Raw genomic sequence first — 144179 nt, 5'->3', positions numbered from 1 at the left:
CTTTGTCACGAAAGCCTAGCAATAGTGATAGTCCGGGACAAAGGCCACTTTATCACCTAAAACAGAGGTAAACGTACCTAACAAACAATCACCATCAGGCAGAAGTAAACAGAGAACAGAGTATAATTAATTCTCACATCCTGCATGTCCTTGTCTGGACACTCAGCATTTACATGTTAGCAGAACAGATTGATCCTTTAACATCTCAATACAAAAGAACAGTCAAATCAATGGATATTCCAGCTACGCAGATAGAGCAGAATTTAATAATTTGGATAAGAGATTCTACCGAAATTAGGAAAGGAATGTTAGGAATGCCCTGCTTTATCTCCACCTTTTGACGAAACCAAAAAGGTGTGAAAAGTCAGAGCCGTAATGGTGGGATGAATAATCTTTCATGGGCTGTTGGAGGGTGATGTTTGACGCTGTTGTAACTAGGGAGTAAGTGGCTGGGAGCATCTGTGAGCAAGGGGGCAGTCCCTGGGCTACAGGGTCTAGTTTAGTAGAGTAATAAGCGACGGGTCTTTGCCTGTCGCCATGGGGCTGGGTAAGCACTGCGCTGGTGGTGGTGGTGGTGGTGGAAGGGAGTGGTAGATGGGAACCGTGGGTTGTTCTCTCCAGTCCTCCTGCTCGGTTTCGTTATCATCAAATAGCGTGGGCAGTCCAGACAGGTCAAGAGGTACTTCAGTTTTACCATTGCCGGCTTTAACATTCCTTTTATTCTTTTCTTTCTCATTAGTTTGTCCTTACTACATTGCCTATAATTCTTCTGCTTTTGATTATCATAATCCTCACATTGATCCCTCAATGTCTCCCACGACTTCAGATTCCCTTCGGTATCACATACACTCTGACATGCATTGTGCTCCCAGCTAGTTTGTTTAGCTCTATTGGTTAATTCTTCAGCCGTTTTTTTCCAATTAGATATTAATACTTTCCATTTCTGCCTGGTGTTGCATTTCGAAATCACCTCTTCGGCTCTAAGGCATTTATCAACATCTGAAGTTCCATCCAAAGGCCAAATATCGTTGCTCAATTTCTTATTTAAGCATGCTGATAATCTACAATAGTCGGTTTCTTTTTCTGGATCATCTTTACATAATTTAAGTAACGGTGTGTTATTTCTCGATGTATTAGTGTCTGTGCGAGGAGTGGTGCCTCACGCAGACATCCAATCTGCGCCTTGTAAGACATTAAAATGCTTGACACAGGCCTCACATGGTCTGAGTCGATGTTCCTATGTAAGGTCTGACCCATAGTTCCATACAATTTTATATATTTGTCTCTCAAACGCTATTCAGCCACTCATTTTCTCTCACCCACTTCAGGTTCCTGACCTTGGTGTGGGGGATTTCCCTTCTTAACAACCGGTCTAAAGCAGGGTGTAAATACTTAAAATGTAGCCTCAAACTGGGACTTGAACCCAACTCTTTTTGTTTAGCAGAGGACTCGAACCCTGCTTTTACCGTGGCACTCGGGTGATCCTTAATTAGGTTCTTCAGGAGTCCGTTAGAGAGTCGCCCGTCAGACGAATGGATTTTCCGTGCGACTGGCTAGTGAGAGAGATCAAGGTGAATCTTACCGTGTTGGCCCATCCGTCTCAGGTCACCGCCGCACAGATTATCGCTGACACCGTCTCAGGAATATCAGTCATTTGGACTCCTGGCTGGCTCGCCAAATTGTCAACAGTGATCAACCCGATGTAATGAAACAAGTTTCACAGCTGATTTTTTTTCATCTTTATTAGTGGCAAACTATGAGAGAGAAACTTCCTTCTGCACTCACAGAGAGCCAGCCACAGAAGTCTCTCTGTCTAAGCATAGAGATAGATGGTTTTTTAATATCATCTTTGCCACAAAAGCCTAGCAACAGTGATAGTCTGAGACAAAGGCCACTTAATCACCTAAAATAGAGGTAAACGTATTGAATCTTCATTCAAGAAAAAATGACCTGCAACTGAGATATCCTCTGCCAAAGTAGGGAGGATAGTGCAGTGTCTATTCTCCAGAAGAAAAGGTCAGTTCCTTTAAACCGTCTTATTTCTGTCGTTGTGAATCCTGCGGACAAGGCAGATTCCAGCTGGGATCAGCAGTAACATGATGTCTTCGAGGAATTCTTTACTTCAGGAAAGACTCTCTTAATTGACTTTATAAATTTCTTGGACTTTCGAATTTACCATTCTAAGAACTGTGTTTGAATTTGCCACTTTAAGAACCGTTTTTGCATTTACCCTTTTAAGAACTGTTCCAGAGTTGCCGTATAGCAGTTAACTTCCGGTTAAGCCAGTCGTTTAAATACATTTCGCTATTTTTGAGCAGAGTTTAATAAATGTTCGTTTGTTTTTTATAAAACCTGACTCGTTTCTATATTCATTGTTGCCGGTCATGTGACATAAATTTGGGGGCTTGTACGGATTGTTCCAATTTTGAGCTTAAGTGCTTGTTTAATTATCAACCTGATTTGGAAAAGGGAAATACCTAATTCTTTTGTTTGATTGGTCTGTGGGTGGTATTCGGCAGCAATGAATATTGACGACTTTATGGAATCGCCAAACCCGGAATTTTTAGCGAAGGCGAGAAAGGGTGATGTATTCGAGCTTACTAGAAGTTGGACCTTAAAGGATTTACGAAGGTTCCAACAAAGTCAGTAATTCAGAGAAAAATCGCGGCACACTATAAAGAGTTGGGTGTTTTTAGTGTTAGATAGATTTCCATTGAGTAATCTACAGATGCAGTTACATACTGAACAAATAAAGTTAAAGCAATTAGATGCTGATTTGGAAAGAAGTCGGTTAGAAGCTGAAAGTAAACAGAAGGAATTCGAGGCTAGAGAAGCCCATAGGAAAAGGGAATTTGAAGAAAGAGAAGCAAATAAAAGGAGGGAATTTGAGCTACAGATGGAGAAACTGAAGTCCAAGAATCAGTCCTCTGGTTCTAGGAAACAGTTTATTGCTAGTGGGGAGGTTATTTTGGCTCCTCCATTTAATGAAGCAGAAGTGGACAAATACTTCCAACATTTCAAAATCATTGCTCTGAGTTTAGGGTGGCGGAAAGATAGATGACCAGTGATGTTACAAAGTGTAATTAGAGGCAAGGCACAACAAATTTATACAACTTTAACTGCTGAGCAAGCACTTGATTATGATATTGTGAAGCAGCATATATTGAAAGTGTATGAACTGGTTCCAGAAGCTTATGGAGAAAGATCCAGAAATTTGAAGAAATCTGTGGAAAAAACTGACGTGGAATTTGCCTACGAGAAATCTGTGTGTTTTGAGAGATGGGTTTCCTCTGAAAATGTGAATGGGGAGTATAATAAATTAAAAGAGTTGCTTTTACTGGAGGAATTTAAGAGGAGCATTCCTGTTGAAGTGAGGACATACTTGGGACACTGCTACATTGCAGGAGTCTGCTAAATTAGCTGATGAGTATTATTTAATTCATAAGAGTAAATTTTCTCCAGGTAGAACTTTTAAAAGGAAAAATAGCACAGAGAGTCAAGGTAAACCAGAAATTAAATCTGAAGTTAGTGAGAAAGGTAAGGATGAAGGGAGACATGTGAAGGAAAGACATTTTGGTCCTATTTGTAATTATTGTAAAAAACCTGGACATGTAATAGCTAACTGTTTTCGATTGAAAAAGAAAGAGAAGGAAGCAGTCCCAGATGCATGTGTGCAGCACATTGAAAAACAGTAAATCCACAGAGTCTGGTAAATACCTATGAAGTTTTGTCAGAGTCTGACCAAGTTAAGATATAAACATTTTATAACCGAGGGATTTGTATCCTTGAAAGAGGGATTCAATCCAGTACCAGTAAGAATCCTTAGAGATTAATGGAGCTTCTCAATCACTAATGTTCAACAGTGTTCTAAAGTTTAGTGATGAGTCTAACATTGGTGAGGTAAACTATATAAGCGGAGTTGGGAGTGTCCTTATGCTAGTACATTTGCATTGAGTAAATCTAAGGTCAGGGTGAGTTACAAGGCCTCTTAAAGTAGGACTACAAGCCAGTTTACCCGTGAATTATGTTTCCTTACTGTTAGGGAATGACTTAGCAGGTGGACAAGTTTTTCCTGAAGTGCATTTGACAATAAAGCCTGTTTCTGAAGAACCACAGAGGGATTCTAACACAGATTCTTCTTGTGTTATAACCCGAGCTATGACTAAAAAGACTGATGTACAGGATGAGGTTGTTACCCATGACTGTTCAACTCGGGATGCGAATTTTGAGGATGTATCAGAAACTTTCTTACCTTCATTATTTGATCAAGACTACTGTCGTTAGTCTGACCATGAAGATTTGCCTTTATCTTGGAAGGAGATGATAGAAGAGCAGAGTAGAGACCCTGAGATTATCAAATTAAAGGAACAAGCTCTTCCAGATAGTGAAATTGAGAAGGTGCTAGTAGGATATTATTTTGAAAAGGGAGTATTAATGAGGAAGTGGAGATCACACAATTTCTGCTAGTGAGGATTAGGAAGTTAATCACCAGGTAGTAGTTCCTAAAGCTTACCGCAATGAGATTTTAACTATGGCTCATAGTATGCCTTTGGGTGGCCATCAAGGTGTAAAGAAAACTATGAACAAGATTTTTAAACATTTTTACTGGCCTACTTTAATAAAAGATGTGGTGACATTTTGCTGGACGTGTCATACGTGTCAAATTGTGGGTAAACCTAATCAAGTTACTCCAGTGGCCCCACTGCAACCGATTCCAGCATTTGGTGAGCCGTTTTCCAAAATTCTAATAGATTTGTAGGCCCATTGCCAAAAACTAAAACCGGACATCAATATTTGCTGACCATCATGTGCACAGCATCTAGGTTTCCAGAGGCAATACCTCTTAGGAATATAACAGCCAAAACTGTGACAAAGGCTCTTATAAAATTCTTCACTTATTTTGGGTTGTCTAAGGAAATACAATCTGATCAAAGTAGTAATTTTATGTCTGGATTGTTTCAGCACATGGTTTATAAACTAGGAGCAAAACAGATTGCCTCATCTGCATATCATCCAGAATCGCAAGGGGTCTTGGAGAGATTCCATTCTGCCCTTAAACTATGATTATGATGTATTGTGTGGAAAATGAAAAGGACTGGGATGAAGGCGTACATTTACTACTTTTTGCAGTATGGGAGGCAGTGCAGGAATCATCAGGTTTTAGTCATTTTGAACTTGTGTTTGGACATAGAGTTTGAGGATCTTTGGCCTTGTTGAAAGAACAGTGGATTAATAAAGAGGTACATACTAATTTGCTGGATTATGTTTTGAAATTTAAAGAAAGATTACATAAAGCTTGTAGCTTGGCCAAGGAAAATTTAAAATCAGCTCAGGAGAAAATGAAAACTTGGTATGATAAGGAAGCTAGAATGAGATCATTTAAGCCTGTAGATAAGGTGTTCATTCTTTTCCCGGTGCAAACGAACCCATTACAAGCTAAATTTCACAGTCCTTATGAGATTCAATCTAAAGTAAATGATGTGGATTACGTGATAAAAACCCCAGATCGAAGAAAGGCAACACAGCTGTGTCATATAACTATGATAAAACTGTACTATGAGAAACAGGCTGCGACAATGACTGTTGTGGTCAATAATAATGAGTTTGATCCCACGGGGAACTTATAGAACATGGAATAGTACAGAACAATGTTGTGCCGACCCTCAAACCCTGCCTCCCATATAACTGCTCACCTTAAATTCCTCCATATACCTGTCTAATAGCCTCTTAAACTTCACTAGTGTATCTGCCTCCACTACTGACTCAGGCAGTGCATTCCACGCACCAACCACTCTCTGAGTAAAAAACCTTCTTCTAATATCCCCTTGAACTTCCCACTCCTTACCTTAAAGCCATGTCCTCTTGCATTGAGCAGTGGTGCCCTGGGGAAGAGGCACTGGCTATCCACTCTATCTACTCCTCTTAATATCTTGTACACCTCTATCATGTCTCCTCTCATCCTCCTTCTCCCCAAAGAGTAAAGTCCTGGCTCCCTTAACCTCTGATCATAATCCATACTCTCTAAACCAGGCAACATCCTGGTAAATCTCATTTGTACTCTTTCCAATGCTTCCACATCCTTCCTATAGTAAGGCGGCCAGAACCGGACACAGTACTCCAAGTGTGGCCTAACCAGGGTTTTATAGAGCTGCATCATTACATCGCGACTCTTAAACTATATCCCTCGACTTATGAAAGCTAACACCACACAAGCATTCTTAACTACCCTATCTACCTGTGAGGCAACTTTCAGGGATCTGTGGACAGGTACCCCCAGATCCCTCTGCTCCTCCACACTACCAAGTATCCTGCCATTTATTTTGTACTCTACCTTGGAGTTTATCCTTCCAAAGTGTACCACCTCACACTTCTCTGGGTTGAACTCCATCTGCCACTTCTCAGCCCACGGCTGCATCCTGTCAATATCTCTCTGCAATCTTCGACAATCCTCTACACTACCTACAACACCACCAACCTTTGTGTCATCTGCAAACTTGCCAACCCACCCTTCTACCCCACAACCAGGTCGTTAATAAAAATCACGAAAAGTAGAGGTCCCAGAACAGATACTTGCAGGACACCACTAGACACAACCCTCCAATCTGAATGTACTCCTTCCACCACGACTTTCTGCCTTCTGTAGGCAAGCCAATTCTGAATCCACCTGGCCAAACTTCCCTGGATCCCATGCCTTTTGACTTTCTGAATAAGCCTACCATGTGGAACCTTGTCAAATGCCTTACTAAAATCCATGTAGATCACATCCACTGCACTACCCTCATCTATATGCCTGGTCACCTCCTCAAAGAACTCTATCAGGCTTGTTGGACACGATCTGCCCTTCACAAAGCCATGCTGACTGTCCGTGATCACACCATGATTCTCTAAATGCCCATAGATCTTATCTCTAAGAATCTTTTCCAACAACTTTCCCACCACAGACATAAGGTTCAGTGATCTATAATCACCCGGACTATCCCTACTACCTTTATTGAACAACATTCGCCTCCCTCCAATCCTCCGGTACCGTTCCCGTGGACAATGAGGACATAAAGATCCTAGCCAGAGGCTCAGCAATCTCTTCCCTCACCTCGTGGAGCAGCCTGGGCAATATTCCGTCAGGCCCCGGGGACTTATCCATCCTAAAGTATTTTAACCACTCCAACACCTCCTCTCTCTTAATATCAACATGCTCCAGAACATCAACCTCACTCATATTGTCCTCACTGTCATCAAGTTCCCTCTCATTGGTGAATACCGAAGAGAAGTATTCATTGAGGACCTCGCTCACTTCCACAGCCTCCAGGCACATCTTCCCACCTTTATCTCTAATCGGTCCTACCTTCACTCCTGTCATCCTTTTGTTCTTCACATAACTGGGGTTTTCCTTTACCAAGGCCCTCTCATGCACCCTTCTTGCTCCTCTCAGCCCCTTCTTAAGCTCCTTTCTTGCTTCCCTATATTCCTCAATAGACCCTTCTGATCCTTGCTTCCTAAAATTCATGTATGTTGCCTTCTTCCACCTGACTAGATTTTCCTCCTCACTTATCACCCATGGTTCCTTCACTCTACAATTCTTTATCTTCCTCACCGGGACAAATTTATCCCTAACATCCTGCAAGAGATCTCTAAACATCAACCACATGTCCATAGTATATTTCCCTGCAAAAGCATCATCCCAATTCGCACCCGCAAGTTCTAGCCTTATACCCTCATAATTTGCCCTTCCCCAATTAAAATTTTCCTGTCCTCTCTGATTCTATCCTTTTCCATGATAATGCTAAAGGCCAGGGAGCGGTGGTCACTGTCCCCCAGATGCTCACCCACTGAGAGATCTGTGACCTGACCCAGTTCGTTATCTAGTACTAGGTCTAGTAGGGCATTCCCCCTAGTCGGCCTGTCAGCATACTGTGACAGGAATCCATCCTGGACACACTTAACAAACTCTGCTCCATCTAAGCCCTTGGAACTAATCAGGTGCCAATCAATATTCGGGAAGTTTAAGTCACCCATGATAACAACCCTGTTAGTTTTGCACCTTTCCAAAATCTGCCTCCCAATCTGCTCCTCTGTATCTCTGCTGCTACCAGGGGGCCTATAGAATACCTCCAATAGAGTAACTGCTCCCTTCCTGTTCCTGGCTTCCACCCACACTGACTCAAAAGAGGATCCTGCTACATTACCCACCCTTTCTGTAGCTGTAATAGTATCCCTGACCAGTAATGCCACCCGTCCTCCCCTTTTCCCCCCTCTCTATCCCTTTTAAAGCACTGAAACCCAGGAATATTGAGATTCCATTCCTGCCCTGGTGCCAGCCAATTCTCTGTAATGACCACTACATCATAATCTCATGTATGTATCCAAGCTCTCAGTTCATCACCTTTGTTCCTGATGCTTCTTGCATTGAGGTACACACACTTTAGCCCTTCTACCTTACTACCTTTACACACTTTATTCTGCTTCTCTTTCTTCAAAGCCTCTCTATATGTTAGATCTGGCTTTACTCCATGCACTTCTTTCACTGCTCTATCGCTCCGGGTCCCATCCCCCTTGCAAATTAGTTTAAACCCTCCCGAACCATGCTAGCAAACCTACCTGCAAGGATATTTCTTCCCCTCGAGTTCAGGTGCAACCCATCCAATCTGTACAGGCCTCACCTTCTCCAGAAGAGATCCCAATAATCCAAAAATCTAAAACCCTGCTCCCTGCACTAACTCCTCAGCCATGCATTCAACGGCCATCTCCTTTAATTCTTACCATCACTGTCACGTAGCACTGGCAGCAATCCTGAGAAGGCCACCCTTGAGGTCCTGTTCTTCAGCCTTCTGCCTAGTTCCCGAAACTCACACTTCAGGACCTCATCCCTCTTCCTGCCTATGTCGTTGCTACCGACATGTAACACGACTTCTGGTTGCTTTCCTTCTCGTACCAGGATGTCGTGCACCCGGTCAGAGACATCGGGACCCTGGCACCCGGGAGGCAACAAACCATACGGGTGTCCTTCTCACGTCCACAAAATCTCCTGTCTGCTCCCCTGACTATAGAGTCTCCAATGACGACAGCTCTCCTCTTTTCCGTCCCACCCTTCTGCACCACAAAGTCAGACTCAGTGCCAGTGGCCCTGCCACCGTGGCTCACACCTGGTCGGTAGTCCCCGCCAACAGTATCCAGGACGGTATACTTATTATTCAGGGAAATAGCCACTGGGGTGCTCTGCACTTCCTCACCTTCGCTTTCCCCCCTCTTAATGGATGATTCATCTGAAACTCATTCTAAACCCAACAGTATTTCTGCCAGATTACCAAACTCCACAATTCTGGAAAATATTGATGAGAAATTAGTTCATTTACAGCCAGAGCAGAGAGAGCAGATGAAACAGTTAATTTTTAAATACAGGGATTTATTTCCAGACATCCCTAGAAGAACCACCGCATGATGTAGATGTTGGAGATGCAAAACGCATAAAACAACATCCCTATTGGGTCAACAAGGGAAAATGTGAACTTGCTGAACAAGAAATTAAGTATATGTTAGAGAATAATATTGTTAGACCATTCAATTCGAATTGGAGTTGACTGTGTGTTATGGTGCCCAAGCCAGACAATAGTATTTGGCTTTGTACAGATTACGGGAAGGTGAATGATGTGACAAAAACTGATGCATATCCAATCTCTAGGGTAGATGATTGTGTGGATAAAGTAGGACAAGCAAAGTTCCTTACAAAGATTAATTTGTTAAAAGGTTATTGGTGTGTTCCATTGACGGACAGAGGTAGAGAGATTTCTGCATTTGTAACCCCATCTGGGTTATACGACGATAATGTTCTTCCATTTGGGATGAAGGATGCACCAGGTACTTTCCAGTGCATGATTAATGGTGTGATTCATGGGTTAAAAGATACAGATGCCTATACTGATGATTTAGTTACAGGAAATAATACTTGGAAAGCACATACTACTGTGGTAGAGAAACTATTTGAAAGATTTTCAAAAGCTTACTTAATTATTAACTTAGCTAAAAGTGAATTTGGTCATGCCACGGTGACCTACCTTGGCTATGTTGTGGGTCAAGGAAGATTAGCTCCTATTCAGGCAAAAGTTTAGGCAATCTTAGAAGTACCCACTCCAACTGGTAAGAAAACTCTCAGAAGATTCTTGGATGTGGCAGGATATTACCGAAAATTTTGTAAGAATTTTGCGAATATTGCTCTTCCATTAACTAACCTCTTGAAGAAAAATGAAAAGATTGTTTGGACAGAGCCTTGTCAAGAGGCCTTTGATAATTTGAAAACTGTAATATGTAGTCAACCTGTGCTCAAGTTCCCTGACTTTGAAAAACCATTTTCATTAGCTGCAGATGCTAGTGATGAAGCTGCAGGAGCTGTGTTACTTCAGAGGGATGAGGGTGATGAAGTTGATTGTCTGGTAGCTTACTTTTCTAAGAAATGTAATGCCCATCAAAGAAATTATTCAACTATAGAAAAGGAACTATTATCTCTTGTTTTGGCTTTACAACATTGTGAAGTGTATGTGGTACTACTCAGAAGCCAATCATAATCCGTTAGTGTTTATGAGTAAGATGAGAAACAAAAATAGAAGATTACAGAATTGGAGTTTGATGTTACAGGAGTATAATATTTTGATAACTCATATTAAAGGTAAAGATGGTTGATTGTCTATCTAGATGTGAAGTGTACAATGTAAATTTTTTTGGAGTGGTATTTTAACCCTTGTAACACTGCTATGGTATTTTAGTTTGGAAAATGCTGTATGATAATACTGTGTATATTCTGTAAGTTGCAAATTTTACACATTTGTATTTTTTTTGTAAATAGTTATTTGTTAAAATTTTGATTCCAAAAGACCAATTTTTGGGAGGGAGGTGTTACATACCTCATAGATGTCTTGTGACTGTCTTATGACCATGATTTAATTGAGTGTCTTATGAGCACGCTGTAATGGTCTTGCGGAGGTCACATGGGTGGAACTCCATCTGCCACTTCTCAGACCAGTTTTGCATCCTATCGATGTCCTTCTGTAACCTCTGACAGCCCTCCACACCATCCACAACACCCCCAACCTTTGTCATCAACAAATTTCCTAATCCATCCCTCCAATACCTCATCCAGATCATTTATAAAAAACACAAAGAGTAGGGGTCCTAGAACAGATCCCTGAGGCACACCACTGGTCACCAACCTCCATGCTGAATATGACCTGTCTACAACCACTCTTTGCCTTCTGTGGTCAAGGCCATTCTGGATCCATAAATGACCCCTTGGATCCCATGAATCCTCACTTTCTCAATAAGCCTGGCATGGAGTGCTTTATGAAATTCCTTGCTGAAATCCATATACACTACATCTACGTCTCTACCTTCATCAATGTCACATCCTCAAAAAATTCAATCAGGCTCGTAAGGCATGACCTGCCTTTGATAAAGCTATGCTGACTATTCCTAATCATATTATTCCTCTCCAAATATTCATAAATCCTGCCTCTCAGGATCTTCTCCATCAGCTTACCAACCACTGAAGTAAGACTCACTGGTCTATAATTTCCTGGTCTATCTCTACTCCTTTTCTTGAATAAGGGAACAATATCTGCAGCCCTCCAATCCTCTGGAACCTCTCCCGTCCTCATTGATGATGCAAAGATCATTGCCAGAGGCTCAGCAATCTTCTCCTTCACTTCCCACAGTAGCCTAGGCTACATCCTTCTTTCAATATTTTTATTAGTTTCTACATCTAAGAATAGAGAGTACAAGAAGATATATAATATAAATCAAAAAAGATAAAATAATTCCAAATACATTATATTAGAATCACACCTGCAATCACATTACCTTATATTCATGTAAATTAAATTAAATCGCAATTCTGAAATGTAATAATTTTATTATACAGAAAAAAAATCTAAACCCACTACCAAGATCAAATCTGTTTGGTAAAGAAAGAAAAAGGGGGAAAAAATCCTTATCGTAAAGTGAAATATGTTATTAGCCACCATCTGTACTTTAACAGCAAGTCATAAGTTTTGAAAATAGCTCAAAAATGGTCCCCACAATGTTTGAAAGCCTTGGCTAGATTCAGAAATTGAATAATGGACCTTCTCTGAATTTTAGCATGACATAAGATCACGTAACCATTGAGCATGAGTAGGCAGATGACATCCTTCCTTTTAAAGAAGATCGCCCTCCTAGCTATAAGAGAAGTAAAAGCCAAAATATGCAAATCAGATGTCTCCAAAATAATATCTCTTCCTCCAACAATACCGAATAGGGCGGTCAAAGGGTTCGGCTTAAAATTTACCTTCAAAAGTACTGAGAAAGTTTGGAATACTTCCTTCCAACGTCTCTCAAGACTCGGACATGTGAATTAATGAAGCTTCTTCATTGTTACAACTATCACAAAAGGGAGATATATCCGAATAAAAACAAGATAGCTTCTCCTTAGTCATATGAGCCCTATGGACCACTTTAAGTTGTAGGAGGGAGTGGCGGGCACATAATGAAGAAGTGTTAACCAATTTAAAAATTTCATTCCAAGTTTCCTCAGAAATTGAGGTCTGTAAATCTTATTCCCAGAGATTTTTTATTTTGTCTAAAGGAGCATTTCTCATTCCTAACAACATACCATAAATATTGGATATTGAACCATTAAGAAAGGGTTTCAAATTAGAAATAACATCTAATAAATCCTTATCGGGACTATTAAGAAATGTATATAATTGAGAACGCAGAAAGTCTCTAATTTGTAGATATCAGAAAAAGTGTGTTTTTGGTAAATTATATTTAGCTGACAATTGCTCAAACGAAAGGAGACTTTCTCAAACAAACAAATCCTGGAAGCATTTAATACCCAATCTATCCCATTCTTTAAAAACTGGATCAGTCATAGGGGTTTTAAAAAAATAATTAGAAAAAATGGGACTTGAAAGAGAAAATCCCATTAAACCAAAATATTTTCTAAATTGTACCCAGGTCCTCAAAGTATGCTTACCAGTTAATTTACTTAAGGATAAAGGAAGTGAGGATCCAAGAAGAGAAATGATAGAAAATTCATTAACAAAGTTAGCCTCTAAAGAAACCCATATCAGACAGTCCTCACGGTTAATATATTATGACCAAAACATAAGATTTCGTATATTGACTGCCCAATAATAAAACTGGATAAACGTAACATTTCAGTACTCTGAGGCAGGTTGTCATGCCTCATGGCTCAGAATGTTGGACAAAATCTAGTAACATGAGGAAATGAATTGTAGCAGCAGAGATGTGGTTTTTGAGGAGGATGCAAAGAATACCATGGATTAAACGAATATCTAACAAGGATGTCATGAACAGAGCAAACAGAAAAAGAGAAATAATGTATGAGATCATGAAAAGGCAACGTACCATGTGATTAGGAAAGAGGAGTTAGAATGCACAATAATTATGGGAAAGATTGAAGGGAAGAAAGCAAGAGGAAGATAAAGACAAATGATGATGGAGACAGCAGCCAGAGAACTGGAAATGAAAACCAATGAATTGATCCACTTGACCCGAAACAGGAGTGTGTGGGCCATGGTAGTCAAAGCTCAAACTGGGCATCGCACCTGATGATGATGATGATGATGAATAAAACTTAAAATCTGGTAAAGCTAAACCTCCATCCTTTTTAGCTTTTTGAAGATGAACTTTATTTAATCGAGAATAATTATTTTTCCATATATAAGAATATAGAATAGAATCAAGAGAGTTAAAAAAAAGGATTTAGGAATAAAAACAGGTAAGGCCTGAAAAGGGTATATAAATTTAGGTAAAATATTCATTTTAATAGAGTTAATTCGGCCAATCAATGATAACGAAAGGAGTGACCATTTTGATAGTGCTCTTTTTACATAATTCAGACCGATAAGAAAATTTTCTTTAAGTAGGTGTTTATAATTCTTAGTAATTGTTACACCCAAATAGGTAAATTGATTACTTACAATTTTAAAAGTGTCACAGCGGCGGGGGATTGGGAGCAAGGGTGGACCCAAATGCAAGACACATCTTGTGAGGTTACTTAGATTTAGTTTATTGTTCGATATCAGGAGAGCTAGGCAGGAGCAGGAGTAGCGAACTGGACAAGGACTCAGGACTATGACTAGGAATCGGGTCCCAGAACTAGAGGAGACATGAAGAGGCTAGGGTATGGACTCCAAGCCCGAGACTGGGCAAGGACCCAGTCCCTGGGTCTTGCCTCGGGTTCGGACCCCAGAACCAGGCATGGACATGACATGGGCTAGGGAGAGGAGGAAAATGGGAACACGGAGCCTCGGTCTCAGGGAGCAGGTACATGGAACCATGGACACATACACAGAACACAGAGTCGGGACCCCTCCTTGGGTACAGGACATATGGCTGGGACTCGCACACAGAACAGAGAGCCGGGACCCCTCCTTGGGTACAGGACATAGGGCCGGGACTCATGAACCTCCACGGGGCAACGGCAAGACGGCCTGACTTACCCCATGGAGGGGAGGACAAGACACGACAAGACATGACCCCCCGCGGGGCAATGGCAAGACGGCCTGAGTTACCCCACGGAGGCGAGGACAGGACAAGGCAAGACATGACTCCCCACGGGGCAAGGCAAGATGGCCTGACTTACCCCACGGAGGCGAGGACAGGACGAGACATGACTCCCCACGGGGCAGTGGCAAGATGGCCTGACTTACCCCACGGAGACGAGGACAGGGCGAGACATGACTCCCCGCGGGGCAACGGCAAGACGGCCAGACTTACCCCACAGAGGAAAGACAAGACAAGACTAACACGAATGGACACCAGACAGTACCTATCTAGCTCCGGTGATGGAACAAGACCGAAGTGCAGTCGGGGGTTGCAGACGAGGGCTAGAGGCGAGAGGGGCAGAGAAGGGATTCAGACGAGGGGGTAGAACAGGAATCACAGACCACCAGGCCCAGACTAGACTCAGAACTGGGAAGCCGCCAAGGCCAGGACTTGACATGGTACTTGAACACCGCCAGGGCCAGGACTTGACATGGTACTTGAACGCCACCAGGGCCAGGACTTGACATGGTACTTGAATGCTGCCAGGGAAAGGACTTGACATGGTACTTGAACGCTGCCAGGGCAAGGACTTGACATGGTACTTGAATGCCACCAGGAAAAGGACTTGACATGGTACTTGAACGCTGCCAGGGAAAGGACTTGACATGGTACTTGAACGCTGCCAGAGCAAGGACTTGACACGGTACTTGGACGCCGCCAGGGCCAGGACTTGACATGGTACTTGGATGCCGCCGGAGCCAGGACGTGGACGTGGTATTTGGGTGCTGCCGGAGCCAGGATGCGGACGTGGTACTTGGGTGCCGCTGGAGCCAGGATGCGGACGTGGTACTTGGGTGCTGCCGGAGCCAGGACGCGGACGTGGTACTTGGATGTCACCGGAGCCAGGACGTGGACATGGTACTTGGGTGCTGCCGGAACCAGGATGCGGACGTGGTACTTGGGTGCCGCCGGAGCCAGGATGCAGACGTGGTATTTGGGTGCCGCCGGAGCCAGGATGCGGACATGGTACTTGGGTGCCGCGGAGCCAGGACGTGGATGTGGTACTTGGATGCCGCCGGAGCCAGGACGTGGTGCTTGGAACCTCCGGGTAGTGCCGAGCTCTGGACTCGGCCCAGGAACAGTAGACAGCGGCTCTTGATTCTCTCTGGCGGGTTAACTGACAGACCCACCTTGATGAGGAAACTTTGCAGGCTCGCTTCGGCGAGGTAACTGGACAGGGTTGCTCCGGTGAGGAAAGGTGAATTACCGGCACTCGTTTCGGGCGGAGACAAGGCTTGCGCCGGCCAGATGACATTGGCACACTGTGACTTTGCAGACACTCCCATGTTGAACGGCTGAAAGCCGGAGACTATATACTACCGGTTCAGCCGAGCGTTAATTGCCTCTAATCACCAAAGTCGAGGGACACGGGAAAACAGGGAATCAACAGTCCAGATCGTAACATAGACAAGGTAAATTTAAAGGGACCCCGATCTGGACCATGACAAAAAGGAAGGATGGTATTAACTGATACCAAATTATTCAAAGGAAAAAGTTCACTCTTATGTAAATTCAGTCTATATCCTGAAAACTGGCTAAAGCAAGAGAGTAAAGAAAGCGCAGGAGGTAATGAACTCTCGACATTAGAAATAAAAAGCAATAGGTTATCAGCATAAAGCAAAACTTTATGGATAGTACCTCTCCTTAAAATAACAATAATATCATTAGATTCTCGAAAAGCAATGGCTAAGGGTTCTAAGACCAGATCAAAGAGCAAAGGGCTCAATGGACAACCTTGTCTGGTTCCACGTTGAAGTTTAAAAGGTTTGGAATTCTGAAAATTAGTAAGAACCCGAGCAGAGGGAGATAAATAAAGTAATTTAATCCATTGAATAAAATCGGGCCCAAAATTAAATTTTTCTACGGTTTTAAATAAATAATTCCATTCAACCCGATCAAAAGCCTTCTCAGCATCTAAAGATATCACACATTCTGATATCTCTTTAGAAGGAGAATAAATAACATTTAATAAGCGACGAATATTAAGTGGGAATATCGATTTTTTAAAATAAATTCAGTCTGATCATCAGAAATGATAGATGTTGAAATATTTTCAATCCTACTGGCCAAAACTTTGGACAGAATTTTAGTATCAACATTAAGTAAAGAAATTGGTCTGTATGAAGAGCATTCAGTTGGGTTCTTATTCTTTTTAAGGATAAGCGAAATAGAAGCTTCATAGGAAGATTATGGCAACCTACCCAATTTAAAGGAATCCAAAAAAACTGGACATAAATGAGGTATAAGTGGTAAGGAAAACGGCTTATAGAATTCTGCAGAAAATCCATCAGGACCCGGAGCCGTCCCAGAGTGCAATGAACGTGCAGCCTCTGCAATTTCCTCATAAGAAAGAGGTTGATCCAACTGTTTACGGTTATCAACGGAAAGTGTAGGACTGTTTAATTGGTCTAAACAATTACTCATAATAGTATTGTCTTTAGGAGTGTCAGAACTATAAAGTTTAGAATAGAATCTCTAAATATATCTTTTATTTCTGAATGGTCAGTTGTCCGATCACCATTAACTTTACTAAGTTCTTTAATTTGCCGTTTAGCTCTAAAGGTTTTTAATTGGTTAGCCAGTAATTTACCTGTTTTGTCTCCATGAATATAAAATTGACTTCTATCTTTTAGAGTTGAGTTTCAATTGGATAAGTTAAAAGAAGATCATGTTTAGTTTGAATTTCAACACGCCTTTTATATAAAGCAGGATCTGGAGCTAAGGCATATTTTTGGTCTAATTGCTTCAATTGATTAGCTAACTCAATTCTCTCTTTATTAGCTTTTCTTCATGACACTTGCAGTATATGAAATAATTTGTCCTCTAATATAGGACTTAAAAGCATCCCATATAATAAGACTAGAAGTCTCTTCCGGTGTATTCTTTTCAAAAAAAAAAGAACAATTTGTCTCTCCAGAAACTTTAAAAAATCCTTATCAGATAGCAAAGTTAGATTAAAATGCCAAGACCTGTTTGTTTGAGGAAGACCAAGGAGATTTAAAGATAAAAGCACAGGTGCATGATCTGAAACAGCAATCTCTTCATATTCACAGGATCAAACTAATTTGGCTTAAATAAAAAAAATCAATCCTGGAATATGTATGGTGGACATGAGAAAAAAAACGAGTGCTCCCTGTCTAGTGGATATAAGAAACGCCATACATCAACAATACCACATTTCATTAGAAAAGATTGAAATACAAAGCTGATTTATTAAGTGTCACTGGTTGAAAAGATGACCGATCTAAAGCTGGATCTAATGAACAATTAAAGTCTCTTCCTATCATCAATGAGTAAAGGCTCAAATCTGGCAAAAACGAAGAAAAACGCTCAAAGATTCCTGGGTCATCTGTATTCGGGGTGTACAGATGACCAAATACCATTAATTTATGATCTAATTTTCCTGACACTATGACAAAACGCCCATTAGTATCAGACACTACTTTATGTTGGACAAAGAGAACTATGCCACACATGAGGCTACTTAACAAGATAAAAGCCCATGGAATTACGGGAAAGTTACATACGTGGATACAGCGTTGGCTGATTGGCAGGAAACAGAGAGTGGAAATAAAGGGATCCTATTCTGGTTGGCTGCCGGTTACCAGTGGTGTTCCACAGGGGTCCGCGTTGGGGCCGCTTCTTTTTACATTGTACATCAACAATTTGGATTATGGAATAGATGGCTTTGTGGCTAAGTTTGCTGACGATACGAAGATAGGTGGAGGGGCCAGTAGTGCTGAGGAAACGGAGAGTCTGCAGAGAGACTTGGATAGATTGGAAGAATGGGCAGAGAAGTGGTAAATGAAGTACAATGTTGGAAAGTGTATGGTTATGCACTTTGGCAGAAAAAATAAACGGGCAGACTATTATTTAAATGGGGAAAGAATTCAAAGTTCGGAGATGCAACGGGACTTGGGAGTCCTCATACAGGATACCCTTAAAGTTAACCTCCAGGTTGAGTCAGTAGTGAAGAAGGTGAATGCAATGTTGGCATTCATTTCTAGAGGAATAGAGTATAGGAGCAGGGATGTGATGATGAGGCTCTATAAGGCGCTGGTGAGACTTCACTTGGAGTACTGTGGGCAGTTTTGGTCTCCTTATTTGAGAAAGGATGTGCTGACATTGGAGAGGGTACAGAGAAGATTCACTAGAATGATTCTGGGAATGGGAGGGTTAACATATGAGGAATGTTTGTCCGCTCTTGGACTGTCTTCCTTGGAGTTCAGAAGAATGAGGGGAGACCTCATAGAAACATTTTGAATGCTGAAAGGCATGGACAGAGTGGATGTGGCAAAGTTGTTTCCCATGATGGGGGAGTCTAGTACGAGAGGGCATGACTTAAGGATTGAAGGGCGCCCATTCAGAACAGAAATGCGAAGAAATTTTTTTAGTCAGAGGGTGGTGAATCTATGGAATTTGTTGCCACGGGCAGCAGTGGAGGCCAAGTCATTGGGTGTATTTAAGGCAGAGATTGATAGGTATCTGAGTAGTCAGGGCATCAAAGGTTATGGTGAGAAGGCGGGGGAGTGGGACTAAACGGGAGAATGGATCAGCTCATGATAAAATGGCGGAGCAGACTCGATGCGCCGAATGGCCCATTTCTGCTCCTTTGTCTTGTCTTATGGTCTTATGTATTATCTGTAAAGATCAAAACCGCCCTAGACTTATCCTGAAAAGAGGAATGAAAATATAGACCTCTCCATCTACAGAAAAGGTGTAAATTGTCACAATTACATACATGAGTTTCTTGCAGAAAAATAATTGTTTTTTAATATATGCAAAAATCTTACTCCGTTTCACAGGGTGATTTAATCCTTTCACGTTAAGACTAAGTAAGTTAATACTTTGATCCATTTTAATACTATTTAATAGAAAAGTTAAAGTAATAACCACTGGAATGTATATTAGAATCAAACAATAAACCTTGAAATGTGGTAACCAAGCAGCAGATTTGGCTAAAAATCCAAAACAGCTTCCAGAAAAAAATTCATCCCCCCACCCTCCTCCCAAAGTCAGCAGCCAGCCAAAAGAAAGCCGACAGCTAAATCTAATGACGTCACCCTCCCAAAAAAACTTACTGGTTTAGCTCCTAATTAGTTTCAAGGTTAACTTCATTTCAACCTAGACAAAACAGTAGACAAAGAAAAAAAACTTATACCCTCATAACAAGAACACAGGTAGATTACAGTTTCAAAATGATAAAATGAAAAATACCCAAACTAAGCCTTATTGACAGAAAAAACCTCAAGAAAAATAAGTATAATATAAAATAATAAAAAACTGTCAAAATTCAAAACATACACACACACAAGATATTAACTTGTTAAAATCTTGTTCTCCAAGTAAAGCACTTAAAGTTTCAAAAGGAGAGTTAGCTACAAAGGTTTACCAAAAGTAAAAGAAGCAATTATTCATGTAGAAAGATACTGAACAGTTAATCTTCGGATTTTAAGAATTTCTGAGCTGCTTCACTCGAATAGAACCATTCCTTAGAGCCATCCTTCAGTATAGTTCTGAGCCGAGCAGGATAACGAAGAGAGAGTTTGAAACCTTTGTTAAAAAGTTGTGACATAACCTTTTTGAACTTAGCACGCTCATTCATGACCTCTGGTGAAAAACCTCGATGATTCTGATCTTCTGACCATTATAATCAATCATTCCTCCTCGACGGGATTCATGAATTAAACAATCCTTTGTTTGAAATTCATGAAAACAGATTATTACTGATCTGTGTCTTGCTCCTGGAACTGGTCTAGGCACAGGCGATCTATGACCTCGATCAATCATAGGTAAAGACGTTAAAGTTTTAGGAAATAATCGTGCCAAAAAGCTTGCAAAGAATTCCATAGGCTTATCACCTTCTGTTGACTCTTTAAGGTCCAGAATTCGTAGGTTATTTCTTCTGTTTCTATTTTCTAAATCAATAATCTTCTGTCTTAATTTTTCATTAGACTTGGATTGTTTTTCACAAAGCTTTAGCAGGTCATCAATTCTCGCATCCAAAATCGTCAGAGTTGCTTCATTCTCTTCTATTTGTTTATCATGTTCAATTAAGGTTTTTTGAATAGAATCCAATTTTGTATCTTTTTTTAATTTCAGAGCTGAGTTGCTGGAACTTCTGCTAGAGCTCCTCGGAAGATTCTTTTCTGTGTTTTCGAAGCAATTCCATAATAGATTCCAAAGTTGTGGGACGCTCTTCTTTTTTTTTAGTACTTTTGGCACCCCTTGTAGCCATAGCAAAACAATATCATGTTTAAAAGTAAGGTTTCAAAGCAAGTTGAAAACAGTAAAGTACAATCTTTGTAAGTAAAAAGCTGCCAATCCATCAACAACCAGTAGGAATCTCCTGGCCCATCCGGTCCCGGTGACTTATCCAACTTGATACTTTCCAAAAGCATATCATCTTCCTTAATATTTATGTTTGTACATGCTCAAGCTTTTCAGTCCGCAGCAAGTCATACTTGTAGAACGCCTTGGGGTTTTCCTTAATCCTGCCGGCCAAGGCCTTCTCATGGCCCCTTCTGGCTCTCCTAATTTCATTCTTAAGCTCCTTGCTAGCCTATAATCTTATAGGTCTGTATCATTACCTAGTTTTTTTAACCTTTCATAAGTTATTCTTTTCTTCTTGACTAGATTTACAACAGTCTTTGTACACCATGGTTCCTGTACCATTCCCTGTCTCATTGGAACATACCTATGAAGAACTCCACGCAAATATCCCATGAACAATTGCCACATTTCTTCGGTACGTTTCCCTGAGAACATGTGTTTCCAATTTATGCTTCCAAGTTCCTGCCTGATAGCCTTATAGTTCCCCTTACTTCAATTAAACGTTTCCCTAACTTGTCTGTTCCTATCCCTCTCCAATGACAATAGACAATAGGTGCAAGAGTAGGCCATTCAGCCCTTCGAGCCAGCACCGCCATTCACTGTGATCATGGCTGATCTTCCACAATCAGTATCCAGTTCCTGCCTTATCCCCATAACCTTTGATTCTGCTATCTTTAAGAGCTCTATCCATCTCTTTCTTGAAAGCATCCAGAGACTTGGCCTCCACAGCGTTCTGGGGCAGAGCATTCCATATATCCACCACTCTCTGGGTGAAAAAGTTTTTCTTCAACTCCGTTCTAAATGGCCTACCCCTTATTCTTAAACTGTGGCCTCTGGTTCTGGACTCACCCATCAGCGGGAACATGCTTCCTGCCTCCAGCGTGTCCAATCCCTTAATAATCTTCTATGTTTCAATAAGATCCCCTCTCAGCCTTCTAAATTCCAGAGTATACAAGCCCAATCGCTCCAATCTTTCAACATATGACAGTCCCGCCATCCCGGGAATTAACCTTGTGAACCTACGCTGCACTCCCTCACCAGCAAGAATGCCCTTCCTTAAATTTGGAGACCAAAACTGCACACAGTACTCCAGGTGTGGTCTCACCAGGGCCCTGTACAGCTGCAGAAGGACCTCTTTGCTCTTATACTCAATTCCCCTTGTTATGAAGGCCAGCATGTCATTAGCTTTCTTCACTGCCTGCTGTACTTGCATGCTTGCTTTCAGTGACTGATGTACAAGAACACCTAGATCTCGTTGTGTTTCCCCTTTTCTGAACTTGACTCCATTTAGATAATAATCTGCCTTCCCGTTCTTACCACCAAAGTGGATAACCTCACATTTATCCACATTAAACTGCATCTGCCATGCATCTACCCACTCACCCAGCCTGTCCAAGTCACGCTGCATAACACCCTCCTCACATTTCACACTGCCACCCAGCTTTGTGTCATCGGAAAATTTGCTAATGTTACTTTTAATTCCCTCATCTAAATCATTAATATATATTGTAAACAGCTGCAGTCCCAGCACTGAACCCTGCGGTACCCCACTGGTCACTGCCTGCCATTCCAAAAGGGACCCGTTACTTGCTACTCTTTGTTTTCTGTCAGCCAGCCAATTTTCAATCCATGTCAGTACTCTGCCCCCAATCCCATGTGCCCTAATTTTGCCCACTAATCTCCTATGTGGGACTTTATCAAAGGCTTTCTGAAAGTCCAGGTACACTACATCCATTGGCTCTCCCTTGTCCATTTTCATAGTTACATCCTCAAAAAATTACAAGATTAGTCAAGCACGATTTCCCCTTCGTAAATCCATGCTGACTCGGACCGATCCTGTTACTGCTATCCAGATGTGTCGTAATTTCATCTTTTATAATTGACTCCAGCATCTTTCCCACCACCGACGTCAAGCTAACTGGTCTATAATTCCCTGTTTTCTCTCCTCCTCCATTCTTGAAGAGAGGGACAACATTAGCCACCGTCCAATCCACAGGAACTGATCCTGAATCTATAGAACATTGGAAAATGATTACCAATGCGTCCACGATTTCTAAAGCCACCTCCTTAAGTACCCTGGGATGCAGACCATCAGGTCCCGGGGACTTATCAGCCTTCAGACCCAACACCATTTCCTGCCTAATATAAATTTCCTTCAGTTTATCCATTACCCTAAGTCCTTAGGCCACTATTACATCTGGGAGATTGCGTCTTCCCTAGTAAAGACAGATCCAAAGTACCTGTTCAAGTCATCTGCCATTTCCTTGTTCCCCATAATAAATTCACCCGCTTCTGTCTTGAAAGGCCCAATTTTGGTCTTAACTATTTTTTTCCTTTTCACATACCTAAAGAAGCCTTTATATTCTTGGCTAGTTTACCTTCGTACCTCATTTTTTCTCTGCGTATTGCCTTTTTAGTTACCTTCTGTTGCTCTTTAAAAGTTTCCCAATCCTCCGGCTTCCCACTCGTCTTTGCTATGTTATTCTTCTTCTCTTTTATTTTTATACTCTCCATTACTTCCCTTGTCAACCACGGCCTCCCCTTACTCCCCTTAGGATCTTTCTTCCTCTTTGGATCGAACTGATCCTGCACCTTCTGCATTATTCCCAGAAACACTTGCCATGCTATGGTAAAGGAGATAGAATTGTGATTAATATTTGCAAAATGCTCTCACATTGAGGGACCTGACACGTGACCATGTCCAGTTCCCAATATCAGATCAAGTACAGCCTTGTCGGCTTATCTACATATTGTGTCAAGAAACCTTCCTGAATACACTTAACAAACTCCACCCCATCTAAACCCCTCACTCTAGGGAGATGCCAATCAATGTTTGGGAAATTAAAATTTCCCACAACAACAACCCTGTTATTATTATACCTTTGCAGAATCTGTCTCCCTATCTGGTCCTCGATGTCCCTGTTACTATTGGGTGTTCTGTAAAAAACACCTTGTCGAATTATTGACCCCTTCCTGTTCGTAACTTCCACCCACAGAGACTCCGTAGACAACCCCTCCATGACTTCCTCCTTTTCTGCAGCCATGACACTATCCCTGATCAACAGTGCCACGCCCCCACCTCTTTTGCCTCCCTCCCTGGAGAAGGCATGTGAATGGAGTTGAGAGAAAAATGGATGGAAACAGAGAAACATAGAAAATATGTGCAGGAGTAGGCCATTCAGCCCTTCGAGCCTGCAACACCATTCAGTATGATCATGGCTGATCATCCAACTCAGAACCCTGTACAAGCCTTCCCACCATACCCAGATCCCTTTAGCCACAAGGGCCATATCTAACTCCCTCTTAAATATAGCCAATGAACTGGCCTCAACTGTTTCCTGTGGCAGAGAATTCCACAGATTCACCACTCTTTGTGTGAAGAAGTTTTTCCTGATCTCGGTCCTAAAAGGATTCCCCTTTATCCTCAAACTGTGACCCCTCATTCTGGACTTCCCCAGCATTGGGAACAATCTTCCTGCATCTAGCCTGTCCAATCCCTTTAGGATTTTATATGTTTCAATAAGATCCCCCCTCAATCGTCTAAATTCCAATGGGTATAAGCCTAATTGATCCAGTTTTTCATCATATGAAAGTCCTGCCATCCCAGGAATCAATCTTTGTACTCCCTCTATGGCAAGGATGTCTTTCCTCAGATTAGGGGACCAAAACTACACACTATACTCCAGGTGTGGTCTCACCAAGGCCTTATACAACTGCAGTAGTACCTCCCTGCTCCTGTACTCGAACCCTCTTCCTATGAATGCCCGCATACCATTCGCCTTTTTCACTGCCTGCTGTACCTGCATGCCCACTTTCAATGACTGGTGTATAATGACACCCAGGTCTCGTTGCACCTCCCCTTTTCCTAATCAGCCACCATTCAGATAATCTGTTTTCCTGTTTTTGCCACCAAAGTGGATAACCTCACATTTATCCACATTAAATTGCATCTGCCATGAATTTGCCCACTCACCTAACCTATCCAAGTCACCCTGCATCCTCTTAGCATCCTCCTCACAGCTAACACTGCCGCCCAGCTTCGTGTCATCCGCAAACTTGGAGATGCTGCATTTAATTCCCTCATCTAAGTCATTAATATATATTGTAAACAACTGGGGTCCCAGCACTGAGCCTTGCGGTACCCCACTAGTCACTGCCTGCCATTCCGAAAAGGTCCCGTTTATTCCCACTCTTTGCTTCCTGTCTGCCAACCAATTCTCTATCCACATCAATACCTTACCCCCAATACCGTGTGCTTTAAGTTTGCACACTAATCTCCTGTGTGGGATCTTGTCAAAAGCCTTCTGAAAATCCAAATATACCACATCCACTGGTTCTCCCCAATCCACTCTGCTAGTTACATCCTCAAAAAATTCTATGTGATTCGTCAGACATGATTTTCCTTTCACAAATCCGTGCTGACTTTGTCCAATGATTTCACCGCTTTCCAAATGTGCTGTTATCACATCTTTGATAACTGACTCTAGCATTTTCCCCACCACCGAAATCAGGCTTACCGGTCTATAATTCCCCGGTTTCTCTCTCCCTCCTTTTTTGAAAAGTGGGGCTACATTAGCCACCCTCCAATCCTCAGGAACTAGTCCAGAATGTAAAGAGTTTTGAAAAATTATCACTAATGCATCCACTATTTCTTGGGCTACTTCCTTAAGCACTCTGGGATGCAGACCATCTGGCCCTGGGAATTTATCTGCCTTTAATCCCTTCAATTTACCTAACACCACTTCCCTACTAACACGTATTTCACTCAGTTCCTCCATCTCACTGGACCCTCTGTCCCCTACTCTTTCCAGAAGATTATTTATGTCCTCCTTAGTGAAAACAGAACCGAGGTAGCTATTCAATTGATGAAATGGAGGAACAGACTCAATGGGTGGAAAAGCTGAATTTGCTCCTTTGTCTTATGGAATTCTTCAGTGCAGTCACATCTTCCTTGTAATGTGCTGATGGGAAAAGAGCACAGTCCTCAAGCTGTGATGTACACTAGTGCTCTACACCATTTCAGAATAATGCCCTCTCATTTTAGCCTCCCTAGCTCTCTGTCTACCAAAGAAGATAAGTGGTGAGTGTGGTAAAGCTCTTTTTAATGAACATGTAGAGAATATCACAATGCTTGCAATTGATCAGCTTCTGAATTAGTGAGTAATTGCTTCTCTATCCTCTGATTAATGTTAAACATAATTCAGGCAGATAATGAAAAAGCCAGGAAGTACATTTGGCCAAGTCATGCAGCAGTATTGAAAACTCTCTTCTCCCCAACCACCCAGAAACAAACATACAATGTACCCCTTCCCCATCAAGATGCAAATACCCTCATCTCCAACTCTTTTTCACTCTCTCCACTCTCCCCTTCCACCTCCCTCCTCTTTCTTTCAATCTACCTCAACCCACTCCCACTGTCCCTCTGTCCATCTCCATTTGTTCAAGGGCACTCTCTATTCCAGCTACCAGTGAGTCAGGAATCCCAGAGGAGGAGAGTATGGCGGAGAGGATTCACTGTATCATGGCAGAAGCAGAGGGTTGCCGTTTGCCGATAGAAGGTGGATGTGGTGGTATCCTGAGGTTAGGGGAGGGAGGGGGGAGGGGAGAGAGAGAGAGAGAGAGAGAGAGACGGGGGGGAGGGAGAGAGGGAGAGAGGGAGGGAGGGAGGGAGAGAGGGAGAGAGGGAAAGAGAGAGAGAATGAGAATGAATCACACAGTAACTGAAATCACACTGCCTCCCTTGGAGTTTTGAGTAGAGCTGGCTCTCCCCAATATTCCTGTCCACCCACCCCAACTCTGTCTCCCCATTATGCTTATCACACTTCTCCCAACTGTCCGCACTCCCCGACAACTTCCTTACCCACTGCCCTCCCTCCAACCCTCATCCCCTTCCACCATATTGCCCTACATCCCTCCCCAGTGGACACTCCCAACCATCAGTCTCTCTTCAACACACTGTCTTGAATGTGCCTTAAGAAAGTGACAAACACCATCAAAGCTCCCCACCATCCGGGCACAGGTACCATTAGAGAGGAGGTGCAGAAGCCTAAAGTCCCACTACAACAGATTGAAGCACACCTACGTCCCTGCAGCCATTCGGTCCTTGAACAAAACGTGAAAACCCTAATCACTGCCACAGCAATAGTAACACAAGTTACTAATTTGTACTGTGAACACAGAACAGCTTCCACATCCTTCCTGTTAACAAGGTGATAAGAACTAAACACAACATTCCAAGTGTGGTCTAATCAGAGTTTTGTCGAGCTGCAAGATTACCTCGCTGCACTTGAACTCAATTCTCTGACAAATGAAAGCCAACATACCAGATGCCTTCCTAACCACCCAAATCAACTTGTGTGGCAAATTTGAGGGATCTATAAATGTGGACCCCAAGATCCCTCTGTTTCCCCAAACAGAATAAAAGGTTTGCTCCACCAACTTGAGAGTGGCATCATCATGACAGAAAAGGAAGCCATGGACCAGCATGTCAGAAGGGAAGTTGGAATAGGAATTAAAATGGTTGGCCACTGATGAGTTCTGTTTTTTCTGGATGGAGCAGAGGTACTCGACCAAACGGCCCCCTAATCTACGATGGATCTCACCAATGTAGAGAAGGCCGCATCAGGAGCACTGGTAACAGTAGATGAGCACAACTGGTTCACAGGTGGTGTTGCCTCACCTGGAAGGGCTGTTTGAGGCCCTGAGTGAAGGTGAGAAAGCAGGTGAATGGGCAGGTGTACTACTTCTGCTGCTTGAAGGAATAAATGCTGGGAGGGGGATGAGTAGGGAGGAACATAGAACAGTGCAGCATAGGAACAGGCCATTCAGCCCACAATGTTGTGCCAAACCAGGTAAAAAGCAAATCAAAAATGCCCAAACACGAAACTCTCCTACCTAAACCATGTCCATATTCCTCCACCTTCTTTCCATCCATCTGCCTCTACCACCATACCAGTAAGCGCACTCCAGGCATCCACAACACTGAGTAAAAAACACACCTCACATCCCCTTTGAACCTACCCCCCTCACATTGAATCGTGCCCTGTGGTATTAGACATTTCAGCCCTGGGAAACAGATACTCTCCTTCCCTTATCTATGCCTTTGATAATCTTCTAAACCTCTATCAGATTTTCCCTCAGCCTCCAGCACTCCACAGCATATAACTCAGGCTTCCCCAGCCTCTCGTAATAGCCCATGCCCTCTAAACCACGCAGCATCCTGGTAAATCTCTTCTGCACCCTCACCAAATCCTCAACATCGTTCCTATAGTGTTCAACCACAACTGTATGCAATACTCCGGATGTGGCAGAACCAGAGTTTTATAAAGTTACAACATAACCCCATGGCTTTTGAACTCAGTGCTTCACTAATAAAAACAGGCTTTCTGCAAGCCTTCTTAACCACCTACTCGACCTGTGTAGCCACTTCCAACGAGCTATGAACTTGGATCCCAAGACCTCTCAGCTCAGCAACAATGTTCAGGATCTTGCCCTTAACAGTGCACTGTCTCACAGAACATAGAAATCTACAGCACATTACAGGCCCTTTGGCCCACAATGTTGTGCCGACCATGTAACCTACTCTAGAAACTGTGTAGAATTTCCCTAGTGCATTTTCTAAGAGTCTCTTTAAAAAACCCTATCGTATCTGCCTCTACCACTGACAGTGCATTCTATGCCCCCACCACTCTCTGTGTGGAAAAACTCTGACATCCCTCTTGTACCTGAAGCATAGAACACATGATATTACATGGCTGATCCTAGAGACGTTGTAATTCCTCTGACCCACTCCACCCCCCCCCCAAGTGAATGACGGTAGTGAACATCAATGAATATCAGGGGGAGGGCAGTAGTCTTTCTTATTGGAGCGTGGCGCTTTTGTGATGTAAAAGCAGCAGGTCACTTGTTACCCAGGACAAAGGTGTTTGATATTAGTATGTAGCCAGAGAGAATGGTACAAAACATCTTCTCGTGGGCAGAAAGGTCCAGAAAAAGAGGAGACACAAGTGATTTTTTCAAGAACTGAAGCTGCTGGAGGAATGTTTTTTTTCCATGCAGATAGCTGGAGCTCGACAGTCTCTGGCAGATCCATCCGCCTGCACTTCCAAGCACGCTCTACAGACTAGCAGAGACCTGGAAGGGTCATCCATGGCTGCCACTCTACCCAGAAACGCCCACAAACCAGAGCCTCATTTATCAGTCCTGATCTCAGCGCCACACGAATGGTAGCCGGCACTTTTACTAATTATCAGGATGCTCTCCCGGACTCAGAGAAAGGGAAAGAACAGGGTATGCCCCGGGATGCGTGGCTACGTTGTGCCAGGCCTTACAACAATTCTCCCTCAATCACGGTTCGGACGCTGGGACCGCAGAAATCCTTCCCCTGCCCACCGCTACCTTCCTGCCGATCGTTCGGAACGCCGTGCGCAGGGCGCATGCGCGATATCCGGAAGCACGTGTGATCCTCACGCATGCGTATTTGATCACTGGTACAGGAACTCGGTAGGTCCCACAACGTCTATGGAAATTAATAAACAGTCGGCTTTTCAGGCCCAGACCCTTGTTCAGGACTGAAAAGAAAGCGAGAAGACGCCAGAGTAAAAAGGTGGGGGAGAGGGGAAGGAAGGTGATGTGAAGTCAGGTAGTTGGAAAGGCTGCTGAGGAAGGAATCTGATAGGAGAGGAGAGTGGACCATAGGAGAAAAGGAAGGATGAGAGGCACCAGCGGGAGCTGATCGGCAGGTGAAAAGAGGCAAGAGGCCAGAGGAATTTGTAAACCGCAGGGTAACGTTGACAAAGTTTCTGCCACTGAGCGAAGATTACTCCCGCTGCTGCGCTCCAAATGGACAGGAGGTGCAAACACATCGCGATGTTTACATAGGCTTCTTCCTCTGGAAAAGTAGAGTGATTTACTTTGGAAGTACGAATTTGAAAGAAGAATACAGGGTTAATGGCAAGCTTTTTTTTAACAGTGTGAGGGAACACAGTGATATTAGGGCTGACATCCTTAGACATAGTTTCCATGTGTTGATAGAGTGGCTCGTTCACTACAAAACATTTTAAAATAAAACAACAACAAAAAAAATGTTGATCAAAGTACACCAAATATACATGAAATAAGAAAACATGTTTTTGGATAATGAGTCGGAGCAGGATTTAAACGATAAACCATAATGCAGCGTGCTGGAAAAAAGAACTGAGCTCACAAAGCACAGTGAGTATAAAGGCAACATTAGTGCTTACTAGTTTATCAGCTTTTCGATTAGGACATTTCTGGGCATTAAGAATACGCCCAATGCAGTCCACACACGAAATGCAGATGGCATGTCAATCGAATATCCACGAAATAGTATGTCATAATGCAGAGTGAAAGAGTTCAAATTCTTTTGATTAACGTAGAAATTGAATTCACTGGGTTGCGTGTTGATAATAAGGTTAAAGAATATTAATAATGTACATAGTCCATCAATTTAGTCATGCTGAAATTCCAAGTGCTAGATTGAGGAAAATCAGAGCATCCTGGAAATTTCAACTGATCAGAGAAGTTCCGTGGAAAAGCAAAAAACAGGCTCACCATTTCATTTCGGAGATTCTTTGTCAGAACTGCTTTAATCAACGGTTCCTCTATTTCATTTATAAACAATCAGGACTATACCTACTTCCAGCTTTGCCAACACCGTTAGAACTGTCCTTTTAGGCACTTAGTGTCCATGGAGCTCATGGAACCATTTTACTTTCTATTAATTCTTACCGCTTCATGTAGGTTACATGCAGCAATTTGAAAGCTCATTGATTTTACTCATTTTTCGCAGTACTGACCCGCTCCTGACTTTTAGCCAGGAAGTGGACCTGATTGAAGACCCTTCCTCTTCAAACTTCTTTCTGGATTGGCCACTGATCAAAGCTCTATTACTTATTAATGATTAAAAATGAACAAGAAAAAAAATCAAACAAGAGCTCCGGCAAACAGAGCAGAACCTTGACAAACTGAAGTTACACATGACGCACAGAAGAGGACATGATTCAAACAAGAGGACAGGAGTCAAGAGTTAAGGGGCAAAAGTTTAGGGGTAATATGAAGGTGAACTTCTTTACTCAGAGAGTGGTAGCTGTATGAAACGAGCTTCCAGCAGAAGTGGTTGAGGCAGGTTCAATGTTGTCGTTTAAAGTTAAATTGGACAGCTATATGGACAGGAAAGGAATGGAGGGTTATGGGCTGAGTGCAGGTTGGTAGGACTAGGTGAGAGTAAGAGTTTGGCACTGACTAGAAGGGCTGAGATGGCCTGATTCCGTGCTGTAATTGTTATATGGTTATATGGGTGGTTAAAAAGGAGTTTGGGGTGCTGGCATCCAATAAACAGGGATGTGCAAGGGCAGTGATGAAATGTTGCAGTTCTCTAAAACCTCGGTCAGACCACACTTGGAGCATCATATTCAGTTCGGAGCACCACACTATAGGAAGGATGTGAAGCATGAGAGAGGATACCAAGATTAGAGAGGACAGGTTGAGCAAGCTTGGGCTTTTCTCTTTGGAGTGAACTCTTTCTTTTAGGCCTCAGTCTCAACTATTCCCATTAACTACCGAGGTATCAGATACATAAATTCTTCATGCAAGATAAAGGCAGAATTGTATTTTCCACACACAAAATGCTGGAGGAACTCAGCAGGCCAGGCATCATCTATGGAAAAAAGTACAGGTGACATTTCAGGTTGAGACCCTTTGGCAGGCCTGAAACGTTGACTGTACTTTTTTTCCATAGATGCTGCCTGGCCTGCTGAGCTCCTCCAGCATTGTGTGTGTGTGTGTGTGTTGCTTGGATTTCCAGCCGATTTTCTCGTTTGTGGTGATATTTTTCACGCGAGTCCCAAATCCTTAGGTTTCGCTCTTGGCACCTGCCCATTCAATTCACAGTAATAGTAATTCTTAACAACAAATTCTGTACAGATGCTGGGGTTAAAGCAACACGCACAACACGCTGGAGGAACTCAGCAGGTCAGGCAGCATCCGTGGAAACAAACAGTCAATGTTTCGGGCCGAGACCCTTTGCCAGGACTGTAGAGGGAGGGGGCAGGGGCCCTATAAAGAAGGTGGGGGGAGGGTGGGAAGGAGAAGGCTGGTAGGTTCCAGGTGAAAAACCAGTAAGGGGAAAGATCAAGGGGTGGGGGAGGGGAGGCAGGGAGTGGATAGGCAGGAAAGGTGAAGAAGGAATAGGGGGACGCACAATAGGTAGTAGAAGGAGACGGAACCATGAGGGAGGTGATAGGCAGCTGGAGGAGGGGGCAGAGTGAATCTGGGATGGGGGAAGCGGGGGGAGGGAATTACCAGAGGTTGGAGAATTCAATGTTCATGCCAAGGGGCTGGAGACGACCCAGACGGTATATGAGGTGTTGCTCCTCCAACCTGTTTGGCCTAATCATGGCAGCGGAGGAGGCTATGTATGGACATATCCAAATGGGAATGTGAAGCAGAGTTGAAGTGGGTGGCAACTGGAAGATCCTGTCTGTTGTGGAGGTACTCAATGAAGTGGTCCCCCAATCTGTGTCGAGTCTCACCGATGCAGAGGCCGCACCGGGAGCACCGGATGCAATAGATGATCCCAACAGACTCACAAGTGAAGTGTTTCCTCACCTGGAAGGACTGTTTGGGGCCCTGAATGCTGGTGAGGGAGGAGGTGTAGGGACAGGTGTAGCACTTACGCTTGCAGGGATAAGTGCCGTGTGGGAGATCCATGGGGAGGGACATGTGGACCAGGGAGTCACGGAGGGAACAAACCCTGTGGAAAGCGAACAGGGGTAGAGAGGGAAAGAGGTGCTTAGCGGTGGGGTCCTGTTGAAGGTGGCGGAAGTTGCGGAGGATAACGTGCTGGATCCGGAAGCTGGTGGGGTGGTAGGTGAGGATAAGGGGAACTCTGTCCCTGTTGTGGTGGCGGGAGGATGGGGTGAGGGCTGAAGTGCAGGAAATGGAAAAGATGCAGGTCAGGTCATCATTGACGACGGCAGAAGAGAAACCACGATCCTTAAAGAAAGAGGACATTTGAGGTGTCCTGGAATGGAAAGCCTCATCCTGGGAGCAGATGCAGCAGAGACGGAGGAACTGGGAATAGGGAATAGCATTTTTGCATGTGGCAGGGTGAGAAGATGTATAGTCGAGAGTCAGTGGGCTTATAGATGTCAGTGGACATCTATATCTTATAGATGGAGACTGAGAGATCGAGAAAGGGGAGAGAAGTGTCCGAGATAGACCAAGTGAATTTGAGGGCTGGGTGAAATTTAGAAGCAAAGTCGATGAAATTGACGAGCTCAACATGGGTGCCGGAAGCAGCACCAATGTAGTCGTCAATGTACCGAAGGAAAAGTTGGGGAGCAGTACCAGTATAGGTTTGGAGCACAGACTGTTCCACATGGCAGGCATAGCTGGGGCCCATGCAAGTGCCCATAGCTACACCCTTGGTCTGAAGAAAGTAGGAACAGCCAATAGAGAGGTTACTAAGTGTGAATACCAGTTCCATCAACCGGAGGAGGGGGGTGGTGGTGGGGAACTGGTGAGGACTATTGTCCAGAAAGTAGCAGAGGGCTTTGAGGCCTTCTTGATGGGGAATGGAAGTGTATAAGGATTGGACATCCATAGTGAAAATGAAGCGGTCGGGACTGGGGATCTGGAAGTTATTGAAGAGGTGGAGGGCATGGGATGTATCCCGGATGTAGGTGGGGAGGGACTGAACTATGGGTGACAAAATGGAATCCAGGTAGGCAGATACAAGTTTGGTGGGGTGGCAGCAGGCAAAAACTATGGGTCTACCGGGACAGTCAGGCTTGTGGATCTTGGGGAGCAAAAAACCGAGCGGTATGGGGTATGGGAATTATGAGTTTTGTAGCTGAGGATGGAAGGTCTCTGGAGTTAATAAGGATGGTGATGGTATGGGAGACAATGGTTTCTCCATGGTGGGGTCCTGTTCCAGGGGTAAGGGGAGGAGGCCGTTTGGCCTCAGTGAGGTAGAGGTCCATCCACCAGACTACTACGGCACCACCTTTGTCTGCGGGTTTGATGGTGAGGTTGGGATTAGTGTGGAGAGAGTGAAGGGTAATGCGTTCAGAAGGAGTGAGGTTGGAACAGGAGAGAGGAGTGGTGAAGTTGATATGATTGATGTCTCGGCGACAGTTGGAGATGAAAAGATCGAGTGCAGGTAGAAGTCCTGGGCCAGGAGGAGGAGGAGGGTTGAAGATGGGAGAAGGGGTCATCAGTGGGGGGAGGGGAATCCTTGCCAAAGAAGTAGGCTCAGAGACGTAGGCAATGGAAGAAGATTTCAGCGTCATGGCGGGCACGGAACTCACTGAGGTGTGGACAGAGGGGGACAAAAGTGAGGCCCTTGCTAAGGACAAAACATTCTGCCTCAGAGAGGGGATGGTGAAGACACGGCAAGGGTTGGGGCTGGGGTCAGAGGAGGGTAAAGAGTGGGAGGTCTCAGGAGCGAGGGGGGTTGGGATGTTCAGGGAGAGGTGGGTTGGGGAGGATGAGGGATCAGAGGAATGGAGGGGATGAGGGGTAGAGGGTAGGTTGGGAGTCGCGGGGAGGATCGAGTGTAGTGGAGGACTAAGACGATCAGTAGGACCCAGTGGCAGTAAAAGCAGTCCTGGTCTGGAGAGGGTCAGGACCTCGGTCCGAGCTGGATGTGGCAGAGCCTGTGGCCTGCAGGGCGTCAGAACTGAGGTCCGAGTTGGAAGCGAGTGAGTCCATGGCCCACCGGGGGGCTGGTGCCCACGTCCGGGAGCCCGTGGTTCCAGTCGGGGTCAGAGTCAGAGGCGGATGGGTCTTCAGCCTGCCGAAGGCCCGAGAAGTCGAAGTCCAAGGGGCTGGGGTCCGGGCTGGAGGCGGTCGTCTCGTGGGCTCCATGCGGGCGAGCTTGTGGTCCTTCTTGGGTACAAGGAAGGAGAAGAAACGGTGGTTGAAGGCGTGATCAGGCGGAGAATGAAGTGTAGGAGAGGTCCATGGCATTAACCTCAGGGATTTCTGGGTAAGAACGGTGCCATTGGAAGTACTTACAAGCATAGTCTCTCCTCTGCCAAATGGCACCATATGTTTTCTAAACTCGGTAGCCAGTTTAACACAGCAAGCTTCCACAAGCAATATACTGAATGTCTGCTGGCATTGTGTGATCAACAGTCAAAATCATCCTCATTTTTTTGCTATCAGATTCCAAATGTTTCCACTCTGTCATTCGTTGCCACGCCCCCCACTCCTCATATCCCCTCACCCCTCCCAATGTCAAGAGCTCAAAACCCTGCCCTGTGGTGACGCGTCTCTGGTTTCAGACCCTACTCCAATTTACGTGTAACGTTCTGCATTCCGCTTTCAGACTTCAGAATGCAGTGGTGTATTCCAACAGCCCAGCTGTGTGACACAGTGAAAACAACCCCAACATTAAAATGAGCAAGGAATAAGGTGTTTAACTACCAATGTCATTCTTCCTCGGCCCAGAGATATGAGGGACAAACATGACAGAGATAACTGCAGTCAGCTCATCTTCTTCTTCAGTCTGCAGAAAGTCATGCAGGAAATTCGAGGGAGGCCATTTCATCCACAGAGTTGGGACTGAAACCCATCACCACAGTGACAGTGAGAGGTGAACGGTAGGGAAGGATTTAAAAGCACGGTCGAGGAATAGAAAAACTGGCAGGGACCAGCTGGGCTGAGTTGATTCCTGACTGTACACTGGGTGTGTTGCAGATTAAATAAACACCCGAGACAGAGTTTAAAATGGAACTGATTTATTTGTCTCAGATGAAGAATATTAAACTTCAGTCCCAATGAAGGTGAAATCGATAGAAGGAATGCCAGTGACCAGGGTGCAGGACTGGGTTTGGTGAGCAGCAACAATAATCAGAGTTCAACACCGACAGTCACCTCTGAATTTGTCTCCGGATCTTGGAACTGTGATTGTTAATATCCAGCTTGCTGTTTATTTAAACTTTCTCCCCAGTGTGAACTCGATAGTGCGCCACAAGGTTGCAAGACTGAGTGAATCCCTTCCCACATTCAGTGCAGGTGAACGGCCTCTCCCCGGTGTGAACTCGCTGATGTAGCTTCAGGTGAGATGACTGAGTGAATCCCTTCCCACAATGTGAGCAGGTGAACGGTTTCTCCCCAGTGTGAACTGTCTTGTGTGCCAGGAGATAAGATGAGCGAGTGAACCCCTTCCCACAGTCTGAGCAGGTGAACGGTCTCTCCCCAGTGTGAATATGCTTATGTAGCTTCAGTTGAGATGATCGAGTGAATCCCTTCCCACATTCAGAGCAGGTGAACGGCCTCTCTCCAGTGTGAACTCGCTGATGTAACTTCAGCTGAGATGATTGAGTGAATCCCTTCCCACAGTCTGAGCAGGTGAATGGCTTCTCCCCGGTGTGAACTCGCTGATGTGCCAGTAAGTGAGCTGACTGAGTGAACCCCTTCCCACAGTCTGAGCAAGTGAATGGCCTCTCCCCAGTGTGAATTCTCTGATGTACCTTCAGCTGAGATGACTGAGTGAAACCCTTCCCACAGTCAGAGCAGGTGAATGGCCTCTCTCCAGTGTGAACTGATTGGTGTGTCAGTAGGTCAGATGACCGAATGAACCCCTTCCCACAGTTTGAGCAGGTGAACGGCCTTTCGCCAGTGTGAACTGACTGGTGTATTTGTAGGTCACATGATCGAATGAACCCCTTCCCACAGTCTGAGCAGGTGAACGGCCTCTCCCCAGTGTGAACTCGCTGGTGTACCAAGAGGGCAGATGATCCAGTGAATCCCTTCCCACACACCGAACAGGTGAATGTTCTCTCCCGAGTGTGAACTCGCTGGTGAGTCTGCAGCTGGGATGAATGATTGAATCCCTTCCCACAGTCTGAGCAGGTGAATGACCACTCCCCAGTGTGAACTGACTGGTGGGCCAGTAGGTCAGATGATCGACTGAATCCTTTCCCACAGTCGGAGCAGGTGAACGGTCTCTCCCCAGTGTGACGTCGCTGATGTGCCTTCAGTTGAGATGACTGAGTGAATCTCTTCCCACAGTCTGAGCAGGTGAACAGCATCTCCACAGTGGGAACTCGCTGGTGTGTCAACAGATCAGGTGGCCGAGTGAATCTCTTCCCGCACACGGAACAATTGAGTAGTCTGTCACTGGTGTGAATTTTCTGATCTATGTCAGCTTGGATGACAGAATGAATCACTTCCCACTGATGGAACAGATCAACAAGTGCTGGTGCGATCTCAGCCCCCGGTTCCAATGGATTTCACTGAGAGAAAAGAAAAACCACAATTTGAGACCGAAAAAAGCACTTTTACAGCTGGGACAAAATACTTCTTCATTTCTTAGGGCCCACATCAGATTATTGGTATAACAAAGGAAATATCTGGCCACCTCTTCGATAGTGAGGTTCAATGCAAGTTTGGGAAAACAACTCCTGATCTTCCATCTGGGTACGGATCAGGCATCCAGACTGATAACAAGTTATTTCAAGTCCTGGTCATGTCCCACAGGGCTACAATGAGCACATATTACATGGCTGTTCATGGAGACTTTCTAATTACACTGCCCCCCCCCCTCCACCGACCAATAAGACCATAAGACACAGGAACAGAATTAGGCCATCTAGCCCATCGTGTCTGCTCCGTCATTCAATCATGGCTGATCCTTTATTTTCCTATCTTCTCCTCAACCCTAGTTCCTGACCTCCTCCCTGTAACCTTCGATGCTGTGTCCAATCAAGAACCTATCAATCTCTGCCTTAAATTACACCCAACGACCTGGCCTCCACAGCTGCTTGCATGTGGCAACAAATTCCACAAGTTCACCCACCCTCTGGCTAAAGAAATTTTTCCACACCTCTGTTTTAAATGGACACCCCTCTATCCTGAGGCTGTGTCCTCTGTCCTAGACTCCCCCATCATGGGAAACATCCTTAGCACATCAACTCTGTCTAGGCCTTTCAATATTCGAAAGGTTTCAAAGAGATCCTTCCTCATCCTTCTGAATTCCAGAGAGTACAGACCCAGAGCCATCAAACGTTTCTCATATGATAATCCTTTCATTCCTGGAATCATCCTTATGAACCTCCTCTAGACCCTCTCCAATGCCAGCACATCGTTTCTAAGATGTGGGGCCCAAAACTGTTCACAATACACGAAGTGAGGCCTCACCAGTGCTTTATAAAGCCTCAGCATCACATCCTTACTCTTGTATTCAGGACCTCTTGAAATGAATGCTAACATGGCATTTGCCTTCCTCACCACCGACTCAACCTGCAAGTTAACCTTCAGGGTGTTCTGCACAAATCCCTCGGCATCTCAGATTCCTGGATTTTCTTCCTGTTTAGAAAATAGTCCGCACATTTATTTCTACTACCAAAGTGCGTGGCCATGCATTTTCCAACATTGTATTTCATTTGCCGCTTTCTTGCCTATCTCCTAATCTGTCTGAGTCCTTCTGCATCCTACCCGTTTCCTCAACACTAGCTGCCCCTCCACCAATCTTTGTATCATCTGCAAACCTGGCAACAAAGCCATCTATTCCATCATCTAAATCATTTATATACAGCATAAAAAAAGTGGTCCCAACACCAACCCCTGCGGAACACCACTAGCCAAGGGCAACCAACCAGAAAAGGATCCTTTTATTCCCACTCACCAATTCCTACCAATCAGCCAATACTCTGACCATTAGTAATTTTCCTGTAATACCATGGGCTCTTAAGCAGCATCATGTGTGGCACCTTGTCAAAGGCCTTCTGAAAGTCCAAATATATAACATCCACTGCATCCCCTTTATCTATCCTACTTTTAATCTCAAAGAATACCAACAGGTTTATCAGGCAGGATTTTCCCTGCTGACTTTGTACCATCTTGTCCTGTGTCACCAAGTACCCCATCACCTCATCCTTAACAAGAGACTCTAACATCTTCCCAACCACTGAGGTCAGGCTAACTGGTCTATAACTTCCTTTCTGCTGCCTTCCTCCTTGCTTAAAGAGTGGAGTAATATTTGCAATTTTCCAGTCCTCTGGCACCATGCCAGAGTTCAATGATTTTTGAAAGATCATTTCTAATGCTGCCATAATCTCCAATGCTACCTCTTTCAGAACCCTAGGGTGTAGTTCATCTGGTCCGGGTGACTTAGGCACCTTTAGGTCTTTCAGCTTTTTGAGCACCTTCTCTCTTGTAACAGTAACTGCACCCACTTCTCTTCCTTCACACACTACAACATCAGGCACACTGCTAGTGCTTTAAGACCATAAGATATAGGAGCAGAATTAGGCCATTTGGCCAATCAAGCCTGCTCCTCCATTTCATCATGACTGATCAAATTTTCCTCTCAGCCTCAATCTCCTGCCTTCTCCCTGTATCCCTTCATGCCCTGACCAAGAGTCTATCAACCTGTCTTAAATATACATAAAGACTTGGCCTCCACAGCTGCCTGTGGCAACAAATTCCACAGATTCACCACTCTCTAGCTGAAGAAATTCCTCTTCATCTCCATTCTAAAAGGATGCCCCTTTATTTTGATGCTGTGTCCTCTGGTCTTAGACCATCCCACCACAGGAAATATCCTTTCCACATCCACTCTATCAAGGCCTTTTACCATTTGATAGGTCACCCCTCATTCTTCTGAATTCCGGTGAACACAGGTCCAGAGACATCGAATGCTCTTCATATGACAAGCCACTCAATCCTGGAATCATTTTCATGACCTTCTCCACTTTCAGCACATCCTTTCTAAGATAGGGGGCCCAAAACTGCTCACAATATTCCAAGTGAGGCCTCACCAGTGTTTTAAAAAGTCTCAACATTACATCCTTGCTTTTATATTGAAATTTTATATTATATTATATTCCTCTTGAAATGAATGCTAACATCACATTTGCCTTCCTCACCACAGACTGAACCTGCAAACTAACCTTTAGGGAATACTGCACAAGGACTCCCAAGACCCTTTGTGCCTCAGTTTTTTTCTATTTTTCTCTCCATGCTGAAAATAGTCTCTTTTCATTTCTCCTACCAAAGTGCATGACCATACACTTCCCAATGCTGTATTCCATCTGCCACTTCTTTGTCCATACTCCTAATCTGTCCACGTCCTTCTGTACATTTCCTCGAAACTACCTGGCCCTCCACCTACCTTGATATCATCGGCAAACTTTGCAACAAAGCCATCAATTCCATCATCCGAATCACTGACATAAATGTAAAAAGAATCAGTCTCAACACAGACCCACGTAGAATACCACTAGTCACCGGCAGCCAACCAGAAAAGGTGCCCTTTATTTTCACTCTTTGCCTCCTGCCAATCAGCCACTACTTTAAACATGCTCGAATCTTTCCTGCAATACCATGAGCTCGTAGCTTGTTAAGCTCTTCTGTGTAAGTGAAAAGGGGGTTGGAGTGCGGGATAGGAAGGGTTAAGTGGTGTATGTGACCTGGAAAATATAGCAGGGGCGGGAACTAGACAACAGAACCGGGCACGGTTAGGATGTTGCAACTGCATGCTCATCTCTTAGAACAGAAGCGCTTACTGACCTCTACCTCTGCACGTGAAGCTGTTGTGACCATGATGAAATTGCTAACCACAAAACCGTCATAAGCATGGACAGGGGAAACAGCTGCTAACTGAAACCATTTCTTTTGGATATAAATGTAACCTTGTACTCGTGCTAGGCAGACTTGATTGCCAAACGCTGCAGATGTGTATGGTGGTTACCTCTCCTCGTATCAAATTAAATAAAGAATTGATCGAGCGAAAACGTGGCCTCTTGAGTGTTTTCTCTGACTGAATGTCAAATCGGTATGGACAATTTGGCGAGCCAGCCAGGAGTCCCAACGGGAGCCTCCAGCGATCCTGGTGTTAGTGAACTAGCAATCCACTGGACGCCGCTGAGACGGACAGGCCCACGGGGTGACTTTCCCCCGGTCCTCTCACGGTCTCCTTTAATTGATTGTTCCCTGTTGAGGGTTCCTGTTGAGCTGCTCAGCGGACTCCACGAACCACAGTCGGTAGAGGCCATGAGGGTAAGTGGTTTTAACGTTGATTGATTTCTGATAAGAGAATCTGTATAAGAAATAGTGTGTAGAAAACAGGGAGTCCGGGACTCCGAGGCCAGGGGCCGACGCGCAGAGAAATAGTGTCTGAAAAACAGGGAGTCCGGGACTCCGAGGTCGGGGCTGACGCGCAGGATTTGTTTTGGAGGTCCGGGACCTCAATAAGGGGTTAGAATCCCCGACCAAGTATTGTGAGTATTAAAGCCTGCCGGTGCTAATAAATTGGGCAGCGGATCATTGGTAGTGATCTATTACATTTTTCTTTGAGTGTGTTACAGCAAATTGGTCAGCGGGTTAGTGGCAGTAACCTATTACATTTTAAAGCTGGTAACCATTCTAATTGGCGTAGGAGGGAACGGGGCATGTAGATTAAATTGATCAGGACAGGGCAGAGCAGACGTTTGGCCAAACACAGGGGAAGTGGCTCTCCCCTGCAGTCTATCCGGATGCTGTAAAAACATTTTGGTGTACACTTGTGAACTAGTGGAAATCTCACTTTTCTACGAGTGACTGAGTTGGGGTCGCCTCGCACGCAAGTACTGCAGTAAAAAGAATCAGGGAGGCGCGGGAGATATTTCACTGAAACTGCATCCAGCCTTAGACCGGTTGTTAAGATGGGAAATCCCCCACATGAAGATCAGGACCTTGAAGTGGATGCGGGAGTAAAGTGATAAACATGGGTCAGACTTTGGATAAGGGGGACATTACCACCCCATTCGGAAAGATGTGTAAGGAAAATCCAGAGCTAGAAAAGAATCCAAGACGTCTTGGTGTGCGCTTAAGTAAAAGATTCGGCGGAGGGGTGGGGATTGGCTGTTGGGGGGACCTGGACAAATGCAAAAAAGCAGTGACTGAAGTCTGGAAGCAAAATTGCTCTCAATAATGGAAATATTTGATTACGAAGTGGGTAAAAGTAGCGGACAGATTAAATGAGCGTTCCAGATAGACATCCTGGGAAGAAAATGCCAAAAAAAAAAGAAACATCCCTATTACTAATGATCAGGGCCAGGTCCGACCATATGTGGTTTTAAAGGCCGAATTATTTGATAAACAACAAATTAAATCAACTGGGAAAGGTGCACCTTTGGATATGTCAGGACTGCAGCTTTTATTTGACACCAGTGAAGAAACCAACAATGAGGATGTAATAGTTCCTTCAGCCCCTGCAGAAATCCCACTCCCTCCCCCACCCAGTTTACCAGATCCTTCAGGTCAGGTCTCGAAACCAACCCCCTATTCTCCTATCCCTACATCAACCCCCGTGACGGCCCCCGTCCCGGCATCCTCCGTACTTCCCGGGACTATTACTAATGGCGGATCAGGTACCCCACAATTTTCGGACTATGTTGCTACTAAAGCATTACCCACCGCTGTCTACAGCATGGTCACGGCAGCTGCTGATATCACCCTTCAGCAGCCAGTAACAGTTTATACCTCCCACATGATTACGGCTCTGCTCACTACACACAGTATCCAACATCTTACCCAGGCCCGCCTTAATTGATACGAGATTGCCCTCCTTCAGAACCCTCTCCTTACTTTTGAATATTGCTCTGCTATCAATCCAGCGTCCTTTTTACAGGAGCCACCGACACCCCTAACCAACCCCCCTCACTCTTGCATAGAACTTAACTACTTTCTTACCTCTCCCCGACCTGACCTTTCTGACCGTGCACTACCCAACCCTGACCTTACTCTTTTCGTGGCCTTACTCTCTTCAACCTCCCTTGCAGGTGACCGGGTGGCTGGCTACGCTGTGACATCCCCCTCCCAGACCTTAGAAGCAGCGGCCCTTAAACCTCCCGTTTCAGCCCAGAAGGCGGAATTGTTTCCCCTTACTAGGGCTTGCATTTTAGCCTCGGGAGTCAGCGCAAATATATATACGGACTCCCGCTATGCCTTTGGCGTTGCCCATGACTTCGGGTCCCTCTGGACGCAGCGCGGATTCTAGACCTCGACGGGCAAACCTATTGCCAATTCTGATTATGTCTTCAACTTACTTAAAGCCATACTGTTGCCCTCCAAATTGGCAATTATCAAATGCGCTGCCCATTTAACAGAGGTCTCCTCGGTGACCCAGGGTAACTCCCACGCCGACGCGGCAGTGAATGAGACATCCCTACTTGGCCCCTGGGAAGTGAGCACAGAACAGCGTGCATTGCTATCACGCAGACCCCCTAATGGTCCTGACATATCCACCATTTTGCAGTCCCAGGGGGACGCCCCTGAGGCTGAGATTGACCTGTGGCGCGGCCACAATTGCATTCAAGACTCTGTAACGCGTCTCTGGCAGACACCAGCAGGACAAGTATGTGCCCCAGATGCATGGTTACCCCTTCTTGTCGATAAACTATACACTGATACACATCTGGGCAAGGAGGGAATGTGTGCGATATTGCTAAGAACCTGGTGGAGCCCTAACATGCAGGAGGCAGAAGGATCGAGCCAGGCGATGCCTAACCTGCCAGAAGGTAAACCCTGGAAAATATTTCAAATGCGGAAGAGGCCGGACTCCACTTCCGGGAGGGCCTTTTGAAGTGTTACAAATGGACTTTATTGAGCTGCCTCGAGTACACTGTTACAAATATTGCTTGGTGATAGTAGATGTGTTTAGCAGGTGGATAGAGGCTTTTCCGACCACTAATAACAAAGCAAGTGTGGTGGTTAAGATATTAGTAAAGGACATCATACCACAATTTGGAATCCCCTGTCGCCTGTCTTCAGACAATGGGCCGCACTTCATTGGAAAGATCAATAAGGAACTCTGTGAATTACTAAAGAGAGACCAGCAGTTCCATTGCTCCCACCACCCTGCAGCGGCAGGACTGGAGGAAAGGGTTAATGGGATACTAAAGGACAAATTGACTACACTAACCCTAGAAACCGGACAGAACCAGTTGAAAGTGCTTCCACTCACATTATATCATATGCGGATCACTCCCCAGATTGGGACAGGACTAACCACAGCAGAGATAGTTTACGGACGACCTGGTAGGACTCCCTGGGACAGTGACAGACCTCCCCCTCCCGTAGTGGACTTACAAGTAATGGGACAAGAATTATAGGACTATTGTAGCCAATTAACTCTCTCTTTGAAGTTCCTCCATACTCAGGTTGTGGAAGCCTGTAAGGAGGGAGCAAACGACAGCGACTGGCCTAACCCCGAACCTGGCGACTGGGTGCGGATCCGAGACTGGGAAAGACCAAAGTTGGGACCTCGGTGGAAGGGACCGCACCAGGTCCTCCTGCAGACCCCTTTAGCGGTCAAGGTGGAAGGACAAGAGCGTTGGATCCATCTGAGCGGCTGCAAACGCTGGGACCCAGAATCACCAGGAACTATGAAGGACTAAAAGAGTACTGATCATTGTACTAAGATTGTCCCCTGTGTATGATTGAAATTTGTCTTTTTGGAGTGCTACAGCCCTAAAACTGTGCCCAGGGGGATGGAAGGTAGGATAACTTTGATTGTTTGTATCCTTTTAGGGATAGTAGGAGCTATGGGTAGGATCAGGGGAAGAGTACATACCTGCGATACAGAGCGGGAAAACAGGGTATATCATCTCTGCAGTCAGGATGTTCTGATGTATGAGGGTGACGGGGATGATGAATTAGGGGAATGGAACATTACCAAGATCAACTACTGTACCGGAAAGCTTAAGCAACCGGTCCGCTGGGCTAGTCCTAGACAGAAGGAACTCTTGGGTCCTCCCATGTCGGTACCAAAGCTGCAGGTTTGATTTTGACTGCAGAAGGAACCTTATGGAGAACCAACTAGAAAACCAGTCCTATAAAGGAAGGTGTTCCCGGGGAGCCCTAAAAGGGACCTCAACATCCTTAGTGGGCTCAAAGAGGGGCACCTTGAGAAAAAAAAAAGGAATTAGGATTTCACTGAAAGCTCCACGCTTGGAAGGCCCCCCCCCCGCCCTTGGGATATATCAGTGAAAATTACTTTCAAAAGGTACATAGACGATTATTTGGAACCACTATCATCTGTTATCCTTCCCCCACGAGTGTCTCCTCCCTATTCACTATCTTCCCGCACTTACCAACCTTTCCAGCACGCCCCCCGCAACAGTACCCTGCGGAAGGAAAGGAGGGTGAAACTTACCTATGACCCCACCAAGGCCCCTGTGGCCGACTGTCTATTTCCTCTGGCTAACATTACATGGACAAGTAGTGACCACTGTTACAATACGGAATGGTTTAAGGGAGACCTCTGGTGGAAGGGCAACTCCAAACCCCCGCAGGGAGGGCCAGGCTATGAGAACTGTTACAACGGGACAGGATGGGCATGCTCCGACATTTATGCCTGCACACCCCTCGCCTGCCTATATGACATCTGTGAAAGAAGGCAGTGTTGCCCCTTGAACAAATGGCAGAGTGTGCCTGTCTCGAGCAGAACACCTTCTATGTGGAGAATGAAACCGCACACACCTCCGAGTCTACAACCAAATGGGCCTCCTGTCCTCCCGGTAAAAGCCCAAGTGCCTGGAAGGACCATGGGTATCTGATGACAGCCAAGGGGTGTACTTAAACCCTGTACACTTCTTAGGGGTATTTCTTCTTCTACAATGGCACGGCCACCAATTTCCTGGAATATCCCTATCCTTTCTCAGTGGCCTATGGCACCTTCTTCCCCACTGCGGTTCCCTGCCCAGGGGCCTGGGGACCCCTGGCACCGCCACCTGCAAGACTTAAGAGAGAGGTTTCCCAAGAGTTCTGCACAGGCTACCGGAAACTGACCACCCTCACCCCGGGACAAGTGGCTGGGTATGGGGCGGCCGGCTTTTTCTCCCTCGGGGCTTCTGGAGCTGTCATGGCAGCCCACAACAGAAACTACCTAGCTTGCGGCCTCACAAGTCTTGGAAACGCTACCCGGGGGGCATTAAAGCTCATAACAGACAACCTTAGCCAACTACGCCTCTTCTCCACGCAGAACCATTATGCCCTTGATTATCTCCTTGCAAGGGAAGGTGGGATATGTGTTATCGTAAAAGACCAATGCATAATGGGCCTGGACGATGCCACTGCAAACATAACACACTATGTGAACCAAATAGATGAACAATTAGGATCAATTAAGGAAGGAACAGACTGGGGAGGATGGGGAAACTGGGGATTAGGAGCATGGAAGGACTGGTTGATTAATGGTGCCATCTATGCACTAACCACTATCATGGGAATCTTTGTCTGTATTGCCGTAGTAAAGTGTGTTCTGAACCGAATGATGGCCTCCCTAGGGGACTTAATGCCAGCAAAACCAATGATGGTAGTGAAGAACCCTGTAGAAGCCGGTGAGCTGCTTGAACCGATACCTGAGGATTTCCATGATATTGGTGGTTATCATTGAGATGATAAAAGGAGGGAATGTGTAAGTGAAAAGGGGGTTGGAGTACGGGATAGGAAGGGTTAAGTGGTGTATGTGACCTGGAAAATATAGCAGGGGCGGGAACTAGACAACAGAACCAGGCACGGTTAGGATGTTGCAACTGCATGCTCATCTCTTAGAACAGAAGTGCTTACTGACCTGTACCTCTGCACGTGAAGCTGTTGTGACCATGATGAAATTGCTAACCACAAAACCGTCATAAGCGTGGACAGGGGAAACAGGTGCTAACTGAAACCATTTTTTTTGGATATAAATGTAACCTTGTACTCGTGCTAGGCAGAGTTGATTGCCAGACGCTGTAGATGCGTATGGTGGTTACCTCTCCTCGTATCAAATTAAATAAAGAATTGATTGAGCGAAAACGTGGCCTCTGAGTGTTTTCTCCGACTGAATGACAAATCGGTATGGACACTCCTTTGTCTATCCTGATTGTTATTTCTTCAAAGAATCCAACCGATTTGTCAGGCAAGATGAGGAAACTAGGCTGGCTACAGCCTATAGTTTCCTTCTGTCTGCCTCTTGCTTTTTGAAGTGTGGAATGATATTTACAATCTTCCAGTTTCCCAAGAACCTGTTGTCTAGTTATGGTAACTACACACAGTTCATTACCCTTGACACCAGGAGCTTTCGCCATACTGCTGGTGTCTTACTCAGTGAAGACTCATGCAAAATACTTCTTAAGTTCATCTACCATTTCAATGCTCCCCATTACTGCCTCTCCAGCATCGTTTCCCAGCACTCCCGCCTCTCTTTTACACTTTATGTAGCTGAAGAAACTTTTGGTTTCCTATTTAATATTATTAGCTGGCTTACTTGCCTCTGAATAGCTTCCAGAAATTCCAGCCATTGCTGCTCTGTTGCCATCCCTGCCAGTGTTCTTTTCCAATGAATTCTGGCCAATTCATCTCTCCTGCCTCTGTAATTTCCTTTACTTCACTGTAATACTGATATATCTGACTTTAGCTTCTCTTTCTCAAATTTCAGGCTGAATTCGATCATATGATTACTTGCGCCTCAAGTTGACAGCGATTGATGCGTGGTGAATTCCGCCCGCCGCCCAGGTGACTGACGGTGGTGAAGCCATTGATGATAATGCCAATGACTATGAAGGGAAAGGCAGTCATATTTCCGTTTGGAGTGTGGCATTCTTCTGATGTGGAAGCTGCAGGTCACTTGTTACCCAGGACAACGGTAACAAAGATATTAATATGTACCCAGAGACAGTGATACAGAAGATGTTCTCATGGGTGGAAAGGTCTAGAACAAGAGGAGGTAAGAGAAACGCGATTTTCTCAAATAACTATGTATGCATATGTGTGTGTAAATATGTATGTTGTGTGTGCAAATATTCATGAGTATGTATGTGTGAGTATATGTAAATATGTATGTGTGTAAATGTGTGTTTACATGCATAAGTATGTATATGTGCATGCGTAAGTGTTCGTAAATATGTGTGCGTATATTTGTGTATCTGCTTATGTGTATTTATATGCACATGTGTGTACATATGTATAAATGTGTGTGTATGTGTATGCATGTGTGTATATGTTAGTGTATATTTGTGTGTGTGTATAGGTGTAGGTTTGTGTGTAGGATCAGAGGGATCTTGGGGTCGGAGTCCAGAGGACACTCAAAGCTGTTGCACAGGTTGACAATGTCGTTAAGAAAGTGTACGGTGTATCAGACTTCATCAACCGTGGGATTGAGTTGAAGAGCCAGGAGGTAATGTTGCAGCTCTACAGGAGCCTGGTCAGACCCGACTTGGAGTACCGTGCTCAGTTCTAGTCACCTCACTACAGGAAGGATGTGGAAACCATAGAAAGGGTGCAGAGGAGATTTACAAGGATGTTGCCTGGATTGGGGAGCATGCCTTATGAGAATAGGTTGAGTGAACTCGGCCTTTTCTCCTTGGAGCGACGGAGGATAAGACGTGACCTGATAGGGGTGTATAAGATGATGAGAGGCATTGATCATGAGGATAGTCAGAGGCTTTTTTCCCAGGGATGAAATGGGTAACATGAGGAGGCATAGTTTTAAGGTGCTTGGAAGAAGGTACAGAGGGAATGTCAGGGAAAATTTTTAACACAGAGGGTGACAGCTGTGTGGAATGTACTGCCGACGACAGTGATGTAAATGAAGAGCGGGTGCAAGAAGGAAATATAGGAAATGAATGAGTAAAATACAAAAGTCCAATAGAATTATGGATTTTAAAGTAAAATTAGAACATGTAACTTCTACTTTTAGAATAGAGGCAGATACAATAGGGTCTTTCTTAAGAGACTCTTAGATAGGTAGATAGAGCTGAGAAAAATAGAAGGCAATGTAGTAGGGAAATTCTAAGCAGTTTCTCGAGTAGGTTAGAGTCATTGTGTGTCGAAGGTGCTGTAGATTTCTCTGTTCTATGTAACTAAAGCTGATGGGAGGATTTTGTTCCGTTTTCCCATGCAGCACTTGGATTTAGATGCCCGACAGATCCATACAGCTGCATTTCCAAACACGCCCCACTGCCTGCCAGGGAAAGAACCGGAGGTATGACTATCTGCCCCGAACCAAAGACCCGTCTATCGGCCGAAACGAGGTGCTGCAGAAATGGCGGCAGCATAAAGCTCCCTGGAGGCCGGGTACGGATCGTGGGGCTGAGAGAGAGGGGAAGGTCAGGGGTGCGGGGCCACGGCGTGTCTGCGGCTCACAGCAATTGCCTCCCCTCCCCACCCCACCCCACCCCCTGCCCCGCTCGGTGCCCCGCTCCTACCTGCTGCCAACCCTCCAGAGCACGGCGGCCGCTCACTGTCCGGAAACCTCGCGCATGCGCGTCTGAAGCGCGGAGGTTTCTGGGTGCATGAGGCAGCCGAGTGCTGTAGGGACTCAGTGGAGGAATGAATAGTCTAGGCGTTGTGGACATCTTTATTCCTCTCCTGATCCTCCAGCATTTTGCAGACTTAAACTAATTTCCCCCCCTCTCAGTTTCCAAAAATGCTGCTTATCTTTCACTTGTCACTTCCTCCTACTTCCCGCAAACTCTAGCCCCCGCCATGTCCGGAGCCCCAAATCCATGATTGGTGCTGGGCCCCTCTTTTGTTTCTGGCCCTGCTCCATCAAAGATGTAACTACTATTCTTGCTGTCACATGTTCAAGGGGAGTGTGGTAATGCAACAATCCAGCTGTTGAGCAAGCGATTTAACCACCCATGACATTCTTCCTTTGCCAAGAGCCCTGAGAAATGGGGATTATTCGGGGCACAACCCTAGTGAACTCACCGCAGTCTGCTGAAAGACATACAGGAAATCCAACATAAAGCTCTTCACCCACGGACCGGTGACCCAGTTGCAACCTAAACATTAAAGGGTGAGTGAGTGGTGAACTGCAGGCATGGATTTGAAAGCACTGCTGTGGAACAGGGACAGGAGCAGGTACCATATGGACTGAGTGGCCTCTCTCCTGTACATTGGCCATGTGACAGAGACAGTGAGCCCCTGAGACACAGGGTTTGATTTGTTGATTTTATCACAGATCTACAACAGTCTATTTTAAAGCAAAACATCAGGAGAACTCCCCACCCCCCATGCACAGTGATCAGGGTTCACTCCTGTTGTGCTGAGCAGCCAGACAGACATTCAAAAGTACAGCACAAAAACAGGCCCTGTGGCCTGTCTAGGCCCCACCAAGCCATTCAAACTGCCTGCCGTCATCAATCAGCAGCGGGACACCGGACAATAGTCCTATCATCCATGTACTTAACTAAAAATCTCATAATTCGAGCTCGTGTGAACCACTTGTGCTGGCAGCTCATTTCACACTCTCACGACCCTCTGAGTGAAGAATTTTCCCCTCATGTTCTTTTTAAACTTTTCACCTTTCACCCAATCTACAGTCCAATGAATAAAGTCCTACCCTATGCAATAATTCTTTATAACTCAGGTCCTCGTGTCCCACCTACATACTTGTAAATTTTCTCTGACCACCTCCAACCTTACTTACACATTTCCTGTAGGTAGGTGACCAAAACTGCACACAATACTGCAAATTATGCCTCACCAATATCTTACGCAACTTCAACATAACATCCTGTACTCAACACTTTGATTTAGGATGTCTAATGTGCCAAAAACTTTCTTTACGACCCTATCTACCTGTGAGGCCACTTTCAATGAATCATGGACCTGTGTTCCCAGATCCCTTTGTTCTACCACACTCCTCAGTGCCCTACCCCTCACTGTGTAAGACCTACCCTTGTTGGCCCTACTGAAGTGCAACACCTCGCACTTGTCTGCATTATATTCCATCTGCCATTTATCAACCTAGTTTTTGCTGTGCCCAGATCCCACTGCAAGCTGTGATAGTCTTCCTCTCTATCCACTACACCCCCAATCTTGATGCATTCCACAAACTTGCTGATTCAGTTGACCACATCATCATCCAGATTGTTGGTATAGATGACAAACAACAATGTCCCAGCACCGATCCTGGTGGCACACCACTAGTCACAGGCCACTAGTCAGAGAGGCAACTATCTACTACCACTCTCTGGCTTCTCCCATAAAACCAATTTAATCCAATTTAGTATCTCATCTCAAATGCTGAACGACTGAACATTCTTGACCAACCTTCCATGCAGAACTTTGTCAAAGCCCATGTCGACAACTTCCACTGCCTTACCTTCATCAGCTTTCCTGGAAGCGCATCTACTTCCTGAGGAGTCAGTGGAGATTCGGTATGACATCAAACGCTTTGCCAAACTTCTATACGTGTGTAGTGACTGGCTGTATCATGGCCATGGCCTGGAAGCACTAATGCTTTTGAACAGAAGATCCTGATCCTGTAGTGGATTCAGCCAGTACATCATGGGTAAAGCCCTCACAATCATTGAGCACATCTACATGAAACGCTGTAGTCGGAAAGCAGCATCCATCATCAGAGATCCTCACCACCCAGGCTATGCTCTTTTTTCATTGCTTCCATCAGGTAGAAGGTACAGGAGCCTCAGGACTCACAGCACCAAATTCAAGAACAGTTACTACCCCTCAACCATCAGGCTCTTGAACAAAAGGGGATAACTACAGTTGCTTGCCCAACAATTGAGATGTTCCCACAGCCGATGATCTCACTTTCTCTTGTTATCTCATGTCCTTGTTATTTATTTGTATTTGCACAGTTTGTTGTCTTCTGCACTCTGGTTGATCTTTCACTGATCCTGTTATAGTTACTGTTCTATAGATTTGCTGAGAATGCTTGCAGGAAGATGAATCTCAGGACTGTATGTGGTCACGTAAATGTATTCTGATAATAAAATTTACTTTGAACTTTTGACTACATGAGGTCATGGGTTGAGGGTGAAAAGTAAAATGTTTAAGGGAAAAACATGAGAGGAAACGTCTTCGCTCAGAAGGTTGTGAGAGTCTGGTGCATGTGAGCTCGATTTCAATGTTAGAGGGAAATGTGGGTAGGTACATGGATGGTAGGATATTGAAGGCTATGGTCCTCCTGCAGGCTGGTGGGAATAAGCAGTTTAAGTGTTTCAGCATGGATCTGATGGCCACCTGTTTTTGTGTTGTACTTCTCTGTAACTCTATGACTCTATGCAAGTTCAGCTGTCTGCCCCTGACTGAGCACACTGAGACATCTTCCCTGATTAGTAACGACACCCCTCCTCCATTAATCCTTCTCTCTCTCTCACGTCTCAAACAACAGAATCCCGGAACACTGAGCTGCCTGTCCCGCAACCGTCTCACTCATGGCTACAACATCATAATTCCAGGTGTTGATCCAGGCCCTGAGCTCATTTGCCTTTCCTATGATACTTCTTGCACTGAAATATACTCAGCACAGGGCACTAGTCACACCATGCTCAACCTTTGTCTGTGGTCTGAAGGACATGTCTCCACAACCTCCCCACTATCTGTTGTGGGCACTGTTTCTCATCCCCTGCAACTCTAGCTTAAACCAGCCCATACAGCACTAGCAGAGCTTCCCCTGAGGATATTAGTCCCCTTCCACTTCACATGAAAACCATCTCTACTGTACAGGTCCCACCTTCCCTGGAAGAGAGCCCAGTGATCCAAAAGTCTGACAGCCTCCCTCCTACACCAACTCCTCAGCCATGTGTTAAACTGCATACTATTCCTATTTCTGGCCTTGGGTAGCAATACTGAGATCACAATCCTGGAGATCCTGCCCTTTAACTTAGTACCTAACGACCTGAACTCACTTTGCGGAACTTCATCACTCTTCCGACCTATGCCGTTGGTACCTACATGGACCACGATATCTGGCTGTTCACCGTCTGACTTAAGGGTGCTGAGAATCTGACAGCAACACTCGCTCGTGAACTGGATTCGGATAGCATGATGGTTAAAAGTTTAACATACAACTCATCTGAACTTCCTCACTGATGAGAGCTTGCTGGTGTTTCAGCAGGTGGAATGATTTCTTTGCAGACGTGGCAAATATGAATTTGCTGGAGCCTCACAAAGTTGCTTAACTGAATGAATCTCTTTCCACATACGGAACAGGTGTATGGGAGGTGTATGGAGGGATATGGACCGTGTGCAGGTCAGTGGGACTAGGCAGAAAATGGTTCGGCACAGCCAAGAAGGGCCAAAGGCCCTGTTTCTGTGCTGTAGTTTCTATGGTTTCTATGGTTCTATGGTACTCCCCTGTGCAAAATACCCAAAGCTGCAAAGCTCAGGTGGCTGAACAAATCCATTCCCACACTTGCAATAGGTGAACAGCCTCTCTCCAGTGTGAACTCTCCGGTGTTTCAGTAGATTGAATGCTTGGATGAATCCTGTCCCACACACGGAGCAGGTGAATGGCCTCTCCCTATTGTGAACTTGCAGCTGCAAAGGCCAAGTGAGTCCTTTCCAAAATGAGAGCCTGTAAATGAAACCTTACTGCTATCATTTATCAGGTTAGATCACGGACATGTGCAACTTATTTACCACTCTTTACTCAGAGAGTCGTAGCTGTGTGGAACGAGCTTCCAGCAGAAGTGGTTGAGGCAGGTTGGATGTTATTGTTTAAAGTTAAATTGGATAGATATATGGACAGGAAAGGAATGGAGGGTTATGGGCAGGTCGGTGGGACGAGGTGAGAGTAAGAGTTCGGCACGGACTGGAAGGGCTGAGATGGCCTGTTTCCATGCTGTAATTGTTATATGGTTATATAGTTATTTGGGTTTTCTTTGCTATGTCCTCCTTATTCGAGGATTGGTGAACTGACGCAGCAGAACTCACGAACACAAGAGATTCTGCAGATGCTGGAAATCCAGAGCAACACACACAAGATGCTGGAGGAACTCGTAGGTCAGGTAGCATTTACGGAAATTAATAATAGATGGTGTTGTGGTCTGAGACCATTCTTGACCACTGAATAGGAAGGAAGAAGATGCAAACACGAGGAATTCTGCAGTTGCTGGAAATTCAAGCAACACACATCAAAGTGATTTTAATGATGAAACTGATGGCTTTGTTGTAAAGTTTGCAGATGATGTGAAGATAGGTGATTTTGAGGAAGTGAGAGCCTACAGAAGGACTTACACAGATTAGGATAATGGGAAAAGGAATGGCAGATGGAACACAGTGTCGGGAAATGTATGGTCATGAAGAAATGAAAGTGTTGGTTATTTTCTAAATGGCGAAAAATACAAAAAACTGAGGCACAATGGGACTTGGGAGTCCTCGTGTAGGATTCCCTAAAGGTTAATTAGCAGGTTGAATCTGTGGTGAGGAAGGAAAATGCAATGCTAGCATTCATTTCAAGAGGACTAGAATATGAAGGCAAGGATGTAATGTTGGGACTATAAAGCACTGGTGAGACGTCACTTGGGGTATTGTGAGCAGTTTGGGCTGCATGTGACATATTTGATGGCTTTCAGACTGTATTCACTAGAATTAAGAAGAATGAGGGGTGACCAATTGAAACCAATTGAATGGCGGAATGGCTCGAAAGAGTGGATGTGGAGAGGGTGTTTCCTGTGATGGGTGTCTAAGACCACAGGACACAGCCTCAGAATACTATGGAGATGAGGAGGAATTGTTTAGCCAGAGAGTGGAAAATCTGTGGAATTCTTGGCCACAGGCATTTATGGAGGCCAAGTCTTTATATACAGCATATTTAAGGCAGACATTGATAGATTCTTGACTGGTCAGGGCATGAATATGGAGAGATGGCAGGAGATTTGAGTAGAGAGGAAAATTGGATCAGTCTAAATGAAACGGCAGAGCCTGCTTTTAGCGTGTTTTGGTTTGAGCTAAGGATCAGGGGCTATGTTATTCAACTTAGAAATGTTGTATCAGCCAATCAGGACGATGGAATTGGGAGAAGGTTCTAGAGAATGCTGGGCGGAGAGGTTTTTGTGACAGACATTGGTGTGGGTCGAGGTCTTTTTGGCAGGAGCTGGGAGAAGACAGGAGGGAAGATGGCTGAGGATGCCGATCCTGTGCACAAGGTGCTTTGTGCAGATGAATAGCTTCAGGGAGGAAGGACTAATGCTCCCATGGGAGAGCCCACTTGTTCGAGATGGATTTCAAGCGACATTTGGAAGGTGGTGTGTGCTTTTACACAGACTGTGGATCCTGCACATGAGTTAAAGACAACTTCAAGATGAGCTCCAACTTGTGTGCACATTTGGACTGGGTTAACTGTGTTTGATTTTCATTTTTCCACCAACTGTTCGATAAAGCTGAAATTTGTAAATACACTTTATAATTGTATGCAGTGTATAACCTGTTATTACTTGCTGACGAGTAATTGCAAGTGAGCAGCATTTAGACAATATTCACTTTGATTAGGGTGCAGGTGGTTGAAAACTCCTGGGTCACCCGGTCTGGTGGGACCCAAGTCTTATTGGCCTTAGACGTATGGATTTTGAGAAAGATGGTTTTCTCACCTCTATTGACTTGTTACTGAGGGACTGAAGTGCCATATTTCTGAGATGCCCGGTGAAAACGGATATTCCCTGTTGAGAAATATCCCCAAGCTCGAGATCTTAGATACTGTGCACAGAACATTGTATTGTATGAAGTGCCTGATACCAAGATCCTGCCTATTTTGTACAAAATTGTAGGTATGAAAACCAAGTGTTTTGTTTGGAGATTTTGCTGCAGTGTACAGATTTCAGTCATTTCAGTCGTCTACCTTGCTATGGAGGGAGTGCAGCGTAGGTTCACTGGGTTAATTCCAGGGTTGGTGGGAATGTCATATGTTGAAAGATTGGAGCGACTGGGCTTGTATACACTGAAATTTAGAAGGATGAGAGGGGATCTGATTGAAACATATAAGATTATTAAGGGATTGGACACGCTAGAGGCAGGAAACATGTTCCTGTTGTTGGGGGAGAACAGAACCAGAGGCCACAGTTTAAGAATAAGGGGTAGACCATTTAGAACAGAGTTGAGGAAAAACTTTTTCACACAGAGGGTTGTGGATCTGTGGAATGCCCTGCCTCAGAATGCAGTGGAGGTCAATTCTCTGGACTCTTTTAAGAAAGAGTTAGATAGAGCTATTAAAGATAGCGGAGTCAAGGGATATGGGGAGAAGGCAAGAACAGGGTACTGATTGTAGATGATCAGCCATGATCACAGTGAATGGCGGTGCTGGCTTGAAGGGCCGAATGGCCTATCCTGTACCTATTGTCTATTGTCTACCGCTTGTCTGCTCGCGTTTCTCCGGGAATACTGGAGTGAAGTGCTGCTTGGTGCAGTGAAACAGATGTGGGTGAAGGGGAGACTGTGCTGGAGGGCGTTGGGTTTACCAGAGCAAAGCAAAGCTATCTCGACTGTAATCTTCCCACCCTATCATCTGTAAAAATGCTTTTCCTCTTATGAAGATTCAGCACAAGAAAATGGTTTTCCTTTGCTTTCATAACCTTTACACCACAACACCACACACACACACACACACACACAGAGACACACACACACACACAGACACACACACACACACACACACACACACACACACACACACACACACACTCACACTCACAGACACACACACTCACACACACACACACATACACACACACACACACACACACACACACTCACACTCACTCTTCCTTCACAGATCATTCTAAAGTCACTAAATTCATTCAGAAATGGATGACAGTATATACAAAGATACCATGGAGAGACCAAGGAAGGCGTGGAAACAGTCAAAGGATCATATTGTGGACATCTCAGATCCTATAGAGGTCAAAGATCATTAGGAATAAATATTTAAATCTGTAAGGTAAATGAAGAGACTGGTTAAAAAAAAATAAAAATATATTCTAATTTGTAGATGGTTGAATTTGAGTGCTAAAAGTATTAGATACATGAGATGTGAGAGAGACAGAGAGAGAGATAGAGAGAGAGAAACAGACAAACACACCCAGAGAGAAAAACACACAGACTGATTCAGGTAGTGTGGCTCTTTGAAGTTCAATCTACCCCTGTCAGTCTCTGATACAGTGTGAGAGTGTGTGGTGAATGCTGTCTTTGAGAGCCTCTGGTAATATGTGAGTGTGTGGGGTTAATACTGTGTTTGAGAGTCTCTGGCACAGTGTGAGAATTCTGTTTTTCAGAGTCCCTACTACAGTGAAAGTGTGTGGGATTAATTCCATATTTGAGAGCCTCTGCATAGTCAGAGAGTCTGGGATTATTTCTGTATTTCAGAGTCTCTGATACAGTTTGAGAGTGTGGGGTTAATTCTGTATTTGAGGGTCTCTGGTACAGTATTAGAGTGCGTGGTTCAGACTGCATTTCACAGTCTTTGCTGCAGTGTGAGAGTGTGGGGTTAATTCTTTTTTGGGGTCTCTCTAGCACAGTGTGAGATTGTGGGATTTATTCTGTATTTGAGTGTCTCTGGTAGTGTGTGAGAGTGTGGGATAAATTTTGTATTTGTGTGCCTCTGCGCAGTCAGAGTGTGGGGTTAATTCTCTGAGAGTGTCTGGTACAGTGTGAGAGTGTGGGGTTAATTCTGTATTTGAGAGTCTCCAGTACAGTGTTAGAGTATGGGGTTAATTCTGTATTTGTGAGTCTCTGGCACAGTGTGGCAGTGTGGCGTTAATTCTGTATTTGGGAGTCTGGTACAGTGAGGCAGTGTGGGGTTCATTCTGTACTTGAGAGTCTCTGACACTGTGTGAGAGTGTGGACTTAAAAATGCATTAGAGAATCTTTGGTACAGTGTGAGAGTGTGGGGTTAATTCCGTATTTGTGAGCCTCTGGCACAGTGTGAGAGTGTCGGATTAATTCTGTATTTCAGAGTCTCTGGCACTGTGTGAGAATGCAGACTTAAAACTGCATTAGAGAATCTTTGGCACAGTGTGAGAGTGTGGGGTTAATTCTGTACTTGAGAGTCTCCAGTACAGTGTTAGAGTATGGGGTTAATTCTGTATTTGTGAGTCTCTGGCACAGTGTGGGAGTGTGGGATTGATTCTCTATTTGAGAGTCTTTGGCACAGTGTGAGAGTGTGGGGTTAATTCTGTATCTCAAAGTCTCTGGTACAGTGTAAGAGAGTGGGGTCAATTGTGTATTTGAGAGTCTCTAGTACAATGAGATAGCATTGAGTTAATTCTGTATTTGAGAGTCTGTAGTATAGTGGGAGAGTGTGGGGTTAATGCTGCATTTGAGAGGCTCTGGTATAGTGTGAGAGTGTGGAGTTAATTCTGTATTTGAGAGTCTCCAGTACAGTGTGAGGATGTGGGGTTAATTCTATATTTGTGAATCTCTGGTACAGTGTGGGAGTGTGGGATTAATTCCGTATTCGAGAGTCTCTGGAACAGTGTGAGAGGGTGTGCTTAATTCTTTATTTGTGTGCCTCTGCACAGTCAGAGAGTGTGGGGTTAATTCCCTGTTTGAGAGTGTCTGGTACAGTGTGAGAGTGTGGGGTTAATTCTGTACTTGAGAGTCTCCAGTACAGTGTTAGAGTATAGGGTTAATTCTGTATTTGCGAGTCTCTGGCACAGTGTGACAGTGTGGGGTTAATTCTGTATTTGAGAGTCTCTGGCACAGTGTGAGAGTGAAATTAAAACTGCGCTTGAGAATCTTTGGTACAGTGTGAGAGTGTGATGTTAATTCTGGGTATTTGAGAGTCTCTGACACAATGTGGGAGTGTGGGGTTAATTCTGTATTTGAGAGTCTCTTATACAGTGTGAGAGTGTGGGGTTAATTGTGTATTTGAGAGTCTCTGGCACAGAATGAGTGTAGGGTTAAAACTGTATTTGAGAGTCTTTGGAGCAGTGTGAGAGTGTGGGGTTAATTCTGCATTTGAGAGTCTCCTGCACACTCAGGGAGTGTGGGGTTAATGCTCTGTTTGAGAGTGTCTGGTACAGTGTGAGAGTCTGGGAGTTAATTCTGTATTTGTGAGTCTCTGGCATAGTGTGGCAGTGTGGGGTTAATTCTGTATTTGAGAGTCTCTAGCACAGTGTCAGAGTGGAATTAAAACTGCATTTGAGAATCTTTGGTACAATGTGAGAGTGTGGGTTTAATTCTGTATTTGATAGCCTCTGGTACAGTGTGAGAGTATGTTGTTAATTCTGTATTTGCGAGTCTCTGGCAAAGTGTGGGAGTGTGGAGTTAGTTTTGAATTTGAGAGTCTCTTGTACAGTGTTAGAGTATGGGGTTAATTATGTATTTGAGAGTCTCTGGTCCAATGTGACAGTGTGCAGTTAATTCTGTATTTGTGTGCCTCTGCACAGTCAGAGAGTGTGGGGTTAATTCTCCGTTGGAGAGTGTCTGGTACAGTGTAAGAGTCTGGGGTTAATTCTGTATTCGAGAGTCCCTGGCACAGTGTGGGAGTGTGGGATTAATTTTGTATTTGAGAATCTCTGGCACTGTGTGAGAGTGTAGACTTAAAACTGCATTTCTTTTCTTTTTAAGTCTTTTTATTAATTATTATTGAAAATCAACAACAGAAAAAAGTACATCAAAATAATCTAGATAACATATCCATATGTAAAGTAAAAGTTAAACTATCAACCAGGGCTGAGCAATATATCAATAATAATCAAAAAACAAAGTATTAAAGCTTTTTTTATGGAAAAAAGGAAAGAGAGAAAATAAAGAATCCTTACTAACTAAAACAGAGAAAACCCCTAATATCTGAAAAAAAGGGAAAAAAAAACATTCGGAGCACAAACCCGGATCCATGTGCCATACAAGCTTCCATTAAAAAAAAAGACATCAAACCGCCAACCAAACCCATATAACCAAGCATCAGAGAAGGACCATCTGTATTAACTCAAGTCAAATGGTAATAACAGGCAAAAGAACCCCACCTTTTCTCGAAGTCAAATTTAGGATCAAAAGTTCCTTAATTTTTTCCAAACGAGGACATAACATCACCTGAGAGAACCATTGTATCAAAGTGGGAGCAGAGGCATCTTTCCAAGTTAATAAAATAGCCCTTCTAGCCAATAATGTGACAAATGCAATTACATATTGGTCAGATATAGAAATACCGTGAATATGTTGAGGAATTATACCAAACAAAACTACAAAACTGTCAATTTATTAAGTTGTAAATTGATTTTTAAAGCTTTAGAGATTGTAGAAAAAATAGATTTCCAAAATTGTTTCAATACAGAACACGACCAAAACATATGTGTCAATATAGCTATCTCAGTTTTGCATCTATCGAAGGAGAGTTAACCAGCTTCAAAATTCGCAACCAATCCTCTGTTATCAAGGTCATATTAAGCTCTCTTTCCCAATCTTGCTTAATCTTTAAAGGATAATTATCCTGTTTTAATAGTAAATTATAAATTTTCCCAATAAAACCTTTCACTAAAGGGTTCATTTTTAAAATAATGTCTAACAGGTCAGAGTCTTGAATATATGGAAAATTACTTAAATATTCTTGTAAGAAATGTCTGACCTGAAGATATTGCAAAAAATGTGATTATGAGACAGAGTATTTAGTTACTAATTTCTGAAAGGACATCAATCGACCTTCTTGAAACAAGTCCACAAAGGAAAAAATTCCTTTATTCCTCCAAAGAGAAAAGGTAGGATCACTAAGTGAAGGTTTAAATAAATAGTTTCGATAAATTAAACTAAAAAGGTTAAATTTTTTAAGATTAAAAAACTTACGAAACTGGTACCAAATTCATAATGATTGATTAATCATAGGATTTATATTTAGAATAGAAATTTTGGCTAATTGTACAGGTAAAGGAACTCCTAATAATGAAGTTAAATGAAATTGTTTCACAATTTTCAATTCCAAATCAACCCAAGAAGATGGTCGTTCCTTGTTGTCGGTCCAATGTAACCAAGAACACGCATAACGTATATTAACCGCCCAATAGTACATTCTTAAATTAGGCAAAGTAAGACCTCCATCCTTTTTTAATTTTTGTAAATGACATTTTCCGATTCTTGGTCTTTTATTATTCCAAACAAAAGATGAAATAATAGAGTCAACCTGATCAAAAAACTTCTTGTTAGAAAAATAGGAATGTTTTGAAATACATATAAAAATGTTGGTAAAATCATCATTTTAACTGCAAGAATTCGACCTACTATCGAAAATGTAAGTGGATTCCATCTAGAAAAAAATTGCTTCATAAAATCCACTAACGGAACTAAATTAGCTCTATAAAGGTCTCCGTAATTTTTAGGGATGATAATACTTAAATATTTAAAAGAATCCGTAACTTTTAGAGGAATATTACCATATATAGATGTGGAATCATTTAAAGGAAATAATTCACTTTCATGCAGGTTTAATTTATATCCTGAAAACAATCCAAATTCGTTTAATAATTTCAATAAGCTAGGAATAGATTCTTCAGGATTCGAAATATAAACCAAAAGATCATCTGCATAAAGGGAGATTTTATGAATAGTCCCATTTATAGAAATTCCTTGAATATTTTTAGCTTCACGAAGTGTAATAGCCAAGGTTTCCAACATCAAGTTCAATAACAGAGGACTTAATGGACATCCTTGTCTCGTACCCCGGGAAAGTTGGAAAAAGGGGGATCTACAGTTATTAATGATAACAGTGGCAATAGGACTTTTATATATCAATCTAATCCATTTATTAAAATTAGTACCAAAGCTAAATTTCTCTAAAACTTTAAATAGATATTTCCATTCAACTCTATTAAATGCCTTTTCAGCATCTAGAGAAACAACACGTTGGGGGATCTTAGAGAGGGATGAGTATATAATATTTAACAATCTCCGAGTATTAGAAAAAGAATAACGGGCTTTTATAAAACCCGTTTGATCCTGAGAAATAATTTTAGCTAGTATATTCTCCATCCAATTAGCCATTATTTTTGAAAGAATTTTGGCATCCACATTTAATAATGAAATAGGTCTAAATGAAGCACAATCAGTAGGATCTTCATCTTTCTTAAGAATTAAAGAAATAGAAGCTTCATAAAATGTGGAAGGTAACTCTCCTAACAGAAAAGAATCTTTAAGCATTTCCAACGTATAAGGAGTAAGTAAATGTTCAAATTTTTTATAAAATCCTACAGTAAAACCATCTAATCCAGGAGCTTTACCAGATTGCATTGAAAGAATAGCTTTCTGAATTTATCTTTCAGTGAAAGGGGCATCAAGAATTTGCTGATCTTCAATAGATATTCTAGGAAAATCAATCTTTTGTAAAAAGGCATACATATTAGAAAGGTCAGCTGGAAACTGAGATTTATAGATTTCACTGTAATAGTTTTGAAAAATTTTATTAATATCTTCATAATTACAGTACTAGCTAAACTACCATCTCCCTTACAAATTGGGAGAAAAAACTTTTAACCATTATTTAAATTGAGCGGCACGCGGAATTCCATTCTTACGTTTCTTTTCTTGGGGATGCGTTCCGGCTTTTTCTCTCTTTTGCCGGATTTCCTTCTTTGGGGATGGTGGGAGGTTTGGGGGTATTTTTGTACTTTAGGGTTTATTGTGGGGTTTTTTTCACACACACTTGAAGCACCTTCAATTACTCCAAAAGACTGAGGTTTGGTAAAATACTGAAAGGCTTTTATTCGCTGTACAATACGACCTCCACAGTGAGTGTCTGCCTCCGGACTGAGGGGGAGGGGCAAGGCGAACACCTTTATACAGGATTCTGTGGGAGGAGCCACAGGGCAGTCAGCAGAGGGGTGTGTCCAGACAGGTAACCGAGCTACAACATATATACATGGTTTACCACATTTACCCCTCCTTTTTTTTTAAAAAGAGTCCCGCGGGGTGAAGTGACTGACAATATTTACAAGAAGTATATTTACAGGTTAAGTCTATCAGGCGGTCGTGTCCGTCGCTGTGACCTACGTAGCACCGGCGGTGATTGCACCGGCGATGGCGGTTGTGCTGGCTCCGGCCTGACTTCAGGTGCCAGCACGTTAGGCGTCGGTAATCCCTCGTGCGTGTGCGTTGCGCCCGGTATGGGAGTGTCGTGTGGTGTCTGTATAGGGTTTGGGGTGCACGGTGTCTTGTAGGTACATACATTGGTGGGTACGGGGTCAATAGTCACCACGGAGTGTTCAGGGTAGGGGCCCAGAGCTCCTGCGGGCGCCAGGTCGCGGATGGAGACCATGTCCTCCCGCCCATCAGGTAAAACCACGTAGGCATACTGGGGGTTCGCATGAAGTAAGTGAACCCTCTCGACCACCGGGGAGTATTTATTGCTCCTTGCATGTTTCTGGAGCAGCACTGGCCCCGGGGACATCAGCCAAGATGGTAGGGTGGTCCCAGTGGTCGACTTTCTGGGAAAAGAAAAGAGCCGCTCATGAGGGGTGGCATTGGTGGCTGTGCATAACAGGGAGCGGATGGAGTGGAGTGCCTCGGGAAGGACCTCCTGCCAGCGGGAGACCGGCAGTCCCTTTGACCTGAGGGCTAAGAGTGTGGCTTTCCACACTGTGCCATTCTCCTTCTCTACCTGTCCATTCCCCCGGGGATTATAGCTCGTGGTCCTACTGGTTGCAATTCCCCTAGCCAGTAGATATCGGCGCAGCTTGTCACTCATAAACGAGGACCCTCTGTCACTGTGGATATAGCATGGGTATCCAAACAGAGTGAAGAGCTTGCGCAGGGCTTTTATAACTGACGTGGTAGTGGTGTCGGGGCAGGGGATAGTGAAGGGGAACTGCGAGTACTCGTCAATTACGTTAAGAAAGTACACATTGCGGTCGGTGGAGGGAAGGGGGCCCTTAAAGTCAACACTCAGTCGCTCAAAGGGGCGGGTGGCCTTGATGAGTGGTACCTTTTCGGGTCGGTAGAAGTGCAGTTTGCACTCTGCGCAGACTTGGCAGTCCCTGGTCATCATCCTGATCTCCTCAAGGGAGTAAGGCAGGTTCCGGGCTTTCACGAAGTGGAAAAGCTGGGTGACTCCCGGATGGCAAAGGTCTACATGTAGAGCGTATAGCCGGTCGATCTGCGCGCTGGTGCATGTTCCCCGGGATAGGGCATCAGAGGGCTCATTGAGCTTCCCAGGCCTGTACATGATGTCATAGTTGTAGGTGGAGAGTTCGATTCTCCATCTCAGAATTTTATCATTATTGATTTTGCTCTGCTGCTGATTATTAAACATGAATGCGACTGAGCGCTGGTCAGTTAGCAGGGTGAACCTTTTGCCGGCAAGATAGTGCCTCCAGTGCCTTATAGCTTCCACTATGGCCTGGGCCTCTTTCTCTACCGCAGAGTGCCGAATTTCAGGGCCTTGAAGGGTACGGGAGAAGAACGCCACTGGTCTTCCTGCCTGGTTGAGGGTAGCAGCCAGCGCAAAGTCGGAGGCGTCACTCTCTACTTGGAAGGGAATGGCCTCATCCACCGCATGCATTGCTGCTTTGGCAATGTCCCCTTTTATGCAGTTGAAGGCCGCGTGGGCCTCGGCAGAGACGAGGAATGTGGTGGACTTGACCAGGGGGCGGGCCTTGTCTGCATAGTTAGAGACCCATTGGGCGTAATATGAAAAGAAGCCCAGGCACCTTTTGAGGACTCTGAGGGTATTGGGAAGAGGGAGTTCCAACAAGGAGCGCATACGGTCGGGGTCAGGGCCAATGACTCCATTCACCATGACACACCCAAGGATAGCAAGTCGGGTGGTCTCAAATACACACTTGTCCTTGTTATAGGTAAGTTTGAAAGATTTGGCCGCTTGGAGAAATTTTTGGAGGTTGTTGTCGTGATCCTGCTGGTCGTGACCACAGATGGTGATGTTATCCAGATATGGGAACGTGGCCTTCAGTTGGCACTGGTCCACCATCCGGTCCATTGCCCACTGGAAGACAGATCCACCATTCGTGACACCAAAGAGGACGCGCAGGAATTGATAAAGCCTGCCGTTCGCCTCGAAGACAGTGTAAGGGCGGTCCTCCCAGCGGATGGGGAGCTGATGGTAAGCGGATTTTAGGTCTATGGTCGAGTACACCTTGTACTGTGCTATCTGATTGACCATATCCGCGATACGGGGTAGAGGGTACGCGTCGAGCTGCGTGAACCTATTGATGGTCTGGCTATAGTCCATGACCATCCTATTCTTCTCCCCATTCCGAACAACGACCACCTGCGCCCTCCAAGGGCTTGTGCTTGCCTCAGTGACCCCCTCCCTGAGCAGCCGCTGCACCTCCGACTTAATGAAAGCTCTGTCCCCCACGCTGTACCTCCTGCTTTTAGTTGCCACAGGTTTACAGTCGGGGGTCAGGTTGGTGAACAGCGGTGGGGGAGGGATCCTGAGGGTGGAGAGGCCGCAAGTGGTGTCGGTAGTGTGGCAGTTGGCATGATATTGGGTGGGATGCGCGGGTTGGTGTGTGTGTGTGGTCAGTAGCGGGGTACGTGACATATCTCTACAAAACAGGGGATTTATGACAGTAATTGGCGGGAGGGGCCCATCATACTTCATTGTCACGCTCTTCAGGTGGCTCTAGAAGTCCAACCCCAACAGCACAGGGGCACACAGTTGAGGCAAGACCAGTAACGTAAAGTCTTGATATTCTGTGCCCTGCACCACTAGTGTCACTACACAACCCCCCCGGATGTCTGTTGTATGCGACCTGGAGGCCATAGTGACCCTCCGACTTACCGGCCGTATCATGAGTCCACAATGCTGCACCGTGGCCGGGTGGATAAAACTCTCCGTGCTGCCCGTGTCAAACAGGCAGCTTGTCCTGTGCCCCTCCACCAGGATGTCCATCATTGACCTTGCGAGCTGGTGGGGAGTGCTTTGGTCGAGGGTCACGGAAGCCAGGGTGCGGTCGCTGTCTTGGTCTGGCGCGGTGGGGTGGCCCGTGAGCACCTGTTGGTCGTAGGCGGTGGGAGGTGGTGCCGACCAAGATGGCCGCCCCCATGTCTCGCACGTGGTGGCGGCGTGCAGGGAAGATGGTGGCCCCCATGTCTCGCACGTGGTGGCAGTGTACAGGGATTATTCAAGAAGATATTGTTTCAGATAATAATGGTAGATTTTTAATTATTAAAGGAACAATTTGTAATAGAAAAATTGTCCTGGTTAATCTTTACGGACCTAATATAGATGATCCTTTTTTTAAAAATGTATTTGGTTTATTACCAGACTTAAATGAATATATGCTGCTGATGGGAGGTGACTTCAACCGTTATTTAAACCCTTTGTTCAAACAAAAGTTCAACCAGTCAGCAGCTTCCGAGTCGTTCGGCAACACTTATTAATTCCTTTTTAACTGATTATGGTTTGATAGTAATCTGGAGAAATTTACATCCTAATGACAGAGATTATTCTTTTTATTACATGTTCATAATAAATATTCGAGAATTGATTATTTTATAGCTGATTTCCAATTTTTGTCCAAAGTCCAGAAATGTGAATATGATGCTTTTGCAGTCTCGGACCATACGCCTTTAAGCTTAACTTTTGAGCTAAATGATGTTAGTAATGTAAACTTGCCTTGGCGCTTTCCAGAAAATTTATTACAAAGTTCGGACTTTGTTAAATTTATAGAGCTTCAGATAAAAGATTTCTTTCTTTTTAATAATACCGGAGATGTTTCGAAATTGATTATATGGGATACACTCAAAGCATATTTGTGAGGTCAGATAATATCTTACTTGGCTAAGCTTAAGAAACAGACAAAAATAGAGTTAGATAGAATTTCCAAACTAATTAAAGATCTGGATAACACTTATACAGTTTCTCCTAATGTAGATTTATTTAAACAAAGGGTTGAACTTCAATCACAATATAATTTACTATTAACTTATGATATTGAAAGAAATTTGCTTAAATTAAAAAGTCAATTTTATATGTTTGGAGATAAAGGTAACAAGCTATTAGCCTCTCAACTTAAAGCAGTTAGAGCTAAAAGACAAATTTTAAAAATTCGTAAAACTGCATTTGAGAATCTTTGGTACAGTGTGAGTGTGTGGGGTTAACTCTCTATTTGAGACTCTTTGGACCAATGTGAGGGTGTGGGCTGAATTCTGTATTTGAGAGTCTCTGGCACATCGTCAGTGTATGGGGTTAATGCTATGATTTAGAGTCTTTAGCACAGTGTGACAGTGTGAGGTTAATTCTGTATTTGAGAGCCTTTGTACAGTCAGAAAGTGTGGGGTTAATTCTCTGTCTGAGAGTGTCTGGCTTCAGTGTGAGAGTGTGGGGTTAAATCTGTATTTGTGAGTCTCTGGCACAGTGTGAGAGTGGAATTAAAACTGCGTTTGAGAATCTTTGGTACACTGTGAGAGTGTGGGGTTAACTCTGTATTTGAGAGCCTCTTGTACAGTGTGTGAGTGTGGTGTTACTTCAGTGATTGAAACGCTCTGGCACAGTCTGGGAGTGTGGAGTTAATTCTGCAATCAAGAGTATCTGGTACAGTGTGAGAGTGTGGTTAATTCTGTATTTGAGGGTCGGTGGCACAGTGTGAAAGTGTGGGTTTAATTCTGTATTTGAGAATGTCCTGTACGGTGTGAAAATATGTGGTTATTTCTGTATTCGTGCGGCTCTGTATAGTCAGAGAGTGTGGGGTTAATTCTCTGTTGGAGAGTGTCTGGTACCGTGTTAGTGTGTGGGGTTAATTCTGTGTTTGAATGCCTTTGGCACATTATGAGAGTGTGGGGTTAATTCTTTATTTGAGAGTCTCTGGCACAGTTTGAGAGTGTAGTGTTAATTCTATATTTGAGAATCTCTGGCACAGTGTGAGAGTGTGGGGTTAATTCTGTTTTTGAGGGTCTCTGGCACAGCGTGAGAGTGTGGAGTTAATTCTGTATTCGAGGGTGTCTTGTACAGTGTGAGAGTGTGTGGTTAATTCTGTATTTGTGTGCCTCTGCACAGTCAGAGAGTGTGGGGTTAATTCACTGTTTGAGAGTGTCTGGTATACCGTTAGTGTGTGCGGTTAATTCTGTGTTTGAATGCCTTTGGCACATTGTGAGAGTGTGGGGTTCATTTTGTATTTGAGAGACTCTGGTATAGTGTGAGAGTGTGTTGTTAATTCTGTATTTGAGAGTCTCTGGTAATGTGTGAGAGTGTGGGTTTAATTCTTTATTTGACAGTCTCTGGCACAGTGTTAGAGTGTTAGAGTGTGGGAGTGTGTGTTTAATTATGTATTTGAGAGTCTATGCTACAGTGTGAGAGTGTGGGGTTAATTCTGTATTTGAGAGTCTCTGGCACATTTTGAGAATGTGGGGTTTATTCTGTATTTGGGAGTATCTTGTACAGTGTGTGACTGTGCGGATAATTATTTATTTGAGAGCCTCTGCACAATCAGAGAGTGTGGGGTTAATTCTCTGTTTGAGAGTGCTTGGTACAATATCAGAGTGTGGGGTTAATTCTGTATTTGAGAGTCCCTGGTATAGTGTGAGAGTGTGTTGTTAAAGCTATATTTGAGAGTTTCTGGTAATGTGTGAGAGTGTGGAATTAATTCTGTATTTTACAGTCTGGTTCAGTGTGAGGGTGTGGGTTTAATTCTTTAATTGATAGTCTCTTAGCAACACAGGAGCTGAAGGCAGAGTGGACAGGGCCAACGAACTTAACCTGTTCTTTAACAGATTTGACATTGTGGCCCCTGCCCATCCCCCACATGAGTCACCTGTTGTCGGCCCCCAACCAACACATATTCCACTCTCCCCTCCTACCCCTCCTCACAGTCCCCCACCCTGCTCCCCTTCCCCACACGAAACCACCACAGTGGGCTTCACAGCTGAACAGGTGAGAAGACAGCTGAAACATCTCAACCCAAGCAAGGCTGCAGGACCGGATGGTGTCAGTACCAGGGTGCTCAAAGCCTGTGCCCCTCAGCTACGTGGAGTACTTCGCCATGTCTTCAACCTGAACCTGAGGCTCCGGAGGGTTACTGTACTGTGGAAGACGTCCTGCCTCGTCCCTGTGCCGAAGACGCGCGCCCCAGCGGCCTCAATGACCACAGACCGGTGACATTGACCTCCCACATCATGAAGACCCTGGGGAGACTTGTTCTGGAGCTGCTCCGGCCTATGGTCAGGCCACACTTAGATCCCCTCCAGTTCGCCTACCAGCCCCGACTAGGAGTTGAGGATGCCATCGTCTACCTGCTGAACCGTGTCTATGCCGACCTGGACAAGCCAGCGAGCACTGTGAGGGTCATGTCTTTTGACTTCTCCAGTGCGTTCAACACCATCCGCCCTGCTCTGCTGGGGGAGAAGCTGACAGCGATGCAGGTGGATGCTTTTCTGGTGTCATGGATTCTTGATTACCTGACTGACAGACCACAGTACGTGTGCTTGCAACACTATGTGTCCGACAGAGTGATCAGCGACACTGGGGCTCCACAGGGGACTGCCTGGTCGCCATTTCTCTTCACCATTTACACCTCGGACTTTAACTACTGCACAGAGTCTTGTCATCTTCAGAAGTTTTCTGATGACCCTGCCATAGTTGGATGCATCAGCAGGGGAGATGAGGCTGAGTACAGGGCTACAGTAGGAAACTTTGTCACATGGTGTGAGCAGAATTATCTGCAGCTTAATGTGAAAAAGACTAAGGAGCTGGTGGTAGACCTGAGGAGAGCTAAGGTTCCGGTGACCCCTGTTTCCATCCAGGGTGTCAGTGTGGACATGGTGGAGGATTACAAATACCTGGGGATACGAATTGACAATAAACTGGACTGGTCAAAGAACACTGAGGCTGTCTACAAGAAGGGTCAGAGCCGTCTCTATTTCCTGAGGAGCTGAGGTCCTTTAACATCTGCCAGACGATGCTGAGGATGTTCTACGAGTCTGTGGTGGCCAGTGCGATCATGTTTGCTGTTGTGTGCTGGGGCAGCAGGCTGAGGGTAGCAGACACCAACAGAATCAACAAACTCATTCGTAAGGCCAGTGATGTTGTGGGGATGGAACTGGACTCTCTGACGGTGGTGTCTGAAAAGAGGATGCTGGCCAAGTTGCATGCCATCTTGGACAATGTCTCCCATCCACTACATAATGTACTGGTTGGGCACAGGAGTACATTCAGCCAGAGACTCATTCCACCGAGATGCAGCACAGAGCATTGTAGGAAACCATTCCTGCCTGTGGCCATCAAACTTTACAACTCCTCCCTTGGAGGGTCAGACACCCTGAGCCAATGAGCTGGTCCTGGACTTATTTCCTGGCATAATTTACATATTACTATTTAATTATTTATGGTTTTATTACTATGCAACTATAATGAAAACCAATTTCCCCCGGGATCAATAAAGTATGACTATGACTATGACTATGGCACAGCATGAGAGTGTGGGGTTAATTCTGTATTTGAGAGTCTGTGGCATAGTATGAGAGTGTGGGGTTAAAACTGCACTTGAGAATCTTTGGTCACAGTGTGAGAGTGTGTAGTTAATTCTGTATTCGAGAGTCTATTGCACAGTGTGAGAGTGTGTGGTTGATTCTGTATTTGAGAGCTGCTGCACAGTCAGAGAGTCTTGGGTTAATTCTCTGGTTGAGGGTGTCTGGTACACTTTGAGAGTGTGGGGTTAATTTTGTGTTTGAACGTTTTTGGCACATTGTGAGAGTCTGAGGTTAATTCTGTATTTGAGTTGCTCTGGCACAGCGTGAGAGTGTGGACTCAAAACTGCATTTCAGAATCTTTCGTACAGTGTGAGACTGTGCGGTTAATTCTGTATCTGAGAGTCTCTACTGCAGTGTTAGAGTATGGGGTTAATTCTCTATTTGTGACTCTGGCACAGTGTGGGAGTGTGGGGTTAATTCTGTATTGGAGAGTCTCAGTTACAGTGTGAATGTGTTTGGTTAATTCTGTATTTGAGAGACTCTTGTACAGTGTAAGAGTGTGCGGTTAATTCTGTATTTGAGTTGCTCTGGCACAGCGTGAGAGTGTGGACTCAAAACTGCATTTCAGAATCTTTCGTACAGTGTGAGACTGTGCGGTTAATTCTGTATCTGAGAGTCTCTACTGCAGTGTTAGAGTATGGGGTTAATTCTCTATTTGTGACTCTGGCACAGTGTGGGAGTGTGGGGTTAATTCTGTATTGGAGAGTCTCAGTTACAGTGTGAATGTGTTTGGTTAATTCTGTATTTGAGAGACTCTTGTACAGTGTAAGAGTGTGCGGTTAATTCTGTATTTGAGCGCCTCTCGACAGTCAGAGAGTCTGGGGTTAATTCTCAGTTTGAGAGTGTCTGGTACAGTGTCCAGGTGTGGGGTTAATTCTGTGTTTGAATGCCTTTGCAACATTGTGAGAGTCTGGGGTTAATTCTGTAATGGAGTGTCTCTGGCACAGTGTGAGAGTGTGGGGTAAAATCTGTTTTTGAGAGTCTCTGGTACAGTGTGAGAATGTGGTGTTGAATCTATGATACAGAGTCTTTGGCACAGTGTGAGAGAGTGGAGTTTATTGTGTATTTGAGAGTCTCTGGTACAGTGTGAGTGTGGGGTTAATTCTGTATTTGAGAGTCCCTGGCACAGTGTGAGACTGTGGAGTTCAAACTCATTTGAATGCCTTTGGAACAATCTGAGAGTGTGGGGTTCATTCTGTATTTGAGAGCCTCTGGTACAGTTTGAGAGTGTAGTGTTAATTCACTGTTTGAGCCTTGTTGTAACATGGATGAAAATATCAGCGAGACAGAGTCACTGGTAGATACAAAGCAGCTTCTTTATTCAACACAATAAAGTACAGCAGGCATCTACGGACGGAGACGCTTTCCGGAGAAAGGTCTGCCAGCACAGTGTGGGCTCCATATTTATATGCTAAACACAAAGGCAATCACTACTTAAAAAGTTATAGACAATGCTTCCTATTGAAGCTACATACAAATTATCACACCATCCTTTCCTTCCGACGCCAACATGTTCTGGGTTGGTATCCACAGCCTTTAGGAATGTAAGTTAAGTCTATGATACATTTATATGGCATTTCCCGTGCTAACATAGAAGACAATTAATATTTATAATGTATAGGTAATACTGTCTTCGAAACTACAGCATCAGGTCAAACTACGGCGCCAGAAGCATCTGGTATTCACACCTTTTTAGGAAGCGCATTGTTGTGGGTTCAAAGGACTGAATCCACAGTACTTTGTCAAATACAAGTCTGGTGGCCAAAGTCATTTAAGTGTAATGAAATCATCTACCCAAAAAAAACTCACTCTAACAGTCCCTCCTCTTGGCCTTCCTAGACAAAAATTAAATTTGTATCAGGAAAGGAGGATCTGCTGAAATAGGGCAGCAAAAATGCCCTGTCTTGAAATTCCTGCCCAATTTTATGTACCTCGATATCTATCCTAGCATTACCTAATCGCTACCTACCAAATTTTAAGCAGAGAGACTGCTCCAAGTCTTTAGAAATGCGGCTCCTTTGGTGTGCCTGCCCTTTCCCTGCAAGCTGACTGCAGCCTTTTGTCTTCAGCCTTTTTCCTCTGGTCGCTGAAACTCTCCTTCCAGGAGCACCCACAGGCACCCATCGATGTACAGGAAGGGGTTGGGGTGGCCTCTACGTAAATGTCTGCAAGGACCTCTCCCCAGTGGCACCCCCTTCCAAATTGTCCGGTTGATCACTGGCCCAACTGCTGAAAAAAGCCCAGCTCCTCCGACTGGGGGTGACTGCTTTCAGATGCCGTGTGCAGTCTGAAATGCCATCAGAGTGGTGGAACTTGCCGTCTCTGCTTTAACTCAAAAATCCCTCCCCGTCTACTTCCCAGTAGATTTCTATACTATGCTATAAAATGAATCCTCTACCTTCAGCAACCAGCCTTCTTTACAGAGTACCATCATCATCACACCTTAGCAGGCTATTCATGGTCTTCCAACATGCTCTCAGTGTCTTCTGCCACACTCTCGGTGTTTTCTGCCTTTGCGTTTTCTCCGAGTATGTTTTCATCAGTTGTGGTCAGGTCTGACATGGCCGGCTGGTGTTCCTCTCTTAGGTTCTCTGTAATTACATGGTTACTGGGTACACTTGGTTCCCCAATCTGTTTGTGGGAGCAACAAGAGGGTGAGTCATATGCTTTAACCTGAGTCCAGTGTTTCCACTGGCTGCCTCGCCGAGTCTGTACGTATCATTGGTTAAGAGTACCATCTGTGGTCCTATCCACCTGGGGGCAAATCCTGGCCTTTCCAGCAGCATCCTCACCATAACTTGGTTGCCGGACTGTGGAAAAAACTATCCCCTTTTCCTCTGGCTCTTTCTGATCAGTGATATGCTGCTGTTGTTTCACTCGATCCTTTATACTTTAAGTTGGTTACAAAGGTCCTTCACGTATTGGGTCATTATATCCCTGTAAGCCCCAGGCTCCCCGCAACCCATAATTACTCCATAAGGGAGTCGTATTGCTCACCCCATCAATAATTCGTAGGGGCTGAGACCCAAAGTGCAATTCGGGGTTGCGTGTAATCTCATCAAGATTCCTGGTAATACATGTGGGGTTAATTCTGTATTTGAGAGTCTCTTGTACAGTGTGAGAGGGTGGGGTTAATTCTGTATTTGAGCGCTTCTGCACTGTCAGAGAGTGTGGGGTTAAATCTCTGTTTGAGAGTGTCTGGTACAGTGTTCGAGTGTGGGATTAATTCTGTGTTTGGCACATTGTGAGGGTGTGGGTTTAATTCTGTATCTGAGAGTCTCTGGCACTGTGTGAGAGTGTGGACTTAAAAGTGAGGTTGACAATCTTTGGTAAAATGTGAGAGTGTGGGGTTAATTCTGTATTCGAGAGTCTCTGGTACAGTGTTAGTGTGTGGGGTTAATTCTGTGTTTGAACACCTTTGGCACATTGTGATGCTGTGGGGTTAATTCTGTATTTGAGAGTCTCTGACACTGTGTGAGAGTGTAGACTTAAAACTGCATTTGAGAATCTTTGGTAAAGTGTGAGAGTGTGGGGTTAATTCTGTATCTCACAGTCTGGTACAGTGTAAGAGAGTGGATTTAATTGTGTATTTGAGATTCTCTGGTACAGTGTGATAGTGTGGGGTTAATTGTGTATTTGAGAGTCTGCTACAGTGTGAGAATGTGGGGTTAATTGTGTATTTGAGAGTCTCTGGTACAGTGTGGGAGTGTGGGGTTAATTCTGTATTTGAGAGTCTCTGGCACAGTGTGAGAATGTGGGGTTAATTCTGTATTTGAGAGCCTCTTGTACAGTGTGAGAATGTGGGGTTAATTCTGTACTTGAGCACTTCAGCACAGTCAGAGGGTGTACCAGACACTCTCTAACAGAGAATTATCCCCACAGTGTTAAAGTGTGGGGTTAATTCTGTGTTCGAACGCCTTTGGCACATTGTGAGGGTGTGGGTTTAGTTCTATATCTGAGAGTCTCTGGCACTGTGTGAGAGTGTGGACTCAAAAGTGAATTTGAGAATCTTTGGTACAGTGTGAGAGTGTGGTGTTAATTGTGTATTTGAGAATCTCTGGTACAGTATGATTGTGTGGGGTTAATTCTGTATTTGAGAGTCTCTGGTAATCTGTGAGAGTGTGGGGCTAATTCAGTGATTGAGACTCTCTGGCACAGTGGTGGAGTGTGGATTTAATTCTCTATTCGAGAGTCTCTGGCACTTTGTGAGTGTATGGGTTTAATTCTCTATTTGTTAATCTCTTGTACAGTGTGAGAGTGTGCAGTTAATTCTGTATTTTGAGATGCAACACTCAGCATCATAGGAAGTCATTTCTGTCTGTGGCCTTCAAACTTTACAACTCTCCCTTGGAGGGTTCGACACCCTGAGCCAATAGGCTGGTCCTGGACTTATTTCCTGGCATAATTTACATATTATTATTCAATTATTTATGGTTTTATATGGCTATATTTATACTCTTGTTCTTGGTTGGTGCAACTGTAACAAAACCAAATTTCCCTTGGGATCAATAAAGTATGACCATGACTATGAGTATTTGTGCACCTCTGCACAGTCCAAGAATGTGGGGTTAACTCTGTGTTTGAACATCTTTGGCACATTGTGAGAGTGGGGGTTAATTCTGTGTTTGAGAGTCTCTGGCACTGTGTAAGAGTGTGGACTTAAAACTGCATTTGAGAATGTATGGTACAGTGTGAGATTGTGGGGTTAATTCAGTATTTGAGAGTCTCTAGTAAAGTGTTAAAGTGTGGGGTTAATTATGTATTTGTCAGTCTCTGGTACAGTGTGAGAGTGTGTGGTTAATGCTGTATTTGAGAGTCTCTGGGACAGTGGGAGAGTGTGGGGTTAATACAATATTTGAGAGTCTCTGGGACAGTGGGAGAGTGTGTGGTTAATACTATATTTGAGAGTCTTTGGTACAGTGTGAGATTGTGGAGTTAATTCTGTATTTGAGAGTCTCTGACACAGTGTGAGAGTATGGACTTAAAAGTGAATTTGAGAATCTTTGGTACAGTGTGAGAATGTGGGGTTAATTCTGTATTTGAGAATCTCTGGTAATGTGTGAGAGTGTAGGGCGAATTCAGTGATTGAGACTCTCTGGCACAGTGTTGGAGTGTGGAGTTAATTCTGTATTCCAGAGTCTCTGGCACATTGTGAGAGTGTGGGTTTAATTCTCTATTTGAGAGTCTCTTGTACAGTGTGAGAATGTGGGTTTAATTCTCTATTTGAGAGTCTCTTGTACAGTGTGAGAGTGTGGGGTTAATTCTGTGTTTGAGCTCCTTTCGCACATTGTGAGAGTAAGGAGTTAACTCTGTACATGAAAATGGCACAGTGTGAGAGTGTGGACTGAAAGCTGCATTTGAGAATCTTTAGTACAGTGTGAGAGTGTGGGGTTAATTCCGTATTTGAGAGTCTCTAGTACAGTGTGAGAGTGTTGGGATAATTCTGTATTTGAGAGTCTCTGGCACAGTCAGAGAGTGTGGGGTTAATTCTCTGTTTGAGAGTGTCTTGTACAGTGTTAGAGTGTGGGGTTAATTCTGTGTTTGGGAGTCTCTGGCACAGTGTGAGAGTGTGGACTAAAAACTGCATTTGAGAATCTTTGGTACACTGTGAGAGTGTGGGGTTAATTCTGTATTTGAGGGTCTCTGGTACAGCATGAGAGTTTGGGATTGATTATATGATTTAAAGTCTTTGGCACAGTGTGGAGGGTGGGGGTTAATTCTGTATCTCAAAGTCTCTGGTACAGTGTGAGAGAGTGGGGTTAATTGTGTATTTGAGTGTCTCTGGTACAGTGTGATGGTGTGGTGTTAATTGTGTATTTGAGAGTCTTCGGTACAGTGTGAGAGTGTGGGGTTAATGCTCTATTTGAGAGTCTCTGGACAGTGTGAGTTTGTCTAATAGTCATAAGCAAAACACTGTCTTTGGTACAGTGTGAGAGTGTGGAGTTAATTCTGGATTTGAGAGTCTCTGGTATAGAATGTGAGAGTGACTTGTCGTTATAACCCAAACACTGCTGTTGAAGAGAAACCATTACATCAGCAGTGAAACCTTTCCCAGGGCGTTACGTGAGTAACATCAGAACCCTGATGCCCTTCCCCCACCACCTTCCCCACTCAAACAACATTGACTCTTCCCCCATTCCCACTTGCACCAGCAGAAGATCTGTCCCTCCACCCCCCCCCACCCTGGGAGCGACAGCATAAGCCCCCAAAGAGACATGGATCACCGGTACATCAAAATCTACAGTCCGTAACCCAGCAGTTGAGTATCTCAGACTGGTGAGGAAGATTGCTCTTGCAACAATGAGGGCAGGAGACCAGCAACTGGTTGTTGCTATCTTAGAAACTTCCCCGTCGCTTCTCGACCCATGACCGACAGTCTCTCACTCACCTTCAAATGTGAGAGAGGGGGATTGCTCAAGCGCAAGGGCCTTCTTCTGACAGTAGCGCACACCTCCTGCTGCCCCAACGTTTCAGTCTCCCATGATGCTTCACTTGGTGAACTGGGCCGTCCTTGGGGTGAACATGTTCCTCGAGATTTCCAAACATCAGGCTTATGTGGAAAAGTTTCTCTTTATCCATCTAGCTAGGCTTTACGTGACTTTTTAAAGCACAAAAAACAGACTTACCCTCCTCTGCTCCAAAAAAAAGCAGAGGCACAGCCAAACCATTCTCACCTCTGAAGTGAAATGTTGCATCCAGACCGTCACAGCGCTTCCGAATTGGAAGAATGTGAAAACAGCTGGCAGATGGAATACAGTGCTGAGAAATGTATGATAATGCATTCTGGTAAAAGGAACAATAGGCGCAGACTATTATCTAAAGGGGGAAATCTAAAGGGTCAAAAGATCAGCGGTCAGAAGGACTTAGGACCCCTTGTGCAAAACTCCCAGAAGATTAACTTACAGGTTGAATCTGTGGTAAAGAAGGCAAATGCAATGTTGGCACTTATTTCAAAGAGAATAGAATATGTAAGAAAAGAGATAATGCTGAGCCTTTATAAAACACCACTTAGACCACACTTGGAATATTGTCAAAAGTTTTGGGCCCCATATTGCAGAAAGGACTGGAGACTGGAGAGACTAACATGTGAGGAGCGTTTGGCAGCTTTGGGCCTGCACTCACTGGAATTTAGAAGAATGTGGGGGGATCCCATTAAACCTACCGAAAGTTGAAAGGACTAGATAGAATAGATGTGGAGAGGATGTTTCCTTTGGTGTGGGTATCCAGAACTCGAGAGCACAGCCTCAAAATTGAGGGGCGACCCTTTAGAACAGAGGCAAGGAAGAATTTTTTTAGTCAGAGGCTGGTGAATCTGTGGAATCCTCTGCCGCAGACTGTGATGGAGGCCAAGTCTTTGCGTATATTTTAAGGCGGAAGTTGATAGTTTCCTGATTGGTTAGGAAACTGATGGGGCAAGAAGGCAGGTGTATGGGGTTGAGTGGGATCCGGGATCAGCCATGATGGAATGTCGGAGCAGACTCGATGGGCTAAATGGCCTAATTCTGCTCCTATGTCTTATGGTCTTATGTTCTAACACACTCTGCTTTCCCACAGATAACCATATAACAATTACAGCATGGAAACAGGTCATCTCGGCCCTTCTAGTCCGTGCCGAACTCTTACTCTCAACTAGTCCCACTGACCTGCCCTCGGCCCATAACCCTCCATTCCTTTCCTGTCCATATATCTATCCTATTTAACTTTAAACGACAACATCAAACCTGCCTCAACCACTTCTGCTGGAAGCTCATTCCACACAGCTACCACTCTCTGAGTAAAGAAGTTCCCCCTAAACCTTTGCCGTTTAACTCTCAACTCATGTCCTCTTGTTTGAATCTCCCCCATTCTCAATGGAAAGAGCCTATCTACGTCAACTCTATCAATCCCCCTCATAATTTTATACATCTTTATCAAGTCCCCCCTCAACCTTCTACACTCCAAAGAATAAAGACCTAACTTGTTCAACCTTTCTCTGTAACTCAGGAGATGAAACCCAGGCAGCATTTTAGTAAATCTCCTCTGTACTTTCTCAATTTTATTGACATCTTTCCTATAATTCGGTGACCAGAACTGTACACAATACTCCAAATTTGGCCTCACCAATGCCTTATACAATTTCAACATTACATCTCAACTCCTATACTCAATGCTCTGATTAATAAAGGCCAGCATACCAAAAGCTTTCTTCACCACCCTATCTTTGTATCATCTGCATACTTACTAATCCAATTTACCACCCCATCATCCAGATCATTAATATATATGACAAACAACATTAGACCCAGTACAGATCCCTGAGGCACACCGCTACACACCATCCTCCAATCTGACACACAGTTATCCACCACTACTCTTTGGCGTCTCCCATCCAGCCACTGCTGAATCCATTTTACTAATGCCTAACGATTAAACCTTCCTAACTAACCTTCCGTGTGGAACCTTGTCAAAGGCCTTACTGAAGTCCATATAGACAACATCCACCGCTTTACCCTCGTCAACTTTCCTAGATGCTGACTGGCCTGCTGAGTTCCTCCAGCATTTTGTGTGTGTTGCTTCATGAAAGGAAGAATGTGTTTAACCATTCAAGAGGGTGCACAGGACGCTTAACAAGATATCGCCTAGATTCAACAGCATGTATTATGAGGGTAGGTTGAGCGAGATTCGGTTTTACTCTTTGGGGCGACAGAATGAGAGCTGACGTGTTAGAAGTGGACAAGATGATGAGAGGCACAGATTGAGTGGACAGCCAGTGATATTTCTGAAGAAATGGTAATATGGGGGCAACAATTTTAAGGTGATTGGATGCAAGTATAGTGGAGGAGGGGTCAGAGTTAAATTGTTAAACAGAGTGTTGAAAATCCTGCAAGGTGGAGTCTGAGGCAGATTTGTGAAGGACATTTAAAAACTCTTAGAAAGGTACATGGATGATAGAAGATGGAGGGGCATGGAGGAGAGAATATTTAGATTGTTCTTGGAGGATAGTGTAAGGTCGATACAAAATTGTGGGCCGGTTTTCAGTGTGAATTTAAGTTCAGTGTGTTGTTTTACCATTTCGAACTCCAGAACTTCTTTCAGCTTTTTGTCCAACTTTGCCAACTCATTCTACATTTCCACAAGCAATTCCCACATGACTCTCTGGGAGTGAGAGCGTTTCCCCATCACCAGACTAAGACAGAGTAGGGAGCAACCTGTCAGGGACCCTTCTCTGTGAGTTCTATCATTTCCTGTAAACACTGAGCTTGTTCAGTGACAGACAGAGCAAAAGAGAATGAGAAGACAATATCTGCTCAGTGATGGGACGTCCCAGTGGCTTTGAGAACGGGAACAATCACAGGGCAGCCTCTTCACCCATTCTGTAAACTTCTGGGTTCAGTCTTTAGCAGCAAACAACTGACTGTGGAATTACAAATCAGAATATAATTTGATTCACGCAGCACTGCAGCACAGAAATACATATCAGCCCATCTCATTTGTGCTGACCTCTTTTTCTGCCTCATTCCATCGACCTGCACCATATTCCTCCATACCTTTCTCAGCCATGTATTTATTCAAATTTCTCTTAAATGTTGCAAACAAACCTGCACCCACCACTTAACTTGTGTTGAGTGAAACGAAAGAGGGCACAGCACAAATCAGGGATTGGGGGCTCCAAACCGGAAGGGTGGTTACAGAGAGTAGCAAGAGGGAATCAGACCAGGCTAAAAATGAAAAATCAGCAACATTTGGAAAAAAAGTTTATGTTTGCAAAATTTTGGAGGAGCTCACTGGGTCAGACAGCTTCTACAGAGTGGACTTTTCAGACCAAGACCTTTCAACATGCCTAGATTGTTTAGTATTTATTGCTAAGATGCTGCCTAACCTGTTATGTTCCTGCAGCACTCTGTGTGTGTTGTTCTGGTTTATTTTAAGAATCTGCAGATTCTGCCGTATCTGACATCTGCATTTGTAAGTGAGAGTGCGACACGGATTGCCAGCTGACTTTGAATATATTGTTTGTGGGAAATTTCTGCGTTAAAGTAGCTGTTGAGGTTTCTACAGAAATTACTGCTGAGAATTGGCAAGGAACCTCAGCTTGATTGCAATGGCATCTTAAATACCCAGAAATCTGCGCAAAAGGGAATCGGTACCAAATGCGCATGCGCACAACGCACAGGCGGTTCGCGGAAACCACGCAGGCGCTCGGTGAAGAATAGACTATGGAGGATCGACTGCAGGTAGGAACGGGGCTCTGGGCGGAGTCGTCCGCTCCGCGACTGGGGTACAATTGCTGCGAACTTCAGATACACTGCGACCTCGCACCCCGAGACATTGTCGGTCCTTTCCGTCTCTCTCAACCCCACGATCCGTACCGGGACCCCGGGGACGAGGAAAGGACCTGGCGCCATGTCGGGGGCGCATGCGCACCGAGGCGGGTGAATTGGTCTGGTTCCGAAGGTTCAAAGTTCAGTGTATTCTCGAAGTGTCAATTCAGTAAAGAACTGAGATTGGTCTTCTGCAGACAGCCACAAAATAAAGAAAAAAATGGAAATAAAAACATCAACCCGCACAATCAAACTAAAGCTCGAAACCCAAGCTACTCGCCCTCACACCAGAACTAACAGACCACTTCACACGGAAAAACAGCAGCTACAACATCAAACCCAAATCCCCAACACTCTCCCTCAAACCAAAACTCACAGATCGCTTCACACAGAGAAACAGCAGCTGCAACATTTACCTCAAATACCCAGCACTTTCCCTCACACCAAAACCAACACATTGCTTCCCAGGGAGAAACAGCAGGTACAGCATTTACCCCAAATCTCTAACACTTCCACTCACACCAATTCTAACAGACTGCTTCACAAGGAAAAACAGCGAGAATATCAAAATCCAACCCCAACACTCTCCCTCACACCAAAACTAACAGATCGCTTCACACGGAAAAACAGTAGCTGCAACATTCACCCTCAACCAAAACCAACAGATCGCTTCACAGTGAAAACAGCAGCTACAACATGTACCCCAAATTGCCAACACTCTCCCTCACACCAAAACTAACAGACTGCTGCACACAGAGAAACAGCAGCTGCAGTATTTACCCCAAATCACCAACACTCTCCCTCACACCAATACTAACAGATCGCTTCACACAGAAAAACAGCAGCTACAACATTTACCCAAATCTGCAACACTCTCCCTCACACCAAAACTAACAGACCACTTCACGTGGAAAAACAGCAGCTACAACATTCACCCCAAATCCCCAACGCTCTCTCTCACACCAAAACTAACAGATTGCTTCCCAGGGAGAAACAGCAGGTACAACATTCACCCCAAATCTCCAACAGTCCCTCACACCAATACTAGCAGATCACTTCACACTGAAAACAGCTGGTACAACGTTCACCCCAACCCCCCAGCTCTCTCCGTCACACCAAAACTAACAGATCGCTTCACACGGAAAAACAGCAGTGCCAACATCAAACCCCAAATTGCCAACACTCTCCTTCACACAGAACCGAATAGGAATGGAAGGATGGTAGTGATCAGGAACTGTAGTATACAAAGGCTGTTGTAAATCTCATCAAGAGGAAAAGAAGAGCTTACGAAAGGTTCAGAAAACTAGGTAATGATAGCGATTGAGAAGATTATAAGGCTAGCAGGAAGGAGCTTAATAAAATTAGGAGAGCCAGAAGGGGCCATGAGAAGGCCTTGGCGGACAGAATTAAAGAAAACCCCAAGGCATTTTACAAGTATGTGAAGAGCAAGAGGATAAGACATAAGAGAATAGGACCAATCAAATGTGATAGTGGAAAAGTGTGCATGGAACCAGAGGAAATAGCGGAGGTACTTAATGAATACTTTACTTCAGTATTCACTGTGGGAAAGGATCTTGGCAATTGTAGGAATGACTTAAAAGCTTGAGCATGTAGATATTAATAAAGAGGATGTGCTGGAGCTTTTGGAAAGCACCAAGTTGGATAAGTCACCGGGATCAGGTGGGATGTACCCCAGGCTACTGTGAGAGGCGAGGAAGGAGATTGCTGAGCCTCTGGTGATGATCTTTGTATCATCAATGGGGACAGGAGAGGTTCCGAAGGATTGGAGGGTTGCGGATATTGTTCCCTTATTCAAGAAAGGGAGTAGAGATAGCCCAGGAAATAATAATCAGTGGGTCTTACTTCAGTGGTTGGTAAGTTGATGGAGAAGATCCCGGGAAGCAGGATCTTTGAACATTTGGAGAGGCATAATACGATTAGCGATAGTCAGCATGGCTTTGTCAAGGGCAGGTCGTGCCTTCCAAGTCTGACTGAATTTTTTGAGTATGTGACTGAACACATTGATGAAGGGAGAGCAGTAGATGTAGTGCATATGGATTTCAGCAAGGCATTTGATAAGGTACCTCATGCAAGGCTTATTGAGAAAGTAAGGAGGCATGGGATCCAAGGGGACATTGCTTTGTGGATCCAGAACTGGCTTGCCCACAAAAGGTAAAGAGTGATGTAGACAGGTCATATTCTGCATGGAGGTCAGTGACCAGTGGTGTGCCTCAGGGATCTGTTCTGGGATCCCTACTGTTCATGATTTTTATAAATGATCTGGATGAGGAAGTGGAGGGATGGGTTAGTAAATTTGCTGATTACACAAAGGTTGGGGGTGTTGTGGTTAATGTGGAGGGCTGTCAGAGGTTACAGCCGGACATTGATAGAATGCCAAACTGGGCTGAGAAGTGGTAGATGGAGTTCAACCCAGATAAGTGTGAAGTGGTTCATTTTGATAGGTCAGATATGATGGCAGAATATAGTATTAATGGTAAGACTTGGCAGTGTGGAGGATCAGAGGGATCTTGGGGTCCAAGTCCATAGGACACTCAAAGTTCCTGTGCAGGTTGACTCTGTAGTTAAGAAGGCATATGGTGTATTGGCTTTCATCAATCATGGGATTGAGTTTAGGAGCTGAGAGATAATGTTGCAGCTCTATAGGACCCTGGTCAGACCTCACTTGGAGTACTGTGCTCAGTTCTGATCACCTCACTACAGGAAGGATGTGGAAACTATAGAAAGGGTGCAGAGGAGATTTACAAGGATGTTGCCTGGATTGGGGAGCATGCCTTATGAGAATAGGTTGAGTGAACTCGGTCTTTTCTCCTTGGAGTGTTGGAGATGAAAGGTGACCTGATATAGATGAATAAAATGATGAGAGGCATTGATTGTGTGGGTAGTCAGAGGCTTTTTCCCAGGGCTGAAATGGCTGGCACAAGGGGGCACAGTTTTAAAGTGCTTGGAAGTAGGTACAGAGGAGATATCAGGGGGAAGTTTTTTTCGCAGAGAGTGGTGAGTGCGTGGAATGGGCTGCCGGCAACAGTGGTGGAGGCAGATACTATAGGGTCTTTTAAGAGACTCCTGGATAGGTACATGGAGCCTAGAAAAATAGAAAGCTATGGGTAACCCACGGTAATTTCTGAGGTAAGGACATGTTTGGCACAGCTTTGTGGGCCGAAGGGCCTGTTTTGGGCTGTAGGTTTTCTGTTTTTCATGTTTTCTGTGTTTTTTCCTGTGTTTTTATGTTTCTAACAGATTGCTTCACACGGAAAAACAGCAGCCACAACATCAAATCCCAAATCCTCAGCACCCCCTCACACCAAAACTAACAGATCGCTTCAAATGGAGGAACAGTAGAGGGAACCTCAAACACCAAATCCCCAAACTTCTCCCTTGTACAAAAACTAACAGATTGCTTCCCAAAGAAAAACAGCAGGTACATCATCAAGCCCCAACCCCCTGCCTCCCTAAAAATAACTAACTTGTTATAGCAGCAACAAGGACATGTTATAAGAATCACTCCTTGTAGGCATAGAGAGGATTTCATGCTTACAATTCTCTTTTACATTCATTTGTCGCCGATTCAAATATTGCATTCCAGTGTCATTGGCTGCAGGTCATGTGTTTGACCTTTAACACAGGCCAACATCCATTTATTACCCTCTTTGCAGCAAGTGACAGTTGGTAAGTTATGGTTCTTTGTTCTCAATCAGCCACCAGCTTGAATCACACAGACGAACATTCACAGTGTTATACGCAACCAAAGAACACCTCACAAGTAACTTCTCATTTGGAAAGGACCCCCAGTTCAGCAGTTCACTTGAGCTGTCATTGTGTCTACTTTAAAACAGCGACTGACTAACAAAATGGAGGGCACAAAGTCTTCTTCATAAAATAGCGTTCTCCGCCTCCTCCCTTGTCGAGAGAACAAAGGCAATTGGTCTGTCTGCTTCCACTGCCCTTGATTCATTTAAATTCACAGATTTTTAGACTAGTTCTTTCTGGCCAACATCTCCCTCCTCTTGATCCAAAGATATTTATCTTATGTTCACTACCCTCCTCTATTCTATTGACTACTCATAGGACAGCCGTGAACCTCCAGAAGGAGTGCAAGACTTACATTATTCAAAGATAAAGGTACTATTTACTTACTGAATTCATAGACTCTCCATACAGCCTTCTCTGTATTACAGATGCATCATTCTCTTCCTTTTGCACAACTTCAGCCTTTCACCTTCCAAGGTGATACACATTAAACAGTCCCATTATCAGCATACATTGCCAGAGCATACGATACTATTCTCACCCATGGATGTTTTTGAACATTTAATCTCCAATTCCAAAATTTATCCCATGAGTCTGACTCACTCAATATTTCATTTGCTTTATCAGGATGTGCTTTGATGACTTCCATATGACTTTCATAATCTATTGATGGATTATTTCCTTTGACTTCTCCGCAACTCGTGCCCGGTCTGCAGTCAATTGAGGCAACTCAGTGACAACATAGTTCCACAAATATCCATCACTGCATTAGTTCTCCTTCATTACTGTGTCTCCTGCTAGCTGAAGCAAAGTTCTTCCTCTGCTAGCCCAATCTAAAGTCACCCTCTCAATTGCAAAGGACGCCCTTTCCATCCCTTGGGATAGCTCATTGTTACTGTGGCTATGTAATATGTCTGTTCCACCATGCATATTCAGAGAAGAACTCATTTGGTACAGGTAGAGCATACAATAAACAATTCTCATAAAGTACTGAAACCACGGTCCAAATGTTTCTGTCTTGTCATCTCTTCTAGAATTTTATAGCATCTTGATAAATCTGTCTCTCTCATAGAAACATAGAAAACCTACAGCACAATACAGGCCCTTCAGCCCACAAAGCTGTGCCGAACATGTCCCTACCTTAGAAATTACCTCGGTTTACCCATAGCCCTCTATTTTCTGAGCTTCATGTACCTGTCCCTTTCCTGCTACAATAGCTTGTGTTGCTGGATAACAAGTATCCTCATTGTTTGCCCACATTGTGAACTCTTTTCAAAGAGTAGGTTAATCTATTGCCATGTCGGGGAATATAAAATACCACGCTGACTTAAACCCTTCCTTTACTGTAATCACGGGTACCCAGTACTCTGTTAGTTCGTGTTAGACCTACTGTAGATCCTTACTCATCTAAAATGCAATTTGGTACCTGATGTGCACCGAATTGTAATAAATTTGTACCAATCATGGCGGGCAGCAAACTAGTATATGTAGCACAGATCTCAGCTTTGTGTGTTCCCTTGGATATGAGGCCTAGCGGCCAATTATCAAAGTTGTGGTATCTTGGGGGGGCATCAGAAATTTAACTGATCCTGAGCTACCTGTGATGCTCTCCAACCAGCCTCATTAATTTCTATCTGATTCAGAAAATTTTCTCCAGATTGGCGGAGAGGTAGGTAATGCTGAGGAAGCTATGTGTTTGCAGCAGGGCTTAGACAAATTGGAAGATGGTCAGAAAAGTGGCAGATGGAATACAGTCAACACACGTTCCCATTCTGATATGCCTATCCACGGCCTCCTCTACTGTAAAGATGAAGCCACACTCAGGTTGGAGGAACAACACCTTATATTCCGTCTGGGTAGCCTCCAACCTGATGGCATGAACATCAACTTCTCTAACTTCCGCTAATGCCCCACCTCCCCCTCGTATCCCGTCCGTTATTTATTTTTATACACACATTCTTTCTCTCACTCTCCTTTTTCTCCCTCTGTCCCTCTGAATATACCCCTTGCCCGTCCTCTGGGTCCCCCCCGCCCTGTCTTTCTTCCCAGACCTCCTGTCCCATGATCCTCTCGTATCCCTTTTGCCTATCACCTGTCCAGCTCTTGGCTCCATCCCTCCCCCTCCTGTCTTCTCCTATCATTTTGGATCTCCCCCTCCAACTTTGAAATCCCTTACTCACTCTTCCTTCAGTTAGTCCTGACGGCCTGAAACGTCGACTGCATCTCTTCCTAGAGGTGCTGCCTGGCCTGCTGCGTTCACCAGCAACTTTGATGTGTGTTGCTTGAATTTCCAGCATCTGCAGAATTCCTGTTGTTTGAGATGGAATACAGTGTTGGGAAATGTATGATAATGCATTTTGGTAAAAGGAACAATAGTGCGGACTATTATTGGAATGGGGAGAATGTTCAAACATCAGAGGTGCAGAGGGACTGATGAGTCCTCGTGCAAGACTCCCAGAAGGTTAATTTACAGGTTGAGTCTGTGGCGAAAAATGACAAATGCAACGTTGCTATTTATTTCAAGGGGAAGAGAATATAAAAGCAAAGAGATAATGCTGAGTACAAGACACTAGTCAGGCCGCACTTGGAGTATTGTCAACAGTTTTGGGCCCCATATCTCAGAAAGGATGTGTAGTCGTTGGAGAGAGTCCAGAGGAGGTTCATGAGGATGAGGAGCATTTGGCAGCTTTGGTTCTGTCTGGAATTTAGAAGAACGTGTGGGGATCTCATTGAAACCTGCCGAATGCTGAAAGGACTAAATAAGGTGGATGTGTAGAAGATGTTTCCCAAGGTGGAGGCATTCAAAACTAGAGGGCACAGCCTCAAAATTGAGGGGCAACCTTTTAGAACAGTGGTAGGGAGGAATTATTTTAGCCGGGGAGCTGTGAATCTGTGGAATGCTCTGCCACAGACTGTGTTGGAGGCCAGGTCTGTGGGTATATTTAAGGTGGAAGTTGGTTGTTTCCTGATCAGTCAGGGCATCAAAGGATAGGACGAGAAGGCAGGTGTATGGGGTTGAGTGGGATCCAGGATCAGCCATGATGGAATGGCGGAGCAGACTGGAAGGGCTAATATTCTGCTCCTGTGTCTTGGGCTCTTATGAACTAACATCCCACGTTTTCTGCTGAAGGGATTATTTCTGGTGTCCTATCTGTTGTATCTAAAGTATTGAACATTGCAAACCTTGATGCATAATATTGTCTTTATCTTTTCCTATTTTTGACCGACTTAATCATATTCCTGTCTCCCAAGAAAATGAGTAAATACCTCTCTCTTTGCAGACCAGCACCATTATTTCAGTTAGATTCAAATTACCTGCACATGCTGGTACCCTGGTACCAAAGTGGTAAGTTCCCCTGTATCTCCTAACCTGATCCTACCCCTTTTGCTTCGCGGGGTCTCACTACATGTAGACTCTGCTGTAGTTTCACTTACTTGAGACTGTAGATATTCTCAAGGTACTGAACTAAACCTGTCACACACAAATGTCATGTCTGCTCTTTTCTCCAACTTCAAGGTTCAGTCGTAAATCATCTTCATTCTATATTTTCTATCTGTTTTCTAGCCCATCCAGTCCAGGCTCCCAATTATCTTTGGAATCAATCCATCCTTCTTTTTTTCCCCCACTCAATTTCATTTCAGGACATGGGAGGCAGAAACCAACATGTTTTTTTTTCCCTTTTCTTTATTTTCTTGGCAAACCTTCCCTGATTTTCAGAATGAGAGAATGAAAAGAATCCTTGGTCAAATCTACAAACGTTTGTACTTGAAACAGCCGTTCCAATCTCAAATCTTCCCAATCAGGGTTACCATGCACATCGAGTGTCAGTTCTCTAAAATTGGGACCATCGTCTACATCAACAGCATGAGCCAATGCTGATAACATTCCTGTTTCTCCTCCAGCACTTTTAACGGGGTGATCTGGTACCACCCAATTTCATCTGGAGAACTCAGTACCCTGTACGAGGCGTGATTGATAAGTTTGCCGCCTAAGGTAGAAGGAGTCAATTTTAGAAAACCGAGCACATTTATTTTTCCTACATTTACACACTTAGTCCAGCGGTTGTGGAGCATACGGATCCCTTCTTTATGGGGTGATTGATGAGTTCGTGGCCTAAGGTAGAAGGAGATGAGTTATTAACTTCAAACTTTCTGCATTTTCACTCAGAGTTGAAAGAGAGCTGTATAACTCATCTCCTTCTACCTTAAGCCACAAACTTATCAATCACCCCTGCTGTGGACCACCTGGAGGTCCAAGACAGTCTCGTTACATGCACGTGCAGTTCAACTCTTTGATAATGCAGAAAGTTTGAAGTTAATAACTCATCTCCTTCTACCTTAGGCCCCGAACTTATCCCTGCTGTGGACCACTTCTACAAAGAAGGGATCCGTATGCTCCATGACCACTAGACTAAGTGTGTACATGTAGGAGGGGACTATGTTGAAAAATAAATGTGCTAGGTTTTCTAAAATTGACTCCGTCTACCTTAGGCCATGAACTTATCAATCATCCCTCATACTCTATGTTCACTGCTGGGCTTACTTTGTCTATAATTTCATAGAGCCCCGCAAAACTTGGATTTAAAAATGAGGTGGGTTAGTGTATTCTAATCATCCCTTTCTCCTGGACTTAATTTTATGGGACTCACTTTTGAGTCAAAGTAGGCTTTACTCTGTTGCTTCTTCTTTCCCAGTTGGTGGGCTGCCACATAATTGGCCTCCTTTGCTGTCTCTACCAATTATTGTACCCACTTTTCTAACACAATCCCATGGATTTCGGGTTTTGACAAGTCCAATCCTTTCAGGTGCCTTCCGGTCATGAGTTTATAAGGGGTGTGGCCTGCTGTTGAAGCCACTGTAGTCCTTATACAATGCAAATCTACCTGCCTGTTGTTCCATGTTGTTGCACTGTTTTGGCCCTCATATTTTTTAATGTTCGGTTCATCCTTTCCACAATTCCACTGGACTGTGGTCTATAGGGTATATGAAATCTCTGCTTGATCCTTAAAAGTGTCATGACACCTTGCATTATCTGGGCTGTAAAATGTGTTGCTTGTTCGGATTCTATACTCTGAGGTAAACCCCAGTCAATGAAGACCCTTTCCAATGGATTCTTGCAGTGGCTTTGGCCATGTTTGTCTTAGTTGGGAAAGCTTCCACCCACTCGATGAAAGTATCTACCATGACAAGGATGTATTTGTACCCTCCTGAGGTGGCTGACAAAGGTCCAACGTAATCTGTCTGCAAATTATCCAAGGCCCTTTCGCTAGTCTGGTATGTTGGAGGGCTCATTTCTTTACATTTCCTTTTAATTCTGTATCTTCCTTCTGATCCTTGGTTACATCCATAGCCTTAATCTGTCCTTCCTTCTGTCTTCACAGCTCCCCAATCTGCAGCTGCAGTTCCTGCCCATATAAAGCACCTTTCTTCATCAGCCTTCTTATTCCCCTCAGGGCAACTTCAACTGGGCTTCTTCAAATATAATCCACAGCTGCTTCTTTGGCTGCCTGTGCACTCGTGGTGTTGGGTAACTTTAAAACTATACTTTATCTTTCATGCTATCTTCATTGTAACCTACCGAATGTGAAAGAACTAGATAGGTTAGATGTGGAGAGGATGTTTCCTAAGGTGCGGGCATCCAGAACCAGAGGGCACAGCCTCAAAATTGAGAGGCGACCCTTTAGAACAGAGGTAAGGAGGAATTTTTTTTAGCCAGAGAGGAGAAAATCTGGAATGCTCTACCACAGGCTGAGGTGGAGGCCAAGTCTGTGGGTAACTAAAGGTGGAAGTTGATTGTTTCCTGATCGGTCAGGGCATCAAAGGATTTGGCGGGAAGGCAGGTGTAGGGGGTTGAGTGGAATCCGGGATCAGTCATGATGAAGTGGTGGAGCAGACTGGATGGGCTGAATGGCCTAATTCTGCTCCTATGTATTATGTTTGTACATATATGCTGCACTCAGTTCTCCTATCACCCATCTGTACTGATGATGAGCCATCAACAAAAGATTTAAATTTTTCTTTGTGTTACGGAGTACCTGGAGGCATATAACAAGATAGGCAGAACCCAGCATGGTTTCGTTAAAGGAAAGTCCTGCCTGACAAACCTATTGCAATTTTTTGAGGAAATTACCAGTAGGCTAGACAAGGGAGATGCAGTGGGTGTTGTATATTTGGATTTTCAGAAGGCCTTTGACAAGGTGCCACACATGAGGCTGCTTAACAAGATAAGAGCCCATGGAATTACGGGAAAGTTACATACGTGAATAGAGCGTTGGCTGATTGGCAGGAAACAGAGAGTGGGAATAAAGGGATCCTATTCTGGTTGGCTGCCGGTTATCACAGGGGTCCGTGTTCGGGCGGCTTCTTTTTACATTGTACATCAACGATTTGGATTATGGAATAGATGGCTTTGTGGCTGAGTTTGCTGACGATACGAAGATAGGTGGAGGGGCCAGTAGTGCTGAGGAAACAGAGAGTCTGTAGAGAGACTTGGATAGATTGGGAGAATGGGCAAAGAAGTGGCAAATTAAATACAATGTTGGAAAGTGTATGGTTATGCACTTTGGTAGAAGAAATAAACAGGCAGACTATTATTTAAATGGGGAGAGAATTCAAAGTTCTGAGATGCAACGGGACTTGGGAGTCCTCGTGCAGGATACCCTTAAGGTTAACCTCCAGGTTGAGTCGGTGGTGAGGAAGGCAAATGCAGTGATGGCATTCATTTCTAGAGGAATAGAGTATAGGAGCAGGGATGTGATGTTGAGGCTCTATAAGGCACTGGTAAGACCTCACTTGGAGTACTGTGGGCAGTTTTGGTCTCCTTATTTAAGAAAGAACGTGCTGACGTTGGAGAGGGTTCAGAGAAGATTCACTAGAATGATTCCGGGAATGAGAGGGTTAACATATGAGGAACGTTTGTCCGCTCTTGGACTGTATTCCTTGGAGTTTAGAAGAATGAGGGGGGACCTCATAGAAACATTTCGAATGTTGAAAGGCATGGACAGAGTGGATGTGGCAAGGTTGTTTCCCATGGTGGGAGAGTCCAGTACAAGAGGGCATGACTTAAGGATTGAAGGGCGCCCATTCAGAACAGATTTGCGAAGAAATTTTTTTAGCCAGAGGGTAGTGAATCTGTGGAATTTGTTGCCACGGGCGGCAGTGGAGGCCAAGTCATTGGGTGTATTTAAGGCAGAGATTGATAGGTATCTGAGTAGCCAGGGCATCAAAGGTTATGGTGAGAAGGTGGGGGAGTGGGACTAAATGGGAGAATGGATCAGCTCATGATAAAATGGTGGAGCAGACTCGATGGGCCGAATGGCTGACTTCTGCTCCTTTGTCTTATGGTCTTATGATTTTCCTTTTGTCTGTGTCATTGTTCTTGAGTATTGCTTTCTAGTCTCCTTCCATCTGCCCATTTTGATACAAACGGTCCCTTAGGATCATTTGCTATCATATCCTGATACCCACGCAGATTATCTGCAAGGATGGTAGAAACTTTGGCACACTTTACTGCTACAACTCAACCCTGCAGTGACTGATAAAGACATTTTAATTCGAGCATCCAGCAGTTACTCAATAAATGCTGAAATATTCTGTAAAATCCAATAACAGGAAATGTGTTACTCTAAGCTGTTAACACAAAGATATGTTGGAAGTTATCCATGCACAAGTAAACAACATTCAGTAAGTTTAAAGCATGAAATCCCCACATTAACCAAACTTCCAATATAATCTGACCCGCTGTGATTTTTGTGAGGAGTTAAATTGCATGAACTGTCTGCGTGGCAGTTCCAAGCATAATGACCCATGTGGTCACATCTGAAACAGCAGCTTTGAGCATTGTACTGTCTCCCGACTACAGCTTCCCTAATCGGCAAAGGTGCATTCCAGTGCAGTGTTACTTCTGTTCTAAAATCAGCCTGCTGGCTTCTGTCCTGATCTTCATTCCCCACGTGACATCCTGTGTCTTTTCCTGGAAGGAGAATACTAGCTGCCTCTGGAGTTTTCCTAAAGTTAAAATCGAACTCCTGTTCCTCCTCCCATGCTGTGGTCATTTTTCTCAGTATCCATGCCTTAGTATGTGTAGGATCACTGGTGTGTAAGGTCACTGGTCCAGCGTTTCCTGTTGTAATCTATCTTGCTCAGCATCAGCTTTTTGTCAATGTCCTTTTAAATCCTCAATGAGGCAGGCCTCTGCTACTGGCTTCAGTAGCTGCTTAAATTCCTTGTCTGACAATTTCCCTTTGGCAATTTTAAAAAGACCTTCGCCACAGATGTGTCCAGCATAGTCCCCATATTGTGGCCATTTCCCCAATACATTCTTCTGGAGGAAACCCCTCCAATCAAAACAATCCAAGTCCTCCGGAGTTGCAGAATTCCCTGAATTGTTCATCCGGAGTCTGTACTAATAAACTACCCAGCCCCAGATCTCTCTGCTTCTCACTCACGTAGTCCGACTCCTCTTCCGCTGGCGGAGAGATTTATTTCAAGCCCACAACGGGATACCAACTCTGTGACAAGAATCACCCCTTGTAATAATGATTAGTGAAGCACAGATTTGTATTTATAGACAAGAACCTTTACTGTCACAATGGAAGAACATGTGAACTTCCATACCCAATGCCTGTGTTCACACCAACTAACTTTTCCTGACCTTCCATGACAGTCAAAGCACAGAAAATATAATATTTCCTGCTGCTGGCCATGTGTTTCTCGTAGACCCGTTTCGAATCTCCATGTGTCCATGGGACACCTGACATTTACGATAGTTATTCTGCTATAGAGTAACCACCGGAAGCACACTTGAAGCATCTGCTTCTACATTCATTTCTTACCAATTCAAATATTGCATTTCAGTGTCATTGGCAGTAGGTCATGTGTCTGACCTTTAACACCTTTTCCTGCCTCTTCCAGGCCAGCATCCATTTATTGCCCACTTCCCAGCAAGTGACAGTTGGTAAGTTATGGCTCTTTGTTCTCAATCAGCCACCAGCTTGAATCATACTGACCAACGTTCACAATGTTATATGCAGCCAAAGAACACCTCACAAGTAACTTCTTATTTCAGACTGTAAGACGTAGGAGCAGAATTAGGCCATTCAGCCCATCAAGTCTGCTCCGCCATTCCTTCATGGCTGAGCCCAGATCCCACTCAACCCCATACACCTGCCTTCTCACCGCATCCTTTGATGCCTTGACCGATCAGGAAACGATCAACTTCCGCCATAAATATACACACAGACTTGGCTTCCACCGCAGTCTGTGGCAGAGCATTCCACAGATTTACAGCTCTCTGGCTAAAAATATTTCTCCCTACCTCTGTTCTAAAAGGTTGCCCCTCAATTTTGAGACTGTGCCCTCTAGTTCTGGATACCCCTGCCATAGGAAACATCCTCTCTACATCCACCCTATCTAGTCCTTCCAGTATTAGGTAGGTTTCAATGACATCCCCACGCATTCTTCTAAATTCCAGTGAGTACAGGCCCAAAGCTACCAAATGCTCTTCATATGTTAACCCCTTCATTCCCAGAATCATTCTTGTGAACCTCCTCTGGACTCTCTCCACTGGTAACACATCCTTTCTGAGATATGGGGCCCAAAAATGTTGACAATACTCCAAGTGCGACCTGACTATGTGTCTTATTAAGGCTCAGCATGATCTCCTTGCTTTTATATTCTATTCCCCTTGAAATAGATGCCAACATTGCATTTGCCTTCTTTACCACAGAGTGGTAAATTAACCTTCTGGGAGTTTTGCACGAGGACTCCCAAGTCCCTCTGCACCTCTGATGTTTGAACCTTCTCCCCATTTAGATAATAGACTGGACTATTGTTCCTTTTACCAAAATACATTAGTAGATTAGATTCAAATTTATTGTCATTGTGCCGAGTACAGATACAAAGCCAATGAAATACAGTTAGCATCTGACCAGAAATGCAAAGAATAATGTTATTTACAAAATAACTGCGAATAAAAAGTAAGTGCTACTGCACACAAATACAAAAGTACTGAGACAGTACAATATGGGTGCAATACTGCTTAGTGCTGTGATGAGAGGTTCAGCAGGGTCACAGCCTCAGGGGAGAAGCTGTTCCTGTGCCTGCTGGTGTGGGAGCAGAGGCTCCTGTAGCACCTACCGGATGGGAGGAGAGTAAAAAGTCCATGGTTAGGGTGAGATGCATCCTTGATAATGCTTTTTGCCCTGTGCCCAGGCAGCATTTATGGTATATGTTCTCAATGGTGGGCAATTGGGTGCCGATAATCCACTGGGCAGTTTTCACCACACGCTGGAGTGCTTTGTGGTCTGATATGGGACAATTGCCATACCACACTGAGATGCAGTTGGTGAGTATGCTCTCAATGGTACAGCAGTAAAAGTCCGTCAGTATCCTGGGACAGAGATGAGCTTTTTTGCTCACCTCTGTCATACATTTCCCAACGCTGTATTCCATCTGCCACTTTTTTGTCCATTCTTCCAATTTATCTAAGCCCTGCGGCAAGCACAGTGCTTCCTCAGCACTACCTACCCCTCCACCTATCTTCATCTCATCTACAAACTTTGCCATCAATTCCATTATCCAAATCATTGACAATCAATGTGAAAAGCAGCAGTCTTAATACTGACCCCTGAGGAACACCACTAGTCACCAGCAGCCAACCAGAAAAGGCCCCTTTTTTATCCAGTAGCTGCCTCCAGCCTGTCAGCCATTCTGCTATCTATGCCAGTATCTTTCCTGTAACGCCACAGGATTTTGTCTTGTTAAAGCAGCCTTATGTGTGGCACCTTATCAAATGCCTTCTGAAAATCCAAGTAAACGACATCCACTGCCTCTCCTTTGTCCACCCTGCTTCTATTTCCTTGAACTCTAACTGATTTGTCAGGCAAGATTTTCCTTGACAGAAACCATGCTGACTTTGACTTCTTCTATCATTAGTTTTCAAGTACCCCAAAACTGCATCCTTAATAATAGACTCCTAACACTTTTCCAACCACTGAGGTTAGGCTAATTGGCTTATAATTTCCTTTCTTTTGCCTTCCTCCCTTCTCAAAGAGCGGAGTGACATTTGCAATCTGCCAGTTCTCCGGGACCATACCAGAATCAACTGAATCTTGAATATCATGACCAATGCATCCGATATCTCTTCAGCAACTTCTCTCAGGACTCTGGGATGTAGTACATCTGGCTCAGGTGACTTATCCACCTTAAGACCTTTGAGTTTGTCTCACACTTTTTCCTTTGTAATAGCAATGGCACTAAAGGCTGATTTATACTTGTGTGTACTAGCTTACGCCGCAGCGTACGCAAGTGGGCTATGCCGTTGTGAGCATTTATACTTGTGCGTTGGTGTGTCTGCGTCGCACTGCAATTCACCGCCAAGACGCTAGTTGGCGGTGGGGTTTCTATGCCACTGTGTTGAGTTTCTTCGTGTTGAAACTCAACACGAAGAAACTCAAGCTTCAAACGATGGCGACTGAAACTGAAGGAGTGTGGATTTTTCTGTGCTTGTCGGGCCACTGAGAGACATTGACGAGGAAGTGCATTTCAAATATTTTCAGATGCCGGCAGGTAGATTTGACGATTTGGTTCATCGTCTCCAACCACTTATTTCGCATCAGTGTATACTCAGAGACTGGCAATCACCATTCGAGTTTTAGCTTCAGGTGGAAGTCAACAGGCTGTAGCAGCTCGCTACAAACTGGCGTCAAGCACAGGGTCCTCCATAATTTCGGAAGTCTGTAAAGATTTATAGAAATCATTGCAGCCAGAGTTCCTTCCCTGCTCTTCAGGTGCCCAATGCAAGCTACTGCAGCGTATGAGGAAATGCGATGCTACCAAGCTGACCAATCACAGTTGTTTCGGTCTGCGTTGCCGTGACACGCAGTTACATTTTGGGAGAGGTGCGCGTTAGGCTACGGCGTAGGGTTCAGCGTAGATACTGCATAGGGTTCGCAGCTATGCCGTATGTACGACGTACAATTAACACACAAGTATAATCAGCCCTCACCGCTGCTCACTCATGGACCTCCAGCACACTGCGAGTGTCTTCCATAGCGAAGACAGATGCAAAGTACCCATTAAGTTCACCTGCCATTTCTTTGTCCCCCATTACTCCTCATCAGCATCATTTTCCAGTGGTCCAGTATCAACTCTCACCTCCCATTTACTCTTTATATAACTGAAAAGACTTTTGGTATCCTGCTTTTTATTATTGGCTAGTCTGCCCTCATCTTTTCCCTTCTTATATCCATTTTAGTTGCCTTTTGTTGGATTTTAAAAGCTCCCCAATCATCCAACTTCGCACTCACTTTTGTTACCTTATATGCCCTTTACTTGGCTTTTATGCAGTCCTTAACTTCCTTTGTTAACCATGGTTGCCTACCCCTGCCATTTGAGAACTTCTTCCTCTGTGGGACGTATCTATCCTGTGCCTTGTGAACTTTTTCCAAAACCTTCAGCCATCTCTGCTCTGTTGTCATCCCCAGCTGTATCCTCTTTCAATCAACCTGGGCAAGCTCCTCTCTCATACCTCATGCCCCTTTATTCCATTGTGATGCTGGTACATGTGAATTATGCTTCTCCCTCTCAAATTGCAGTATGAATTCAATCATACTATAGTCACTGCCTCCTAAGGGTTCTAACTCTTTCTAAAGAAATCTCTTACCAGCAGAACCACTCCACTGTCTATGCCTTCCTGCCTGTCCTTTCGATGCAAAGTATATCATTTGATGTTAAGCTCCCAGCTATGGCCTTCTTTCAGCTACGACTCATTAATGCCCACAATGTCATACTGACCAATCTTTAACTGCGCCACGAGTTCATCCACTTTATTCAGGATGCTACGTGCCCTTAAATACAGCACCCTCAGAACTGCATTCTCCGCCCTTTTGCATTTTGCCTCTGTGGTACAACTTAACTCTTTGCTCTGTCTGCATTTATACCCAATCATTGGCTGTACAGCATCGGCTGTGGACCTGTTGCTTCGGTAGGCAAATTGGAGCGGATCCAAGTCATCATTTAGGCAGGAGCTGAGATGCTTCAACACCAGCCTCTCAAAACACTTCATCACTGTGGATGGAAGTGCCACTGGGTGATAGTCATTTAGACTAGTTAACATGCTCTTCTTGAGCACCAGTATGAGCAGACTTGATGGGCCAAATGGCCTAATTTCGCTTAGATATCTTATGGTCTTATGAAGTCCACTATCAGTTCTTTGGTCTTACTAACAATGAGTGCAAGATTGTTGCGGCAACACCACTTGACCAGCTGGTATACTGTCTCCCTTTACGCCTTCTCATCACCATCTGAAATTCTGCCAATAATAATAGTTGAGTTGTCAGCAAATTTATAGATGACATTTAATTTGTGCCTAGTCACGCAGTCATGGGTGTCGAGAGAGCGAGAGGAGAGTAGCGGGTTAAGCATACTACCGTGAGGTATGCCAGTGTTGATTGTCAGCAAGGTAGAGATGTTATTTCTGATCTGCACAGGTTGTGGTGCCCTGATCAAGCATCCAGTTGCAGAGGGAGGGACAAAGACCCAGGTTCTGGAGTGTTTCACCTGTAGGAACGATGGTGTTATACACTGAGCTGTAATCAATAAACAGCATTCTGGCATGAGTATTAGTATTGTCCAGATGATCCAAGACCGCATGAAGAGCCAATGAGTTTACATCCACTGTAGACCTATTGTGGTGATGGGCAGTTTGCAGTGGGTCCAGGTCCTTGCTTAGACAGGAGTCTGCATGGATATCAAGGATGTCTGTGAAGAACAAGAATTTCAGGTTGCATATTGTATACATTCTCTGATGTTAAATGGGACGATTGGAGCCTGTCACCTTGTGAGGTTCTGCTAAAGGCCTCCATATTTTTTTTCTGCATATAGAGGCAGCCATCGGTGACAGTTCTAACACTTTCTACAGCAGTCCATAAGGTGTGTTTGGAGGTGGAGGGAAAGGGAGGGGATAGATCTGTCAGACACTGCCAAGCTCCAGTTCTCTAAATCCAAGGATTAGGAACTTGGAGCAAAAATATACTTCTGAGTTAATCTTGGATGAGGAGTCTACCTTCCAGTCAGTGAAAATGTAAATTAGTGCTGCAGGGGCAAAAAAGAACAGAATCCTCCCACTGGAGAAAATCACCTCTTGTTTTGTACCATTCCCTCTGGGTACATAATAATGTCAAATACCTTTCTCTTGGGTAACAAGTGACCTGTATTTTTCACATCACCGAAGTGCCTCAATTCAAATAGAAACACTACTGTCCTCCCCTTCATATTTATTGACATTGCCATCGATGAGTTCACCACTGTCAATCACCTGGGGGTTGGGGGGGTCAGATTAATGAGGACATCTCCAGGATCAGCCATGTAGTATCATATGGGACATCACAAGAGTGAAATTATACTACTGGAGAGAGACCAGTTGATCCACATCACAGATCGAAGAAATATCCCATTCTGATACAGACAGAAAAGCAGAAAGAACTGGTTGGTCAATCCAGAGGTCTGAGCTGTGCCTAGTTAGAACATCAGGGGTTGTCCTCCAAATTGGGTTGAACCTCGCGGTAACTGTGTGATATCAGCGATCACCTTGGAGACTAAAAGGATCTCATCTGAAATGCTAGCACCACGCACAAAATGCTGGAGGAACTCAGCAGGCCAGGCGGCATCGACGTTTCGGCCCGAGACCCTTCATCGGGTCTGGAGAAAACGATGAGAAGTCAGAGCAAGAGGGTGGGGGGGGGGGAGAGGAAACATGTGATATGTTGGGGGGGTGAAGTAAAGAGTTGGGAAGTCGATTGGTGAAAGAGATAGAGGGCTGGAGAAGGGGGAATCTGAAAGATGACGGGAGAAGACCATGGAAGAAAGGGAAGGGAGAGGAGCACCAGAGGGAGGTGATGGGCAGGTGAGAGGGAAAAGGGGATGGGGAATGGTGAAGGGGGAGGAAGAGAAATCGATGTTCATACATGTGTATCAGGTTGGAGATCACCACCCTGACGGAATATACAGTGTTCTCCACCCTGAGTGTGGCCAGATTGTGACAGTGGAGGAGGCCATGGACTGACCTGTTGGAATGGGAATGGGAAGTGGAATTAAAATGGGTGGTCACTGGGAGATCCCGCTTTCTCTGGCATAAAGAGCATCGGGGCTCAACGAAGCGGTCTCCCAATCTACGTCAGGTCTCACCGATATACAGGAGGCCACACTGGGAGCACAGGATACAGTATATGACTCCAACAGACTCGCAGGTGAAGTGTCACCTCACCTGGAAAGACTGTTTGGGGCCCTGAATGGGAGGGAGGAAAGGGGCAGGTATGGCACTTAATCGGCTTGCAAGGGTAAGTAGCAGGAGGGAGATCAGTGGGGTGGGATAAATGGATAAGGGAGTCATGCAGGGAGCGATCCCTGCGGAAAGTGGAAAATGGACTGAGAAAGATGTGCTTTGGTGTTGGAATCCCATTGAAGGTGGTGGAAGTTGTGGAGAATTATGTGGTGGACACAGAGGCTGGTGGGATGGTAGGTGAGGACAAGAGGAACCCTATCCCTGGTGGGGTGAGGGCAGACATGCGCAAAATAGAAGAGATGCTGGTGAGGGCAGTGTCAATGGTGGAGGAAGGAGAGCCCCTTTCTTTGAAGGAAGACATTTAATTAGTTCTGGAATGAAAAAGCCCCTCATCCTGAGAGAAGATGCAGTGGAGACAGAGGAACTAAGAGAAGGGGATGGCATTTTTACAAGTGATGGGGTGGGAAGAAGTATAGTCCAAGTAGCTGTGGGTTTATAAAAGATATCAGTTCATAAGCCGTCTCAAGAGCTAAACAGAGAGATTGCGAAAGGGGAAGGAGGGATATGTCAGAAATGGACCAGGTAAATTTGAGGGCAGAATGGAAGTTAGAGGCACAGTTGATGAAGTCGACTGGCTCAGCCTGGGTGCAGGGGCAGCACCAATCCAGTCATTGATGTAGCATTGGCTAAAGATGGCGAGTGATCCCAGTGTAGGTTTGGAACATAGACTGTTCCACCTAGCCAACAAAAAGGAAGGCATAGCTGGGACCCATGCAAGTGCCCATGGCTACCGCTTTGGTTTGAAGGACATGGGAGGAGCCAATGGAGAAATTATTGAGAGAGGACAAGTTCTGCGAGACAGAAGAGAGTGGTGGTGGAGAGGAGCAGGTTGTGTCTGTTGTCTGGAAAGAAGCGGAGAGCTTCAAGGCCCTCCTGATGGGATTGGAGGTGTGTAGGGACTGGACATCCATGGTAAAAATGAGACGTTCGGGGCATGGGAACAAAGTCATTGAAAAGATCCGCAGCATGTGAAGTGTCAGGGATGTAAGTAGGAAGGGACTGAACTGGGGGGATAAAACAGAGTCAAAGTATGCAGATATAAGGGTGGTGGGGCAGGAAGAAGCTTTCTGCTTGGACAGGCAGGTTTATGGATCTTGGGTAGGAGGTGGAAGCGGGAGGTGTGGGGTGTGGGAACTTTGAGGTTGGTGGCAGTGGATGGGAGATCCCCAGAGTCAATAAGGCCAGTGATGGTGCGGGTGACAATGGCCTGGTGCTCCTTAGTGGGGTCCTGTTCGAGAGGTAAGGAAGAAGAGGTGTCAGAGAGTTGTTGCCCGACCTCAGCAAGGTAGAGCTCAGTCCGCCAGACTACTACAGCAACCCCCTTACCACCTGAAATACTGTCCTTCACCCGTGCTGTCTTTTGTAAATCTTTTTACAGGTTAGAAATGACATACGTTTATGTGCAGGAATCTCAAACACAACATGTCTCTGTCCAGATATTTAAGGAGTGACTCGATGTTTCCTTTGTAACACCGATATATCTGTTGTTGATCCTAGGAGATGAAGATGTATCTCAGTGAAATCCATCGGAACCAGGGTGCTGAGAACACACTGGCACTTATTGATCTGTTCCATCAGTGGGAAGCGATTCATTCCGTCATCAAAGCTGAAGATTCACTGCAGTGAGAGGTCGATCACTTGCTCTGTGTGTAGGAAGGGATTCACTCACTTAGCCAACACTCTGTCACACCAGTGAGTCGACAAGGGAGTGAGACTGTTCAATTGTTCCCTCTGGGAAGAGATTCATTCATCAATCTAATCTGCTGACACGTGAGCGAATTCTCACTGTGGAGAGGTCGTTCCCCTAGTTTAGGCTGTGGGGCAGTATTTACTCAGTCAACCCACTGGCAGACGCACTAGTTCACCCTGAGGAGATGCTGTTCACTTGCTCAGAATGTGGGAAAGGATTCACTCAGCTATCTAACTTACTGAGACACCAGCGAGTTCACACTGGGGAGAGGCCGTTCACCTGCTCAGAGTGCGGGAAGGGGTTCAGTCGATCATCTTACCTGAAGGAACATCTGCGAGTTCACACTGGGGAGAGGCCGTTCACCTGCTCTGACTGTGGGAAGGGGTTCACTCAGTTATCTAACCTACTTGCTCACCAGCGAGTTCACACTGGGGAGAAACCTTTCACCTGCTCACATTGTGGGAAGCGATTCAGTCACTCATCTCACCTGAAGGAACATCAGCGAGTTCACACTGGGGAGAGGCCGTTCACCTGCTCCGACTGTGGGAAGGGATTCACTCACTTATCTAACTTACTGGCACACCAGCGAGTTCACACCGGGGAGAAACCTTTCACCTGCTCACATTGTGGGAAGGGGTTCAGTCGATCATCTCACCTGAAGGAACATCAGCGAGTTCACACTGGGGAGAGGCCGTTCACCTGCTCCGACTGTGGGAAGGGGTTCAGTCACTCATCTCACCTGAAGCAACACCAGCGAGTTCACACTGGAGAGAGGCCATTCACCTGCTCAGAGTGTGGGAAGGGATTCAGTCGGTCATCTTACCTGAAACAACATCTGCGAGTTCACACTGGGGAGAGGCCGTTCACCTGCTCTGAATGTGGGAAGGGGTTCTCTCAGTCATGCAGCCTTGTGGCACACTATCAAGTTCACACTGCGGAGAGGCCGTTCACCTGCTCTGAATGTGGGAAGGGGTTCAATCATTCATCCAACCTTCGAAAGCACTATGGTGTTCACACTGGAGAAAAAGTTTAAGTATGCTGTATTCTGATACTCATCCATCACAGTCACTGAATCCAGAGGCTGTTTCGAAAGTGACTGTTGGTGTCGAACTCTGCTCATCACACCCAGTTCTACACATTTGCTCACTGGGAATGAGAGAAGTTTCATCTGCTGATGTTCACATTTAATTTGGGATCAGAGACAAATAAATCAGTTCCATTTTAAGCTCTTGTCACAGGTACTCAGTGAATCTGCAAAACACCCAGTGTACAGTCAGGAGTCAACTCAGCCCAGCTGGTCCCTGCCAGTATTTCTGTTCCTCGACCATGCTTTTAAATCCTTCCCTACTGTTCACCTCTCACTGTCGCTGTGGTGACTTGTTCCTAACAGTCACCACTCTGTGGGTGAAATGGCTTCCGTCGAATTTCCTGCACGACTTCTGTAGACTGAAGAAGATGAGCTGACTGCAGTTATGTGTGTCATGTTTGTCCCTCATATCTCTGGGCCAAGGAAGAATGGCATTAGTAGTTAAACACCTTATTCCCTGCTTATTTTCTCTTCTTTCAAAGGCTGTGTCTCACACAGTTAGGTTGTTGGAAGACACCACCGTACTCTAAAGTCTGAAAGGAGAATGTGGAACATTAGGTTGGACGTTCAATGGAGCAGGGTCAGCACAGGGCAGAATTTCGGGCTGTGGACAGTGGGAGGGGTAAGAGGATATGATGAGAAGCAGGGCGTGTCAATGAATGACAGAGTAAAAACATTTGGAAGCTGATTGAGAGAAAATTAGGATGATTTGACTTTGACACATCAATGCCTGTTGACTGTGGAGGCTTGCTGTGTAAAACTGGCTACTGAGTTCCGAAGAAAGTATTGTTTGGACTGGTGCCACTTGGCAGAGGAGAGACGATGCTTATAAATGCTTTCAATGGCGCCGTTCTTACCAAAACCTCTCTGAGCTTAAGAATGTACTGTCGTCACAAATTGAATGTGCAGGTGTCGAGAGTACAAAGTTGTGCTGAAAGATGCGTGCATTCAGTGGACAAAAGGCTTCAGAAATGGGAGCTGGACTTCCCAGGCACAGCTGAGATCTTGCTCAGTAAACCGAAGGATTTGGTTCTGGCACGAAAAATATTCTATCAGACATGAAGAACTTATAATGTATCTGCAAGTTAAGCAGATAAACAATTTTTTACCAATTGGAGTGGAACATTAAGATCAGGTCTGATGCCCAGAACTCGCTAGCTAATGGCAACAGTTGAGAAGACTAGGTCCAATCTCCATTGAATTAAAACATCAATTCGAACTGCACAGGATAAATAAACTCTTTATGTCACCTTTGCTTCCTCAGCAACTCACCTTTGTGAGCTCCCATCAATCACCTCGGGATCACAATGATCAGAAAGTCTCCAGGATCAGCTGTAGAAATACTGTATGCTCCTGGTAGGGCACAGAGATGTGCCCAGAACTGTTAAACTATAGGAATGGACAGAGAAATAGGCAAACCATAAACAAATGATGAGCAGGTCCCTTTGCCACCTCTCTCCCTGAAAAGTCTCTGGGATACCCCCTCCTCTACCACTGTGGTCTCTGGGGCAAATACTTTCCCCCTTGACTTGACAAAGCACCCTTACCCCCTAACCCATCTCTGAGGTGCCCTCTACACCATTAGAGAACCCCCCCCCAGTCTCTGAAAATCTCCTGTTCTGCTCTCTTCACCCCCTTTTCCCTTTCCCGCTGTCTGCGATGCCAACTCCACCTTCCTTGAGACGACCCCTTCCCCACCGTCTTGCCTATTCAGGACGTCCCCAAGGCTCTGGGATGTCCCTTCCACACTATTTTTGGGACTTCCCACCTCGCGTCTCTGGGTTGCTCCTTTCTGACTAATTCTTCCCCTTCCCTTTCTCCCATTCTCTGAGATGTACCCAACCCCCATCGCCCTACCCACTTAACTTCTCTTCAATCTTTCTCTTCCCACCCCATCTCCCGGCTGACAGCTCACCCTATCATCTCGGGTTAACCAGTACACTCGTCATCCTCCCTGTGGTATGCCAACTTTCCCATTCCCCTGCTCTTGGGACATCCACTTACCCCTTATCCCATCTCTGCCATACCCACAATCTGCCCAACTCCTGTCTCTGGGAGCTCCTGCAACGAGACCTGGATGTCATTATACACCAGTCATTGAAAGTGGGCATGCAGGTACAGCAGGCGGTGAAAAAGGGAAATGGTATGCTGGCATTCATAGCAAGAGGATTCAAGTACAGGAGCAGGGAGGTACTACTGCAGTTGTACAAGGCCTTGGTGAGACCACACCTGGAGTATTGTGTGCAGTTTTGGTCCCCTTATCTGAGGAAAGATATTCTTGCCATAGAGGGAGTACAAAGAAGGTTCACCAGATTGATTCCTGAGATGGCAGGACTTTCATATATTGAAAGACTGGATCGACTAGGCTTATACTCTCTGAAATTTAGAAGATTGAGGGGGAATCTTATTGAAACGTATAAGATCCTAAAGGGATTGGACAGGCTAGATGCAGGAAGATTGTTCCCGATGTTGGGGAAGTCCAGAACGAGGGGTCACAGTTTGAGGATAAAGGGGAAGCCTTTTAGGACCGAGATTAGGAAAAACTTCTTCACACAGAGAGTGGTGAATCTGTGGCATTCTCTGCCACAGGAAACAGTTGAGGCCAGTTCATTGGCTATATTTAAGAGGGAGTTAGATATGCCCCTTGTGGCTACGGGGATCAGGGGGTATGGATGGAAAGGCTGGTGCAGGGTTCTGAGTTGGATGATCAGCCATGATCATACTGAATGGCAGTGCAGGCTCAAAGGGCCGAATGGCCTACTCCACCTATTTTCTATGTTTCCTTTTCCCCCGTCCCTATCACTGAAATCAGCTCCTCCCATTCACTGGGATGCTTCCTACCCCTCTTTTCTCCCTATCTGCCTCCACTCTGCTCCAAGCCCAGATTTCTCAGATTCCCCCCACTTCACCTGTCCCTGTACATCCCATCTCTAGGATATCCCTTTCCCTACCTGGAACGAATCCTGCCTCCTGTCTTTGGAACACCCACCTTTCTTCCCCTCCTTAGATGGTGACAAGGAGTGAGAGATTAGCTGGTTCAGTGGTGCTGCAAAAACAACCTTACACTCAACATCGCTAAGACCAAGGACTCAATTGTGGACTTCAGGAAGGGGAAGATACACCACGACATATTGAGGGATCAGTAGTGGAAAGGGTGAATAGTTTCATATTCCTCGGTGTCAACATCTCTCAGATCAAACAGGTGCAATTACAAAGAAGACACTACAGCAGCTATATTTCATTAGGAGTTTGAGAAGACTTGACATGACTCCCACAAGAGGTACTGTAACTGTACAGTTAGGATGTAGCATTCTATTGTTGTGTCAGTGGTATAAAGAGGCCATCACACTGCATTGGAAAAAGCTGCAGAAAGTTGTAAACTCAGAAAGCTGCAACATGGGCACTAACCTCACCAGAATGAAGGACACCATCAAACTGCAGTGCCTCAAAAAGGTGGCATCCATCAATGATGATTCCCGTCATCCAGGACATGCTACCATCACGGAGGAGGTACAGGAGCCTGAAGGCACACACTCAATATTTCAGGAACAGCTTCTTCCCGCTGGAATTCAATTTATAAATGGACAATCAAACCATGAACACTTCAGAATTTTTTGACTTTTGCTCCACCAATTATCTAGCGATATATAAACACACACACACATAAATAATGTATATTGTATATATAGAATATATATTATATATGTGTATGTAATTTATAGTTTTTATTACAATGTATTGCATTGTACTGCTGACACAAAACAACAATTTTCATGACATATTAAACCTGATTCTGACTCTGATAACTGACTGTCCCCGGACAGTTTCAATGCTCATCCACTTCCCAAATGTTGTGAAAGGACCTGCCACCACCACCACCTCAGGCAGTGTGAGGGAAAAATCTTCCTCAGTTCCCTCTCAACCACTTACTCTTCTGTTCAAATCTATGTCCCTGGTACGTGGCTTACATGGGCTTCAGTGAGACCTTTGATAAGGTTCAGCATGGTGGGTTGCTGAGAAAACTCAGATCACGTGGGATCCAGGGTGAGTTGGCTAATTGGATACATGGTTGGCCTGATGGTATGAATCAGAAGGTGATGTTGGAAGGCTGTTTCTTGGACTTCAGACCCGTGACTGCTGGTATCCCCGGGGGTCTGTGTTAGGCCCATCGCTGGTTGTCATCTCCATCAATAGTTTGGATGAGAATGTACGAGGGCTGTTGGTAAGTCTGCAGCAAATAAATTGAAACAATTACTTTCATTTAACATACCACACGCCTAGCCCCATCCCGTCTTCCCTCTCCCCCACCTTACCACCCTCCTCCCCTGCCTTTCCACTACGACACACCTTTGCCTTTCCCATTCCCATTCCCATTCCACCCTTGCCCCCTGGAGATCATAGGTTAAGCTGAAATATCAACAGGCATTGGGGAGTTTGAGGATATCAGGGGGATCTTCACTCAGAGGTGGTGTAAGTGTGGAATGTGCAGCCAGTGCAAGTGGATGATGCAGGTTCGGTTGCAACATTTAAGAGCAATTTGCATACATGGATGACAGAGGTATGGAGGACTGTGGTGCAACTGGATGGAATGAGGTAGAAAACCTGTAAGCACAGACAAGGTGGGCTGAAGGTGATTTCTGTGCTGCAGAATCTATCGATCTAATAATGCTCTGATTTGTAATTTCCACTGGTTTGCTGCTAAAGACCGAGCCCAGAGATTTATACCTGGGTGAAGAGGCTGCCCAGTGTTGGCTCCTGTGCTCAAAGCCATTGGGACGTCCCATCACTGAGCTGATATTGCCCCCTCATTCTGTTTTGCTCAGTCCGTCACTCAATTAGTTCAATATTTACGGGAAATCATATAACTCATAGAGAAGGAACCCAACTTTTCCACACTGAAAACCGGCCCATGATTTTTGTATTGACATTAGATTATCCTCCAAGATCAATCTAAATGTTCCCTTCTACCTACCCGTCAATATTCTCTCATCCATGTACCTAAGAGTCTTTTAAATGTCCTTAATATATTTGCCTCAGATTCAGCTCTGGGAGGTGTAACACACATCCATCACCGTGTGAAGAACTTAACTCTGACACCCCCCACAACACTTTCCTCCAATCACCTTGGAATCATGGCCCCCATTCTGCCCTGGGAAATATCTCTGGCTACCCACTCAGTCTGTGCCTCATATCATCTTTTCCACCTCTATCATGTTAGTTTTCATCCTCCTCCACTCCAAGGAGAAAGGTTCAACCTGTCCTCATTATACATTCTCTCCCATCCTGGTAAACCTCCGTCCACATCCTTCCTATAGTGTGGCATAATGCTCCAAGTGTGGTCTTGCCAGGATTTTATAGAGCTTCAAGGTTACCTCGATGCTCTTGAACTCAATCCCTGACTAATAAAGGCCAACACACCCCATCAGCCAGGGATGGAAATGTGTGGCGCATTGAACCCCAGTGATAATAATAAAAGAGTGAGCCTACTCATGCAAAAAGTATTAACCAAAAACCGAGTTGTAGAAAAAAAATCGAAACAGGAATTCAAGTAGCTCAGAGCTAGAAATGGGGTTTACTGAGAAGAAATCTAAAACTTGGGAATTATTTTTAGCGTTTTTATTATTTCATGCACATCTTTTGGCGAATGTTATCTTCTTTCACATTAATCTGTTTTCAATTGAAAAAACAATTGTTCAATGAGTCAAACTAGGAAAGAAGGACTTTTGTTCTGCAGTTGTTCCATAACTGTTCAGTACACGTTTCATACGTATTTGATCCTGAGGCGCCAGGCGTCTACACCAGCTGTGCGTCGCAGGTCTTTGCCAGTCAGTTTATAATTGACACTCATGCGCTACGGAATTGTGCTTTGTTCGTCCTTTGTGAACATTTGCAGTTTTGGTACTTTTTCAAAAATTTAGCCTTGTTTTTATATTCAGTTACCCATGACAGTGCAGAAGAAAATGAGCAAAAGAAAAGCAGAAAGTGATAGTAAGCGTGAATTCAATGAACACTGGGACAATGAGTTCTTATTTATAGCGGGTCCATCTGGAAAACCATTGTGCATTGTTTGTAAAACACTTCCTCACATAATAGAATACATGATCTTAATAGACACTATAAAGCACAACATTAGACTGAAATAGAACGAAAGCTGAAGCTAGTGCTTGGGTCTGAGTTACGGAAAGAATATGTGATTAAGAAAAAGGAAGAAATCAAAAGAAAACAAAATATATTTGTTCAAAGTCTCATTAAGGTAAGTAAAGTTTATCTTGTTTTTATATTAAATCAATATATCATGTAAAAATGCTAAATATGTCTATATTAACATATTTTAACAAGAATTGAATGGGGGTACAAGAGTTGTATGGCGCATCTGAACTCGTGTGTGAAAAAATTGATGCATGGAATCTGAAAGGTTGGCCACCCCTGCCATAGACCTTCTTAAACACTATATTAACTTGCGTGGAAACTATAGATGTGGCCCTAATATTACTCTATTCCTTCACACTGCTAAAAATCCTGCCATTAACTCCGTATCCTGCCTTCAAGTTCGTACTTCCAAAGGAAATCAATCGCTGCACTTTTCAGGAGGGAGAAGCGTGTGTAAACTTCAGCGGGCCAACCTGATTTCTCTAACTTCCGTTGTTACGTACCCCGTAACTGGGTTGCCAAACCAGCGGAAATGGATCACTCAGTTGGAGTCTGGATTACTAGAACTAGGAAAGTTTTATTAAAGAAACAAGCAACACAGTAATCGAAAGAATAATAAATGCAACAGTTCAGCAATAATAAACACACATGTGCACAGAATTAAGATAACAGCATCAATCAAGCTCTATCGTTGTCTAGGGGTAAATGACCAATTTCAAAGTGACACAAAGTCCAGTTCAATTTAGTTCAGTTCGCAGCAATCGTTGCCATGGCGATGGACAACGTTGGGGGGAGAGAGAGAGAGAGAGAGAGAGAGAGAGAACGGGAACGACTGATCATTCAGACACGGCTTCCACTCACAGACCGGCGATATTGCTCACAAGCAGCTTTCGGGCGGGTCCTTTGTGATGTCACCTGAGGTCACCGACTGTGACCCCTCCTCCAGATGCGGTCGATCCTCTGCAGTGAACCCGGCACCCAAGCGAGGGTGGACACACACCGGGTTCCCGCTGATCGTACCTTTCCACCCCGTGCGTTTATGGCCGGTACCTCCCACCGGCTTGTGAGAGGCGCACCGCTTCCAGGGTCTCGTTACCTCGGGTGTCATGTGTGTGTCCTGCCTTAGCGAACCTGTCCCTTTTTATCCCCCTGCTGGGGTATCGCCTGTCCATCACACTTCAAACAGTTCAGGGTTCAAAGGGGGAGCCGCTCTAACAGCTCTCTCTCCCGTCCCTTCATTACACATCTCCAAATGCTGCTTCATCTCTCCCTCCCCTAAGGACAGGTGGCAGACAAACTGCTGATGCCACTGATGCTAGCCCAGGCCAGCAAACATCTTAATTTATGTGTATTCTCGTCACACCGTTAATGCCCCTCCTCCCCTTTTTACCCCATCCCTTATTTATTTATTGTTTTTCTTCTTTTTTTCTTCTCTCTTTTCTCTCTCTTTGTCCCTCTCACAATAACTTCTTGCCTGCTCTCCATCTTCCACTGGTGCTCCCCTTCCCCTTTCTTTCTTCCTAGTCCTCCCGTCCCATGATCCTCTCCCCTCTCCAGCCTTGTATCCCTTTTGCCAAGCAACTTTCCAGCTCTTAGCTTTATCCCTCCCCCTCCTGTCTTCTCCTATAATTTCGGATCTCCCCTTCCCCTCCCACTTTCAAATCTCTTACTAGTTCTTCTTTCAGTTAGTCCTGACGAAGGGTCTCGGCCCGAAACGTCAACTGTAGCTCTTCCTATTGATGCTGCCTGGCGTGCTGCGTTCCACCAGCATTTTGTTTGTGTTGCTTGAATTTCCAGCATCTGCAGATTTCCTCGTCTTTGCTGATAATGCTGACCTACTTGTCGAATGTTCACCGAAATAGATATTATGATGCTGTTGTAATGTCCCGAGTCTTTCCCTCAGAATTCAGACTCAGTCACAGAACGCCACATACCGGTAATCCTTCGGAAGAAGGAGGAGGGTAGAATGCTGGAGTGATGTTAACATTGATTGGCGCTAATTTCATTAATTTAAGAAACGAATATCAAGAAGTTCCAAGTATGCTAAAATGTGCTGAAAGCGTCTTCAATCTATACACACCAGTCAGGTGAGGTAGCAACTGTATTGAGGCGACCGTTGCAGAGTGCAGCAGGTACAACTGGGAGAGGAAACATGCCCATCGTAGCAAGTATCTTACCAGGAAATACCACTGTCTCAGAACACAGAGATAACTCACTGTGTAGTAACTTACTGGATATCCCATCTGCTGGGTGAAGCTGCATCAGCTATATCGATGGATCCAGCTGTTCACATGCAGTAGTGATTGGATTAAAATTCCACTGAGACATCTCCTGAGGGCCATCACCTCAGGCACATTAGATACAACGCAGTGAGCAAACATTTATTGAGTGTAAACTATTTTTACCTGTTAAGTTGCTGTGCAATGAAATTGTTTCCTCAGCTGAGAGTGCAAGAAATGACGAAAGTAGGTTAACTCTTCTCAAAGGTGAATCCAGAATTGGCTTGCCCACAGGAGGCAAAGGGTGGTTGTGGATGGTTCGTATTCTGCATGGAGGATGGTGACCAGTGGTGTTCCACAGGGATTTGTTCTGGGACCCTTCCTCTTTGTGATTTTTATAAATGATCTGGATGAGGAAGTAGAAGGGTGGGTTAGTAAATTTGCTGATGACACAAAGGTTGGGGGTTTTGTGGCTAGTGTGGAGGGCTGTCAGAGGTTACAGCAGGACATTGATAGGATGCAAAACTGGGCAGAGAGTTAGCAGATGGACTTCAAACCAGATAAGTGTGAGGTGGTTCATTTTACAAACACAGAAACACAGAAAACCTACAGCACAATAGAGGCCCTTCGGCCCACAAAGCTGTGCTGAACATGTCTTTATCTTAGAAAGTACCTGGGGTTACCCATAGCCCTCTATTTTTCTGAGCTCCATGTACCTGTTCAGGAGTCTCTTAAAAGACCCTATCGTATCTGCGTCCACCACTGTCGCTGGCAGCCACGCACTCGCCATTCTCTGTATTAAAAAAAAACTTAGCCCTGACATCTCCTCTGTACCTACTTCCAAGCACCTTAAATCTGTGTCCTCTCATGTTAGCCATTTCAGCCCTGGGAAAAAGCCTCTGACTAGCCACAGGATCGCTGCCTCTCATCATCCTATACACTTCTACCAGGTCACCTCTCATCCTCCGTCCCTCCAAGGAAAAAAGGCCGAGTTCACTCAACCTATTCTTATAAGGCATGCTCCACAATCCAAGCAATATCGTTGTAAATCTCTTTCTGCACCTTTTCTATGGTTTACACATCCTATAGTGAGGCGACCAGAACTGAGCACAGTACTCCAAGTGGGGTCTGGCCAGGGTCCTATATGGCTGCAACATTACCTCTCGGCTTCTCAAATCAGTCCAATGATTGATGAAGGCCAATGCACCGTATGCTTTCTTAACCACAGAGTCAACCTCCACAGCAACTTTGAGTGTCCTGTGGACTCAGACCCCGAGATCCCTGTGATCCTCCACACTGCCAAGAGTCTTACCATTAATACTATATTCTGTCATCACATTTGACCTTCCAAAATGAACCAACTCACACTTAGCTGAGTTGAACTCCATCTGCCACTTCTCAGCCCAGTTCCTATCGATGTCCCGCTGTAACCTCTGACAGCCCTCCACACTATCCACAACACCTCCGACCTTTGTGTCATCAGCAAATTTACGAACCCATCCCTCCATTTCTTCATCCAGGTCATTTATAAAAATCACGAACAGTAGGGATCCCAGAACAGATCCCAAAGGCACACCACTGGTGACCGACCTCCATGCAGAATATGACCCGTCTACAACCACTCTTTGCCTTTTGTGGGCAAGTCAGCCCTGGATCCAGAAACCAATGTTTCCCTGTATCCCATGCCTCGTTACTATCTCAATAAGCCTTGCATGGGGTACCTTGTCAAATGCCTTGCTGAAATCCATATACACTACATCTACGGCTCTACCTTCATCAATATGTTTAGTCACATCTTCAAAAAATTCAATCAGGCTCGGAAGGCATGACCTGCCTTTCGCAAAGCCATACTAACTATTCCTAATCATATTATACCCCTCCAAATGTTCATAAACCCTGCCTCTCAGGATCTTCTCCATCAACTTACCAACCACTGAAGTAAGACTCACTGGTCTATAATTTCCTGGGCTATCTCTACTCCCTTTATTGAATAAGGGAACAACATCTGCAACCTTCCAATCCTCCGGAACCTCTCCCGTCCCCATTGATGATGCAAAGATCACCGCCAGCTGCTCAGCAATCTCTTCCCTCGCCTCCCACAGTAGCCTGGGGTACATCTCGTCCGGTCCCCGTGACTTATCCAACTTGATGCTATCCAAAATCTTCTGCACATCTTCTTTCTTAATATCTACATGCTGAAGGTTTTCAGTCCACTGCAAGTCATCCCTACAATCGCCAAGATTCTTTTCCGTAGTGACTACTGAAGCAAAGTATTCATTAAGTACCTCTGCTATGTCCTGCTGTTCCATACACACCTTTCCACTGTTACACTTGTTTGGTCCTATTCTCTCACGTCTTATCCTCTTGCTCTTCACATACTTGTAGAATGCCTTGGGGTTTTCCTTAATCCTGTCTGCCAAGGGCTTCTCATGGCCCCTTATGGCTGTCCTTATTTCCCTCTGCTAGCCTTATAATCTTCTCGATTCATATCATTACTTATTTTTTAACCTTTCATAAGCTCTTCTTTTCTTCTTGACTAGATTTACGACAGCCTTTGTACACCACGGTTCCTGTACCCTTCCATCCTTTCCCTGTCTCATTGGAACATACCTATGCAGAACTCCACGCAAATATCCCATGAATGTTTGCCACATTTCTTACGTACATTTCCCTGAGAACATCTGTTCCCAATTTATGCTTCCAAGTTCCTGCCTGATTCCCTTATATTTCCCCTTACTCCAATTAAACGCCTTCCTAACTTGTCTGTTCCTATCTCTCTTCAATGCTATGGTAAAGGAGATAGAATTGTGATAATCATCTCCAAAACGCTCTCCCACTGAGAGACCTGACACCTGATCAGGTTCATTTCCCAATACCAGATCAAGTGCAGCCTCTGCTTTTGTAGGCTCATCTACATAATGTGTCAGAAAACCTTCCTGAACTCCACCCCATCTGAATCAGGCTTGATTGATTAATGTGATTAATTATTGTCTGATAGATCATTGTCGTACGAACAGCTCCAGGGCCATGGTAAACCAGTTCCTGCAATGAGAGACATAGTGCCTTGTAGAAACTCTGCCCTTATATTAACAGGTCTAATTGGTTAATGTGAAAAATTTTCGCGCGAATCTGTCGGTGGTCGCCTTTGAAAAGTCGTCGTATTTCCAGCAGCGTTAAATTTTATGTTGGGAATACTTACCTTTACTACGTGATATATGAATTTTACGTATCTGCAAATTCCCGGAATCGGGAGAAGGAGAATGAATGACAGAGATTGTTATTGGAAGCAGTAGATTGAAGTAGAGGAAGAGAAATTCTCTAAACTAGAGCTTGGAAACTGCACGTGGCGTTCGCGACCTTGCATGGCAATCTCGGTTAGGAAGTCGAGGTTTGATGCCAAGCGGGAGAATATTTCGGTTCTTCAAATGAGCCAGGCGGGTAGAAAAAATGCAAACAACGGGGCAGTGTTTTGCGGAGGGGTGGGTGTTACCGAAAGTTGAAGACAGACGCCGACCGGTATCGGAAAGCCTGCCATGGCGAATAATTGAATACCTCGTTTGAATTTAAAGTCACAGCACTAATGAAGTGAAAACCATTGAGAAGGAGCGAGTAGCTGCAGTGAGGTAGAGTGGAACAGTGAGAGTGGCCGGGTGTGCAGTCGCCATTATCAGGAGAGAAAGTTTGGAGGAGACCATGAGCTGCTCTCGAACCAAAGCAAGGCTACAGGTAGGACCCCACGATGGCGTCGGATTCTTGGCGAACGTAATCTCAGAACAAAATACTATCAGCAGCGGGGAGATGGATGCATTTGCAGAAAAGGGAATTGAATGTATATCAGGGGACCAAGAAACTGCAGCCCCGTCTTATTTGCTCTTCACTCGTTTATTTCATCTTTTAATGGACAACAAGGATTGCCCGTAAAGTGTTTGGTGGCGTGGGACGTCCCAAACAAAACGTTTATCGGGAACAAACACTGATTCAACATGATTTATTGGAGGTGTAATGAAGGCACGGGACACCCCACACACAGGGGACGATAATCAGAAAATTTGTCTTAAATAGAAAGTGTCTTAGATCCAGTAAGTAAAACATGGCAACTCGTATCCCCTATAGATAAATCTCCGTTGTTTAACACTATTTCCCTTCCGGTTTAATACAAATTCTGGTAGATTCTCTGTCTTGTGTAAAATTGGCAAAAAAAAAAAGGTAAAAGGAGGAAAGTACGGAGAGAAATTCATGAAAATAATACACTTGCAAGAAATGCCACAAAATCCAGGGTCAGATGAGAGACGGGCTGGCATGTTAGTGTAAAAACTCTTTAGTGCTCCGGGTTAGACAGTGCAGTTCCATGCTGGAAATGTTGGTATTTAATCTATACATAATGTTACAGATAGTTTCATGAAACACATTAAGTACAGGTGACCCCTATATCAGTGTGGATACGGAGATAGCCTTCGAGAAGTAACAATATTCTAATCGTTTACGAAGTTATTTTTCATCCAGGGTGACAACTACGGTGCCGCCAAACCAACCTAGCAGCAAGAAGGCGAAAACCCTCCCCTTCCAAGGAAAAGAGTATCTAATTTAACAGCCAAGCTACTTATCCTTTCTTAAGCCTTGACAAAAAAAAAAAAATCCGTTCTGCCACTCTGTCAGCCAGACCCCCTGTATTTCGGTGAACACAGAATATTCTCTTCCTTCTTAGTGCAACAAAAAGTGAATTTTTTTTTCTGTTTATTCGTCTAAATATCTTTTAAATCGTACAAAACGTACGCACGTGTTCTTCTTTGTCTGAGTTTAATGTTAAGAATCAAGATTCACGTTTTCTTGCCACGTGCACACAGAAACACATTTAGTTCTGCGGTTCCGCTATATCTGAAGAAGCAGTCTCGATGGGTGCACTTAATTGAGCGGGATGCTGTTCTTTCTTGTATGTCTGGGAGCCGGGATTTCGCGGCCTTTTGCCGGGGAGAGATGAGGAGAGAAGACGCGATTGGAGAGAGTTCGTAGACCGCCGGATGGAGTGGACTTGGAGCGAGGGTCCAAAAGTCAGTGACGATCGGAGGAGGTCGATAGTGGAAGAACGGCTTTATCAGTGAGTTCCAATGTTTGCGCATTAGACTGTTTCATGAGAATGGGCCTTTTTTCTTTTTTTTTGTCTTCTTTACTAACCATATAGTCAAATTAAGAATGAAAAAGCTCAATCGTTTAATCGTAAATTGTGTACTGTTTGTTATTTCGTGGTATTGATTTGTAACAGACGACACATTGCGCAGCTTGGAGGGATAACTTGCAGTGGACTGAAAAGCTTGATAATGTAGATACTGTAGTAAGAAAAAGGATGGGTTGAAGCTTTTGGAAAGCATCAAGTTGGATAAATCATCGGGACCGGACGGGATGTACCCCCCGGCTACTGTGGAAAGCGAGGGAGGAGATTGCTGAGCCTCTGGCAATGATCTTTGCATCATCAATGGGGACAGGAGAGGTTCTGGAGGATTGGAGGGTCGCGGATGTTGTTCCCTTACTCAAGAAAGGGAGTAGGGATATCCCAGGAAGTAATAGGCCAGTGAGTCTTACTTCAGTGGTTGGTAAGTAGAAGGAGAAGATCCTGAGAGGCGGGATTTATGAACGTTTGGAGAGGCATAATGTGATTAGGAATAGTCAGCATGGCTTTGTCAAAGGCAGGTCGTGCCTTACGAATCTGGTTGAATTTTTTGAGGATGTGACTAAGCACATTGATGAAGGTAGAGCCATAGCTGTAGTGTATATGGATTTTAGAAAGGCATTTGATAATGTACCCCGTGGCAGGCTTATTGAGAAAGTAAGGAGGCATGGGATCCAAGGGGACATTGCTTTGTGGATCCAGAACTGGCTTGCCCACGGAACTGGTTGTGGACGGGTCATATTCTGAATAGTGTGCCTCGGGGATCTGTTCTGGGACCCCTACTCTTTGTGATTTTTATAAATGACTTGGATGAGGAAGTGGAGGGATGGGTTAGTGAATTTGCTGATGGCACAGAGTTTCGAGGTGTTGTGGATAGTGTGGAGGGCTGTCACAGGTTACAACGGGACATTGATAGTATGCAAAACTAGGCTGAGAAGTAGCAGATAGAGTTCAATCCAGATAGGTGTGAGATGGTTCATTTTGGTAGGTCAAATATGATGGGAGAATATAGGATTAATGGTAAGACACTTGGCAGTGTGGAGGATCAGAGGGGTCTTCGGGTCCGAGTCCATAGGACACGCAAAGCTGCTGTGTAGGTTGGCTCTGGTTAAGAAGGCATATGGTACATTGGCCTTCATCAATCGTGGCATTGATTTTAAGAGCCGAGAGGTAATGTTGCAGCTATATAGGACCCTGGACAGACCCCACTTGGAGTACTGCGCTCAATTCTGGTCGCCTCACTATAGGAAGGACGCGGAAACCATAGAAAGAGTGCAGAGGAGATTTGCAAGGATGTTGCCTGGATTGGGGAGCATGCCTTTTGAGAATAGCTTGAGTGAACTCGGCTTTCTTTCCTTGGAGCGACGGAGAGTGAGAGGTAACTTGATACAAGTGTATAAGATAATGAGAGGCATTGATCGTGTGAATAGTGAGAGGCTTTTCCCCATGGCTGAAATGGCTAGCACGAGAGGGCATAGTTTTAACATGCTTGGAAGTGAGTACAGAGGGGATGTCAGGGGTAAGTTTTTTACGCAGAGAGTGGTGAGTGCGTGGAATGGGCTGCCGGTGGCAGCTGTGGAGGCGGAAGCGATGGGGTCTTTTAAGAGACTCCTGGTTGGGTACATGGAGGTTAGAAAAATAGAGGGCTATGGGTAAACTCTAGGTAGTTCTAATGTAGGGACATATTCGTCACAGCTTTGTGGGCCGAAGGGCCTGTATTGTGCTGTATGTTTTCTATGTTTCTATGTCTCTAAACGAGAGCTCTTAAGTTTGGCCGGGCTGGGGGAGGTTATCATCCCCGATAGTAAGACGCTAGCCGAAGCGAGAGTTACACAAGGAATCTCGGTTTTCCAGAGATTTAAGGCTCTGGTTAAAAACTAAAAAGGAAATGCATAGGAGAGGCACTTCTTTGGCAGATAGGACCAAATGAGGGGACTGTGGATTAGGCACTGGGTTTGTGGGAGAAGTCAGAGAGTGATCGTGGATGTTTACCTCTCTGACTGGTCCATTGTTTTTTTTTTTGTCTTCTTTCTGGATCTGGATGATAATATGGTAAATTTGATCAGCAAGTTTGTGGATCACACCAAGATCGGGGGTGTAGTGGACAGCGTGGAAGGGTAACATGGCTTGTAGAGGGATTTACATCAGCTGGAAAATTGAGCAGAAGGAAATAGCAGCTGGAATTTAACATAGAAACATAGAAAATAGGTGCAGGAGTAGGCCATTCGGCCCTTCGAGCCTGCACCGCCATTTATTATGATCATGGCTGATCATCCAACTCAGAACCCCGCCCCAGCCTTCCCTCCATACCCCCTGATCCCTGTAGCCACAAGGGCCATATCTAACTCCCTCTTAAATATAGCCAATGAACTGGCCTCAACTGTTTCCTGTGGCAGAGAATTCCACAGATTCACTACTCTCTGTGTGAAGAAGTTTTTCCTAATCTCGGTCCTAAAAGGCTTCCCCTTTATCCTCAAACTGTGACCCCTCGTTCTGGACTTCCCCAACATCGGGAACAATCTTCCTGCATTTAGCCTGTCCAATCCCTTTAGGATTTTATATGTTTCAATCAGATCCCCCCTCAATCTTCTAAATTCCAAGGAGTACAAGCCCAGTTCATCCAGTCTTTCTTCATATGAAAGTCCTGCCATCCCAGGAATCAATCTGGTGAACCTTCTTTGTACTCCCTCTATGGCAAGGATGTCTTTCCTCAGATTAGGGGTCCAAAACTGCACACAATACTCCAGGTGTGGTCTCACCAAGGCCTTGTACAACTGCAGTAGTACCTCCCTGCTCCTGTACGCAAATCCTCTCGCTATAAATGCCAGCATACCATTTGCCTTTTTCACTGCCTGCTGTACCTGCATGCCCACTTTCAATGACTGGTGTATAATGACACCCAGGTCTCGTTGCACCTCCCCTTTTCCTAATCGGCCACCATTCAGATAATAATCTGTTTTCCTATTTTTGCCACCAAAGTGGATAACTTCACATTTATCCACATTAAATTGCATCTGCCATGAATTTGCCCACTCACCCAACCTATCCAAGTCACCGTGCATCCTCTTAGCATCCTCCTCACAGCTAACACTGCCGCCCAGCTTCGTGTCATCTGCAAACTTGGAGGTGCTGCATTTAATTCCCTCGTCCAAGTCATTAATATATATTGTAAACAACTGGGGTCCCAGCACTGAGCCTTGCGGTACCCCACTAGTCACTGCCTGCCATTCTGAAAAGGTCCCGTTTATTCCCACTCTTTGCTTCCTGTCTGCTAACCAATTCTGTATCCACATCAATACCTTACCCCCAATACCGTGTGCTTTAAGTTTGCACACTAATCTCCTGTGTGGGACCTTGTCAAAAGCCTTTTGAAAATCCAAATATACCACATCCACTGGTTCTCCCCTATCCACTCTACTAGTTACATCCTCAAAAAATTCTATGAGATTCGTCAGACATGATTTTCCTTTTACAAATCCATGCTGACTTTGTCCGATGATTTCACCGCTTTCCAAATGTGCTGTTATCACATCTTTGATAACTGACTCCAGCAGTTTCCCCACCACCGACGTTAGGCTAACCGGTCTATAATTCCCCAGTTTCTCTCTCCCTCCTTTTTTAAAAAGTGGGGTTACATTAGCCACCCTCCAATCCTCAGGAACTAGTCCAGAATCTAACGAGTTTTGAAAAATTATCACTAATGCATCCACTATTTCTTGGGCTACTTCCTTAAGCACTCTGGGATGCAGACCATCTGGTCCTGGGGATTTATCTGCCTTTAATCCCTTCAATTTACCTAACACCACTTCCCTACTAACATGTATTTCGCTCAGTTCCTCCATCTCATTGGACCCTCTGTCCCCTACTATTTCTGGAAGATTATTTATGTCCTCCCTAGTGAAGACAGAACCAAAGTAATTATTCAATTGGTCTGCCATGTCCTTGCTCCCCATAATCAATTCACCTGTTTCTGTCTGTAGGGGACCTACATTTGTCTTTACCAGTCTTTTCCTTTGTACATATCTATAAAAGCTTTTACAGTCAGTTTTTATGTTCCCTGCCAGTTTTCTCTCATAATCTTTTTTCCCCCTTCCTAATTAAGCCCTTTGTCTTCCTCTGCTGAACTCTGAATTTCTCCCAGTCCTCAGGTGAGCCAATTTTTCTGGCTAATTTGTATACTTCTTCTTTGGAATTGATACTATCCCTAATTTCTCTTGTCAGCCACGGGTGCACTACCTTCCTTGATTCATTCTTTTGCCAAACTGGGATGCACTATTGTTGTAGTTCATCCATACAATCCTTAAATGCTTGCCATTGCATATCCACCGTCAATCCTTTAAGTGTCATTTGCCAGTCTATCTTAGCTAATTCACGTCTCATACCTTCAAAGTTACCCCTCTTTAAGTTCAGAACCTTTGTTTCTGAATTAACTATGTCACTCTCCATCTTAATGAAGAATTCCACCATATTATGGTCACTCTTACCCAAGGGGCCTCTCACGATAAGATTGCTAATTAACCCTTCCTCATTGCTCAAAACCCAGTCTAGAATAGCCTGCTCTCTAGTTGGTTCCTCGACATGTTGGTTCAAAAAACCATCCCGCATACATTCCAAGAAATACTCTTCCTCCGCACCTTTACCAATTTGGTTCACCCAATCTACATGTAGATTGAAGTCACCCATTATAACTGCTGTTCCTTTATTGCACACATTTCTAATTTCCTGTTTAATACCATCTCCGACCTCACTACTACTCTTAGGTGGCCTGTACACAACTCCCACCAGCGTTTTCTGCCCCTTAGTGTTATGCAGCTCTACCCATATCGATTCCACATCTTCCCGGCTTATGTCCTTCCTTTCTATTGCGTTAATCTCATCTTTAACCAGCAACGCAACCCCACCTCCTTTTCTTTCATGCCTATCCTTCCTGAATATTGAATATCCCTGAACGTTGAGCTCCCATCCTTGGTCACCCTGGAGCCATGTCTCTGTGATCCCAACTATATCATAATCATTAATAACAATCTGCACTTTCAATTCATCCACCTTGTTACGAATGCTCCTTGCATTGACACACAAAGCCTTCAGGCGCTCTTTTACAACTCTCTTAGCCCTTATACAATTATGTTGAAAAGTGGCCCTTTTTGATGCTTGCCCTGGATTTGTCGGCCTGCCACTTTTACTTTTCTCCTTACTACTTTTTGCTTCTACCCTCAGTTTACACCCCTCTGTCTCTCTGCACTGGTTCCCAGCCCCCAGTTGTGTACTAACCTCCTCTCGCCTAGCCTCTTTAATTTGATTCCCACCCCCTAGTTTAAAGTCACCTCAGTAGCCCTCGCTAATCTCCCTGCCAGGATATTGGTCCCCCTAGGATTCAAGTGTAACCCGTCCTTTTTGTACAGGCCATGCCTGCGCCAAAAGAGGTCCCAATGATCCAAAAACTTGAATCCTTGAATCCCTGCCTCCTGCTCCAATCCCTCAGCCACGCATTTATCCTCCACCTCATCGCATTCCTACTCTCACTATCGCGTGGCACAGGCAGTAATCCCGAGATTACTACCTTTACAGTCCTTTTTCTCAACTCCCTTCCTAGCTCCCTATATTCTCCTTTCAGGACCTCTTCCCTTTTCCTACCTATGTCATTGGTACCTATATGTACCACGACCTCTGGCTCCTCACCCTCCCACTTCAGGATATCTTGAATACAATCAGAAATATCCCGGACCCTGGCACCAGGGAGGCAAACTACCATCCGGGTCTCTGGACTGAGTCCACAGAATCGCCTATCTGACCCCCTTACTATCGAGTCCCCTATTACAACTGCCCTCCTCTTCCTTTCCCTACCCTTCTGAGCTACAGGGCCGGACTCTGTGCCGGAGGCACGGCCACTGTCGCTTCCCCCGGGTAAGCTGTCCCCCCCCCCCCAACAGTACTCAAACAGGAGTACCTATTGTTAAGGGGCACAGCTACCGGGGTACTCTCTATTACCTGACTCTTCCCCTTCCCCCTCCTAACCGTGACCCACTTGTCAGCCTCCCGTGGCCTCGGTGTGACCACCTGCCTGTAACTCCTCTCTATCAACTCCTCACTCTCCCTGACCAGACGAAGGTCATCGAGCTGCAGCTCCAGTTCCGTAACGCGGTCCCTTAGGAGCTGCATCTCGATGCACTTGGCGCAGATGTAGACGTCCGGGAGGCTTGGAGACGCAGATAAGTGCAATGTGTGGCACTTCAGTATGACCAGCCAGGGTGTAGGTTTTATACACTGACGGGTAGGGCACTGAGAAGTGCGGCAGAACAAAGGCATCTGGCAATACAGGTCCATAACTGATTGTGAGTGGCGTCACGTACATGGTCGTAAAGGAGCCCTTTGTCACATTGGCCTTCATAAGTCAGTGTATTGAGTACAGGAGATGGGATGTTATGTTGTAGTTGTATAAAACGTTGGTAAGGCCGGTTTTGAGTATTGTGTGTAGTTTTGGTCACCAGAAATATGTAAATAAGATTGAAAGAGTACAGGGAAAATTAGCAAGGATGTTGGCGGGTCTGGAGGATCTGACTTACAGGAAAGATTGAATAGGTTATGACATTATTTCCTAGAACGTAGAAGATCAAGAGGAGATTTGATAGAGATATATCTAATTATAAGAGGTATAGATAGGGCAAATGAAAGCAGGCTTTTCCACCGAAATTGGCTGGAACTACAGCCAGAGGTTATGGGTAAAGGTAAAAGGTGAAAGGTTTAACGGGATCATGAGGGGAAACTTCTTCACTCAGAGGGTTGTGAGAGTGTGGAGAGCTGCCAGCGCAAGTGGTGCATGCGAGTTCGATGTCAACGCTTAAGAGAAGTTTAGATATGTTCTTGGATAGTAGGGGTATGGAGGGCTGTGGTCCCGGAGGGTGCAGGCACGGACTAGATGGCTCTATGATCTATAACACTTCTGAGAGGATCACTGGGGGTCTCTTTTCCACCCATCAAAAACACTTACCAGGAGCACTGCGTACGCGCGCCCCTTAGCATCGCCAGTAATCCCTCCCATATGTCCAACAATTCCATGGACCCCCCACATCCCTACCTTAGGGCACAAAGTACCAAACCATTCACCCCCTCTTAAAAAATTGGTAATGTATTTCTTGAACATTTGAGGATCCAACATTCGCTCACCACTGACTGCCAACCAGATAAACAGACATTTTATCCCAACTGTCTGCCTTCTATTGGTTAACGGATCTTCAATCTCCGTGCCTCCTTATCTTCCGGATAAGTCTTTTTATGCAGCACTTGGTGAACGCCTTCTGGAAATCCAACTATCTTTCCCCCTCTGTCCACGGGGCTCAATATACGCTGACAGAATACATGAATACATTTGTATTTAATCCAGGACATCTTAAAACAAACAAATCGTGACCAGCATAAGAACTTGTCGATAGATAAGTTACCTAGTCTCAGACTTAACAGAGTTGCGGTAGATTTCGGGCCCTATAAACTGCAAGACAATGACAACGATTAATATTTATAAATACTAAACCTGCAAGAAATGGCACTCGGTGTCAATGTTGAGAGGCGAGATCGGCTGATATTTTACTGGGTGAGTTCCAGGTGCTTCGCCTTCGGGAGTTCAATTCACCGATGGAAGGTGTTGATATTCAATCTGTCGGTAAGCGCCAGCAAGATTCATAAAATGGCTTCCTTACATTCGTCATAGCCGACCCCATATCACTGCGGATTTGTGATATACCGAGAGGTAGATAAATACATTAATCTTTTACTGAGTTAGCCCTAATTAATTTGAGTTTTAATCGTCGTTCTGAACCCACCTGTAGTCAAGAGGAAGACGTGAATCTTCCACTTCGAGGAAAACGTTTATTTCAGTTAACAGTCAAAGTAAGTTCCCTTTCGTAATTAAATAATCTTAATGCGCTGAGGTTACATTTACAAATTATACTTATTTAAAGGATCACGGTGTTAAAATATTCAGCCGAAGAATTATTCTATTTGAACAGCTCAAAGTGTGTGTAAAAGAGAAACGATGTAGAGCGTTCTCATTTGAAAGAGTGAGTAAACCAATTTAGACATAATAATTATTTTGTGATTTCCTCAAGGAGCGATTTTCTTTGCAAGATGAGGCAACGTATTTAAATGGATTACCGAGGTGTTTGTTCAGTGGACTGTCACTGATGTGACCAACCAGGCGAAATGATTAATTGCCAGAGCGAACTTTCCTCTCCGTTACAAGGAGACAACAAAACAAACGCCAAATAAATAGATACCGACAGGGGGAGCATTTTGAACTGGTCGCTGACTTGCCCCGAAAATGGGATATCCAGCAATTTACTCCATCGCGAGCATCTACTATCCTGCCCTGGCAGCGGTTGGTATCCCTGGTATGTGACCGGAGCTGGTTGTATGTGTGTGCGTTGTCCTTCCCGCTGTATCTGCTGCACTGCATAATAACGCGGTGCACACCCTTACTCTTGGTGCCTCATGAGACGAGTGTTTTCAGATCGTTCAGGGTTCAAGCGTATGGGGTTTCTTTGGCATTGTTAATCTTTTATCCGTCTGTCTCTCTCTCTGGCTATCCATCCCATAGGATGATGATGGTTCCTTTCAGTCAGTTAGTGGGGTTTATACCCCACTCCACAGAAAGGAACAGCGTGTGCGTGGATGGATTTTAGGTGAGTAGGGGGTTGCACAGGTCCAGACCCACCCTCTCGACATCCCCTCCCAGATCCACCGGCATGGTGGGGTCCAATACGGCTGGGGGAAGTTCTGTTGCAGTGAATGGCCAGACCAAGCTTCGATGCAAGGGTTGCCCTTTCCGCACTTCACGGCAGGTGTTTGCTAGCTGGCCGTTGACCCTACGAGAGGGGTCATCCGCCCTTTGACAGGTCTTATTTTTCGTCCTGCAGGGTGTCTAGCCACCCTCCTCACCAGGCAAGCCTGCTGGGGGAGCCGGTTTAGTCGCCGACCACCCGACCATGCGGCAGGTATTACCGGGTTACATGGTACCAGTAGCACTCAAACGAGTAATCTTTTGTAATGTTCAATTGTAGCAACTGAGTTGGTGCTGACCTTGATATCGTTCCAGAATTTTACCTCGCTTCACCTTCCATAGCATTATCGGTATTATTGTTCTGCCTGTGAGTGTATAGCAAGGAAGGCAAAACCTTTACTATCGCGGCCTTTCTTGCAAGAAGTTTCCCATTTTATCTGCAAAGCGCAGATCATTATTTTTTCAAATAAATGCTGCAAAAAAAGAACCCTCTTTTTAATATTTGTCGAAGTTAGTCTTGGACAGTGCAGGACAGAAACAAGCCTGTCAGCCCCTGCATTCCCCGCCGGTCCTTTGCTGAAATCTGTCTTCCTGCATCCGGATCACAGACAACCCCTCCACTCCTTTGTCTCTGTCATCCATGTGATTTTCCGGGCTTCCACTGAATGTTACAATTTAACACTTATCTCCCACTTCCGCTGGCGATTATTTCCACTCTCTCACCACGTTCTGAGTGAAGAAGTATCCCCTCAGATTCCACCAGTGCTTCAGCTTCCTCCCTATCACCTCCAGTTCTCGTATCACGCAAGCTGTGGTGGTGGAGTCGTGGAGGGGGGGTGGGGGTGTGCGGAATTCTGCAAGCATTCGCACTACCGGATTGGAGTAATGCGCAGACGCAACAGGAGCATTCCCGCGCAGGTCCGACAAACAGCTTGAGAAAGCAGCAAGTTTTATTGACGGGAGTCGCTGATTGGCGTACTGCGCAGACGCGGACAGCAGCATCCGACAGAGAACTTTTAAAAGCCCCGCCTGTATGATAGAGAGGTACCACCAAGCGGAGCGGTCATCGTGGGAGCGGTCGTCCCCAGGGTATGTTCTGAGTCAGAGCAGTAAAACTTTGGCTCAACAAGGCTTTGGTGAGAACAGGCAGATTCTAGGTAAGTCCGTTCCTTATTTCTTATCTAACTCTAAAGAGAATCTACAGAGATGGAGTTCTGTTTTGGATGTCAGATGTGGGATTTCCGGAAGACTCTCCGATGGCCACATCTGCGCCATGCAGCTCATTAGAGACCGTGCTAGGGAAAGGAGCTGCAGCTCGATGACCTTCGGCTTGTGAGGGAGAGTGAAGCAGTGATAGACAGGAGCTACAGAGAGGTTGTCACCTCAAGGCAACAGCAGACTGATAAATGGGTGACTGTCAGGAGAGGGAAGGGAAAGAACATCAGATAGTGGAGAGCACCCCGGTGGTCGTCCCCCTCAGCAATGAATACTCCAGTGTGAGTACTGTTGGGGGCGACGACCTGCCTGGGGGAAGCAACAGAGGCCGTCCCTCTGGCACGGAGTCTGGCCCCGTGGCTCAGAAGAGGAACTTCTGAAGAGAATGGCAGCAGTAATAGAGGACTCTATAGTCAGGGAGACAGGCAGGCGATTCTGTGGCGCGACAGGGGAACACCGATGGTAGTTTGGTCCCCGGGTGCCAGAGTCCGAGATGTTTCTGGACGCGTCCATAATATCCTGAAAAGGGAGGATGAGCAGCCAGGAGTCGTGGTGCATGTTGGAGCAGGGGGCAGGGATTCAGATGTCTGGATAATTGGGACCTCCTCTGGGCAGACGGGAGCTGTACAAAAGGGACGAGTTGCACGAATTCCTGCGGGAAGATTTGCTGTTGACAGTGGCAGGGGGATGGGAACCAGTATGATAGAGTTGAGGATGTGCTAACAGATTTAAGAGTAGATGTTGGGTATAACATGAATGTGAGGAAGGACAAGCCAGTGATTGGGTACAAATGCAGACAGAGCAAAGAGTTAAATGGTACCACAGAGGCAAAATTCAAAAGGGCAAAGAATACACGACTGTAGGTGCTGTATTTAAATACGTGTAGCCTTTGGAATAAGGTGGACGAACTCGAGCGCAATGGCAAATTGCTCGGTACTGAGTCGTGGCTGAAAGAAGGCCATAGCTGGGAGCTTAACATCAAAGGATATACCCTCAGAAGAGATTTCGATTGTCAACTAAAGCACTCGTAAAGTATATATGTCGCTAGCATTCAGACAGGATGCATCACAGGGCTGGGGTGAGGGGCTGCCACACAGGACCAAAAGAAACTACAGAAAGTTGTAAAATTAGTCAGCTCCATCTTGGATACTAGCTTCCGTAGTACCCAAGACGTCTTCAAGGAGTGGTGCCTCGGGAAGGCAGTCTCCATTATTAAGGACCCCCACCACCCAGGACATGCCCTGTTCCCATTGCTACCATCAAGGAGGGGGCACAGGAGCCTGAAGAGACACATTCAGAGATTCAGGAACAGTGCTTTTCTCCTCTGCCATCAGATTTCGAAACGGGCATTGAATCCATGAACACTATTTCTGTTTTTGCACTACTTTAAATCTATTCAATATACATTTATATGCTCACTGTAATTCATTATCTATTTGTTTGTTCTCTTTCTGCATTTATCACGTATTGTATTGAACTACTGCTGCTAAGTTTAAAAAAATTCAGGACACGTGCCGGAGATGATAAACCTGATTCTGATTCTGAGCCCATCATAACTGTTCTGTTAAATTTTCCCCGTTTAAACCTCCCAGTTGCTCTTTCCGTTGCGCTGATACCCAGTCAGGTTAACGTCTCCGTTTATTCCAGTCTCCCATTTGCAAAACGGAGAATCTGGAATATGTACCTTTCACTCCTACCTATTTCCTCAGCGCCCACTTCTTCCTCAGTTCAAGAGAACACTTCATTAGTTTGAATCATGGGCGATCATTGGGCTAAGGGGAAGTTATTCATAGTGTACAAAGCCTGATTTAATACAGTCAGCTACTCCTGTGGGTTGGTGTTAACAATCAAATCTATTGTTTCAAGCGTCCATCCATTCTCTCAGTCAGTCCTGACGCCTCGGGATAATACGGTTTGAGATACATGGAAATAGTTCTTCTCAAACAGCCCCGTCTTTCACAGCTTGTCCTGAAATATGAGATCCATTATCCGATTGTGTTTCTTGCGGGTCATAGAAACGTAGAAAACCTGCAGCACAATACAGGCCTTTCGGCTCACAAATCTGTGCCGAACATGTCCTTACCTTAGAAGTTACCTAGTGTTACCCACAGCCCTCTATTTTTCTAAGCTCCATGTATCCATCCAGGAGTCTCTTAAAAGACCCTATCGTTTCCACCTCCACCACAGCCGCCGGCAGCCCATTCCACGCACTATAACAACAGCTTGACTTTTCCAGTTCCTTCGGTGCATGACCCAAATCAACTTCTGTTCATTAAGTGACCTGCATGGGTGTCAAACGCAGTGAGCAAGTCGCTGCTACTGTGGAAGGAGTCCGATGTAATTGATCTGCTAGGTCTGGGCAGGGCCCAGTCTTCCTTCTACTGCGGGCAGCCGGTCTGTCAGTGAGGGCTGTCCTTCGGACCTTCCCATAAACATCAAATGCAGTAACACACAATTTTCCAGCATCCGCAGATCTTCTCTAGTTTGTTTTCCAGCATCTGCAGATTTTGGCTTGAATGCAGTAACAACTTCCTTTGTCATGCCCAATCCAAATCATTTTTTTCTCTCATCCCGTTGTACCACGCATGCCCAGATGGTCAGCCGTGCGATCTTTCCAGTCTCGATGAAGCGCCGACAGCTTATTCGCCTCCATTGACGCTGCCTGACTGGTTCAGTTCCTCCAGCATTTTGCGTGAGTGCGCTGGATTTCCAGCGACGGCAGAGTCCCTTGCTGGGGTGGTCACTGGGGTTTAGCACTGTCACCCTCACTGAATTTGCTTTGTCAGCTTAACCGATTCAGTTGCGGCGACGATCTGCTGTTCCAGTTTCGCGGCGAGGGTGACCTCTCATCGCTCTGCTGCCTATCGCAAGATGTTCTTTTCTTAAAGGCACACAACAAGATCCAATAGGCTGCGTCATGGCTGACAGTGCTTAAAAACATTATCCAACGCCCCCCCCCCACCCGGAAGTTTTCATGTGTGTCACAACATTGAATCACAGTCGACTTAATTTGCCGTTTTTGACACTGATCAACATAAAAAGACCCTTTGGTGCCAAAGTGAAAAACAGATCTCTAAACCAAGAACTAAATTAATTACAAATATAAAACAGAAAATAATTGATTGCGTAAGTATTACCCCCCCCCCCTTTAATTTGACACAGCAAATCATCACTGGTGTAGCCATCTGGTTTTGGAAGTCATATAATTAGTTGAATGGAGATCACTGTGTGCAGTCAAGGAGTTTCTGTTTGGACCTGTATCTGGAAGGTCCAACTGCTGGTGAGTCAGTTTCCCGGCAAAAGCTACGCCACAAAGACAAAAGATCACCCCAAGCAACTCCGCAAGAAGGTCACTGAAAGGCAAGTCAGGAAACGTAACACTGAAATGTGCGGGTTAAACTAATTCTCCTTTCTTTCCTTGCAGTTAATTTAATGGCGATTGTGATCCTGAGTCGGGGAAAATGCGGTCTCTCCAAATGCATTTCCCGTTACCTGGTGGGGATGGCCACAGTTGACTTAATGTGCACTGTCATCGCTGTTGTTATCGATCAAATCAATAATATTTATGTTTATGCCGCTCCGGTTTGCGCTGTCATATTTGTCCTGAGGCTGGCGGCCATGGACTGTTCGGTGTGGCTCACAGTGGCCTTCACGTTCGATCGCTGTATTGCGATCTGCAGCCAAAAGCTGCGGGAATGGTACTGCACCAAGAGGACAGCAACTATGGTGATCGCGATTGTGGGATTCGGGAGTTGCGCGAGACGTGTTCCCTTTTATTTCGCGGTAGATCCTTACCTCATCATTGACAACGTACCCTGGCGCTGCATGATCAAAACGGATTACCTTACTTTACCAGCGTGGAAAGCATACCAGTTGTTTAACAGTATCAGTACAACTTTATTGCCGATCGGATTAATTCCACTATTCAATACTTTAACAGTCAGCCATATAATAGCGTCAAACAGAGTCTGCCGTGGGCTCAGGAGCGGCAGCGGGAATGAGAAGGATCCGGAGGTGGAGAACCGGAGAAAGTCGGTGATATTGCTGATCGCTCTGTCGGCCAATTTCATCTTGTTGTGGATCCCCTTGATTGTGTACACTACTAACTGGCAAGCTCAAAATTACTTTTATACAGACCGATATTTGAGTACCCCGACGTACATCCTGCAACAGTTTGCCTTCATGCTGCAGTTTCTCTGCACCTGTACCAACACGTGTATCTACACTCTGTCCCAGAGGAAATTCAGGAAGCAGCTGAAGAAAGGGATAAAAAATCTGGCCACGTTAAATGGCCGGCTTTGCAAGTGACACACCAGTATAATTACAGATTTTGTTGTGAGTTCAAATAAATTTAATTTTAATCTTTTAAATATGACCCACACTCCGCGTAGCTCGAGCGTGTGTAGCCTGACGTGTCAATCAATCGGAGCCAAGTTAATTCAGATAAAACGGGGAGCCGTTCCATTGATGTGAAATACGGTAAATATCAGCGCAATCACATTTGAAAGCATTGCTTTTCGTTCAGCGAATGACGTGATCCTAGTGTGATCCGTGAGTAGATTTCCGTTCCACTTCCTTGGATTACGGCAGAGCAGCAGTGGCTGGAGTTTATGCGAGAAGTGAGGAAGGTGCAAGACAGGTATATTCCAAAAAAGAAGAAATTTTCGAATGGAAAAAGGATGCAACCGTGGTTGACAAGAGATGTCAAAGCCAAAGTTAAAGCAGAGGAGAGGGCATACAAGGAAGCAAAAATTAGTGGGAAGACAGAGGATTGGGAAGTTTTTAAAAGCTTACAAAAGGAAACTAAGAAGGTCATTAACAGCGAAAAGATTAACTGTGAAAGGAAGCTAGCAAATAATATCAAAGAGGATACTAAAAGCTTTTTCCAGTATATAAAGAGTAAACGACAGGTGAGAGTAGATATAGGACCGATAGAAAATGATGCTGAAGAAATTGTAATGGGAGATAAGGAGATGGCAGAGGAAGTGAACCAGTATTTTGCATCAGTCTTCACGGAGGAAGACATCAGCGGTATACCGGACACTCAAGGGTGGCGGGGAAGAGAAGTGTGCGCAGTCACAGAGTCAAACAGAGAAAGTACTCAGGAAGCTGAATAGTCAAAAGGTAGATAAATCTCCCGGATCAGATGGAATGCACCCGCGTGTTCTGAAGGAAGTAGCTGTGGAGATTGCGGAGGCATTAGTGATGATCTTTCAAAAGTCAGCAGATTCTGGCATGGTTCCGGAGGACTGGAAGATTGCAAACATCACTTCCGCTATTAAAGAAGGGGCAAGGAAGCAAAAAGGAAATTATACACCTGTTAGCCTGACATCGGTGGTTGGGAAGTTGTTGGAGTCGATTGTCAAGAATGAGGTTACAGAGTACCTGGAGGCATATGACAAGATAGGCAGAACTCAGCATGGATTCCTTAAAGGAAAATCCTGCCTGACAAACCTATTACAATTTTTTGAGGAAATTACAAGTAGGCTAGACAAGGGAGATGCAGTGGATGTTGTATATTTGGATTCTCAGAAGGCCTTTGACAAGGTGCCACGCATGAGGCTACTTAACAAGATAAGAGCCCATGGAATTATGGGAAATTTACACACGTGGATGGAGTGTTGGCTGATTAGCAGGAAACAGAGAGTGGGAATAAAGGGATACTATTCTGGTTGGTTGCCGGTTACCAGTGATATTCCACAGGGGTCTGTGTTGGGGCCGCTTCTTTTTACATTGTACATCAACGATTTGGATTACGGAATAGATGGCTTTGTGGCGAAGTTTGCTGACGATACGAAGATTGGTGGAGAGGCTGGTAGTGCTGAGGAAACGGAGAGTCTGCAGAGAGACTTTGATAGATTGGAAGAATGGGCAAAGAAGTGGCAAATGAAATACAATGTTGGAAAGTGTATGGTTATGCACTTTGGCATTTAAATGGGGAGAAAATTCAAAGTTCTGAGATGCAACGGGACTTGGTAGTCCTCGTACAGGATACCCTTAAGGTTAACCTCCAGGTTGAGTCGGTGGTGAAGAAGGCGAATGCAATGTTGGCATTCATTTCTAGAGGAATAGAGTATAGGAGCAGGGATGTGATGTTGAGGCTGTATAAGGCGCTGGTGAGACCTGACTTGGAGTACTGTGGGCAGTTTTGGTCTCCTTATTTAAGAAAGGATGTGTGACGTTGGAGAGGGTACAGAGAAGATTTACTAGAATGATTCCGGGAATGAGAGGGTTAACATATGAGGAATGTTTGTCTGCTCTTGGACTGTATTCCTTGGAGTTCAGAAGAATGAGGGGAGACCCCATCGAAACATTTCAAATGTTGAAAGGCATGGACAGAGTGGATGTGGCAAAGTTGTTTCCCATGATGGGGGAGTCTAGTACGAGAGGGCATGACTTCAGGATTGAAGGGCGCCCATTCAGAACAGAAATGCGAAGAAATTTTTTAGTCAGAGGGTGGTGAATCTATGGAATTTGTTGCCACAGGCAGCAGTTTAGGCCGTCATTGTGTGTATTTAAGGCAGAGATTGATGGGCATCTGAGTAGCCGGGGCATCAAAGGTTATGGTGAGAAGGCAGGGGAGTGGGACTAAATGGGAGAATGGATCAGCTCATGATAAAATGGCAGAGCAGACTCGATGGGCCGAATGGCCGACTTCTGCTCCTTTGTCTTACGGTCTTATGGTCTTATTATTGATCCCTGGAACGTGACTTGACACCTGGAGAAAATTAGCCGCAACACTAAATGTGGGCGAGACATCAGATGTGGGGTATTTGCATACTGAAACGCACTGTAGAGGCAGATTCATTGGAGACTTTTCAGGAACTCTTTGGACGAGGATCAATGAAAATGGGGTTTAAGGTCTGTGTAGGATGAAAGTGTAAGATTGATCAGGGAATGAAATAAAAGATGGGCATACCATGGTGGGGCTTGAGGCGTCGGTGTCCTATGTTTTATCCCAGCATCTGCAGATTTACCGTTACACTGGATTTCCTCTACGACCGCATTGCCTCTTCTGCATGATAAGTTCCGATGGCCTCGAATTTTCTTCTGTCGCCTGCAGAGCGAATCTTATACCTTTAAGTGTATCCAGAAGATTTGCGTGAACGCACATTATGTGCCTGTGGATTAGACTTGTTTTATTTTTGCACAGACACAACAAAGTTGAAATTCTGTGTCCATCCTCTCAAAAACACATGCATCGACACTTCGACAACTGGACACACACAAATGCACAGGTGGTTTGTATCCGTGTCGCCTGGAGCACCAAAGCGTGAGAGCAGATTATTGACTGGATGGAATATGATTGCTGTGTTTTCCTCTGCAGAAAACTTAAAATGCAAATCATTAGCTAAATACAAGAGTGTGTTGAAGGTTTTCTTTTGGATATACCTAGCTTTCTTTGCTTCATACAACGCCAGAATATCAATCCGTCTGTGAGCCCATAACAAATCAGAAACTCTTGTTAAATATTATTGAACGAAAATTGGAAAACCAGGCATATCAAGAAACCCAACAGCACGAAAAGGTTTATTATCAATTAAGACGGTGTCGCCTCCGGCCAAAGGCTATCTTAGTTTGGGTGTGTGTAATAACCCGGATCTTATTAGGGAGCATAATGTCAAGGAACCCTTAAGGGATGGTGATCATCATCTGATTGAATTCATACTGCAGTTGCAGAGGGGGAAGCATAAGTCACATGCACCAGTGGGAAGAAGGAAATTACAGAGGCATGAGTTTGCCCAGGTGGATAGGACGAACATACTGGCGGGGATGAAGGCACAGCAGAGGTGGCTGAAGTTTCTTGGAATAGTATCACAAAGCGCTGGACAGATATGTCCCACAGAAGAATAATTTCTCAGATTGCAGGGGGTGACTGACAAGGGCAGTTAAGGACTGCATAAAAGCCAAAAAAGTGGCATATAAGGTAGCAAAAGTTAGTGGGAAGTTGAATGATTGGGAAGCTTTCAAAATCCAACAAAAGGCAACAAATAAAGCTATAAGAAGGGAAAAGATGAAATATGAGGGAAAAGCTGAAATATGAGGGCAAACTAGCTAATAATGTAAAACAGGATACTAAAAAGTTTTTTCCCCCGGTTAGATACAAGGAGTAAAAGAGGAGGGGAGAGTTGGTATTGGATCACTGGAAAATGATGCTGGTGAGAAGTAATGGAGGACAAAGAAATGGCAGATGTACTTAATAGGTACTTTGCATCTGTCTTCACTGTGGAAGACACTAGCAGTGTGCCAGGGGTCAGGAGAGAGTGTCACTGCTATTTGATGTCCTGCCCATTTGGGAAGCTGTCAAATTCCGCCTTAAATCTACCCACGGACCTGACCTCCACCGCGATCTGTGGCACAGCAATGCACAGATGCACAACTCTCTGGCTAAAAATCCACCTTAGCTCTGCTCTAAAAGATGTCATCCCAACCACAAACAAGACAAACTATGCAAACGCTGGAAATCCCAGCAACACACACAAACTGCTAGAGGAACTCAGCAGGCCAGGCAGCATCTGTGGAAAAGAGTACAGTCGACGTTTCAGGCCGAGATCCTTCATCAGGACTGGGAAAAGCGATGAGGAGTCAGTTAGAGGGTGGGGGAGGGGAGGGGGAAAACACAAGGTGAAAGGTGAAAGTGGGAGGGGGAAGGGGTAAAGTACAGAGCTGGGAAGTTGATTGGTGAAAGAGGTACCCGGCTGGAGAGGAGAATCTAACAGGAGAGGACAGAAGGCCATGGAAGGAAGAAACCAGGGAGGAGCACGAGAGACTGCAGGCAAGGAGATAATGTGAGAGAGGGAAAAGCTAATGGTGAAGGAGGTGGGGTAGCCATTACCAGAAGTTCGAGAAATCGATGTTCATGCTATCAGGTTGGAGGCTACCCAGACGGAATACAACTCCTCCAACCTGAGTGTGGCCCCATCACGATAGTAGAGGAGGCCATAGAGTGACATGTTGGAATGGGAATGGAAGTAGAACTGAAGTGGGTGTCCACCGGGAGATCCCGCTTTTTCTGGCGGATGGAGCGTAGGTGCTCGCCCAAGCGGTTCCCACTCTACGTTGGGTCTCACACCGAAAGCGACACCAGGAGCACCGGATACAGTAGATGACGCCAAGAGACTCACAGATTATTTCTTGTCTTTCAATAGACAATAGACACAGGAGTAGACCATTCGGCCCTTCGAGCCTGCACCGCCATTCTGAGATCATGGCTGATCATCTACTATCAATACCCGGTTCCTGCCTTGTCCCCATAACCCTTGATTCCCCTATCCATAAGATACCTATCTAGCTCCTTCTTGAAAGCATCAAGAAACCTTTCTTCAGGACACTCCTGTAAAAGAGAAAAATAATTGTTACTTCAGCTCCGATTCGGCACAAAATAAATTCACAATAAGCATAAAGAACACAATAAAAGTAAGTACTTGTATACATACTGATCGTTTGTATATAAACACTCGGTACAGGAGCATCTACAGAAGATTAGTTCATATACATAGACTGATCGTTTTCACATAAAGTCAAGGGTTAGGGAGAATGGTCGACCCTGGAAATGGCTGCCGTGGATGAGGACAGGCGAGTGGGATTTAGAATGGGAGTAGGTTGATCCAGTGTTGGAACTTGTGGAATTGGGGAAAGGGTGTGATCGAGAGATGGAGGGATGTGGAAGTCCCGGACTGAATGGGGAGCAGGTCAACTCGTGGATGAAGAGGGTGGAAGGGTATGACCTAGTGGAGAGGGACAGGTTCAGTGGTGACAGAGACATTGGTAAGAATGGAGGCGGCCCAGAGCCAGGGGTCGGGTGGAGGGGATTTTGATCAACCCAGAGCAGGGGCAGGGGAGTGGAGAGTGGAGTGACCCAAACACTGTGAGAGGACTGATGCTGAGACAGAGATTAGCGGAGGGATGGGGAACAGGAAGACCCAGAGAGCGGATGATAAATGGCCTCAGCCTGAAATGTCGATGGTTTATTCTTCACCATAGATGCTGCCTGAGTTCTTCCAGCACTTTGTGGGTGTAGTTTTGTTTTTACTGCCTGTAAGAACTTTGGGCTCCAGGGTAGCCTAGCTGTGAGCACAGCGCTGCGACAGCTCAGGGCTCGAGTTCAGAGTTTAATTCAGGCGCCAGTCTGTGAGGAGCCTCCGCACCTACTCCTCATGGAATGCATGGGTTTTCTCTGCGTCGGCCACCTTCCTCCCCACAAACCAGAGGCATTCTGGGTAGGTTAGTCGGCCATTATAAATTGCCCTGCGATAATAGGTTAGGGGTAGATCAGGTTTGGCAGGGATGTACATAAGCATTTAAAATCCAGTTCCAAACTTTATTCCAAAAGAGTTGGATTCTACAAAGCATCATTAGCTGAACCTATAACATCTGTTATTGTCTTAGATAAGTCACCCCATTGTTAAACAATAGCTTCATTATTGTAAATAATGATCTCACTCTGCCATAAAATGAAATGGGTGAAAGAGCAGATACTTATCTAGGTGAGCGCTCAGCAGTATCATTGATACTATCTCTATCTCCACTTGAATAGGTAGCATCACAAAAGGTTTGGGTAATAGCTGCCCAGTCAAAACTAAGTGTCTCATAACCACAAATTACAACTTAAAGTTCCCTTCTTGTCAACGTGCTTGAAGCAGCAATGTAATAGGTAGTATTCACCAAGCAAATTTCAGGAATGTCCTGTTAATGACAGGGAAAATAGCTAGAGAATAACCACAAGAAACAGTCCCACGATCTGCTAACCCATTCTTAATTAAATCCTCTGGACAAACCCAGTGCTATCCTTTTATATGACAAGAACCAAATTCACTCCCTTGTAGATCCCATATTTATCACACAAAGGACTAACAACAGTTGGCATTGTGATGGTTGTGGCATCAATTGTCCTCATTCACATCACAGAGTAAGGTATATATAGAGCTCCAGACTCGCTGGGATTGAGGTACCTCGGCACATGATAATCCATGTCCTTGTTCACATCAACAATACCATTACATTCACAAAAAAGTTGTACTCAAATTACAAGTCCTTGTCTCCCTGAAACAGGGCCCAAAAAAAAACAACTTCCAACTCTTATCAATCCACTCCCATCTTTTCCCCATATTATCATTATTCACCTACAAATGTCAACAGACACTAGTCTCATTTCCTTTGCATAATCTCGCCTCAGTTCTTCACAAACTCCTAAGTACATGCAACCTTCAATAAAGCCTGCAACCACTACTAGTATTACACCAATCATTTCAGAACAACAGAGTGTTTGAATTACTTCTGTTTTTAATCCATGGATAGATTATCTTTCTTGCCTTGTTCACAACACCTGTCCAGACTGTAGTCAAGTAAGGAACCAGAGCCAACGTGATACCATTATAGTCCCAAAAACAAATTGATTTGTGTCACAGTGATGGATTGTGAGGTTCTCCTTAATTACCGTATTTACTGCCAGCTGAGACAATGTTTGTCCTCAAACAGCCAGATCTAAAATCACCTTCCCAATTGTGACATTGGGATTTTTCAAAGGCTTTGTTTCCATCCCTTGGTATAACTTTGTTCCTGTACGCCCTTCCATTACCATCTGAAATTTTGCCTACAATGGTTGTATCATCAGCAAATTTACAGATGGTATTTGAGCTATGCCTAGCCATGCAGTCATGGGTATAGAGAGAGTAGAGCAGTGGGCGAAGCACACAACTATGAGGTGTGCCAGTGTGGACTGTCAGTGAGGTGGAGAAATTATTTCTGATCTGCACAGGTTGTGGTGTTCCGGTGAGGAGGTCAAGCATCCAGAGGGGGTACAAGGGCCCAGGTTTTGGGGCTTTGATCAGAACTTTAGAAGTGATAGTGTTAAACACTGAGCTGTAGTCAATAAACAGCATCTTGAGATACGTGTTTGTATTGTCCACGCGATCCAACGCCTCGTGAAGAGCCAATGAAATTGCACCTGTGGTGGCAAAATGCAACTTGCAGTGGGTCCAGGTACTTGCTTAGAGAGAAGTTGATTCTAGCTATAAACATCCTCACAAAGCACTTTATCATCGTAGCTGTGAGTGTCACGATAGCAGTGGTTAAGGCAGCTCTCCCTGCTCTTGGGCACTGGTATGATTGTGTTTCCTTTCGAAGCAGTTCAGAACCTCTGACTGTAGCAATGAGAGGTTGAAAATGTCTTTGAACATCCCTGTCAGCTGGTTGGCACAGGTTTTCAGAACCCTACCATTGGAGCCTGTCACGTCGTGAGGGTTCGCCCTCTTGAAAGACAGTCTCCTGTTGGCTTCCGTGGGGTTTTATGGGTAGAGAGGCCCGTTGGTGATAATTCGAGTATTTTCCTCAGTAGTCCATTGGGTGTGTTTGGTGTCGGAGGGAAAGGGGGTGGTATCTGTTAGACACAATAGACAATGGACAATAGGTGCAGGAGTTCGAGCCAGCACTGCCATTCACTGTGATCATGGCTGATCATCCACAATCGGTATCCAGTTCCTGCCTTATCCCCATAACCTTTGATTCTGCTATCTTTAAGAGCTCTATCCATCTCTTTCTTGAAAGCATCCAGAGACTTGGCCTCCACTGCCTTCTGGGCCAGAGCATTCCACATATCTACCACTCTCTGGGTGAAAAAGTTTTTCCTCAACTCCGTTCTAAATGGCTTACCCCTTATTCTTAAACTGTGGCCTCTGGTTCTGGACTCACCCATCAGCGGGAACATGCTTCCTGCCTTCAGCGTGTCCAATCCCTTAATAATCTGATATGTTTCAATCAGATCCCCTCTCATCCTTCTAAATTCCAGTGTATACAAGCCCAGTTGCTCCAATCGTTCAACATATGACAGTCCTGCCATCCCAGGAATTAACCTTGTTAACCTACGCTGCACTCCCTCAATAGCAAGAATGTCCTTCCTCAAATTTGTAGACCAAAACTGCACACAATACTCCAGGTGTGGTCTCACCAAGGCCCTGTACAACTGCAGAAGGACCTCTTTGCTCCTATACTCAATTTCCGAGTATCAGCTCTCTCAACCCAAGGATAACGAAGTCGGAACAAAGATATAGTTCTGAGTTAATCTTGGATGAAGTCTATGAAAACGTCAATTAGTGTCGTACTGCGGGTGGGGGGGAGAAAAGAACAAAATTCTTCCATCATATTTAGTTGTTCAGTGGGTGCAATCCCATTGGCTCTCCACTTGGCCCTGGACCCCCTGGAAAACAGTAGTATCTACCTCAGTCTGCTGTCCATTGTTTACAGCTCATGATTCAACACAATGATGCCCTCAATACTAATCAACAAGCTCCAAAACCTGGGCCTCTGTTCTCCCCTGGATCCTAGACTTCCTCACCAGGAGTTCACAGTTAGTGCGGACTGGTGTGACGAAAAACCAAGTTATCAGAAGATTGATGCTAATGAGAGAGATGAGTGAGACAATGGAGCAGCATTCAAAAATGTTAATGAGAGAGGAGAAAGACATAACGGAAAGAGACACCGGTCCGAGTATTGACAGACCGGTTGCTTTGAACCTGAACTGTTTGAAGTTTGATGAACAGGCAATATCCCAGCAGGGGGATAAAAGGAACAGGTTCGCTAAGGCATGACAGACACCACAAGATCACGAGATAACGAGACCCTGGAAGTGTGGTGTGCCCCCACAAGTTGGTGGGAGTTTGGAGGTCTGTTTGTGGGACCGACCATAGACGCACAGGGTGAAAACGTACGATCGGCGGGAACCTGGTGTGTGTGTCCGCCCTTGCCTGAGTGCCGGGTTCACCGCGGAAAAACGATCGTATCCGGAATGGAGGGGTCACAGTCGGTGATCTCCGAAGACAGTAAAAGGGCTCGCCCGAAAGCTAACTGCGGGGAACATCAAAGGTCTGTTGAATCAAAATTTGCATTCGCTCCCTCTCTCTCCAACGGCACAACAGCGATTACTGCAAACTGTACTCAGCTGAACTGAACTGTGCGTCACTTGAGACTGATGATTTTACCCCTAGACTGCGATAGAGCTTGATTGATTCCTATTATCCTAGTTCTATGTACATGTGTGTTTTATCATTGCTAACCTGTTGCATTTATATCCTTGCGATTAGAGTACTGTGTTGCTATTTCTTTAATAAAACTTTCTTAGTTCCAGTAATCCAGACTCCCAACTAAATGGTCCATTTCTGCTGGTTTGGCAACCCAGTTATGGGGTACGTAACACTGGAAATAACATCTCCGCCTCATTAACAATCAACACCGGAGCACCTCAAGGATGTATGTTGCCCAGTCTTTTACGCGTTCTACACCCATGACTACGTGGCTGGGTACATCTCAAATGTCATCTATAAATTTGCTGGTGACAGTATTGCTGGTAAAATTTCAGATGGTGGCGAAGAGGGAGGTGGATCAGCTAGTTGAGTGGTGCTGCATAAACAACCTCAGTAAGACCAAGGGATTGGCTGTAGGCTTCAAGAAGGGGAAGTCGGGGGAACACACTCCACTACACATCGAGGGATCAGTAGCCGAAAGTGTGAGTGCAAAGTGTCAGCATCTCTCAGATGAAAAAGATGCCGTTAGAAAGTAACAACACACATAAAAGTTGCTGGTGAACACAGCAGGCCAGGCAGCATCTCTAGGAAGAGGTACAGTCGACAGTTCGGACCTGATGAAGGGTCTCGGCCCGAAACGTCGACTGTACCTCTTCCTAGAGATGCTGCCTGGCCTGCTGCGTTCACCAGCAATTTTTATCTGTGTTGCTTGAAATTCCAGCATCTGCAGATTTCCTCGTGTTTCCATTACAAAGAAGGCCCGCCAACGGCTATGGTTCATTCAGTGATTGTGGAGGCTCGGTATGTCGCCAAAGTTTCTACAGATGTGCCATGGAGAGCATTCTAGCTGGTTGCATCAGTGTCTGGTATGGAGGGGCCACTATGCAGGATCATTGAAAGCTGCAAAATGTTGTGAACTCAGAAAGCTTCATCATGGGCACTAACCTCCTCAGCATAAAGGACAGCTAAAAATGTGATGCTTCAAGAAGTGCCATTCATCATTAAGGACCCCCCATCACCCAGGACATGCCCTCTTCTCATTGCTACCAACAGGAAGGAGGTACAGGAATCTGAAGACATACATTCAACAATTCAGGAACAGCTTCTGCCCCTCTGCCATCAGATTTCTGAATGGACACTGGACCCATGAACACTTATTTGTTTTCTTTCCCTCTCTTTTTGCACCAGTAATTTATTTAGCCGGCTGGTGGCGTAGTGACATCAGCGCCGGACTTCAGAGCGAAGGCTCCGGAGTTCAAATCCAGCCGGCTCCCTTGCACACTTTCTATCCGTGCTGGGTTGAGCATCAAGCTAGCAACTCGGCCTCGTAAAAATAAGAAAGCCTGCTTAAAAAAACCATGCCATCATGACGGCGTCCCGATGACTCCACTTGGAGTTAAGGGCCAAAAAATTAATTTTTTACATATACTGTAATTTACAGTTTTTATTACAATGTGTTGCATTGTGCCAGAAAACAAGAAGTTTCACGACATATGCCGGCCCATTATATTAAACTTGATTCTGACTCTGATAACTGATAGCTTCAATGCTTATCCACTTCCCAAATGTTGTGAAAGGACCTGCCACCACCACCACCTCAGGCAGTGTGAGGGAAAAATCTTCCTCAGATCCTTCTGAACCACTTTCTCCTCTGTTTAAATCTATGTCCCTGGAACGTGGCTCACATGGGCTTCAGTGAGGGCTTTGATAAGGTTCAGCATGGTGGGCTGCTGAGGAACCTCAGATCACGTGGGATCCAGGGTGAGCTGGCTAATTTGATACACGCTTGGCTTGATGGTATGAATCAGAAGGTGATGTTGGAAGGCTGTTTCCCAGACTTGAGACCCGTGATTTCTGGTGTTCCCCAGGGGTCAGTGTTAGGCCCATTGCTGGTTGTCAATAATTTGGATGAGATTATGTGAGGGCTGTTGGTATATTTGCAGCAAGTAAGTTGTAACACTTACTTTTATTTAAAGGAGATAACTCTAAACATTCCCCGCCTTCCCCCTGCCTTAGAAACATTGAAACATAGAAAACCTACAAAACAATACAGGCCCTGCCTCCCCTCCACCCCCGCACCCCCGCCTTCCACTTTGTCTTGACTTGATGTAAACACTTTGTCCTGGGTAAAAAGTGACCTGAAGCGTTCACACCACAGAAGTGCCACACTCCTAATAGAAACACTACTGTCCTCCCCTTCATATTCATTGGCATTGCCATCGATGAGATCACCACCATCAATCACCTGGGGGAGGGGGTGTGGGGTCAGGGTAATTAGAAAGTCTCCGGGATCAGCTATCTAATATCATGTGCTCTGTGTAGCGCTGTGGAACATGACCACAATGGAGAGAGACAAACTGAGCCAGGTCACAGATTGAAGATGGACAGAAAGGACCAATTCTGATATGGACAGAAAGACAGTGAGAGAAGTTCCAATTCCTTATTTCTTCCCAGTTAGAAGATCAGGAGTTGTTCCTCCAACTTGCATTCAATCTCTCTGTAACAGTGTGATGTCAGACTTCAGTAAAGGGAGTAAAATTATCTCACCTCAGATGATGTCCTTCACCCACTGATGTGAATCATTTTATGAGCTGGAAATGACAATGAATTTCAAACACAACAACCTGTCAGTTTTGCTGTCTCTGCCCAGATATTTAAGGAGCGACAAGATATTTCCTTTGAAACATCAATATATCTGTTGCTGATCCTTGGAGGTGAAGAAGTATCTCATCTCAACTGGAAAAGTACTTTGTTATAGAAACAAAGTTTTTTTTTAACTCAGTTGAAATCGACTGGAACTGGCTTACTGAGAACACACCAGCATCTGCTCACTAGAGATCAGTTCTTCTACTGCATTGACCATCTCAGGTATTCACTCTGTCTGACGTCTGACTCAATGAATGGCCAGAGAACTGAAAGCAGGAAGTTCTCAGTGTGGGACAAGATTCTATCACTCAGCTGACCCGCACGTACACCAGTGAATTCAGAGTGGAGAGGTCATTCTCCTGCTCTGTGTGGGACAGGATCTACCCAGTCACACAGCCTGAAGGTGAACCAGCAAGATCACACCACACAGAGATAGAGCAGCTGCTGTCTGTCATCAAAGCTGACATCAGAAAATTCACAACAGTGAGAGACCGATCTCTTGCTTTGTGTGTAGGAAGAGAATCACTCACTGCGACGACCCTCTCGCACACTAATTGTTATGGTCCAGTCTGTGAAGTGCGCGTGCTGGTTCATGGTACGGTCCGTGGACTCTGGACTCCGAGTCTTCCGGCTGTTCCTTGTTTCACTTGGGCTTAATCATAGGCACCTGATGCTCGTCTTGGGGCTGGAATGTAAGTGGCCTTGGGGTCAAGTGTGGTTGCTGGTTTGTCTCGTCAGTATCCCGTCCTCGCCTCTGTGGTGTAAGTCAGGCCATATTTGCCGTTACCCTGCGGTTGGATCTGTCCCTTCCTGTCCCTGCCTCCGTTGGATGAGCCAGGCCGTCTTTGCCGTTACTTTCCCTTCCTTCTGAAGCCTTGCCTGCAACCTGTGTCTGGAGCCTTGCCTGCAACCTGTGTCTAGAGCCTTGCCTGCAACCTTGTCAAGTTCTATACTGCACTGAGACCGGAGCCTTGCTGTGTCAAGATAAGGAACTGTCTATCATTGTTTTGGAACTGTCTCTGTGTCCACGCCTTCGCTCGGTAGGTCCGGCCATTTGCCACTACCTAGTGTTGAGAACCGTCTGTGTCCACGCCTGCGCTAGGTAGGTCCGGCCGTTTGCCGGTACCTAGAGCTCGGAACCGTCTCGTCGTGTTCAGCATTCTGTGTAGAGCCCCGGCCCCAAGTCCTGTTCACAAGGAGGGATCCTGGATCGGTGTTCCGTGTCCCTGTGTTTCTGTCTCTCAAGTCCAAGGCTCCGTGTTCCCGTGCTCTAGACCAAGGCTCCGTGTTCCTGCCCTCCCCAAGACCAAGGCTCTGTGTTCTGCATTCCTGTCGTCCCAAGTTCTAGGTTCTGAGGTTCCTGTCGTCCCAAGTCCAAGGCTCGGCTGTTCCTGAGTACCAAGTCTAGGCTTCGTGTTCTCGTCCTGTCCATGTGCCTCGTCCTCTCAATGTGCTTCGTCCTGTGCTGGAGTTCCCTCGTCCTGCACTGGAGTTCCCTCGTCTTGCCTAGGAGTCTCTCGTTCTGTCCTGTAGCCTCGCCTAGTCCTGTCTCCCAAGACCACATCATGTCTTCGCCTAGTTCCGGAGTCCAAGACCGAGTCAAGACCCAGATTCTGGATCCTTGTCCAGTCTCTGGCTGGGAGTCCGAACCCAAGCCATGAAGTACGCAAGCCATGAAGTAACCAAGCCATGAAGTACCCAAGCCATGAAGAACCGAAGCCA

General features: G+C 44.9%; 3 protein-coding genes across 3 annotated transcripts; 2 read left to right on the top strand and 1 right to left on the bottom strand.

The window, feature by feature from the left end:
• Nucleotides 1-35191: 35191 nt before the first annotated feature.
• Nucleotides 35192-37193, bottom strand: LOC140189155 (uncharacterized; the record flags this gene model as incomplete). Its single annotated transcript, XM_072245852.1, has 1 exon — nucleotides 35192-37193. A coding segment is annotated over one exon (1302 nt), but the record flags the coding sequence as incomplete, so codon positions are not given.
• Nucleotides 37194-39822: 2629 nt separating this feature from the next.
• Nucleotides 39823-106134, top strand: LOC140189154 (uncharacterized). Its single transcript, XM_072245851.1, has 5 exons — nucleotides 39823-40962; nucleotides 44091-44442; nucleotides 47366-47653; nucleotides 48830-49002; nucleotides 100993-106134. The coding sequence occupies exon 5, from the start codon at nucleotides 101370-101372 to the stop codon at nucleotides 102216-102218; it is 849 nt and encodes a 282-aa protein (XP_072101952.1). The 5' UTR covers nucleotides 39823-40962; nucleotides 44091-44442; nucleotides 47366-47653; nucleotides 48830-49002; nucleotides 100993-101369; the 3' UTR covers nucleotides 102219-106134.
• Nucleotides 106135-114724: 8590 nt separating this feature from the next.
• LOC140189153 (probable G-protein coupled receptor 139) lies at nucleotides 114725-130122 on the top strand. The gene is made up of 3 exons (XM_072245850.1): nucleotides 114725-115736; nucleotides 123908-124189; nucleotides 129218-130122. Exons 2-3 carry the CDS (start codon nucleotides 124120-124122, stop codon nucleotides 130099-130101), a joined length of 954 nt encoding a protein of 317 aa, XP_072101951.1. The 5' UTR covers nucleotides 114725-115736; nucleotides 123908-124119; the 3' UTR covers nucleotides 130102-130122.
• Nucleotides 130123-144179: the final 14057 nt, after the last annotated feature.

This window comes from Mobula birostris, chromosome 28 (assembly GCF_030028105.1).
Source record: "Mobula birostris isolate sMobBir1 chromosome 28, sMobBir1.hap1, whole genome shotgun sequence".
NCBI lineage: Eukaryota > Metazoa > Chordata > Chondrichthyes > Myliobatiformes > Myliobatidae > Mobula > Mobula birostris.
The sequence above is the reverse complement of the archived record's forward strand: the minus strand, read 5'-3'. Positions and strand labels throughout refer to the sequence as shown.

Bases quoted from the DNA above. Each gene is read 5' to 3' on its own strand.
- LOC140189154 (XM_072245851.1), top strand. From the start codon at position 101,370: ATGCTGTTCACTTGCTCAGAATGTGGGAAAGGATTCACTCAGCTATCT.
- LOC140189153 (XM_072245850.1), top strand. From the start codon at position 124,120: ATGGGATATCCAGCAATTTACTCCATCGCGAGCATCTACTATCCTGCC. The intron at 124,190-129,217 runs GTATGTGACCGG...CTTTCCTTGCAG, and splicing joins GGCAGCGGTTGGTATCCCTG to TTAATTTAATGGCGATTGTG.